At 42.4% G+C, this 132,122-nt stretch overlaps 1 protein-coding gene and 2 long non-coding RNA genes across 31 annotated transcripts; all 3 read right to left on the bottom strand.

Annotated features, from left to right (window-relative positions):
- Positions 1-10,912: 10,912 nt before the first annotated feature.
- obscnb (obscurin, cytoskeletal calmodulin and titin-interacting RhoGEF b) lies at positions 10,913-111,690 on the bottom strand. Of its 29 annotated transcripts, XM_080779247.1 has the most exons (90): positions 111,441-111,690; positions 105,053-106,145; positions 101,887-102,156; positions 100,878-101,138; positions 98,510-98,815; positions 97,622-97,888; positions 96,450-96,556; positions 95,816-95,984; positions 94,410-94,685; positions 93,728-94,003; positions 92,508-92,789; positions 91,469-91,744; positions 90,582-90,863; positions 89,781-90,056; positions 89,189-89,464; positions 88,595-88,870; positions 88,234-88,506; positions 87,871-88,137; positions 87,497-87,766; positions 86,762-87,028; positions 85,769-86,035; positions 84,674-84,786; positions 84,097-84,250; positions 83,814-83,975; positions 83,614-83,718; positions 80,959-81,225; positions 80,240-80,509; positions 79,257-79,526; positions 78,413-78,679; positions 77,685-77,951; positions 77,034-77,303; positions 76,210-76,479; positions 71,572-71,838; positions 71,064-71,330; positions 68,831-69,097; positions 67,846-68,112; positions 67,096-67,362; positions 66,029-66,091; positions 65,289-65,348; positions 64,685-64,759; positions 64,039-64,128; positions 61,587-61,658; positions 60,930-61,004; positions 59,908-59,964; positions 59,302-59,379; positions 57,362-57,439; positions 56,650-56,712; positions 55,828-55,884; positions 55,193-55,270; positions 54,500-54,553; positions 53,161-53,217; positions 49,931-50,200; positions 48,582-48,848; positions 46,522-46,803; positions 45,740-45,997; positions 45,205-45,471; positions 44,196-44,474; positions 41,854-42,120; positions 40,106-40,381; positions 38,635-38,907; positions 37,629-37,919; positions 36,925-37,194; positions 35,353-36,669; positions 33,928-34,209; positions 32,383-32,464; positions 32,128-32,252; positions 31,325-31,525; positions 30,820-30,858; positions 30,615-30,713; positions 29,313-29,531; positions 28,788-28,821; positions 28,642-28,688; positions 28,446-28,544; positions 27,172-27,228; positions 26,399-26,538; positions 25,453-25,653; positions 24,926-24,993; positions 24,437-24,607; positions 23,765-23,924; positions 23,072-23,188; positions 22,767-22,931; positions 21,680-21,838; positions 20,886-21,063; positions 20,600-20,713; positions 19,656-19,823; positions 18,741-18,843; positions 17,479-17,608; positions 16,998-17,088; positions 16,800-16,842; positions 10,913-14,288 (listed from the first exon to the last, which is right to left on the bottom strand). In XM_080779247.1, the coding sequence occupies exons 2-90, from the start codon at positions 106,134-106,136 to the stop codon at positions 13,169-13,171; spliced, it is 19,464 nt and encodes a 6,487-aa protein (XP_080635373.1). In that variant the 5' UTR covers positions 106,137-106,145; positions 111,441-111,690; the 3' UTR covers positions 10,913-13,168. The 29 variants fall into 29 exon arrangements, with proteins under 29 accessions (XP_080635373.1, XP_080635401.1, XP_080635384.1 ...); XM_080779275.1 differs by lacking the exon at positions 49,931-50,200; XM_080779258.1 differs by lacking the exon at positions 57,362-57,439.
- Positions 111,691-114,875: 3,185 nt separating this feature from the next.
- Positions 114,876-116,250, bottom strand: LOC308325018. The gene is made up of 5 exons (XR_013964991.1): positions 116,105-116,250; positions 115,819-115,926; positions 115,565-115,666; positions 115,122-115,194; positions 114,876-115,049 (listed from the first exon to the last, which is right to left on the bottom strand). It is a non-coding gene; the product is annotated as an uncharacterized lncRNA (long non-coding RNA).
- A 2,243-nt stretch (positions 116,251-118,493) lies between these two features.
- LOC308325516 lies at positions 118,494-124,080 on the bottom strand. Its single transcript, XR_013965033.1, has 4 exons — positions 123,935-124,080; positions 123,630-123,737; positions 123,375-123,476; positions 118,494-118,609 (listed from the first exon to the last, which is right to left on the bottom strand). It is a non-coding gene; the product is annotated as an uncharacterized lncRNA (long non-coding RNA).
- Positions 124,081-132,122: the final 8,042 nt, after the last annotated feature.

Here is a 132,122-nt window from a genome sequence, read left to right as displayed (position 1 = left end):
GTACGGCATACTATAGCGCGCTGTTTTTCATCATTTTTGAAGATTTGAAAAAAATGACGAAATGACAAAAACGAAAGGTTATAGCCCATGTTTTTTGAAATTTTGAAAAAAAAAGTTAGCCTCGTTTCTCACCATTTTGGACCGTGGGCTATAGCCCATATCGTACGGCATACTATAGCGCGCAGTTTTTCATCATTTTTGAGGATTTGAAAAAAATGACAAAATGACAAAAACGATGGGTTATAGCCCATGTTTTTTGAAATTTTGAAAAAAAAAGTTAGCCTCGTTTCTCATCATTTTGGACCATGGGCTATAGCCCATATCGTACGGCATACTATAGCGCGCCGTTTTTCATCATTTTTGAAGATTTGAAAAAAATGACGAAATGACAAAAACGAAAGGTTATAGCCCATGTTTTTTGAAATTTTGAAAAAAAAAGTTAGCCTCGTTTCTCATCATTTTGGACCGTGGGCTATAGCCCATATCGTACGGCATACTATAGCGCGCCGTTTTTCATCATTTTTGAAGATTTGAAAAAAATGACGAAATGACAAAAACGATGGGTTATAGCCCATGTTTTTTGAAATTTTGAAAAAAAAAGTTAGCCTCGTTTCTCATCATTTTGGACCATGGGCTATAGCCCATATCGTACGGCATACTATAGCGCGCTGTTTTTCATCATTTTTGAAGATTTGAAAAAAATGACGAAATGACAAAAACGAAAGGTTATAGCCCATGTTTTTTGAAATTTTGAAAAAAAAAATTAGCCTCGTTTCTCATCATTTTGGACCGTGGGCTATAGCCCATATCGTACGGCATACTATAGCGCGCCGTTTTTCATCATTTTTGAAGATTTGAAAAAAATGACGAAATGACAAAAACGAAAGGTTATAGCCCATGTTTTTTGAAATTTTGAAAAAAAAAGTTAGCCTCGTTTCTCATCATTTTGGACCGTGGGCTATAGCCCATATCGTACGGCATACTATAGCGCGCCGTTTTTCATCATTTTTGAAGATTTGAAAAAAATGACGAAATGACAAAAACGAAAGGTTATAGCCCATGTTTTTTGAAATTTTGAAAAAAAAAATTAGCCTCGTTTCTCATCATTTTGGACCGTGGGCTATAGCCCATATCGTACGGCATACTATAGCGCGCCGTTTTTCATCATTTTTGAAGATTTGAAAAAAATGACGAAATGACAAAAACGAAAGGTTATAGCCCATGTTTTTTGAAATTTTGAAAAAAAAAAGTTAGCCTCGTTTCTCATCATTTTGGACCGTGGGCTATAGCCCATATCGTACGGCATACTATAGCGCGCCGTTTTTCATCATTTTTGAAGATTTGAAAAAAATGACGAAATGACAAAAACGATGGGTTATAGCCCATGTTTTTTGAAATTTTGAAAAAAAAAGTTAGCCTCGTTTCTCATCATTTTGGACCATGGGCTATAGCCCATATCGTACGGCATACTATAGCGCGCTGTTTTTCATAATTTTTGAAGATTTGAAAAAAATGACGAAATGACAAAAACGAAAGGTTATAGCCCATGTTTTTTGAAATTTTGAAAAAAAAAATTAGCCTCGTTTCTCATCATTTTGGACCGTGGGCTATAGCCCATATCGTACGGCATACTATAGCGCGCCGTTTTTCATCATTTTTGAAGATTTGAAAAAAATGACGAAATGACAAAAACGAAAGGTTATAGCCCATGTTTTTTGAAATTTTGAAAAAAAAAGTTAGCCTCGTTTCTCATCATTTTGGACCGTGGGCTATAGCCCATATCGTACGGCATACTATAGCGCGCAGTTTTTCATCATTTTTGAGGATTTGAAAAAAATGACGAAATGACAAAAACGATGGGTTATAGCCCATGTTTTTTGAAATTTTGAAAAAAAAAGTTAGCCTCGTTTCTCATCATTTTGGACCGTGGGCTATAGCCCATATCGTACGGCATACTATAGCGCGCCGTTTTTCATCATTTTTGAAGATTTGAAAAAAATGACGAAATGACAAAAACGAAAGGTTATAGCCCATGTTTTTTGAAATTTTGAAAAAAAAAGTTAGCCTCGTTTCTCATAATTTTGGACCATGGGCTATAGCCCATATCGTACGGCATACTATAGCGCGCAGTTTTTCATCATTTTTGAGGATTTGAAAAAAATGACGAAATGACAAAAACGATGGGTTATAGCCCATGTTTTTTGAAATTTTGAAAAAAAAAGTTAGCCTCGTTTCTCATCATTTTGGACCATGGGCTATAGCCCATATCGTACGGCATACTATAGCGCGCCGTTTTTCATCATTTTTGAAGATTTGAAAAAAATGACGAAATGACAAAAACGAAAGGTTATAGCCCATGTTTTTTGAAATTTTGAAAAAAAAAGTTAGCCTCGTTTCTCATAATTTTGGACCGTGGGCTATAGCCCATATCGTACGGCATACTATAGCGCGCAGTTTTTCATCATTTTTGAGGATTTGAAAAAAATGACGAAATGACAAAAACGATGGGTTATAGCCCATGTTTTTTGAAATTTTGGAAAAAAAAGTTAGCCTCGTTTCTCATCATTTTGGACCATGGGCTATAGCCCATATCGTACGGCATACTATAGCGCGCCGTTTTTCATCATTTTTGAAGATTTGAAAAAAATGACGAAATGACAAAAACGAAAGGTTATAGCCCATGTTTTTTGAAATTTTGAAAAAAAAAGTTAGCCTCGTTTCTCATCATTTTGGACCGTGGGCTATAGCCCATATCGTACGGCATACTATAGCGCGCCGTTTTTCATCATTTTTGAAGATTTGAAAAAAATGACGAAAATGACAAAAACGATGGGTTATAGCCCATGTTTTTTGAAATTTTGAAAAAAAAAGTTAGCCTCGTTTCTCATCATTTTGGACCGTGGGCTATAGCCCATATCGTACGGCATACTATAGCGCGCAGTTTTTCATCATTTTTGAGGATTTTAAAAAAATGACGAAATGACAAAAACGATGGGTTATAGCCCATGTTTTTTGAAATTTTGAAAAAAAAAGTTAGCCTCGTTTCTCATCATTTTGGACCATGGGCTATAGCCCATATCGTACGGCATACTATAGCGCGCCGTTTTTCATCATTTTTGAAGATTTGAAAAAAATGACGAAATGACAAAAACGATGGGTTATAGCCCATGTTTTTTGAAATTTTGAAAAAAAAAGTTAGCCTCGTTTCTCATCATTTTGGACCATGGGCTATAGCCCATATCGTACGGCATACTATAGCGCGCCGTTTTTCATCATTTTTGAAGATTTGAAAAAAATGACGAAATGACAAAAACGATGGGTTATAGCCCATGTTTTTTTAAATTTAAAAAAAAAAAGTTAGCCTCGTTTCTCATAATTTTGGACCGTGGGCTATAGCCCATATCGTACGGCATACTATAGCGCGCCGTTTTTCATCATTTTTGAAGATTTGAAAAAAATGACGAAATGACAAAAACGATGGGTTATAGCCCATGTTTTTTGAAATTTTGAAAAAAAAAGTTAGCCTCGTTTCTCATCATTTTGGACCGTGGGCTATAGCCCATATCGTACGGCATACTATAGCGCGCAGTTTTTCATCATTTTTGAGGATTTGAAAAAAATGACGAAATGACAAAAACGAAAGGTTATAGCCCATGTTTTTTGAAATTTTGAAAAAAAAAGTTAGCCTCGTTTCTCATAATTTTGGACCGTGTTCTATAGCCCATATTGTACGGCATACTATAGCGCGCCGTTTTTCATCATTTTTGAAGATTTGAAAAAAATGACGAAATGACAAAAACAAAAGGTTATAGCCCATGTTTTTTGAAATTTTGAAAAAAAAAGTTAGCCTCGTTTCTCATAATTTTGGACCGTGGGCTATAGCCCATATCGTACGGCATACTATAGCGCGCCGTTTTTCATCATTTTTGAAGATTTGAAAAAAATGACGAAATGACAAAAACGAAAGGTTATAGCCCATGTTTTTTGAAATTTTGAAAAAAAAAGTTAGCCTCGTTTCTCATCATTTTGGACCGTGGGCTATAGCCCATATCGTACGGCATACTATAGCGCGCCGTTTTTCATCATTTTTGAAAAAAATGACGAAAATGACAAAAACGATGGGTTATAGCCCATGTTTTTTGAAATTTTGAAAAAAAAAGTTAGCCTCGTTTCTCATCATTTTGGACCGTGGGCTATAGCCCATATCGTACAGCATACTATAGCGCGCAGTTTTTCATCATTTTTGAGGATTTAAAAAAAATGACGAATTGACAAAAACGAAAGGTTATAGCCCATGTTTTTTGAAATTTTGAAAAAAAAAGTTAGCCTCGTTTCTCATCATTTTGGACCATGGGCTATAGTCCATATCGTACGGCATACTATAGTGCGCCGTTTTTCATCATTTTTGAAAAAAATGACGAAATGACAAAAACGATGGGTTATAGCCCATGTTTTTTGAAAAAAAAAAGTTAGCCTCGTTTCTCATCATTTTGGACCGTGGGCTATAGCCCATATCGTACGGCATACTATAGCGCGCAGTTTTTCATCATTTTTGAAAAAAATGACGAAATGACAAAAACGATGGGTTATTTAAAACCCTCGTCTGTGGTCCTTCCAGGTTCGGACAGGACTACAGTTTGTAGTAAACTCAGTCTTTTACTTAATTTCCATATATAAATGTTTAGGCATTTTGAGCAAAGATCCCAGGAGGAGAGAGATACAAAAGTCAGAATACGAAAGTGAGGCAAGAGGAGACATGGGTAGGGATGGAGCTCATTAATTTATATCGATCAGGCTTAGAGCAATTTATATTATTTTGAGGAAAGACAGGAGACAATAAACTCTGAACAGAACCAGTATCTACTGGGGCAATTGCCCCAATGGGGCAAATACTAGGGCAATTGACCTTTTTACCAATAAAATAAAGAAACTGTTAACAGGTTAATATATGTTCCGCCACTTTAAAAGCGTAATTGAGTTTACCCAGATAGTGCTGGTTGGCATTTATTGATTCACCTCTTGATTATTCAAACATGAACGGGCCACTACGCTCAACAAGCCCAAAGCTTATTGATATCGGGTACTCAATAAGTTTAAGGATTTTTCCTGGTATCGCTCCATCCCTACACAGCTTATTGATAACGGGTACTCAAGTCTAAGGATTTTGTTCGGGTATCGAGCTCCATCGCTACACATGGGTATCAACGTTTTATTGCTCACGGTCAAGCGGTCCATGAGCTATGCCCGTTTAAAGTTTGAATTTTCAGTTGAGTGCTATAGCGCCACCTATTGGACAATGGTTGTGGGCTTTGTGTCCTCGCCGTTTGGCATTGCCCTCTAGGTTGTCCTGATCAGATGGGGTGATGGGAAATCAGGGCAAATCGTCATTTTCAAATTATTGGGAGCCCCAAAAAAAAAGGAGGGCTACCATATTGCCAAGTTTGACGAAAACCCGACAGCACAGTTCAGCCAGAACTAACATTTTTGGTGGAAGGAGAAGAGAAAAATAAGGGACCAAGAGTCCCTTCGGGCTTGGTCCCTAAATAGACTTGTAACCCAACTGTAGGGAGTACAAACACAGTAAAGAACCTGGGGGTTATCATCTATGAAAAGGAAACAATGAGCAGAAAATGAACCATGTAAATACAACAAATTGAGGGCACCGCAGGGAGTTGAACCCCGTTCTGGTAAACCAGGAGTACCACACCAGTGCCTTAGTTTTTGTTTATAATTTACAGGTCCAAATCAGTCATTAGTTTCAATTTTGCAATATAATTTAAAAAAAAGAGAGAGCCTACACACTCAATTTGAATCTTGACTATAATGATAGCCATGCTTATGTCTTTATACAATTGAAAGCCGGAAGACTCACTCCACAAATACCTTAAGGAAAACTCCTCAGACATAAACTAAGAAAATATTTTGTCATGCTCATAAAGTGCTGCAAAGTGCTAAAAGTGAAAAGTGCAGCAGAAAACGTTTGGGTCATAGGCCCATCGTCAATGCTAAAGTTTTAGCTGCAAATGGCAGCATAAATAAATCACATCAATACACACCACATAATGTGATGTTAACTGACACGATGAAGCTTGCACATTATAAGACATACATCACATCAACCAACATCACATACCTAGCCCTACCCCAACCCTATAAATTAATTATGTGATGTTGGGATGACATGATGAAGCCTTACTCACAAATGTGAAATGAGACAAGACATAAACACACATCACATACCGGGCCTGTGTTCATAGGTGATGTGGGCTTACGTAATGAAGCTTTACTCACAAATTAGATCTGATAATATAGCACGAACAATGGTCTTATGACCTAGATGTTTGCTGCTGCACTTTTCACTTCAAGCACTTTGAGCGCTTTATGAACATGAACAAAATAGATTTTCTTGGCCTCTGCCCAAGCAGTTGGCCTTTAGGTTTCCGTGGCGCAAGTATTTTTCTATCTAGTTGTCCCATGTAGGAAACATGGGGCAAGACTGTACAATTTATGCCATTTGTGGACGATTGACAAATTATACGAGGTAGCAGCATTCTTTGCACCCCAGTATTTGTCAGCAATATTATGAACATTAGTACACAACATGAACAGCAATAAACACAATTCATATGGCGCAATGCCAACAGACGTGAATGACGAGCTAGCCGCAATTGCTGTGAAAAATCACCTTTAAAAAAAACACATAAATGCACATCACATATCGGCCTGTGTTCATATCTGATGTGAACTGACGTGATGACGCTTTACTGGTAAATTACATGAAACAGCTCCAAATGAGAAACTGTACGCGAGACATGACCCGACTCACACATACACTAGTGAAGAACTAGTGTCATAGATAGGAAAGAAAGAAATAAGAAATTACAATACAATAAAGCAAAATGCGATTAAAAACTCTGAGACCAAAAACAAATAACTTTATTAAAGCAAAGAAGAGAGAAAAGATGAAGGTTGGGTAAAAACCTTGTACGTCCAAAATAGTTACTTTTATGGACCAAAACAACTGATCCAATATTATTAATATAATAATCTGTGTTCCAATGTTATTATTTAGTCACAAGCTCTTGCTGATACTTCACTGGTTTGAAAAACAGAATACTACTTAAATATTCAATAATGGATTATCTTTGCCTCATGAGATTGGCCATTTGCTACTTGTGTGTGACACTGTAGCATGACCAAGTAAGGAAATTAATTTACAAAAGGTTGAACTATGGAGATACAAGGTTTCTGCCCAACAGTCAAGGATAATAAACTACTCACTTACCTTCAATATCAGCACTAAACAAAATACACACACCAACGAAGGAAGCAAATGACACAGCGGCCATCATTTGCTTCCTCTTGTTAGTTTACACAGACCTACAGCATAGTAAGCTGTAAACAGTGTTAAGGGGCTACATGCTACCATAATGACACAAGACATAAAGCACACACCTCCACATCACATAAAACACTAGTGAAGAACAAGGGAAAGATAGGCAAGAAGAAAGAAATTACCTAAATAAAATAAAGCAAAATGCGATTAAAAACTATGACAACAAAATATAAACAACTTTATTAAAGAATAGAGAGGAGACACAAGAGAACATACATTATGTGATGTGGATGTGGACAGACTTTACCCGTAAATTATGTTAAACGATAAATAAATCACATGCCTCCACAAACATCACATAACTGTGATGTGGACTGGCATTATACACACAAATTAAGTGAAATTATACATGGCGCGAAAGACAACCTATGGTATGGTAGCATGTAGCCCACTTAAACAAGCAGCAGGAATCAGACGGTTAACTAACCTTCACTGATAACAGCACCCAGCAGTGGCAACAGCATAGAGTTCACCCAGCAGTGGCAACAGCATAGAGTTCACACCTCCAGTGAGCTTCACTTTCTGAAATGGCAGGGGAAAAGAAAATTAGTTGTCGGCCTACAGGATGACATTTTGGAAGTCATAACAGTCACTGACAGAGCTGTGTCACCATTATTACACACATTCTAGGGCTATAATCTGCCTTGTGCAACCATTTCTTTTATGAAGCCTAAAAGCAAAAAAGTTCTGTATGTAATTACCATGGGGGGCCTTCCGTCACTCGGTTGAAGATAGCCGGTATTAATAGAGCCGCGTAGGTTGTATGGCACAATACGTCCCGAGCACCGTACGCCTCGTAATCTCAGGGAGCGTTCGTTGACACCGTTATTCGTTTCAGCCCAGCCGAGTAGACACTATTATCAATACCAGCCATCTCCTGAAGACTGCATCCAAGGTCACCGCATGACACCAAGGTCACATGATCAACCTGTAAGACACAAACATACACCAACATTACTCTTTATCCAGATATTATACATTGTAGAAACACATCTTTAGGAAATTCTAGCATTTTTCTTTTGCAACCAGATCTTATTTTAATGATGTTTGAGACAAAAAAACACTTTCCTGGGGTTTTTATGCGTTTAGATATTTCAGTATTTCAAAGAGTCCATGATGTCATGGACACTGGGCTCACTTCCTTCCTGGACTAAATGTTGTCTCAGTAAGACAGCCCTCCCCCTATCCACAAGGAGGAGCAGTGGCCCAAAGCATTGTGGGAATTGTAGTTCAGGAAGGAAGTGAGCCCGGTGTCCATGACATCATGGAGTCCATGGACACTTTGAAATACTAAAATATCTAAAAACACATAAAAACCCCAGGAAAGTGCGTCTCAAAAATCATTCAAATAAGATCTGGTTGCAAAAGGGGTGACGTGGCCCAATGAATTAGTCTGAGCCACAGTTACAACTTGTGTTACCATTATGTACTAAAGTAAAAAGGTATGGCATCAAAATGCACTTAAAAAATGAACAAATGTAGCTCATTAAAATTGTGTAGCCAATGTAGCCAAAAGGATATATTTTTTTAAATAATCCGAATCTACAAAATAACTAGTAAAGTGTCCACATAATAGAATATAAAAGTACAATATTATTGTCCACAGTACTTCAGTAGATGTAATTATTTACTTCCCACCTGTTTGTTTGTTTATTTGTTTGTGTCTCAAAAAGTACCAACACATTCCTCATATTGTTGTTCTTTTAGAGTCACAATAAACAACCAACAGTCCTTCTAACAACACTAATATTGTAACAATAACAGAGTTAATGTTGGCTAACAAGTTACAACAACCATGCTGTTCTCAAACAAACCTTACCTTGTTGCAGCTACGCCCCAAACACACTGCTGTCTGCTACGGAACGCGTGCGTCTCCATTTTAAATCATAAGCCCCGCCTACTGTATCCGGGTCTAGACCGTCGGTCATTGGTCCGTCAGAGTGTATGGATCACAGCTGTGTGGAAGGAAGCCGCACGCATGCGCGCGCACACGCACGCACGCACATACACGACTGACTGACAGACAGACAGACAGACAGACAGTTGATGGACAGTTCAACATAATGAATCGGTTCACATTGCTTTCGGTCGGAGGAGGAGAGGTGGGGGTGGAGGTGGGGGTGGAGGAGGAGGAGGAGGAGGAGGAGGGGGTGGGGGTGGGGGTGGAGGAATAGGAGGAGGGGGAGGAGGTGGGGGGGGAGGAGGTGGAGGAGGATTTGCTGTGGTTAACGGAACGTTAGTCAAGTCCATAGAGTATGGTCAAGTCAGTTTTAGTTCCCACTGGGATTTCCTGACAGTGTGGGAGGGTGCCTCACCGGTGGGGAGGGACTGGGAGTTGGCTGAGATCCAGGAAGGTGTTGCTGGCTGCAATGAATAAAGGTTGGGTTTTGGTTACAACTGGTATATCTATCTATTAGTAAAGTAAATGAGGTGGTTGAATGGAGTGATAATAGTAGGCTATGGCTTCAGGTTTTTTCATGATTTTTCTAATTTTTTTATCGTTGAAAATCATGAAAAACAACATAAGTATGTAGGCTATATTAAAGAAATGATGAAAATATGTGTTTTCGGCGACATACGTCGAACCAATCATCGACTTAATGCTACTCATGTCATGTAGGCCTATAGCTTAATCGAGATTCGAGAAGCACATTTTTGGAGGTTATACATTTTTAAAACATCTGATATATCAACGAAAAACAGTGGGAAGTGGGAATGAATTGGTATAGAAGGATAACCTGGGAGAGAAACGGAGCAGAGGACAAACCTAATGAAATGTTGTCCAGCAGGGAGCGTGGGTTTTCCCAGGCTAGGACAAACCGTCACTAAAGAATTTCCTCGTTTCTCATCATTTTGGACCGTGGGCTATAGCCTTAGGGCTATAGCCCATATCGTACGGCATACTATAGCGCGCCGTTTTTCATCATTTTTGAAGATTTGAAAAAAATGACGAAATGACAAAAACGATGGGTTATAGCCCATGTTTTTTGAAATTTTGAAAAAAAAAGTTAGCCTCGTTTCTCATCATTTTGGACCGTTTTCATTTTCATTTCATTCATTTTCAGCCCTCAGTGATGTTGCTCCGTTTGAAGTCCCGTCGAGATATCCCTCGCCCTCGGCCCTTCCCCTCGCTCCAAAGACAATTGAGATAACCCTTCCCCCTCACGTGAACGCGCATAAGCAAGGGCTAAGGGCCAGGACGAAGGGGGGAATTGGGATTGAGCCTAAAGTTCAAGGCCTTCTGTCTTGAACTTGAACATAGGAAACCTGAGGTGGTTCAGGGGAGTCCCTGCAAAATGTGTTTAGCCAGTACTTTAAACGCCCAATGCATTCGCAGATAAGTAAGCCCGAGGCTAGGACCCCAGGGGTCCTTGAGAGAGTTCCAGGAGGTCGCCAGCTAAAATGTCAGATAAGATTTCTATTCATTGCAATGATAGATATCTATAATGAAGGTTATATATAATCACATGTTTAACCTCGATTCACAGAGCCCATTCAGGTTAAAAAAGACAAATGTGCAGTTCATTAATTTTATTCAGATTCAATGCTTGAGTAACATGTCTTTCCAAGAACTAAACATGTACAGTACAGCCAAATTAAATCAAATAAAACCTATCATCAGTGCTTGAAACTGAAATTATTACATACAGTCATTCATGTAATTCAATAAAAGACATGTCAAAAAACAACCAAGAAAAAACAAAACATCTTTGAAAAGCAATCACATTTTTAAAAGCTAGCAAAATACAGTATAAGTTAGTAAATGCTATTAACTCAAGTACTCAGACCAAATATAACTTTGTATCAACTGTGTATAACTTCAAACAAATGTTTCATTGCATAATTTAATAAGATCTTTAATCGATACTAACATCAGCTTTTCAAAAAGCTAATAAATCTCATGCGGTCACAAATATATCTTCCATTTCTTATTATTTGAAGGTGAGTTTCTTGGACATCGCACTGAACTAAAAGACATTAAAATGTCTAAGAAATAACATGTCAATTGTAACATTTTCAGTGCAAAGTGAGCTGAAGTAAAATGATTTTCTTTGCATGCACACCGATTGATGAAATAAATTGTACATTGCAGGCTCTGTTGTGAAATAGATCTGAGCAGCTTGTAGGTGCCCATCAGTGGATAAGCAACAATCAGAGCTGTAGTGAAACGCCACTGGACAACATCATTTAAGTCAGTGGTTCCCCAAATTGACACTAATGAGCCCACGGACCCCCATTTGAAAATACATGCCTGCAGGGACCCCCATAAGAGAAGATCTTTACAGCTCTAGCAGTGATTCTCAACCATTTTAATTTCGAGGACCCCCAGTTTGACCTGAATTAGGCGACAGAAGTGTCATGAGGTGTAGGCGTAAATGGGGATTTAATGGCATTTCTATCTCTGGGACCCCCAATTTATATTGTAAAATCAATGTTAATTTAACTCTGAGAGTGTACAAATGGAAGGTTCCATTTGTACACACTCAGAGTTACAGACGAAAATAGAGACCTAAATGTCCTTTTATTGAACTTCCTCACACCAGTCAAATGCATCACAATATAACTGTAACGCTCGAACGTGCAGACACGCATACGCGCACGTGCACACACACACACACACACACACACACACACCATGATTAGGATAATATTTTCAATTTATATATCATTGTCCTGTAATGTAATTTATGTCGAATGTCATGTTTTTATGTTCCCAGCTAATGGGGATCCTAATAAAACTCTAAACTCTAAACCAGCTGATGTTCTTGGGTTTGCAAAAGTTAGTGTTTTGTGTTCTGCGTATTTCCATGTGTACAGTACATGCTGAACAAGTAGGAGCAGGTACTGTACTGCATATGCAGTACAGTATAGTGAGTTGCTGGCCTGGGCTGGTACTGGCAGGACGATTCAAATAGGAAAGTATATATATACTGCACACTCATTGTAACTCCATTAAGATTATTTCAATGACCAATGTCTTCTTGAAACACATTCATAAAGACGGATTGTCAAAACATTAGTTATAATTAGCTACATTTAGTGCAATATTCTCACCCATTTGGCTTTGCACAGTTCACTAAATTGGAAAACAACACTTCAATAGAACCTGGACATGAACACGATGACGTTTCAGGTTTCAACTGTTGAAAAACTCATGATGTGTAGGCGTATACCAAGATTTAAAGAAGCTTCGAAGCTTTTACTGTATTTCATAGACAAGACATGGGACACTATTTTTTGCTGTCAGACCAAAATATTGAAATTCAGAGCATCTGTCAAAATGGACCAACAGTCAAATTTCAGTCTCACATAATGGCGTCCTCCTTCCAACAGTAAATAATACATTGTAATTATACATACGTGGTAGGCTGGGTTCCAGCCTGCTTCGCTGCGCTCCGTCAATTTGTTTTGTCACTCGCTACAACGGAACGCCGCGAAGCAGGCTGGAACCCAGGCTACATACGTGGTACAGTATTCGTAACAGGGCAACATACACCTGAATACTGCTTAGAGAGTGACTTCTATTTCAGAAAAACTTTATATTCCAACCCCTTTTTGGCTTTTTGTCTGTCCTGCCACATTGTTTGGACAGGAGGAAATGGACTCATGTCATGGGCCTATCACTGTTTCTGATGCGTTACTTCAAAATGGAATGATCTGCCATAACATTACGGTTAGAATATGCTTTGTAACATTTAAGTATAAATGTTCCCATTTAAGACTAAAAGGGTTATGTACCAAATAATTATTGCCATGGGCTTATTTGAAAAGCTATTCGTTATTATTATGCTGATTCTTGCTTATCTGAAGAGTGACAGGGCTGCCCACCGACGTGTAGCCATATGTGTGGGTTGACACCTTGGTTTTGTAGCTTTGCTGTCCACCTTCCACTCTCTGCACCTCTGAACAATATGAAGGCTTGACCTCTAGCTTGGCATGGCTCACTTGGATGGGGACGTCTCTCTCTCTCCTGGACTGGGATCCTGCAGCGCCAGCCGGGGGCACAGCGGACGAGAAGAGGCTGCCGGAGAGATGCTCCCTGAAGCGGGCGAAGAGGCCGGGCCTCTGCCTGGGGAGCGACGCCGTGGGGCGCCCGACGTTGAGCAGCACCGGCTGGCCGACGCTGGAGCCGCCGATCTCCCTCTGGAGCACGGCGACCTCGCAGGGCTTCTCCGCAGGGGCGTCGGAACACCCGTAGGTCTCGCCTTCCCGGGGAACGTAATCTTCCAAGTCCTCCAGGGTCAGAACGTGGCTGCCCCGCGTCAGGATCTGGGGCTCCGGCTGTGCGAGTTGGCCGCTTTCGAGGTCTTCTTCGCCGTCCGGCTCCAGGACGACGGTCGCGCCGTCGTCCAGGTCGTCGTCCCCTGCGTCCGGGGTCAAGGCAGAGGACACCTCATAGGCCTCTCCGCTGATGATTCCGGATTCCGGATGGTTCCCTTGGTCTCCCCAGGCGGCCAGCGACTGGCCGCTCACGTCTCCCTGCTCCACCAGCTTGTTGTTGGAGTTGTTGGCGTTGGGGTTCTCGGGGTGAGAAGGCCTTCTGGGCCTGACGCCGGACGAGGTGGTGGACCTCTCCGAGCCCGCGGGAGAGGCGCCTCTCCTCCTGGACAGCCTCGGGGAGCGGTTCACCTTGTACTCGATGATCTCCTCCACCTCCACCCACCGGGGCCCCATGCACTCCATCGGCCTGGCCTCGGCACCGCCGCCGCCACCACCCTGAGCCTGGGTGACGTACAGGGTAGGGATGGTGGTCCTCCTGGAGGCAAGGGGCGGCCTCCTCTGCCTGCTGGCCCCCGCGGCAGCGGGCTCTGGGGTGGAGGTCTCCGAGCGGTACGGGGACTTGTGCCTCCTCATGCGCTGGTTCTTCACCACCGTGGTTATGGTCTCCTCACTGGACCAGAGAGAGAGAGAGAGAGAGAGAGAGAGAGAGAGAGAGGGGAAGATGATGGGATTATATGGTAATCGTTAGGGTTATGAAGAACTTAATTATGCAGTGGTGGGAAAAAGTAAAGTAAAGTATCAATATTGCAATATTATAGAAGTACTCTGTTTAAGTAAGAAGTCCAGATTTCAAAATGACTCGCTGTAATTACATTAATAATAATAATAATAATAAAACTTTTATAACTTTTAAAACTTTTTATAGCACCTTTCATGACATGAAATGCAGCTCAAAGTGCTTTACAGAACAATGGAGAATAAAAGAAAAGCAAGGCAACAACATTAAAAAAAAGCAGTAATGCAATACAGTGAGGACATGAATAACAAAAAATAAAAAATAAAAGCAATGTTGTAGAAGTGGGTCTTGAGCTGAGCTTTAAAAATGTTTACATTAGTCTATAAATTAGTGGCTTACTGACTAGCATTACAATTCTATTGTCTTTTTCATGTCCAATGAATTTGTATTTAGTTCATAAAGTTAGCATAAATAATTAAAGGCCTTTGAAATTCAATAAAAATGTAACTCTTCAGCATACCAATTCAAGAATAGCAAAAAAAAAAATCAGGATTTCAATTCAAATATAGCAAAAAAATTGCTGATCTACAAGCTAAAAATGTGTCTCAGTATTACGCTTTTTGAGCTTGTAGATTGGCTTTTCTTTTGCTACGACAGAACTATGCAATGCCAGTGCGGCCCTCTGGAGTGAGTGGGGAATCTAGAGCACACCGGGCTTATCTCACAGTACTCGGCACACCGCTTGGGGGGGAAACCCCTGGGTTAGACTTCAAAGTAAGACAATTGGAAAATGGGGTCTTTTCTCTGATTACAGCAGGCGAGTTCCTGCCACACAACAGCACTGGTATAATGTACACCGACATTGGACCAAGGTTCAAAGTAGGGTTGTCCCGATGGGATCGAGTGATGTGAAATCGGCCTTAGTATCAATATTATCCATATGATATTAAGACTGGATATTGTCTGTGATTTTGGATATTGTTATATGGCATAAATGTGTTCTATAAAATATAAATATCGATGATCAAAATCAAATGATCGAAATCTTATCGGGAGCAAAAAAACGTGATCGTCATACGTAGTTCAAAGTCAACGTTATTTTCATCCAAAGTGCACAGGTGAACAAAATGACATTGCTTCCAACTGATTAATGCAATTCATTGAAAAACTACTATTACTAATACACATACTCTAACCAAAACACTGTTTTACATAGTAATACCACTAATATAGGCTCAATTAAATAGGAAAATGTGATGTTTTGTACCACAGGGTGCCACAGTGAGTCTTTTGTACAACTTAACATGGGTTAAAGAAAAAAGGTGCTTTCTGCAAATGAAGGTTAGTTTCTAAAACACACTGATATAATTATACTATTGTCATAGAGCACCGAAGTCTGACATCACTTTCAGTAGACGACGTCAGTCCACAGGTTCATGTATTTGTTTAGTTGCATTGAAATCCCCATTGAGGCGATTTTAGATCGCCTCATATAACAACTGTGTTTGAAAAATAAACATGTCACCCCGGCCGCTTCACTCATATGGATATGAAGAATCAACTGACTGAGAGAAAACGCTAATGTTACTGCTGCTGAATTAGTTAGATTTTCGCTAGAAGCAGACTGTATCATATATGAGTGACTGACTGTTGCAAACGATACAGACACACCTCCCTAACAATAACGCCGAGACAGCTTGTTTATTTTTGGACCACAACGCTTATAGTAGACGATATTAAGATCACCCCATGTTATTCTCCATAGAGAAATTACTTCCGCGAACCAGGGGAATCGAAGGGATGAGCCAGTTACGTCAGTACTTCGGTGCTCTATTACAGTGACCAATAGCAATATTATTTTTGTAATGCTGTAGTCTATATAACTGTACCTCATAACACAGCATTTAAAACTAAAGTACCTGTACTATGAAGTATGCAGCAGCATGGAGATAAAGGCCTACCCTTTCATCTTATTCGTGCTGTGGAGCCCTTCACACTGAGGGTTCACATTCTACATGAGCATGCATACATGGGGCCATGGGGAAAGAGAGACACACACACTGCAAATTGCCACCTGGAACAATACTAATGTGTGTTGCCTGTAATTCAGTCCATGTTGTGTGATAGCAAAAGTTTCCTGAGGCCAAGGCATACTCTGCACAGCTTCACTGGTACACACCATTATGGCAAGAATCCAAATGACAAGTGTAAATTAATATAAGATATTCAGGTGTCTGTGAAACTTGTCTTGATGTCAACAAGCCAGTTCACAACAATATATGAAGCGGCTACGTACATACTGTACGCATGTCTCACTGTAACCTCGGAAACCCATGCCTTTTAGTCTCACTGTGGTTATGTTAGGGTTAGTTTAAAAGACGGTACGATTTCAAACCAGGCAACAGACACCCTTCATGCACATACAGTGGTCCTGCCAACACTTACATGATGATGGTTTTCTTTGGCAATTTAGTCTCCTGCTCGGTGACTATGGGAAAAGCAGAAGGAATGAGATTCAAACGGAAAAAGCGAGGATGAGCGGGCGGCTAAAGCATAAATAAGAACGATGAAAGTCTTCTGTGCGCCGAGCTTTGTGTCTGTAAGTTGCCATTGTTGCATGAATAAGAAGCAGAGCTCTCCTACCTTCAATGGTGATGGCCTGATCTCTGGAGCGAGCCACAGTGGGGTGGACGAGGTCGGCCGCACATTTAGCACTGCCCAGACGATTAGACAACTGGAAAGAGGCAGAGAATGTATTTTTAGGTCGATTGTACAGCTGGGTGTTATTTTGTCCGAGTGATGTAGACTGTCTGTGCTAATTATACCGCATGTAGTTGTTGGTTCTCTACAGGAATTCGAATAGAAACAGAAACGACACTTCACACGGGTGTCAACAATGCAATACTGCTTCATCAAAGTTGGTATTGTGACTTTATATATATTTTTAATCCAAATGAGGCCCTATGTTCCCTCAGCCCTATGTCCCTTACATTTGTTCCAGTTTGTACGCTCTCAGAGATACCTTAACACTGATTATTTACTGTGTAGTGTGTGTGTGTGTGTGTGTGTGTGTGTGTGTGTGTGTGTGTGTGCGTGCGTGTGTGCGGCTGTAGAGTAGACCAACCTCACACTCGTAGTGTCCAAGGTCTCTCTCTGTCAAACACTTGATTATCAGGACCAGGACTCCACTGCGGGTCTCACTGTACGTCTGGTATTTCTCCTGGTCTGTCAGCAGCCTGCCCTCCTTAAACCACCTGGACCACAAAATACAACAAGACGTTTCACATGGTCTTAAAATAAATCAAAGCTGTATTTGAATACATCTCTGCTGTCAGGGAGAAACCAACTAAATCCAAAATGTTCATTTTTCAAGAAATGAAGAAAGCCATATATTTTTTAAAGGTATATTCAGTGATTTCACTTAATTCACATATCACTTATTGTTTTGTTTTGTTGTGATAATCCTCCCTACTATAGTGTGCTGACCATATATAAGGAGTTCCTTCCCTGTCCCCAGTTCACCCCTGGGGCTAGGTGGCCCAGCCTTCATCCAATCAGGATAGAGAGGGGCCCTTCCGCCAATCATGATCGAGGGTCCATTGGTTCAAAGGTTTCAAAGCACCTTTTAATACTTTTCATTGGTTCGTAAAGGGTGTTCAATAGCATTGATTTATGGGGGAAAAAACGTGAACAAATGGAGTTGGGGGGGCATCTAACATCTAAATGACCAATTAATTTGATTATTCTGTAAAGGTCCCCACACACAGACGCGCGTTTTTCGGATTTCTTGCTGTGTTTCTCCATCGGTTTTCCGGAAAACGCGTCCAGTGTGCAACCACCTTAAAGGTTTTATGACATTCATTTTCATTTATTTTTGTTTTTGTTTTTTGTTTTAGGTTTTATGAGCTCAATTACACCCAAAAAACCTGAACTTTGAACATTCAGTGGATTTTCTGTGGTCTGAAGTTTTCTTTGGGGTTTGGAAGCCTTTTGAGCTACAATGAAAACAGGCAAAACAGTGAAAACAGTGACATCTGCTGGCAAATCCCATTGACATATATGGGATTTGCAGGATCTTACATCACAAACTGCCGGCAAATCAGAGGCCTGTTTGAGCCAGAAAACCCCAGATCACAGAAAATCTACTGAATGTTTTTTGGGTGCAATTGAGATTAGAAAACCTAAAAAAAAATAAGCACAATTCTAAAACCTTTTTTTTAATGTCACAATCCCTTTAAGGGAACCGTTCTAACAAATATAGTTTTGACATAATATTCAAAAATGTGTCCCAAATATATTTTCTGGCAATTTCTTCACTACTTTCAAACAAAACAAGTATTACTATCCCAGAGCAGACAAGGTGGTGATGCTTGCTACAGTACGTACCTGATCTTGGGAGTGGGGGCACTCTGTATGATGCAGGTGAACTGGGCATCCTCGCCAGCAGCAAAGGTGGCGTTCCTCAGCTTGTTCACAAAGCGAGGAGGCACTACAAGGAACATCTCACAAGTCAATATACAGTACAGTACATCCCAAGGGAGGATTTGTGGCGCAAAATCAGTTGGCATTCAATTATTGCAAATCACTAAATGATAGCTTAACCTATTTAGGCCTGAAAAAGAAAAAGAAAAGTCCTTATGTTTCTGTATCAGTGGTGCTCAAAAGATGTGAGGCACATTTTCACGATCTTTCAAAAATAGCAGACCTACAAGTTCATAGCGCGGCACTCTGTGCCGCGCTATGAGCTTGTAGATCTGCTATTTTTCAATAGCTAACGCATAACAAAATGCTTAAAGGGATAGTTCAGATTTTTTTTAACTTAAGCTGTATGAAATACCATTTATATAGTGGTTGCAACTGTATTAATTGATTGCTCGAGTCCTGTGGTGGGAGTTCTGCACTGGTTTTGGTCAATATGAAGTAGTTCCGGTCATTTTGTGGGGTGTACTGGGGCCACGCAGTAAAAGTAAATTAATTCAAAAAACGAACGTCATTTGTATTGTTGACCTATTTCTAAAATATTAGCACAACCTTCAACCAACTTTGACCCCTCTATCACATGGAACTATTTTTTTTGCGTAGTGATATGGACACAAAAAGCATAGTTCCGTGTGATAGAGGGGTCAAAAATGAACGAAAGTGGCACTAATATTTATAACAACAATATATCCCCATTGGGATACTGAAGCAGTATACACCTAAACTGAGATATTTGCAAATATATAAAACAAAAAAAGACTGCATCCAGAATACTGCGTGCACATGTAAACATATTCACAGACGTTCCCTCATGTGACCTACCCTGAACAGTGACCTTTCCCAGAGTGCTGGCGTTGCCCGCGGTGCTCGTGGCAAAGCACATGTACTGCCCGGAGTCCTCCGCTGTCATGTTGTCCAGGATCAGTGTGCAGGAACCGTCTGGGTCCTCGATGATAATGTGGTGAGGGTCTGCCTCCACTGTACGCCCATCTGGAAAGTAAGCGTCTGTGATGAGACACTGTGGCTGTACGCTTAAATGCAAGGTTTACAGCCACGCTTTACCAGGGCTATTTGTCTCTGATGCTCCGTATGTAGCACTTTTAAAAGACCTTCTTTTAAAAGACCTTTAGGCATCATGGACCCAATGATGCCTAAAGGTCTTTTAAAATAAGGTCCTTTAAAATAACTGAAGGTCTTTATAAAACCACAGGGTTACAGCAGTTCGAGGATATTACAAATTGTAGTCCTCTCACAAGCAACAGTTAATAAGTAAAAAATACGCGCCACTATCTTTCCCTAGACTAATGACCTCTAGGGAAACCTTTCTAATAGACTAATCCCGCCGTCGTCTGAAACTTTTCAGACTCCATCATGGCCCGTAGCACTTGCCCTAGCCCCTTAGATAACACTTTACGTAGACTTAGATAGCATTTTATACAGACTTATAGCATGTTATGTAGACAGCACTAGAATTACATTTTATGTAGTCATAGCACTTTATAGTATATATGAATAGTATGTATAGTTTCATTATATAGATATTCCACTGTTATGTTCTTAGCTTACGCATGTTTCATGATAACTACTTTTTATGTACATACAGTATGTGATGTATTGTCATGCTTTTTGTTCTTGCTTAATGTAAATCGCTCTGGATTAAATGGCTAAATTGTAGACATGCTTTATTATGCTGCCTAAAAGAGCTCAGATTGGTTGTGAGTTTGACGCTGGCTTCGAGGCAGTCCCACTGTGGTGTGTGTCCTTACCTTTGTACCAGGTGATCACAGGCTTGGGTATCCCCGTGGCCTTGCATGCCAGCTTAACGGTCTGCCCCAGCTCGGCAATGCAGTCTGCCAGGATCTCCGTAAAGTCAGGAGGACCTGGATAAATCGAAGCGCCGCAAATTATCAATAACATTTCCACACTTGAGCTGTGGAATAATAATCCTCAAGTATAAATTGGCAGATAAAGGAGAGAGTGAGTGAGTGAGTGAGTGAGTGAGTGAGTGTGTGTGTGTGTGTGTGTGTGTGTGTGTGTGTGCGTGTCACTCACTCCATGCGGGCATGCTATAGCGCTGCTGCAGCTCTCTGAACTCTCTCAACCAGGAGTTCTTAATGATGGCCGTTCGGGCCTGCAAGGTGTATTTCCTCACAGAGTCCTCTCTCTCGTGCCAGATCTCGAAGGCTCGGTCGTCACCCTCCACGGTCTCATTCACGTCAATGTTGTTCAGCTGCAGCAGGATGGACAATACAACAAACACACACATGATACTGACCATGAAACGGACATACTGACCATGACACTGACCATGACACTGACATGATACTGACCATGATACTGTCATGATACTGACCATGACACTGACATGACATTGACCATGCCACTGACATGATACTGACCATGACACTGACATGACATTGACCATGACAATGACATGGACCATGACATTGACCATGACACTGACCTGGTACAAACAAATCCAGGTAGCAATATGAGCAATACTATGATACATAATTATGTATAATTACCACCAGTGGTAGCTGAGGTACTTTTACTTTATTTGTGTATTTCCATTTTATTTACTTCTACATCTCAGGTGCAAATATTGCACTCTTTACGCTACTTTATTATTACTCTACAATTATTTGACAGCTTTAGTTACTTAATAGTTAATTGTTTAAAATGTAAATAACCATTACAAAACATATATTAAAACACTTGAGACCTAGTACTTTATACTTCGGCTATTCTAAAATAGCCGATCTACATGCTCACGACGCATCGTAATGCGACACGTTGTGTGCTTGTAGATCACATAGACCTGTGTGTCACAGTGTCGCTGTTACCTTCATCATGTTCTTGAACACATAGCCCTGTGTGTCAGAGTTGCTGTCTCTCTTGGGTTTACAGATGATGCAGTAGTTTTTGAAGAGGAAGACGTGGCGATGGTGACCTCTAGTGGACGACCTAATGCCCGGCGCCCCCTCCCACACTTGGAATGGTCCCTGGTGAGAAAAGACACAAACACAGATTCTGTTCAGTTTAGTAGTAGCAGAAGATAAATACACGGATAAATAAATAATGTTTTCTTTTTAAAAGTTATCGTATTGTTTCATGTCGGTTTATTCCGAGGGGAAGATGTGACGAAACGATTTGGTGTAGAAGGAAAAATCACACCCGTGTGAAGTGAGTTGTGTAGGACAAAAATAGCCGATTTGCTCGTCTACATATGACGTAAATTCTCCATTCATTGTCAATGGGAATTTAATGTTTGTGTAAGACGAAAATCTACACTATAGCTGAATACAGGATGGGCTAGCGCCCCTCAAAAAAGGAGGGGAGCTAGTATAGGCCCATGGGGGACACCAGTCAACAATGTACATAGGGTTTAAGTTTTTAGTTTAGTTTAGTTTATTTCGGACCTTTCACATGTATAACATAATACATTATACAAGACATGCACTTGAGTGGCCCGAAAAGGTGTAGGCTGAAGCTAAAAGCTTATAATTGCCTACCCTATTGGTTTCCAGAATCAAATATTAAAACAAATTAATAGAGCTAACAAAACTGTCAAACAGTTTATACATATGTTTGCTAATTCAAATAAAAAAATATAAAAATAATAACGACAACGATAACAATAATAAATATATAATAGAAAAGAAGAGTAACAGAAAACACAAGCCTCATACATTATTATTAGTTGTCATTTGTCAATACGGTCCGTTGCAGCGTGGCAATATGGAAGTATTGCCATCAAGATGCACCAAACCACACCACACTAGCTACACCACTAGGTGGAGAATCGACAAATGGTCAGTTTGCACATCAAGTTTGTGTATGGAAGTGTATAAGTGGTTAAATGGAACTCCGTCAATGGGGATAAACAAAATCTAAATCATCACCATAATTTGAGGTATATGTGGGTCGCACCTGTCTGATAGGCTCTCCAAGCACTTCCAGGGTGGCAGGATAGTTCTCAATCAGGGAGACGTGGTGGGTGTTATCTGAACGCTGATGAAGTGATGACACCATGGCGTAGGCCTCCTCCAACAGGCAGCAGTTCTGACCGTTCCTCGCCTTGTTCCTGATCATCTCCTGAAGTCGGTGACAGGTGGTGAGGTGGGAGAGATCAGTAAAAAAATAGTTATTCTGGTATTCAATTCTTGTCCTGTTCGTAATGCAGAGACTCAAACGTTTTGAAATTCATTGCATGTACGGTATCAAAAATGTGTTACCTTGAGAACGGCCTTGTACTTCTGAATTCTCTCCACTGGTCTTTGGATATATCCATTGATGCTGAGCACAGCAGGATCTGTGAGATCTGCACTGGCCTGCACTTTCTCAGTGTACTCCTGATGGGGAGAATATGCTTGAATTCAGACAATGTTGGTAACATCATGCTACAGTATATGACCTGTTGCAGGACATTAACTTTTTGAGGCACTTGTCCTTTGGACAAATACATTTCCCATTCACACAAAAGTCACTTGTCCGGAGCACGAGCACACACAAATACAATTTAAATCAACTACCTGTAAGTTGGTTAGTGTGGGGTAATTGATCACACCACCTATTCTAAAGGAAGTTTTGATATGTTCATGTTTTCTGCCAGAACTTTCAAATGGATATGAAACTAGTCGGTTGGTTTTCCTGAAGCGTTATAGCACAATATTGGAAAGGCGATTATTAGGAAAGCCAGACAATAATGTCAGACAATATTGTTGTCTGCTAGAAGCTAGAAGCGTCACAGAAAATGTGAAACAAAGAGTCACTTGTCCAACAGACAAGAACATTTTTAATGCAGTTTTCCGGAAAGATTTATTAGTTGTTCCGGACAACAGGACAAGCCTTAATGTCAAGCCCTGCTGTTGTGTACAATAGTGTAACAACGTTATGAGAGTCCAAACGTGAGGAGAGCAGTCTTATACCTTGAAGAAACGATGGATAGACTTCTCGCTGACAGACGACTCCGCCTGACTCTGACCTACGAGATACTGGAGGTACTTCTCAAAGCCCTCCTTGTTCCTCAGGAAACGCATGGCGATATCATCATCTGTGTCGCACTCCTTCAGCTTGGGGAGCAAGAGCCTACAGGAAACAGTAGCACAGTACATTGTTCAAGTATTTATCCAATTTAAATTGACCTGTTTAATGAGCAGGATAAATACTTTCCTAAAATACTGTATTGAACATAAATGTCGTTGCTGTCGGGACTTGGGAGGAAACCACCTAACTCCATTTTTGAGGTTTTTTATTTTTTTATTTTTTACATGAAATCAGTGCTATTGAACACCCTTTTCCCCTGTCAAAAAATGAAATAAAAGGAAAGTAGTAAAAAACGCTTTGGACAAAACCTCTTAACTCCATTGGACCCTCAAACCGTCTGCTAAAGCAACTAATTCCACCACCTCTCCCTTTCTCATGCAAGTAATTGACAATATATAAAGTCACAACACCAACTTTGATGAGGCAGTATTGCTTTGTTTTCCTAATTTCCTGAAAAATGTATATTTTCTTCCCGACAGCAGAGATTTGCTGATTAGAATGTCAGAACATGTAACAAGCAGGCAGCTGGTGAGGTGGGGTGGTGCCAAACTCACTCGCTATGGAAGGCTTTGATGTCACGAATGTTCCGGAATATGGCCTCCTTCTGGCTTGTGACATCAGCGGGAGTGTCAGGAGCCGCCACATCGTTCAGGTGGTGGGTGGTGACGAAATCCAACTCTTTGACGAACTCCGCTTCAGTAGTTATCAACTCCTGAATCATTTGACTAGAGACACGAGAGAGGAGATGCATAGAGCAATGTGGTTATGCCTATGCCTGTAACGATACTAATTATTTTCCATAATCGCCATAATCGTTTCCATGTTGAAACATTTTCAAACATTTAAAAAGATATCAGAAATATCAGAAATATCAGATCTTTTTTTTAAGTCTAAAAGGCAAACAGAAATGTCATTTTTATGTCATTATGTTCCAATGTCCAATGCCGAAAAAAAGCACACAAAAAAACACAATTAAATCGTTAATTTCAATTATTTGCATGACAATGAATGATTGTTTGTGCTTGTAGATGTGAAGGCCTTACAGTAGTTTCCTCTTGTACTCCCCCTCCGAGACCTCCTCCACACTGGTCTCTGGAAGGTCACCTGCCTGCTGCAACAATAGAGCAGTGAAGCTAAACATCCATTTCAGCGCTACTATTTCCAACGTCTGACTTCTACAAGGCAAGTTGATGACAATCGACCTGTCCTCATGGCGGTCATTTTGCTCAAAGGACCATAAGCCTAATTTATACGTTGTTGTATGACTGAGGCCTGTAAGAGCAAAATGGCCTGCTTGTGTAAACGGTCATGAACATTGTCGATATTTGCAACACTCCAAATGAGAAGACTAAGTCTTATACGTGCAAGGCTCAGAGGTACAACAAATGTGAATGAAAGAATAGCCAGCACACAAGAAATATCCTTTTCACAACGCTGAGGAAGGCCCACCTGGCCGAAATGCGTCTGTTATCCATCAGTCGTCAGAGGTAAATAAACCATGTGAAAAGTTCAGTTCTTGAATGCCGGATATTTGTTACGGTTCCTGTTATATTATAGCCTGAGGACTTACTTTGAGTTTCTTGTCTAGGTAAGCAGGTGAAACCCAGCCTTGGCGAGACGGTGTGGTTTTAGTGGGCTTCGTACGGACCAGCCATTTAAGTGGATTGGCTGAGTCCAGCACTTCGACATACTGGCCCTCCTTCAGAGAGATGGCTTCTTTGCTGGCCATGGTGGGGTTGTAGTCAGCCGTAGCCACATAGATGTCAAACATCTGTAAATTGCATCCAACAGAATTAGTTAACCCCCTTCAACATGGTGTCCCTATTTTGGTTACAGGTATCATGGCATGTCAAACAAATATTTTGAACGTATTCAAAGATATCCCACAACTCGATGTGTTGTGAGCTTGTAGGTCGGCTATTTTTGCTATTCGTTGTACGAGGTTGTTAACATGGAGGTTTTCATTCTGGGTGACACAAGATGCTATTGTATTCACATATTTAATATTTGCATATTCTATTAGTTTAATAAATAATATGTTTTAAAGCTTGCTTCATACAGTTTTTCATATGGAAACATATGATTGTATAAAGAGCAAAAGCCCAAACACTTTTTACTGCATACTGAATGCCTGGCCAAATGTTCCTTAAGGAACCATTTTGTTTTATAGAAACGCATTGATTAATGTCAATGCAGTAAAAACATAAACTCAATGCCACAATGTAATAACAAACAACCACACTGTGCAGGTGTCCATTGAGAATGAAAAACCTCCCGTTCATTATCGATGGAAAAGCTATGGGATACGGACAGTATACATGTTTTATGTTCACAAATATGCACACATTATTTTCCTTTTAAGCGCCAAGGCAAGAAAGGCAAACAGAAATACAGTATCGAACATTATTATCAAGCCATAAAATCAAGTATGTAGAAGGAAGGTTTCAACTGAGCATATTCACTCGGCGTATACATGACATAAGAGCGAGTGTGAGAACACGGCCACACGGTCTCACCTCTCCCCTGGCTTCGCCCTCGTCAGACTCAGAGGACGAGTCGGCGATGAGGGAGGGAGGGCGAGAGCGTCCGTGGTGGGGGGAAGCCGAGGGGGTCTTGGTCTCGTCATCACTGTCGGCTCCGGGGACGCGCAATGAGGCTAAGGGGCGAGAGGAGAGAGGAGAGGCGTGGCTGGGAATCCCAAGGATGCAGGAAAACACACACATCTGCTTCACTACGGTGTTACGCTTGTGTTAGGAATGCAAACGGGTAACGCCATAACCGTCTAAACATTAATATCTCTGTGTAAGCATGTACGTAAACCATCGCCTGCCAAGACTATACATAATCAGTATTAATCACTAAATACAATTAACTCTGACAGCAAGACAGCAAAAACTCAATAATGCTTCACAAAGATACAGAACACAGACAAACACTAAGAGGGACAGAGATGTTTGACCCGTGTATAAATGTCATCAGCATATTATGCAGTGTGCTATAGCTAACACTTCAAACTGTGCCGACAGCTCTTTCTTACATTGATGATGACTTTGCTTGTCTTTGAAGTGCACTATAGTATATATGGGTCTTGTTTATGTTGAGAAAGTAACACAAAATTATTTCCACAAGTACTCGTCTGGTCCGCCAATAGTGGAACTCTAAACATCGATCTCACCATGGTGCTAGTTGTACAGCACAAGAAGACTAAATCGACAAGTCATGGACAGCACTCCTTGTGGAAAGAATCTATGTCTACCGTGAAGATTGATGCACTGGTGGTGATACATACTGGATGCTTTGGGCCATGATTTCATCCACTGGAGCACTTGATGATTCTGTACACTGTCTGAATAACAAATCAATGACTGGTGTGAGCATTTGAATGGTTTGTACTGAAGAACTGACGCGTATGAAAAAGTTAGAAAGGTGGAATGATGATGTATGTCGTTGTCTGGTGAAGGAAGGAGATGTGGTGGCAGGACATACACATACAGTACACCGTATACACACACACAAAAACACACCGTAAAGAAGAGAAACATTTATTTCTCCCTCCCAGGTTTGTTGTCAATTCCACTGTTATTTAGAAGTGAATTCCAATTCAAGAATTGCACATTTAATGCATTCAGATGTTCAGTGTTAATGCAGTGTTCCAGTGTTAATGTAATCGCAATTCTTGAATTAGGTCTTTAAATTCACTGAATTGCATCCAAACCTGTTCTACTATAAATTCCACAGAAAACACCAAATGCATATGGACAGAAACAAGAATGTATCCAACATTTGATTACGAACTGGTCAGTTCAATTTATAATTTATCATAACATAGCATGAGCTGTGATTTGATATTTTGGCAGTAGCATTTAGTCTACAGGTATGTTTTGCAGCCAATGGCATTACCACATAAATGAAGCCTTTGCCATGGACAAGAAAATGCCACTAAAAACAAACTATACTGTTTGATAATGAACTTAAGTTTTTATTTTCCTTTCACACATTCTGTCCCATTCCTTTTCAAGTTAATTAAATAGTGACAAATATATATACAGTATAAATACATTTATAGTAAATGATATATATACAGTATAAATACATTTATAGTAAATGTATTTATAATGTATCAGTATTTATGTTAATTTTCTATCAGGGATTATGTTTCCGCTCTGTCTGTCTGTCTGTCTGTCTGTCTATGTTTGGAGAATGTTCCTCTATGACTGAAACATCACATTGTTAAACAACAACCAGGGATTTTGTTCATGGACTGTGATCAAGAACATTACTGCAAACTGTTCTCTAACAAACTAGTGTGGTGTTAATTAGGCACAGCACAACAAAACTGCCCAGCACATGGGCACATATTCCACTTCTCCCCAGTGTGTAAACCTGATGGTAGATACCGACCACTGTTCAGAAAATATGTACTTAATCAGTTTTATTCCACGGTTCTCAGAACACATAATAATGTTGATAATGAACACACAATGTATTCTGATTTGAACAAGCGGTAAAACATTATTTACCATCCAAAATAGTCCAACGTCTAATGACAGTAATGGAACTCACCTTGAGTGAATTTTGCTGAAACCATTTCAGTGATCTGGCTGGTAAGTTTCTTGAGGAATTCCTCTGAACCGACCTCACCTAGATATGGCATTTTACCCGCTGAGTGCAGAGAGATAACGCATCATGACATCAATTCTGTATAATGGATTAACACATGATGCTGAAACAGAGTTACCGGTAGAATAGTTTGTCTTACCTTTGTCTCTGTTAGCCTCATCCTCTGGAGGACTGATTGTAATCACCCTAGAGTCGAATGAAAGGTTTTCATGAGATAACTTTTACGATGTCTATGTAGATATCATTTACAATATAAATATTGAATTGCCAAACATAGACACTTACTCTGGAACTTTGGTCTCTAGCTTTTGTTGCAATGCTGGTGAAAACAAGAGAACAAGTACATGTTAGTAATCGATCACTTTCCTATCTTCTTTAACCCTGTAAGACCCGGATATATTTCTACTTGCAAAAAAGAGATTTCAACCTTACTACTACTTTGTACTACTAGGACTTTGCAGAGGAAATTATGTAAAAAAGAAAAAGAAAAAAGTTGTATGCACATTTATATAATAATTATATAATAACATAATAAATTAATAATTTACATTTGGGGGATATCTTTCACAATAATGAATAAAACAAGTTCTAGACATTCTAATGATAACAAGAAAACATATATTACAATTATTTAAAATTACTTTTATTATGGTTACAGGTCAAATGTCATAGGTTAAAAATTGTTAAAAATTGTCCAGACATTTTTATGGCATTGCAATGAAGATCAATGATGACGTTTAGGTGAAAAAAGAACAGAAAAAAAAAAGATATATATATAAATATATATTATTTGGTCTCCCTGGTCCTTACCGTCGCCCACTTCCAGCCGAGCAGTGCAGACAGATTGTCCTGCCCGGTTTGTGGCGATACAGGTGTAGGTGCCAGCGTACTCTGTGCCCACGTCCATCAGGATCAGGCTGTGCTGGCGCCCAGAGCCGGCGATCTTATACCCTTTGGTGTCGGGTTTGATCCACAAGACGTCTTCCACGGACTGTTCCTTTAGCCAAGCCACCGTGGGAGTAGGAGATCCTAGGAACAAAACAGATGGCATAACGCATAAGAACTATGGTGTCATAATGTACAGAATGGAGCCTGTCAGTTCATAATCGGATTCTGGGAACTGAAATGCAAAGCATCACTGGGGTTTCTGTAAAAATAATTCTGCAATTGAAATCATTCTTTTTCTCCCACTTATTTGTGTATCCTAGTCGCTTTGTTGTCACTGCTACCTCCTACAGACAGCCCTACAGAACCACATGTCTCCTCTGAGCTCTGATACAAGCGGCGTGACGACAAAGCCGCTTCTTTTCACCTGATAACACAGAGCTTTACATGGAGGAGGTACTGTGACAACATAACGCACAGTTCCTCCTAGTTCCCCACTGAATAGGCACCCTGGGCAAACTGTAGGTGTCACTATCCTGAGTTGACCCCACGCCAACGTGTTGGAAACACTCTGCCAATCCCGAGGCCTCTCCGCAGAGGATTCAGGGATTTAATATATTAAAGGACCACTTCACCACTTTTCAACCTATCTTCATATAATAGGTCTTCACTAATAATCATTAAAAAAATGGGGCAATCTTTTTCTACTCAGTCTCATAGGAGGGCTGTGGGCAATTCAGAAACCGTCTTCCAGTGACGACATCGATGTGAAATACAAGCTAATAGAAACTGCTGGTTTTCTAGTCCTGAAAAGTTGCAATGCGAAAATGGAAGCCATCGTTCTCACGATAATGAAAATCTAAACATTTTTGTAAAAAAATCTTGATTGAAAAAGAATCTGCCTAATGATGATGTCACTGGAGGACAGTTTTTAAACTGCCCACAGCCCTCCTATGAGACACAGACCGAGTAGAAAAAAATTGTGCCATTTTTTCACGATTATTAGTGAGGACCTATTATAAGAAGATAGGTTGAAAAGTGGTGAAGTGGTCCTTTAACGAGGCTGGAGCTTCTGAAGTGGAAATGCTTACTGCAGGCAAGACTCTTTTTTCCCTCCCCCCTCTCTCTCCATTGCTCACGTACCCATGGAGCTTATCTTAGCTTAGCAGATCAGCCCAGGCTCTGCCTGGGGGGGGGGGGGGGAGGAAAACCGCATAGAGAACAAACCTTCCACTTTGACAGACAACGTGATGCTGGTGCCTTGTTTCACTTTGCGATTGTTGAACCTCTCCAGGAAGCGAGGGGGCGCCAGGGGCTCCTTGCTGTCTGTAAACAGAATGGTGCGTCGTTATTATGCCACTGTGTGTCTACCATAGAACCTAGAGTATTATTATAACCAAGCACATGGATGTAGATTGAATTAGAAAAGTACCTTTCTTTGCCCAATCTGCAGGCATTCTCTCCCCTGGAGCTGTGAAAGAGAGTTTGCAATGTTTAAACACAATGTGTACTTCCCCTATAAGCCAGAACAGTGCCAAAGAAATACGCGCTGTAAGCTCATTTGAGCCACATCGTCATTCTATTCTATGCATCGTCGCGGGATGGATTCACTTTCTTAGCGTGATTAAAGTTTAGACATTTATAAGGTCTCAAAGCTCAGTTTCTCATTTTGAGGAGAGAAAGGACTATTGAGCGTGTGCGCGGCCACGTGCGGGTCGGATCCGTGTGGAGGCATTGGTTTTTTTTTAATCGCTGGATTAAATGAAATTTAGAAAGACGAGTTCCCTCATTTTTGGCACCGGCGGGTCGTGGAGAGAAGAACGAGGTCCCGCGTTCTTGGCATACATTCGGTTAACCTTTCACCCAAAATGCAACGTGAAACACCACCAACAGTTAGTTTTGTGTGTTGTGGGACTGCGATGCAGTCAGACTCATACCTAGAACCATCAGCCTGGCAGAGGAGTAAGCCGAACCAGCTGCATTGCTGATGTACGCAGAGTACTCTCCCATGTCCTCTCTCTTCACCTCCAGGATCTCCAGAGCGTGAACGTCGCCCCGCTCTACCAGAACCTGGACTCTCTTTGAGGCTCGCAGAGGCTGGCCGTCCTTGAACCAGTACACCCTGGGTCTGGGGAAACCTGAGAGGGAGACACGACGGTAATAACCAGGAAGCGAACGCAGCTGAGACCCTGGTGATTGGGTCGGAATGACATTTGTGGCGATTTGATTGGCTGAGCACAGAATGTGATGTATGATGATGTATGTTGATGTATTGTATCATGATAAGAGCGCCCCTTTTTGAGGGGCGCTAGCCCCTCCTATACAAAGGTTTAATGTTTGTCTTTAGTTTGTTTTGTAACCCCATTGACAATGAAGGGAAAATTTACATCATAATGTGCCATTTACGTCACATTGTCTCTTTATTGTCAGTGGCGTTTCATGTTTGTGTTTTACATCACCATTACATCACCTAATCAACATGAGTTAGACTTTAATATATTATCGCCCCTCACTTCACACGGGACTGATTTTTTTAAAATAAATGAATGCAAGAATAATGTTTTCTATTTGAGCATGCTAACTTTCAAGAGAAAGGCTGTATAGTTGCTTGGAATCCCCACTGATGATGTCATCGTAGGGCAGGCTCCTGAACTGTCCACAGCCCGTCAGTGATTAGACTGATTAGATGGGAGTGAACGAGCAGAGTTGAGTGACATTCCTGGCTTCACAGTCAACCTACCCTTTACTCTGAGCTGCATCTTAGCACTGGGAGCGCCCGGGCCGACGTGCATGTCGTGGAGCTCATCCACCACTTGGGGGAGCTGTTCATCTTCGGCTACGGACTCGAAGGCCTCAGTTTCCCTGCTTCAGGAGAGAAGAGCAGAGCAGCACTCAGTATTTACTCATATTCATTTAGGTTATTATTATTATTATTATTATATATATATATATATTTCTTTTTACAAAACTCTATCAAGGCTGTATTAAAACTCACCTGGATGCATAGCCCTTGGCACTGACATAAGAAGACGTCTCAGTGCCGTCGACTGCAGTGTCATAATCTGAGCTGCAAGACACTGCGTAAGTGACAGATGTATTAGTGTTATATCGTGAAAGCCACCAAACACAAGAGTGCCAGGTACGGCTTCAATGTCATCGTCTATTCACAGCGCAATATATTGAACCTAAAAGAAAAATCCTTTATTTGTAGACAAGGCATTTGTTTTCGTCAAAGTCATTCAAACATGCCTAAACTAACCTGAATAATTGGGTCACTTTTTGTGCAAGTTAATTAAGTCATAGAAAGATTCTCCAGGGACTATATTTTCGCTTAGAACGTTGAAATCATTCCATGCATTATGACACATTCAAACAACAATAACATAACTGAAATTAATGGAATCCCGTGGCTTCTCCTCGTAATTCAAACAAATCAGGGCATGCTTTGTCAAAATGGTCGGCAGCAATGCCAAGTGCACACCGAGTTGTAGTCAATGGGCTACAGCTAAAAATGCCAGATCACCGGTATGATCCTTCAAATTAGTGTTTTTCAACCAGTGGTCCGGGGACCACCAGTGGTCCTTGGGAGGGTTCCAGGTGGTCCCCAGTAAATGATGGAGAGTTGGTAACTAAATGGACCTTTATAGATCTTTAACTCTCTTAAATTCTATTGTTAAACATCTGCATTAGTTAATTTACAAGAAGTCCACACAGTATGTACGTAGAAGAGTTGTTAATTTGATCAACGTTTGCCTGTTATAATAATGGTGCCACATCAACAAAATATTCTTAAGTTTTGGGTCGGAGAGGCTAAATGTCATCAAATGGTGGTCCGTGGCTAAAATTCTGAATAAATAATGGTCCTTCATATGAAAATGCTTAATTGGGTCGTCCACTCACAGTTAACAGTCTTTGTATTGAGTTTGTGCTTGAAATGTACTGAAATTCTGCAAACTGTTAATAAATATTTCAATCAATCAAAAAAAGGACGGGAATCCTTTTTGGCGTTTCCCGTAGTGCCGCGCTACGAGCTTGTAGATCTGCTATTTCTTTTTAATCGTGAAAATGTGGTGCAATCTTTGAATATATATTCTTTCAGAACGTTTTTAACTCAAATCTTTGCTTCTGAGGGGTTCCTGGAATAACATATTGTCAGATGGGGTCGGTGGCCAAATACATATATGATTGCTTTTGGGGTCCTTGACATGAAATATTGAGCACCACTGATATAGAAACATAAGAATTTCAGAACACTGTCAGGATTTAGAAGCCATTTAAAAAATAAATACGTCAGGCCTAAATGGGTTAAATGTGCACATTACGTGTATCATCATTATCCCATTTTGGGCGGGAACCCCTTTTGGTGTCAGCATTACATTATGCTTCAGCTATTTTTTGAAAAATCGAACAACGACTGACCATAGAAACATAGCTCTCTCAGAAAACTGTCATTTTCAAACGGACACCTTTTTTAGAATCTGATCTCAGGTCAGAATGGGTTAACAACCGCCCATGACATATCATGTGCACTCCCACTCACTGTCGACCCTGAGCTCAGCCTTGGTGGCGGTGATGCCGCTGCTGTTCTCCGCCGTGCAGCGGAAGACGCCCATGTCCGTGGGCAGCACGTTGGTGATGATGAGCTGGTGGCAGCCCTCCTGGTCCTCGTTGATCATGTAGTGGTCGCTCTCCTCCAGCGCCTTGCCGTCCTTGTACCAGCGCACGGCGGGCGACGGCTTGCCGATCACCACGCAGTCGAAGCTGACCGGGTAGCCGTCGGGGACGTCCTGGTTCTGGAGCTCCGTCAGGAAGACCGGCGCAGCTGGGAGGACAAGAATAAAAAAATAAATAAAAAAGGAGTTAGATTCAACCCCCCACCGAATAGCAAATGATCCATGTTCAGTTCAAATAGAGCACAGAAGTCTGACGTCGATATCGGTAGAGGCCGGGCGCTAAATCCACGGATTCATGTACTTTTTATTTGCATTGTAATCCCCCATAGGGGGATTTTTAGATCGCCTCATAAGAACTGTGTTTGAAAAATCCCAGCCGTTTCACTCATAATGGATGTGAAGAATCAACTCGCGGTGAGAAAAGTGAAAACACTAATGTTACTGCTGCTGAATTAGTTATATTTTCTCTAGAAACAGACTGTATCAAATATGAGGGACTGACTGTCATAAACGATACAGAGACACCTCCCCGACAATATCACTGAGACAGTTTGTTTATTCTTTAGACCACAACTCTTATATGAGACGATTTTAGGATGACCCCATGTTATTTTCAATAGAGGAAAAACGTCCATGAACCAGGGGATGAGCGAGTGACGTCAGGACTTCGGCGCTCTATTGTCTTCTATGAACCAGGGCGAGATGTCCCTTCAGTTTGGGTCCATGATATGGTCAGTCCTTACCGGTCTGGATGGTGCAATATGTTTTAAATTAATGCTGAGCACAAAGAATGGCACATTGAATGCATGACGGCATGCAAATAGACCAGAGAAATGGAATAGAGTCATTAGATACAAGTGGATGGAAATGGATAGCAATTAGCAAAAATGAGAAGTAAAGATGGATAAACCACAGCATTCAATTGTAGCAAACACACAAGCAACAGAGAAGACGGAAAGACTACATTAACATTAAACACGTAGTGAAAACAGACGAAAGAAAGAAACAGACGAGACTAAACCAAACCAATAACTCACAAAAGACATTAGCAAGCATAGTAACAAACAGTGTGGAAAACACAGAACGACAGTTATCAAGAGACTATGGACATCACATTTAGTTGAATGAGTATTAAAAAGTGAAAAAGCAGAAATTGAAGGATGAAGGATTATTTCTTCCAAAGCTCCAAATATTGCCAAGAGTGGAAGGTTTACAAAGGTTAATGTTGATGATGATTGACATGTTATACGTATTAAAAGGAGGGTAGGTAGATACTCGTATTGCTTTCCTACCAGCGGCTCCGGTCATAAACCCAGGCATCTGTCTATCCTGCGTGGGGGTTTGCGTGCCGTCCTGCGTGTACCCCATCTTCATGATACGCAGCTCCGCCTTGACGGGCCCCGCCTCCAGGATGGTGGTCTCCACGGGCACCCCCTGGGCCGTGAACATGGCCTGGAAGCGCTGCGCCGCCACCTCGGCCTCCGCCCGCGCGTCAAAGCGAATGTAGATGTAGCGCTCGTCCTCGCGGTACGACTGGGGGTCCGGTCCGCCGGCATGCAGGAGGTCGCCCTCTTCGGCGCTGAGGAAGGGCTCCTCCGCCACGTCCGGGGGGAGACTGCAGCGCAGGAGGCGGCGGAGCCGCCGGCTGGCCAGCCTCAGCGACTCGTCCATGTCGCTGCTCTCCGCCTCGCTGTCGGTGCTGTAGCCGACAGTCAGTGGGCGCCGGGCGGACGACTCCCGCTCGGCCCCCACCGTCACCTTGCCGCTGTGGCCCGTGACGCCGAATTTGTTGGTGACCTCGCACGCGTAGACGCCCGTGTCCTTGGTGGTGACGGCCGTGATGACCAGGGTGCAGGTGCCGTCGTTGTAAATGTCGATGTGGTGGTGCTTGCCGTCCGCCAGGGGCTCCCCGTCCTTCAGCCAGCGCACCTTGTCGGGTTTCCCCTCCGCCACGCACTCCAGGTGAACGGTTCCGCCGGGCTCTTTGCTCTGGTCCTTGAAGGTGTCCTTGAAGACGGGTCGCATGACCTTGCGGGCCTTGTAGCCCTTGAAGGCCGCCTGGATCTTGATGGCGGCGCCCGTGAGCTCAGGCTCGTCCTCGTTGCCGATCTCCAGGACGCTGATGTCCTCGACGGTGGCCTGTGTCACCACGGTCTGCTCAGACATCTGGAACTGTGCGTAGAACCTCTCGGTGGCCAGAGTGTCCGTCTGCTCGTCCGTGATGTGAACAGACTTGCTGCTCTTCTTCAGGTACGACACCAGATTAAAACCACCTGAAAGCGACTCGTCCTCCGAGCCGGGTTCCGTCCGTTTCTTGGGCTCGACAGCCTTTGCCTTCTCCTCCTGCTCCTTTGTTTCCACTTTCTTCTCCTCCTCCTTTGTTTCCACTTTCTCCAGCGCCTCCTTGACCTCCTCTGACACTTTACCGTGGCCTCCTTTGCCACTTTCCTCGGGCAGTTCCGAGATGGAGTCGAGGGTAGGCTCTCGGCTCATGCGGCGTTTCTTAGCCGAGGCCTCCCACAGCTCGTTGAGGGCCCCCTCTGCAGCAGCCTCGGGGGGCAGGCCGGGCTGACCCCCTTCCTCATTCTCTGGCTGCTGTACCTCTCCACCTAGAACCACAGCAGTGCACCCGACATTGTTTTGTTAAAAAGAAAAAATGAAAAGAAAAAGGAATCCACACAACACAACTTACCCAGCCAGTGAGAGAGAGCCACACCGCATTTGATTCCCGACTGACCAAAACGTACCATTAATAAACCCTTTGCGTGGGACTCCAAATTAGTTTGACGGACTAAGGACTAGACACGGCACAAAAACAACAGAAGCCATGCGAGGAAAGCGGCTTCAGCGATGCGGTTCTTTACCTTTTATGGTGAGGTTGATGGAGCTCTCGGCCTCACTGGAGGCCACACAGGTGTACACTCCCTGGTCGCCATCTTCAAAGTCCTTAATCAACAGCGCTTGCTGCTTGCCCTCCGTGATGAACTGGTACTTAACCCCTGACTCCAGCTCCTTGCTGTCTTTCAGCCATGTGACCGATCGGCCCCCTACTGAGAGCTGGCACTCCACACGCGCCATCTTACCTGCCTGCAGGTCGGGACAAGTCAACGGCTCCGTCACCGCCACCGGAGCCTCTGTGTGAGAGAAAGAATCAGACGTCATATCGTAATTATATACACGATAATTATACACTGTTAGAACCATCTACTGTGGCCTGGGCCGTGGCTCAGCGGTCCAGGCACCTTGGCTGGTAATCCAGTCTGGCAGTGTGCAGCGGGTTCGACTCCCGATCCCGACGGCCTTTACTCCATGTCACCCCCCCCCCATCTCTCTCCCCATTTCCTGTCAGCCTACTGCCTATCCCTCCATAAAAAATATAAAATAAAGGCGAAAGCCACAACAACAAAAAAACATTAAAAAATAAATCATCTACTGTGTTAATTGTAAATGATAACACTGAGAGTAATAGTTGACAGTTTATGCAGACATGTGATGATGATTTGGTATTTGAATAGTCATTGGCAATCATGCCCCATTCAAAGGTCACGCCATAAACGTATATACGCACCAAGCTGCACCGCCTGAGGCAGTTGGACGGGCTCCCCGAGGCCCGCTCTGTTCAAAGCTGCCACTCGGAACCTGTAGCCACTGCCCGGGATGAGGTTCTCCGCCACAAACTCTGTGTTGCACACTGGCTCCGAATGGCACGGCAGCCAGAGGATGCTGTCGCCGACCCGCATCTCCACCCTGTAGCCCAGGACGGGACTGCCTCCGTCGTGCAGAGGAGTGAACCAGGAAAGCGTGACCGTTTGCTTGTCCTTGCTGAGAACCTCTGGGTCTTCAGGAGGGTCTGGCACGGCTATGGGGGAGAAATACATATCGACCGTCAAGAGGTTTCTAAGAACACCGATGAAGAGGAAAATAAATAAATTCATACAATGTTGATGGCTTTTATGATATTTAAAGCTTCTATTTTTGAATGAAGCCTTGAATGTCTGACATCACCCTCATTTGAATAAAGTGATTAATCTGATTAAATGAGTTAAATGAGTGTAGCCTAATCATTATCGGCAACAGAAAAACTACATTGGTTTAAACCTGATGAACAGACGAATGCAAAAAAGAAAAAAAAAGGTTTTCTGCTATTTGGCACAACAAACAAGCAATGGAATCCAAATATCCAAGGAAAAGATTAATTGAAGCTAATAAGCTATAATACATTTTGTTAAATTCGTCAGTATTCTGTCCCTGTATTATTGTTATTTGTTATTTTCAATAGTATCTGAGGAATGTCACAGAGGCACTGCAACTTTAAGAGACACATGCCACCTGTTTTGATGATTACGTGTTTCTGATTGGTTGTCTATACCTGTGAAATGTATTTAGTGACATGTCAGCCTATTCTGAATCATGCCTGAGGAAGGTCGAAGGACCGAAGCGTTGCATTTGGCCATTAAATAAAAAGCTCTTGAACCAGCAAGTGACAGTGTGCGGGCGGGTCTCCCTCCTCCTCTACAAATTCGTCAGTATAAAATTAGTCTCTGAGGCTAGAGAAGTGTTTCTCCAACACTTACTGATGATGGTGAGTTTGGCCAGGGAGAGACCTTCTCTTGCTGCAAAGGTGATTTCCTGCTGGGGTAAGGCAGTTGCCTGTCTGAGGACGAGACGGTAAGAGCAGCCATCAGCCCTCATGGCCCAGGATTCGTTTGCCTTCAGTTCCACACCGTTGGCATACCAGGCAACTTCCACCATAGGGACAGGCTCAGTCAGCTCCACACAGAACTCCACCTTCTCACCCACCAAGGCCACCTTGTCCTCCAGACCCTTCACAACCTCCACTTTCCACCCTAAGTACAACACAGGAAGCAGAGAAACAGTGTGAGTAAAGCATTCTCACTATTAGTAATGTGTTGCTGTCGGAAGGAAACCACCTACAGTACCTCCATTTTAGATTTTTAGTTTTTTTGCATAAATCAGTGCTACGTCTTACCATAATTTACCCTAAACAAAACATTAAAGTTCATAGACTTGGCTGGCCTATGACGTAATTTCGGAAAGCCATGCTTTGGAGGGGCTAGCGCCCCTAAAAACTGTTACAGAAGAGAATCGAAGCGTTCACAGCGGTTATAAACCGGGATTATCCATTGTATTCACCTTGAAGGTGAACAAAATCGATAACGTGACCATCATACCGATGAGATTCTGGGCACATAAAGATTCTGAGCAAGGTAGGCCATTATTAGTTTATCACTCGTCTCTGCTGCAAACAGTGGAGACCTCTCCGTGGTTGAGTGGCTTTTTCCTGAATCTGATTACCGTCTTGCTTCTAAAATGTATTGTATTTGTGCATGAGATCTCCACGGTTCTAAAGTCTCTGTTTCTTATTCAGCGTGGCTTGTGATATTCTCAATAAATTACTCAACTGCACTAGAGAATGTATTCCAAGGGTAATATGACATGATTACAACCATTTCACTTCCCCCCACATACATTATTTATAATGTTGGAAGACTTGTTTGCTCTTGTTTTCCTTTGAAAGGTGTGATTTTGAGACAAACAAATTTCTATCTATCTATCTATCATAAAATGAGAGTGAATGGTGTCAGCTTTTGCATTTCTCACTATTATGGTACCTACAGTAACGTTCTGCCACTCTATTGGTGTGTTTTCCCAGAGAGTATTGCACAATGCGTGCGCTATTGCAGTCAGTCTGTTATGTGAATGGCAGTGGCCAGTTTGTAATGAATTAGCTTTAAGTAAAGTATTTAAATACAAAAAAGAAGGTTGTCCTATCTGGCTTATCATCGCTACTTCCAGTTCCTCAATCACAGAGCACAGAAGCAACGGATAAATATGATGGACAATATTTTGACTTACCTCATGTTAAGGGTATCTATAAAACCTTTTTAAACCAATGTTCCAACGTGCTCCCCAATGGTAAACGGATAAAACAACAAATAAATAAATACATACTGAACTGTAATAGCAGCATGACTCATATCAATCCTGCATTAAGGCCGTATAACATATGCTCGGTTAACTCACTCTTGACAGAAAGCTGGGCCGATGTGGATGCTGTGCCAGCTTGGAAGGTCATGATGCCAGTGTCTTCAACATGTAACTCTTTCAGCAGGAGCAGGTGACGACGGCCATTCTCAAATGTCACAATCTCAGCATTTGGTGACTCCTTTATTGGTTTGCCATTGAGAAGCCAGCGGCAGTCCTTGCTCTCAGGGCGAGAGATGGCACATTCAAACAACGCCTCACCGCCATCGATGGTCTCTGCGTTTTCCAGCCCCTGTACAATTTCAATGGGCTTACCTGTAGAGTGCATATGTGATAAAAAGAGACAAAAAAATAAAAATCATTATTTGTACGTGAGCTTCATGATGTTGACGTGCATCACAACAATAAAAACAAAACATGTCAATGGTAACAATAGTAAATAATAAGAATAAAAATAAGGATAAAGCAAAGAAAAAGAAGACAGAGCAAATGGCACTGGTAAAAATCAAGAAATCAGTACAGCACTATGTTGAGTAGTGAAATGGACTACTACAGTATCTTTCTATAAAGTCCAGGAATATCCGTTTGTCTGTCTGTCCTTCACATATCGCAAGAACAGTTCATCGGATTGACTTCCCCACTTGCTGTAACTGAAGACCGAGTTCCGTATCGGCTCGAGTATGAAGTCGCTCGGTTTTAACGTCTCTCCAGAACCGGCACAGGGTGCTCCGAGCAGGGTATCTCGCAAACCGTTTATCTGGTCGCCTTCACACTTGGCAGGTGTATTGCTGAGGATCCAAGTTAAGTGCATTGTCGAGTGTGAAGTCGATCGCACGAGCCGTTCTACACACACACACCACACCTTCAGGTGGTTTCAATCTGGTGTCATACCTGAAGAAGAGCAGCAAGTCTGCTCCACCAACCCTTTTCACTAGTAATATTAATCTGGTGTCATACCTGAAGAAGAGTAGAGCAGTAAGTCTGCTCCACCAACCCTTTTCACTAGTAATATTAAAGATTGCATTCCAAAATGCAATATTTACATTTTGGAAATATAAGCATGTGCACATACTGTACTGGTAGTGCACATTCCCAATTTCGATAGCTGTGCAAAATTATGTACATTATATTAAAACTCCTTCGATGCCAGAGGGCGCCAGAGCTCTACCCTGCCAAGTGCCTGAACGACCACCAGAAAAAGCTAGCGGATGTTTACCAGAACTAAAGGTCGGCCATCTCACATCAGAGCAATGGTGGTTGTTTTTCCCGTGCGATCATAGTTTTTGTCATATGTATGTCAAATTAATCTCTAATCAAGCCCCGGATATCGCATTTTGAGCGCATTATGAGGCATAATGCAATTAAAGATGGCATGCGTGTGTGCACACGGGGATTTTGGCCGTTTTTACGTGGACGCTAGCGGTCGTTGGCAACAAATGCAAAAAAGAAAAAGGCAATTTAATGTTTTTTCCTGGATTAACCACACTAAGTAAAATCTTTTTATCTCGGGCATGGCGTCCTGGACAAAGGGAAGTTAATCTCGTTATCTCGGGCACGGCATTTCAATTTATGGCTTTTAAAAATATCTTGACACAGGATTGAAACTAGTAATCCTTTTCAAAGCTAAGAGAGGGACTCCCGAGCCCGGCACGGCCTTTACTGCATGTCATCCCCCCATCTCTCTCCCATTTCCTGTCAGCTACTTTCTTAGCTAAAAAAAGCTAAGAGAGGGGCGGCGGGGAGGGGTTCTTCCTCAAAGTTGTTCCTCCTTTCCTGTGGAAGCTCACCTAACAACGTCAGTGAAGCGACCACGCAGGTCCCCTCTGCCTCACAGGTGTACGTTCCCCTGTCCTCCGAGGACACGCTGCTAATGTACAAGCGAGCCACATTCCAGTCCTGCTCCACTACCACCCTCTGGCCGCCGGGCTGTAACGGCTGCCCGTCTTTGCTCCACTGGGCCTTGACCGGCCGCGAGTACTGGCAGATGAACTCGGCCGCTTGGCCTTCGGCCACCTGCAGGTCCTGCATCTCGCTCACCACTTCTACCGTGGGATCTGAGGGAGGGTGAGGGGTCAAGGGCGTCATCATGGAGTCATATGGGCTTGGCCCGTAAGACGTATACGGACATGCGCCGGACATGCTGAACGGCATGCCGTATGGACTTTGTAACCCCCCGTTGTAGTACTATGGAGTACAGTAGTAGTATTGGGTGATCATTAATTGTGTAGCGATACGGTAGTGATATGTATATGTGTGAATGTAAATGAATGCACTTTATGAAGCACTTTTGAGAAACTCGCTACATACTGTAAATGGAGCATTTACCACTTTGGGTAGTGTCCAACCGTAAACCGCATGTACAAATTATGGGCTGAATTTACGAAAGGTTTGCGGTGACGCTTGTGCATCTGTGTGCTGGAGCTGTACAGGCCTTTTGGAAAGCAGGTTGCTACTCGTTCAGTAATATGTATTCTAAAGACTGGCAACGCTTAGGTGCCAAAATAGAGGAGGTGACAATTCCAATTGATGACTCCCACTGATTTACTAGATTGGATAAACAACAATGTCATTCATTTATTTTTTGTGCTTATTTCCACAGCTGGCTCATGAGACTGAAATTGTATTTCTAGTCCTACTTTTCATATTCCATAGGTCGGAGTGTGGACCAAACTGCTGACCTATGAATTGATCCATATTAGAGCGTCCGTTATTCTAATTGGCAGACTGCGTTTGACATGATTAGAAAGGGAGGTCAAAGTACATCAATCGTTTGCCTGGGGGCTGACTGCACTCCTTAAACAGTTCATCTCTCCAGACAGAATCATTATTTTTAAACCAAATGGGGTTTTTCATGGCACATGATACACTGTAAAGTGTTAAATTGACAAAGTGTCCATTTATCATCTCCTTGGCAGATATGTATGTGTCTGTTTATGGGTGTGTGAGGTGGTAATGTTTTCTGTTTTTCCCTCAAACTGAATAGGGGTTAAAAAGCCCAAACGTCAATGTTCAGGGTCATGGTCACCACATCGATGACCAATAAGCGCTAGCAGCCACTATGGGAGGATTAGGAGGGAGGAGGGGGGATAGAGGTATCATGATAGTAGTGGGAGCGTTAGGGACAGGGACAGGTGGAGGTGACACTAAAAAGGTAAGTATGGGACAATGACCAGCCTGAGTGGATGGGGTGGAGCAGCACTTCCCTAATGTGAACCTCTAAGTCCACACTTATACACCACAAACACCTAAGTAAAGAATTCATGTTTCCAAAATCAAGCCTATACGAGAATCACACATTATACAATTACCACCGAGGATATTGACTTCCGACAGTAATAATAGATACAAAACTAATTCAGACAGAGCTCTACCAGAATGTCTACACATAAAGATATGCAATGACCACCAAGATAAATAGCAATGATTATAACCATTAGAAAGCTTTAACACATCCGCAACATTGGCCACGCTACCTAAACCGGCTTGAAACAAGTTTGCCGCCCGGGTTTTTCCTTTCTAGTGGTGCTGCTCCAGTGGCATGTGTTTATTTTTAAACCAAAGCAACACTGTACAAATCCTTTGGTGTTAATTTAACTCAGGGGAGAGGATATATGAACACACATGTACCTGTGAGTTAAATTAAGACTGGGATTGTATTGTGCAGAGCATGAATCACTCTAATGCCGTTATTATTAATGAAATGAGAAACCATTTCTGCTCATGCACGGATGAGGCACAGAAATCACAAGTTACGCAGCCAGCTTCTACTCAACATCTGTCAATTCATTCAAGGAGCCTAGAACTCTTTCAAGGACACTGTACAATACTCTAAATTTCTTTCTTATTATTACTGTGTATCAAATAATCCATAATTTCACCATAAACAGTGAAATAATTTAGTTTTAATGTACGTGTAAAAATTTGCCCATAACATAAAATACTGTATTAGGAAGAATACAAAAAATACTGCCATTGCTTAAAAGTACATTATTGCTCGGAAAACAGAGGGATTTATCAAACTGCAGGCTCTGGGGGAGAAAAGAGTTCAAGTGATTTTTGCTCCTTTTCCCTGAATGTCTTGAGAAATGAGCAGCCACATCTCTGACCCGGCCACTTCTAACCCTGATACCTTTCACTAAGAGCTTTGCTGTGGACAGCAGCGCGCCGCCGGCTTTAAACGTGACCGTGCCAGAGTCGTCTGGCGCCAGGTTCTTTAAGGTGAGCGTGTGGACGTGGCCGCCGTGGCTCAGCCCGATCTCAGTGAACGGGCCGTGCGCCAGCAAGGTGCCGTCCAGCCACCACTGCACCTCGCCGGCTGCCCTACCGGACAGCTGACAGGAGAACGTGGCCCACTCCCCAACAAAGACGTCGGTGGGCTTTAAACCAGACACAATGGAGACCTCTTTCACTGCAGAGTGAAACACACACACATATACATATACACAGTCACCAGTGTTTGATTTCGTCGCCTAAAGCTATGACGAAAAACGTTCGCCGACTACCTTTTTTTTCCACTGAAGAAAACAAAGTCATTGTACTGTATGTTTGGTTGCATGCTGAAAATAGCTGATCTACAAGCTCACATGCATCGCAGCACGACACGTTGTGAGCTTGTAGATCTGCTACTTTCAGCAAGTATAAAATCAGCCATTATGACGGCATCAAGGGCACACCAAAACACATTTTAGTAGACTGAATCAACTAAAGTTTAGTCGACTAAAACACTAAAACATTCCAGGTAACTAAGATAAAAACTAAATGCAAACTATTTAAAAGATGACTGACTATGAATCAAAATGCTGTCAAAACCAACACTGATACACACATACAAACTCAGGTTTTCACATTACGCATACTGTACTGTACGTTTAGGACAAACAAATCCTTTGTTATAAAACTACTGCATATGTGTACTGTACATAGAAAAAAGTATAGAGGCCTACAGATAGGCCTACGTACAGTATTAAAAATGTAAAATTTAAAGTTAACATTTTCACAAGAAATTGCGGAAGATGTCTCCCATTGACATTCTCCAGCTCAACCGTAAAAAAGTGATGACAGATCCGCTCAGTGACGCGAGGCAGAGACCATGGGGGACAGAGAGACAACGAGCATATTGAAACCTTGAATACTAGTACCTTGCACTTTCAAAGAGGCGGTGGTGAGCTGGTCCCCGGCGTCGCACGTGTAGTACCCGTTGTCCTCGAGCTCCACGTTCCGCACGGAGAGCTGGCGGACGCACCCTTCCTGACTCATCTCATGCTTCTTACCCGCGTGGAGGACCACGCCGCCTTTCCGCCACTCGACGCGAGCGCTCGCCTTAGAGAGCTCGCAGCGAAACGTAATATCGTCCCCCTCCACGGCCTCCTGGCTCTGCAGCTCTTTCTGGAAGAACGCGGGGGCACCTGGTGGACGAGTTAAAAAAACAGCAGAAAATGAAACGGGGGGAGGTTGAAGACACGAATCTTTGCTGCTGGGGAGATAAAAGTAGATTTTTCGATGATGTATGTTGTTGAGAGCGGACCAGGGTGCATGTTAAAGAGGACAAGGGACATTCAAGAATGTTGCATTGTGAGTTTCAACCGAATCCTTTAATCTTGATCCACAGTCTCGGAAGGCAAGCAACAGGTAAAGGACTTTGTTTTTTCTCCTAGCGCCGGCGTCGTTCTTTACCTTCCACAGTTAAGATGACTTCACACCGACTGTCTCCCGTATCGCAGGTGTACGTCCCAGAGTCCTCAGGAAACAGGTTGTGGATGCGGAGCTGATGGCAAGCTCCGTACATTTTCAGGTCGTACTTGAGACCTGCACTGATGACCAGATTGTTCCTGCTCCAGGTGACAGCGGCCTTGGGGTCAGAGACGGTGCAGGCCAGGGTGACAGTCTCACCCTCTAGGGCCACAGTGTCATGTGGACTCTCTAGTATTAGCACTGCGGATATGGGAAACCCAAGACTATATGTTACCTGCTTTTATAAATAATTATAATTTAGATAAATAGAAACGGATGCATGCGGTGACTTTTACAATAGAGCAAATACTTACCTTAAACTTGTCAGCATCAGCATATTAACAGTTACTTTACTTCCATGCAATATTCAGATTTCAGGCTATCATGACAAAATATTAGAGCCACATTTCAAACTGCCCTTCTCCATTTGAACAATGACAGTTTTAGCAATCAATCTAGTCTAATGCAAATGTCTGTGTTAGCCTTTTAGGTGGCGCTTCGTTTTATAGCAAATGCTATAAAGTGAAGGCCATGGGGATGTGTAGATCACATCTAAGAACACGTCTGGGAAGGTTAAGATGAAAGGGGGGGGGGGGGGGGGGGGAATGGCGGCGGGCTTGGCAGCAGATCTTCCATTAGCAAAAGCAAAGCTGCTTGATGGATGATGGAATGGCATGAGATGGCAGGGATTAAAGACCTCTTAGTGGCCATGTCATGTCCATTACCTTTGGGTTTGTCTTGCACCAGGAGAGCGCACACGGTCTTCTCGGCTCCCACGACAAAGGCCACGTCTCCCGATTCATCCGTGGTGACCATCTTCAGTGCCAGGCGGTGCACTCTGCCCTGGCAGCTCATCTCGTTTAGGTCATTGTTTTGCAGGGGATTGTCTCCGAGCCACCATTCCACATCGGTGACTCCCGAGTGTGTCAGTTCGACCTCAAAGAGGGCGTCCTGGCCAGTGATCACGCCGGTCTGATCATAGAGTTCTCGGACGATGCGCACTCGCTCTGAAGGTGAATGGGGATGATGATGGGGAAGGTCAATTGAGCACATCTGAGGAGCAGGGGTTCTCAACAGGAATCGTTAAAGATGTGCATCACCATGAGGTTGGACCGTTTTACATGAATATATAAACTGCCTCTTATCCTGATGCTAACAAGAATTGCAAGTAGTAGGTACTGTCAAAATTGTTCTAGGAACGCTAGCCTGTGAAATTGTTACCTTTACCTTTGCAGACCAGAAAGCTAACATTACAGTGCCATTTTCACGCAGTGGATAATGTTCTCCCATACGCTACTCTCTCCAGATGCAAATGTTTACAACCTGACCTGGTGGTATGCGAAACTCAAAATATGCCAGTGCAGTTTGCAGTGCAACAAATAAAAATAGTTTTGTGAATGGCAGAAACTTTCAATTGATGTACCGGTACTTTACATATTTTTATTCTCAGCCTCCCTGTTGGAGCTTTCGTCTCCACCAGGACGAAGGCATGGCCGACTCAGGCCGAGGCCATGTTTTTGTGTGTCCGTCCATCTGTGATTCTGTCTGTGGACAGTAAATCTCCAGCACCGTTGGACAGAATGTGGTGACACTGTACACGCAAACTCCCTGGAGGCTAGAGCAGAACCTTTTCCCCAAACATCACATCGACCTGTTATAGGAGTAAGGAAGGCCGGTTTTTGGCATAATACATTTTTGAGGGGCGCTAGCCCCTCCTACGTATATTATACAGGTTTAATGTTTGTTTTAAAAACGCCATTGACTGTACGTCATCTTATCCCTAACACAAACATTAAATGCCATTAACAATAAAGAGAATTTAATGTTTGTTTTGACACCGTTTGTTTTACATCCTCATTACATCACCTAATCATAGCAACATGAGTTAGACTTAGATTAATAGAGGTTACACGTAAAACATAACTGTATGTATTAAGTTTGAGTCGTTGTATTATACCAAATTCCCTCCTCGATGTTGTAAGATGATAAGAGCGCCCCTCACTTCACATGGGTGTGATTTCTTTATATTACTCCTACAGAACAGATTTTACCCAAACGAAACCTATCCAATTTGTCATATTCCATCTTGATTGGCTAAGATTGGCTTCCAAACTTTCCAGGAGTGGCCCGTTTTGAACAAAATTCCTCAAATCATGAATGCATCGTCCAAGCGTCCCACAAGCTTTCCACCATGTTGTTTGTTTTTTAATTTGCTGGCCCACAATAAGCTACCTGGCCTGGTGGAGACCTGTGTTCTGAGGTTTTTCTAGTTGGAGCTAGTTTCAAATATTTAGTTTGGAGTACAGCTAGATCGTATAAACGGGAGCTTGCCATTTTTCCAGACACATCTGTAGCTATTATTCTTTACAGTTTCACATGGGTGTCGCATACTGAAAATAGCCTCACAACGTGTCACATTGCGACTCGTTCTGAGCTTGTAGATCGGCTATTTTTGGTGCAAAACACCAGTGCACAACCAAGTATAAATTATAATAAATTATATTAATAGGTCTAAACTCGCCAACTCACCCTTTAACACTTTCTTACTACTTACTATTGCTTACGTGTAATATAAGAGGTGAGAGCAGGTCAAAACAAAAAATGCTTGTGCTCGCGAGTACTAAAAAATAAAGCATTCCTACCTTCCTATTCCTGAATATGTGCTATTTTGTTTTATGTCAGTTTGACAAATTATTATTAGGGTCCCGGGATTCCAGGCATCAGCCTGCAGGATTTCTATCTGTACCTCTAGTCACGAGACATTAACTCTGAGGTTGTCTTTTACCTTTGACAGTCAGCGTGGCTGTGCTCTGCTTGTCTCCTGTATCGCAGATGTAATCTCCGCCATCGTCCGTCTTCAGCTTATGAACCACAAGCACGTGGGTGGAGCCTCTATGCTCCACAGAGTACTTCTCTCCCTGGGAGAGCAGAACGGAACCCTTCCTCCAGGTCACCTTGGCATCCGGACTGGAGACCTCACAGGACAGGGTGGCTTCGCCGCCCTCCACCACCGCCTGGCTGTCGAGGCCCTTCTTGAATAACACTGGAGCCACTGCCAGAGAGATACCGTCATAAGTTAGGTGAAGATACGAACGCACCGAGTCCGAGACCATAATACTATAGGAGATGGGTGAACAGGTTGAGAGTCCAGGTTAGGTGAACACGCTGAGACAATTATAGGTTATGTGAACATGTTGAGAAGTTTTACCAGAGACCGTCATAGTGTAGGTGAACGTGTTGAGAATGTTTAGGAGAGCCCATTGTAGGTTAGGTGAGCACGCTGAGACCATTCTAGGTTATGTGAACATGTTGAGAAGTTTTATGAGAGACCGTCAAGGTTTAGGAGTAAGGAGTGAGCATGGGAATGATGACATATAGACTTACCGGTATCCTCAAAGGAAATATTCAACTAAGCGATTTTGGAGGCATACAAGAGAAACATGACTAGAATAAGAATACGGTGGGACTGAAATCCCAAGCTAAGTTAAGTTCAGTTGAGCTCATTGCTCAACTGACCGTGGTTTAAGAAAAGGAAAGACGGGTGCACAACATAATCTTTCTTTGAGTTGCTTCATTTACCGCAGCAGCAGTCTCCGATAAACGGACGCATTTCGGCTACTCAGGCCTTCATCAGCATTTATAGAATAAGACTGTTGAAAATCCTGGCACACTCTCACTTCTTCTCTGAAACAGTATTGTTCAGCAATGTACATCAAAACAATTTTCATTTTTCAATACAAATGTTCAGTGGAGCATTCCTCCATTATCAGGTTACGAGAACAACTGATACGCAAGTTGTTGACAATGCATGTCAATATGTCACTGTGCCCATGTTAATATATGACAATAATGACACCGTAAAACTGTTGGATGTCTGTGGAACGTCCTCAGTTAGAGATGTAGAGAATGTCCTTTAGAGTATGAGGAGGTTCGGTGTGAAATATGGACATGATGAAGTGGGAAGTGAGAGGGAATGAGATGAACATTTGGAAATCAATAGCATCCAACGTGGAATGCTTTGTTTAAAATGTCCACAACTGCAGACGCGAGACAGGAGCCTGCATGGTTGATGAAAGAAACATGAAGATTATTTCTTCATATACTTCCATAGCGGGGGAAAAAGGTTCCTCTTACCTCGTACTGTCAGAGAGGCAGTGGAAGTGTGGTTGCCCACTGAAAAGGTTACGGTGCCCGAGTCGACCTTGGTGACTCCTCTGAGCGTGAGGCTGTGCACCCGGCCCTCGTGCTGGATCAAGTTCATCTCGTTGCTCTGCAGAGGGACGTCCTGGAGCTTCCACTGGGCCAGCGGCGCGTCCTCGCGAGAAACCTGGCACTCAAAGTGGACGTCGTCCCCCTCGTGCACCACGCAGCTCTCCAAGTACTTCACTATGGTAACCACAACCTCTGTTTGGAGGGGAAAGGATTGGAGTGGTTGGGATATACTCACTTTGTTCAACATGAGGGTGTATGCACAGTGATCAACATTTCGTTTTCCGGTGATTCAAGGTTTGTTAGAGGGAATGTCAAGGCAAGACAAGACAAGCAAAGAGAGGATGTGCTTACAAAAGAAGACAAAAAAAAGGGACAGAAGGAAATGATTGAAAAACAGGAAAAGTGCCAGACACATGGGTTGAATCAAAAAATAGAATCAGGAATGCGTTGAATTATCTCCCAACTGGATGTGTTACATGGGTGAGTCATTGGGTGAAATGTGGTTAGGATGGGAAAAGGGCATGTGAACAAGGAACGATTTAGGAACAAGGAAAGGTGGGAATGACGCCAGAGGCGAGGAATGTGATCGAGAGGGGACGATGAAGAAAGGATGACAGGATCCTTGCTATAATAATCCCTACCATGCACCGTGAGAATGGCCGAGGTCTTCTGGTTCCCAGAGTCACAGGAGTACTCTCCAGAGTCGTCTCCCTGCAGCGTATAGACGATTAGCTGTGCTTGGGACCCGTCCTGTTTCAGCTGGTACTTGCTGCTCGACTCGATCACCCTGTCGCCGCGTCTCCAGACCACCCTAGCGCCCGGCTTGGTGGTCTCACAGCGGAGAATGGCTATCTCCCCCGCCTCCCTGTCTACGTTCTGTAGCTGGGTCTTGAAAAAGACTGGTTGGGCTACAGGGTGGGGGATGGTGTAAAAACGGAATACATATTGTAAGACACGAGAGAAGACATTATGGGGGGGGGGGGGGAGTGATGTGTTGACACCCCATCACAAGAAAATAAACAAGTGGCGGAAAACGGTTTCTACTCATAACATACCCTTCACAATTAGTCGTGAGGTGCTTTGACGATAACCACTGTCACACGTGTAGCTACCCGAGTCCTCCACGTCTACATCACGGATCACTAGCGTGGCACTGTGTCCTTTCTGTGCGATATCGTATTTGGTACAGGGACAAAGACCCAGCTCTCCCTTCCTCCATTCCACCGCGACCCCAGGTTTAGAGAGCTCACAGCGCAGTGACACACTGTCTCCCTCCTCGGCCTCCTGGCTCTCCAACTCTTTAGTGAAAGTAACCGGGAGAGCTGACGAAAAAAAGGAATAATAAGTGATGATTATCTAACCTACAGTTCCCGCAAAACAATTCAGCAAAGGTAAGCAGCACAAATAAACAAAAAGCTGAAGGAGTCTTTCTATACCAGCAAAACAACCAACGTCCTACCATTTACTATAAGAGTGGCCGAGGTTTCCGCGGCCTCTGCACAGCAAGAATAGGTTCCCGTGTCTCCAGGGTTCAAATCCGAGATCTGGAGTTCAGAAATACGTCCCGTTTCTTTCAGCCGGTACTTTTCTCCAGACTTAAGAGCCTGTGTCCCCTTCTTCCATTCCACGGGGACCCCAGGTTTAGAGAGCTCACAGTGCAGGGTAACACAGCCACCCTCCTCAGCATTCTGGCTCCGCAGCTCTCGAGTGAACGTGACTGGAAGAACTAGGGAGTGAAGGTGGTATGTAATTAAGTGGAGGCCCAAAATGTGTGACCCGCAAATTATCAGATTTGATACCACATATGAAGACTAATCTATATAAAATGCAAAAAGGAGATTCACCATGCTCTTACATCACCCATGGGAGTGGGAGTTTCCAGCATGAAATCAGATCAAAATCGGCCAACAATACTAATACAATTTACTAATGTATAAATCACACAAACAGACCAAGACAAATGTGTGAATGAATGCTCAGACACCACAAAACAATAAACCACACACACACATGACAATGGACAATGACTACCATGGTGCTCAAACATAAGCTGTCGATGCACTAGAGTTTCCCTCTCCTCTTGATATTCTGCTTTGGGGGATCTGAGAGCTATCAACAAATGCACAAACTATGAAATGCCAAAATAATGTTTTTTTCCCCAAAGTAAGGTGCTGGGAATACGTACAATTCAAATTCAGCAAACCTGAACAAAACAATATTTACTTAGAAATAACCAAGACAGTTCAAGTCACACGGTGCACACAGGTGCAGAAAACACAAGATGAACTAATTAAGAAACATACACCGAGCACAACTTGCAAAATGCAGGTAGACAAAACTGGGATGAAATGATACCACAAAAACTCTACCTCCATTCTGTACGGCCTCGAGATTAGTGGACTCAGTGGAAACAGCAGGCTTTTCTTTCTCTGCTGATGTAATACAATGCATTAGACTTTGTACCCACATCTACTTTAATGTAAAGAAAGTAGGAGATATACAATGTATAAATAACCTGCAATAACATTAATAACGATCACCAACTTAAATGTATACTATAAACACAAACGGACCAAGACAAATGTGTGAATGAATGCTCAGACACCAAAAAAACTATAATTACGCCACACACAAATGGACAATGACTACCATGGTGCTCAAACATTACAAAGCTGTGGATGCACTACAGTTTTCCTCTCCTCTTGATATTCTGCTTCGGGGGATCTGAGAGCTACAGTATCAACAAATGCACAAACTATGAAATGCCAAAATAATGTTTTCTTTTCCCAAAGTAAGGTGCTGGGAATACCTGAACCTGAACAAAACACTTTACTTACTTAGAAATAACAGTGTATAATAATAATAATAATAATAATGACAGTTCAAGTCACAAGTGCAGAAAACACAAGATGAAACATACACCGAGCACAACTTGCAAAATGCAGGTAGACAAAACTGGGATGAAATGATACCACAAAAACTATACCTCCATTCTGTACGGCCTCGAGATTAGTGGACTCTGGTTTTGCAGTGACTGCCGAAACAGCAGGTTTTTCTTTCTCTGCTGATGTAATACAATGCATGAGATATGAGACACAACTGAACCTTCTGGTTGTTTAGACACACTTTCTAATTGTCCCTGCCTTCTGTACCTTCTCTCTGCTTGATGTCCTGCTTTGAGGGATCTTCTTTAGGAACGACTGCAGATGCTATGGTTTAGATAAGAGTTATACTGTTGCGAAATCATGAGACATCCTTCATCAAGCAGGTGATTCAAATGAACAGCAGCATGAAGGATTTATCACAAATGTTTAAACTCAAGTGGCAGATTTAAAGTAACAGAAGAGCTAGTCATTCTCAATCCAATGAAAATAAGGCCATGCAATTGTATTTGCTTCTTCATCAGGTCACCTGAGACAGAGGGATCTTTCTTTCCTAATTCTTTATTATCCTCTGTCATATTTGTGGGGAAATAATACAGAAACTCCATCCATATTATTAGAAAAGAAAATATTCATATTTTCATTCAACGATCACCTAGCGGATTAACCAGGGGGGCAGTGAAGCCAATAGTGTCTGAAGCCAGTAGGAAATCCTGACTTCCTGAAAGTTCATATAATGGCCTGTTGTGGCGCTGTCATTGGGCCCAAAAACACCCCATAGCTCCATAGAGGTCCATGCATTTGGTCCCAACTTCACCTAGACTGTATTACCTTAATAACCTTGGTCATGAATACTTTCTGCTTCCAGTCACTAGTTTAAAGTCTCATTTCTGATGTCATAATATTCTTTTTGGAAAATTATGGTCCCATTTATTTAAATGACCATAAAGTCGAGTATGTTCTGAGGGGCGTGGCTACCTTTACAGTCTATGATCGGGATCCATCCCCCGCTCGAGTCAAAATAAAAACCAACGAAGAAGAAGGGGGGAAGTCAGGACCAGCCAATGGCCAGCTGGGCCCAAAACGGATCTAGAAAGATGGCGACTTACAATTCATACTGACAGGCTTCATCTTACGTCCATAATCAGACCCTGAGAACGCTTTGTCCATATATTTTTTTACATTCTATGAGATTAACCTGGGTGAACTCACCTGGGTGAAGCTGAAAACTGAATTTCCCCCATGGGATGAAATATGTCTAGTAAATAGCAGTCTGTCCTACAAATGGTAAATGGTGCATTTATATAGCGCCTTTATCCGAGGCGCTTTACATAGATTGTGCATTACATGTGCATTACATTCACCCATTCACACACACATTCATACACCGATTGCAGCGGAGGCCATGCAAGGTACCAACCAGCACATCGGGAGCAATGTGGGGTTCAGTGTCTTGCCCAAGGACACTTTGACATGTAGACAGGAGGAGACGGAATTCGAACCACCGACCATTGGATCATTGGACGACCTGCTCTACCTCCTGAGCCACAGCCACCCCACCTCCTACAGTATATAATGCATGTTCTTGCATCCTTATTGCGACGCATACCTTGCTTGGCTTCTTTCTTATGAGGCTCCACTGCAGGAGCTGGTGACTTGTCAGCTGTGATTTAAATCAATATGATAATGATAAATTGAGTAACTAAGCCAAGTCTAAATACAATATAAGGACATAATAACACAACCACAGACAGAACAGTTTATCAAGTAATCACACCAAAACCAAGGTGCCAGAAACGTTGGAGGGCAGCAATGTTCAGCGCAACATAATAATGTGACATCAGCTCACATTCACAATTAGTCCATTAGGCTTAAACTGACAACAGAGAAAAGCACATGGCTTGAAATTGAAGACAAGGTGGATGTCCATTCCACAGACGATGTACAACAAGAAGACCAATGTTTTGTAAAGCAACAGATAAGAACTGAGACCAAACTGGGACAACATATCTCACCCAACCACAGACAGAAGTGTATCATACTAAAACCTCATGCCAGAGACGTTTGAGGGCAACAAACAACGTTCAGGGCAACACCATAATGTGACATCAGCTCACAATTAGTCCATTTTGCTGACAACTGACAACAGAGAAAAGCACATGGTTTGAAACTGAAGACAAGGTGGATATCCATTTCACAGACGATATGCAACAAGAAGAGCAATGCTTCTTTAAAACAACAGATTACTTGGAAGAACTGGGATGAAACACAGCGAAGCACACGAGCACCACAAAACCTCTACCTTCATTCTGTATGGACTCCAGCTTAGTGGACTCTGGTTTTGTAGGGATGGCAGGAACAGCAGGCTTTTCTTTCTCTGCTGATGTAATAAAACACATTAGAGTTTTAACTCAACTACTATAATAATAAAGAATGCAGGACAGATGCATAATTAACTAGAAAAAGTGCCCCTCGGGGCACAGGTCTCCACCAGGGCAGGTCAGGTTGTGGCCTCCTGGTGGCGCTATACTAGGCCAATGTGAAAAGGGTGTCATTTCTTCTTATGTGAAATGTGAAAAGGGTAGGAGGGGGGCTATAACAGGCCGTTCTGGAAAATTCATCGTTGGCATCCAGGGAGAGTGTGTGTGCAAAATTTGGCATCGACCGTGTTCACGGTGCCAGAGATTAGTTGTACACAGACGGACACACACTGACGGAGTGCAAAACATACTCTCTCAATAAGGAATTAACTATGGCAAAATGTATAGCGATGACCAATACAAATTTACAAGGGCAGCTTATTTAAAAGAAAATCCAACTCCCCAGCAAACACACATGCTGAGTGAAGCTATTGATGAGGCGTGAGACACAACTTAACCTTCTGGATATTTAGACCTATGTTTAGACACACTTTCTAATTGTCCCTTCCTTCTGTACCTTCTCTCTGCTTGATGTCCTGCTTTGAGGGATCTTCTTTAGGAATGACTGCAGATGCTATGGGTTTAGATAAGAGTTATACTGTTGTGAAATCAAGAGACATCCTTCATCAAGCAGGTGATCCAGATGAACAGCAGCATGAAGGATTTATCACAAATGTTTAAACTCAAGTGGCAGATCTAAAGTCAAGTAACAGAAGAGCTATGTAGTCATTCTCAATCGAATGAAAATAAGGCAATTGTATTTGCTTCTTCATCAGGTCACCTGAGACAGAGGGATCTTTCTTTCATAATTATTTATTATCCTCTGTCATGTTTGTGGGGAAATAATACAGAAACTCCATCCAAAATTATTAGAAAAGAAAAGATTCATATTTTCATACAACGATCACCTATGTTTCCTTAGCAGATTAACGCTGGCAAGGCACAAGCTTTAGCTTGTGTACTATATGATAATATATAACAATAATAATCAAATATAATAATTTACAAAAGTGCTGCACAGGTTCTTAAAATACGTGGTCCCCTTCCTCTGTGGGCAGCACACAGCTAGCCTGGTAAGGTAACCCATCCCGGTCGTGTGAATTCACATTATCATGTGTCTTCTTCAGACCGGTCTGGCCCCATGCAGGGTACCAACCAGCACATCAGGAGCAATGTGGGGTTCAGTGTCTTGCCCAAGGACAGTTCGACACAGGAGGAGCCGGGATTCGAACCACCGACCCATGGATCATTGGACGACCTGCTCTACCTCCTGAGCCACAGCCACCCCGCCTCTTACAGTATATAATGCATGTTCTTGCATCCTTATTGCGACGCATACCTTGCGCTCCTTGCTTGGCTTCTTGCTTATGAGGCTCCACTGCAGGAGCTGGTGACTTGTCAGCTGTGATTTAAATCAATATATGATCAATTATAACTTAAATAAGTAACTAGGCCAAGTCTAAATACAATACAAGGACATAACACAACCACAGACAGAACAGTGTATCAAGTAATCACACCAAAACCAAGCTGCCAGAAACGTTGGAGGGCAACAATGTTCAGCGCAACACAATAATGTGACATCAGCTCACATTCACAATTAGTCCATTAGGCTTAAACTGACAACAGAGAAAAGCACATGGCTTGAAATTGAAGACAAGGTGGATGTCCATTCCACAGACGATATACAACAAGAAGACCAATGTTTTGTAAAGCAGCAGATTATAAGAACTGAGACCAAACTGGGACAACAAATCTCACCAATGAACCACAGACAGAAGTGTATCAAACTAAAACCATATGCCAGAGACGTTTGAGGGCAACAAACAACGTTCAGGGCAACACCATAATGTGACATCAGCTCACAATTAGTCAATTTGGCTGACAACTGACAACAGAGAAAAGCACATGGTTTGAAACTGAAGACAAGGTGGATATCCATTTCACAGACGATATGCAACAAGAAGAGCAATGCTTCTTTAAAACAACAGATTACTTAGAAGAACTGGGATGAAACACAGGGAAGCACACGAGCACCACAAAACCTCTACCTTCATTCTGTGTGGACTCCAGCTTAGTGGACTCTGGTTTTGTAGTGACGGCAGAAACAGCAGGCTTTTCCTTCTCTGCTGATGTAATAAAACACATTAGAGTTTTAACTCAACTACTATAATAATAAAGAATGCAGCACTGATGTCTCCACCAGGGCAGGTCAGGTTGTGGCCTCCTGGTGGTGCTATACTAGGCCAATGTGAAAAGGGCGCCATTTCTTCTTAGTTGTACACAGACGAACGGACACACACGGACGGAGTGCAAAACATACTCTCTCAATAAGGAATTAACTATGGCAAATTTTATAGCGATGACCAATAGAAATTTACAAGGGCAGCTTATTTAGAAGAAAATCCAACTCCCCAGCAAACACACATGCTAAGTGAAGCTAATGATTGAGACGTGGCACAACTTAACCTTCTGGATGTTTAGACCTATATTTAGACACACTTTCTAATTGTCCCTGCCTTCTGTACCTTCTCTCTGCTTGATGTCCTGCTTTGAGGGATCTTCTTTAGGAACGACTGCAGATGCTATGGTTTAGATAAGAGTTATACTGTTGTGAAATCATGAGACATCCTTCATCAAGCAGGTGATCCAGATGAACAGCAGCATGAAGGATTTATCACAAATGTTTAAACTCAAGTGGCAGATTTAAAGTCAAGCAACAGAAGAGCTAGTCATTCTCAATCAAATTAAAATAAGGCCTTTCACCTGAGACAGAGGGATCTTTCTTTCCTAATTCTTTATTATCATCCGTCATGTTTGTGGGGAAATAATAAAGAAACTCCATCCATATTATTAGAAAAGAAAATATTCGTATTTTTATACAACGATCACCTATGTTTCGTTAGCAGATTAATGCTGGAAACTTACAAATGAGCGTCATTTGTTTTGGATCATTCGTTCGGTTATGCACTCATAGTAGATGGTTGTTGCATGGCATGCAAAAATAGAACAGATCTACAAGCTATCAACGGGTAAAAACAGACGTGCGTTGTAGCTTGTAGATCTGTTTTTGTTGTCTGGGGTCTCATCTCACGGCCAAGCTACACCAGGCAATTTTGTGCGAGTGCGTATGCCTTTACTGCGAGCATAAAGTGCGTTTGGATAGGACCAATATTATGTCAATGATACCAGCAGGGACGTGGTGGGCCCATAATTCAGCCTGGGAAGTGGAGTTGTGGAGGCCCTCTAGGCGCGCGGCCGATGGCTGCGTGCCGAAGAAACTAAACACTGACGTTTCCTATATAATACCTTGCACTCCTTGCTTGGCTTCTTGCTTATGAGGCTCCACTGCAGAAGCTGGTGACTTGATATGATCAATAATAACTTAAGTAACTAAGCCAAGTCTAAATAAAATACAAGGACATAATAACAACCACAGACAGAACAGTGTATCAAGTAATCACACCAAACCCAAAATGCCAGAAACGTTGGAGGGCAACAATGTTCAGCGCAACACAATAATGTGAAATCAGCTCACATTCACAATTAGTCCATTAGGCTTAAACTGACAGAGAAAAGCACATGGCTTGAAATTGAAGACAAGGTGGATGTCCATTCCACAGACGATATACAACAAGAAGACCAATGTTTTGTAAAGCAACAGATTATAAGAACTGAGACCAAACTGGGACAACATATCTCACCCAACCACAGACAGAAGTGTATCAAACTAAAACCACATGCCAGAGACGTTTGAGGGCAACAAACAACGTTCAGGGCAACACCATAATGTGACATCAGCTCACAATTAGTCCATTAGGCTGACAACTGACAACAGAGAAAAGCACATGGTTTGAAACTGAAGACAAGGTGGATATCCATTTCACAGACGATATGCAACAAGAAGAGCAATGCTTCTTTAAAACAACAGATTACTTGGAAGAACTGGGATGAAACACAGCGAAGCACACGAGCACCACAAAACCTCTACCTTCATTCTGTATGGACTCCAGCTTAGTGGACTCTGGTTTTGTAGGGATGGCAGAAACAGCAGGCTTTTCCTTCTCTGCTGATGTAATAAAACACATCATTTACTATAATAATAAAGAATGCAGGACAGATGCATAATTAACTAGAAAAAGTCAGGTCTCCACCAGGTCAGGTTGTGGCCTCCTGGTGGCGCTATACTAGGCCAATGTAAAACGGGTGCCATTTCTTCTTATGTGAAATGTGAAAAGGGTGGGAGGGGGGGAGCTATAAAAGGCCGTTTTGGAAAATTCATCGTTGGCATCAAGGGAGTATGTGTGCAAAATTTGGCATCGACCGTGTTCACGGTGCCGAAGATTAGTTGTACACAAACGGATGGACACACACGGACGGAGTGCAAAACATACTCTCTCAATAAGGAATTAACTATGGCAGATTTTATAGCGATGACCAATAGAAATTTACAAGGGCAGCTTATCAAACTCCCCAGCAAACACACATGCTGAGTGAAGCGATTGATGAGATCATGATGTGAGGCACAACTTAACCTTCTGGATGTTTAGACCTATGTTTAGAGTACACACTTTCTAATTGTCCCTGCCTTCTGTACCTTCTCTCTGCTTGATGTCCTGCTTTGAGGGATCTTCTTTAGGAACGACTGCAGATGCTATGGGTTTAGATAAGAGTTATACTGTTGTGAAATCACGGGACATCCTAAACAAGTTTGATCCGGATGAATTGCAGCATGAAGCATCAATCTCAAATGTTAAAGCTCAAGTGGCAGATATCAAGGCAGCTATATAGTCATGCTCAACCGAATGAAAGAAGAACTTGCTATTGTAAGTACATTATAATAATTTAGCTTCTTCAACCAGCATCACCAGGCTGAGACAGAGCGATCTTATATTATACAACACATCGTATTATAATCGTAGCCTTCTTTGGCATTCTCTGCATATTTATGGGAAATAAGACTGTAAAATATTAATATTTTCATATAAACATAATCAATATGTTCTATAGCAGATGGAAAGATTTGGAACCCGAACTACAATATATTATTGCACAATTGTGTTGCGCATGTTCTTGAAATACTTGGGTCTCAAACCAACTGGAGTCGTCAACTTAACCAATAATCGGTATGCATGCCCAATGAAATATCACACACCAGAGGCTGAACTCCATCATTATAGCTCCCACTCCCTGGTTGGGGCATCTGAGCAGGAGAGGCAACTATAGATTCCACTACCCACTACTCCACTATACTAACTGTATGAGACGTGACATGTCCTTTTTTTTGCCAGTTTCTATGTGGATTTACAACGAGACACATGTTTGGTCGCTCAGCCAGGTCAAGTGTCATTTCACAATAAGAGACTCTGGCTTCCAATGACACTTAGTTGTTGTACTGTTTGCACTGTCACTTTTCTTTGCATTGCACCGATTGTACTGGTTGCACAGTTTGTCACCAAAAACACCTTTTTGTGCATAGTGCAGGATAGTTTTATAGCTTTCTATCTATCTATATTCATAATTAATCATTGAAGGAAATAGGGGCAGGGATGGATGAGAAGATAACATCAGTCTGTCACATCTGTCAACACATTCTTGAATTATTTACGTGCTGCATACCTTGCACTCCCTGCTTGGCTTCTTGCTCAAGAGGCTCCACTTTGAGCGGTACTGCAGGGTCACGTGGCTTTTCAGCTGTGATTTAAATCAATATTAACAATTAGAACTTAACCTAATTCCAAAGGACATTACCGGTATAACATATTATATACAAGACCAGTAGACCACAGACAGAACAGTGTATCAAATCAAAACCAGAAGCCAGAAAGGTTTGAGGGCAACAAACAACGTTCAGGGCAACACAATCAGCTCACAATTAGTCCATTGGGTTTAAACAGAGAAAAGTGCATGGCTTGGAAAGACAAGGTGGATGTCCATTCCACAGACAATATACAATATATTTTTTTTAAAGCAACAGATTTTGAACTGAGACCAAACTGGGACAACATATCTCACCCAACCACAGACAGAAGTGTATCAAACTAAAACCACATGCCAGAGACGTTTGAGGGCAACAAACAACGTTCAGGGCAACAGCATAATGTGACTTCAGCTCACAATTAGTCCATTGAGCTTAAACTGACAACAGAGAAAAGCACATGGCTTGAAATTGACCACAAGGTGGATATCCATTAATATGCAACAAGAAGAGCAATGCCTTTTAAGAACTGAGCGACATTAGAAGACCACAAATAAAGCAGGACATACAGTATTTACCTTCCTCCACAACATTGAACTTGTTTGTCTTGTTGTCCTGTCCGCCTGCCACTTGAGATGGAGTCTTGACTGCTGTGTTAAAACAATATGGGCACTAGTGAAACGGTCCTCTGAGAACCAATGTAACATTTACTTGCACTTGATCGTATAGTATAACAATGCAGCATTATTAGGCACTTTAAATGTAAAAGACAAGAATCGGACCATGCAAGTATGCTGTGGTCTATCCCTAAATGTCTATCTTTGTAACTGTCTTAAGCTGCAGGATTTTAAATCAGACTAAAGCTTTTAACCCACCAGCAGATCAAAATATGAACACTGAATCACTACCATGTCTTGTGTGACATGAGCCGCCAAACCTTGATTAACATGGCATTTTGTCAACAATGTGTGCTACTACTGTACGTGCTTCCAAAAGTCATTTTGTCAGTTCAACATCATTACCATCGTGGAGTAAAAATAAGTGTTCCTGCACACTGTCTTCACGTAAAAAAACATTATTAAACAAGGGAGAAGAAAGTTTTGGTTAACTGACTGAATTACCGTAAGTTTAGTAAGTGTGTAGGACTACTTTTTGTTTTACGTTGGCTGTTCTCTCCTACAGTACGTACTGTACCTGCCATAAGTAAGTGTGTAAAAGGACTTTGTACAACCAAAACATGCTCAGTAAAAAATATAAATCACTGAAGTGAGGGGCGCTCTTATAATCATACATCACTTTCCGGCCAATCACAATTGGTGACTTCACTTTTCTGCCCTCACTTTTTATCCTCAACGCATACTTTGCTCAGCCAATCAAATCATCTCAATTCCATGCTCAGCCAATCAAATCATCGCTATTATACACACAACGCTGGGCATAGGAGGGGCTAGCACCGCTCAAAAAAATAGAATGGAAATACTGGTAAACAGTGAACACTAAAAGGGAAAGCATCATTTAAAGTAGACGGTATAATTATGTTTAAACTTTCAACTAAGTATATGACACACTGCAGCTGGTTCATCAAAGAACCATTATTATTATTATTATTGCTGCTACTGAGTGGACCATCGTTTGTCAGCGTAGAAAATGAGACACAACTGAAGCAGTAAGTTGTAAAAGTAAAGTGAACAGCATCCTTCCAGACCTTGGACTGCTGCTTTGGTCCCCCCTGCTTCCCTATCTCTTGTTTGGCAGCTGCTCTAGTAGCATGAATCCTCTCTGCCGTGAAGAACACAATAGTAACCCCAACCGCCTTACAGTGACAGACAGGTGTTGCAGCCAGAAACGCAAAGAGGCAGCCAACAAGAACGACCTTGCAAAAAGCAATCTCCACAGTCTTTCCATCTCCCCACCTCCCATTCTGTGCTCCACTCTATATATGGATTCCCTTCTTTTTTTCTTTTTTTTAAGCAATAACTGAGGTTTAACAGCTGCTGTATGATTCAGTATTGTATACTGTATGCTGATATCTCCACAGAAAAAGAATGTACTGTAAATTGTGGGAGAGGTAATCGTGGTTGTTATAGGGCCACACATACGGTTTACGCTGATCAAACCCTTTTGCAAATACGATTCAGTCAATGTCGTACGCCATTATAGAAGCAACAACACTACAGCAAGTACAAAGCACTGGAGATACCGGTAAGTACTGTACTGTAGGTTTCCATAACAAGAGACACGAAGACAACGGGAACTGATAGCAGTGCGGTCTGTAAACTGTAAGCTAATTAAACAGAGAAGTGGAACAACAAGACCGGGTCAAAATCCAACAAGTACTGTAGGCTTTCATAACCAGAGACAGGAGGACGACAGGAATTAATTTGACTGTCAAAGGAAATCTTAAACACATAAATGGAAAAACAACACTACAACAGACAAGGTCCTTTCAGATGGGCACTGGATCGACGACAGGTCTGCTCATGAGGGTCGCGACAATGCAAGCGTAAAGAAAGAACGCTCAACACAATCCAGGTCTAGTCAGCCGCAGGCGTGTGCACGGAACAAGCACGCGCGACAATTTCACGGGACTACTTTATTTCACATTAATATGCTTGCATTGTCGCCCCTCAAATTCTCCGCGCGTACAAAAAACACCTGCAGGCCTCACATTGAAAATGAATTACTAGACGCGTCAGTCGCTGCCCGTCTGAAAAGGACCTTTATTATACTGTATTAGTCTTCAGGGCCGGTCCAAAAACACTGGTTATAATCTAATCAAGCCAGTACAAAGTTTGAGATCACAAGATCACAAGCAGTCTTGATTTAGCCATGAATTATTCATCTGTTGACATTAACAACAGTCCAGATGGTGAATCCAACAAAACTTTGGAGACTATTTAGTAGTGCTTTAGTTTGTCTTCATCCCTGTGCTGTGTGCCTCACAGCTGAGTAACCACAGCAGTGACTGCACATAACAGACAGCAGCCAGAGATACTGACGCCAACAGGCATTCCTCACATCTGTCCCTACCTTCCTCTCCCCCTTTGGCTTGTGCTTGCTGGGACCCTTGTTCATGGGGTTGTTGTCTTGGAATCTCTCCAGTTGTTGAAATCTTCACAGCTGATAAAATTAATGGAAATATCACAGCCATAACATTCAGTGGTATTTTTTAAATAGCTGAAAACGTCGTTTTAAGTTGCTGTGTATGCAACACTATTGCATAATGTGTTTGCAAGAGCAAACTCCTTCGGACAGACAGTAGTTAAGCTCATGAATCATTCAATCGGGCAGTTTACAACAGTAAACACCAATGGCATTCTCCATTTTGTAAAAGTGGCACAATTAAGGTAAAAGCAGAGGAAGAAATCAGACAATACTGTAGACCAGACAGCATTGATTGGGCAAAGTGAAGTGGGCTGAAAGCAGTGCTTCAAACGCATAATGGCAACAAATTCAGCACTAAACAACTGTCAAATTTGAAGACATGGAAGAAATAGAAATATTTAGGATGAAAGTCAGGGTTATCTTAACAGACCAAACTAATTAATTCCCACTAGGAAGTTACTGGTAGAATTATGTCTCCAGGAGTAGCACTTTCAAGATATACTATTAATTTAATAATAACATGAGCAGAGGGTAAAGCAATAAGCATAGGCAAAGTAACTCTGCCCATTACCTGCTACTGTCTCATTGATTTCCTGCTGCTTGACCGCGTCTTTGGCGGCAGTCGATGGTGTTTCAGGTTTCACAACTGGAATACAAACATAATATTGGCAACGCCCAATTTAACAAGTAGTGCGTCATTTGCAAGTAACATGCAAAATGCAACATCTAATAAGCCTGCTTTATACTTAGTTGTTTGCCTGTTTCACACACCAAAAATAGCAGATCTGCAATGTGAGCTTGTAGATTGGCTATTTCCGTGCGCAACATGGCTTGCACTCAAGTATAAACTAGAACTGGGCACTCCGCTGAGCACATATCTCCGCCAGGATGGGTGGCCTACCGTACAACATACGGTTCAACTTTCCACATTGGTGGTGCCCCCTATGGGCAAAAGTGAAAGCACTTTGGAGGTGTGCTCTGTAGAGGCCCCTCAACATGCAATTCCAAGTTGGGGTTAATTGGATGTGGTGTTCATGAATATAGAGTATTTTGTTGTAATAAATATGCCCCTTACACTATTTCTGGAAGCCAATTACAGATAAACACAGTATGGCATATCAAAAGCTGTATTAGTTAGCTAGGTAGAAATGGGCGTGGCCTATGTTTCTGCCTACCTTCACCTCCCTTTTGGGTCTCCTGTTTGTTGGCTGCAACGGCAGTTAAAGTCTTAGCATCTGCAAAATTGTACATCAAATCAGCCACTGAACACCAGGACATCAAGTGGCAAAATATGGTAGAAACGCTCCAAAACATTCAATAGGCAAGTTATGTGCAGTACAGTATGTGCCAAACCAAAAGCAATATGCCACGTCACAGAGCCATGAGGTCAACGGCACCATTTTCAGACAGACACCAATAATATGGTACAATAATGACCACGAGCATGACCTCCAATCTGCCAAAGACATTCAAGCAAAGCTAGGATAAGCATTGCGCAACAACAAATAAAGCAATTTGCCACAGTGAATAGCATCAATCTATAGTCAAATGCAATGAGACAAACAGACCACTGTCATATCGAAAGCGCCATTTTGCCATGACAGAAAGCTAGTGCACGTATAGCAACAAAACATGTATGTATCATGTACACAACAGTTGTAGCTGTAAACAACATACGGCCCAGGTTTAAACTTAGTTTATATTCAACTGCACTGTCTGCACAATGTTGTCACTCGCCAAAAATAACTGACTTAAAAAAAAAAAAAAGGAAATGGAAAATTGGTTATTCTGCGAGTGACACCAGTGTGCAATGAAGCGTGAATTTGGCTATAGAGTGCAAATGCCAAAAGAGCAGAGTAGAGTGTACTGTATATAGCTAGAAGCCAAACTGCTGCTAATGGGAATTTCCCCATACCTTCCTCTTTGCATTCCTTCCTGGACTCCAATGAGGCAGCTTGATCAGCCATGGACTTCACAGCTGTGATGAAACATTCAGAAATGTTGAATGCCATGAGACATGACATCAGCTAGGATTATGATAACCAGCTAAGCTTGACGGAATTACTGGCCTGTAGCAAATCAGAGCCAAACCATAAATTGGTAAAAGCACAGATGGGACACAACTCGCACCTGTGTCTTCTTAGAGATAATGATGACAGGGACTTAACATGAATCCCACCAGTTCATTTTCAGCACAATAGACGATGAGTACGCACAATTCAGATGAAAAGCTAATTATAGCAAACTCACAAAGATGTGTAATGACAACCTTCATCAACAACACTAAACAAGAAGCATTCGTTGCCATGCAGCAGGGTATGGTTACAGAATGCTGAGAATGGTCTGTGTCGGCCTATGCAGTATATGTATGTCAAAACAGAGCAGGAATTCTTCAATATATCCTACAGCAACCCTAGCAGATGTTTTAGGCATCCTTTTTGGGGTTCATATAGCTCTGAACACCAAGGTGAACCAATGTGAAATCCTGTAAATCCCCAAAGAACACTGATTGTCTTCAACAACTGCATATTCTACAGTGCTTCACAAACAGAGAGACAAACAGACAAAAACACCATGAAACAGTGAGAGACAGACAGGACATGTTGCTTTAGACAGCATCATGAAAACACCATGAAACAGTGAGAGACAGGACATGTTGCTTTAGACAGCAACATGAAAACACTTAATGACAAACTGCATCATACAACCAATGATTAAACATGACAGAGAAAAGTGTGATGCCATTTCTGTACACACATACTGTAAATATACAGTATATGCACATGTACTCAACTGTAACACACACACACACACACACACACACACACACACACACACACACACACACACACACCCACACACACACACACACCCACACACCCACACACGAGGTTGGTGCAGAGTTAATAGAAAACACCTCATAGTGAACATTTCTTCTGCAGATAAAAGTTAATCTGCGTTACTTCTAAATCCTCCTCCTACCCTTGATCTTGATGCTGGCTGTGCTCTTCTGGTCTCCACACACACAGCTGTATTCTCCACTGTCTTCCGGCACCACAGTGCTGATCAGGAGTTCGTTCACGGAAGCTTTCTGTTTCATCTGGTACTTTTCTCCAGACTTCAGCACCTGTGTTCCCTTCCTCCATTCCACAGGAAGCCCAGGTTTAGAGAGCTCACAGTGCAGAGTAACACTGGCCCCTTCCTCAGCCTCCTGGCTCTCCAACTTCTGCTTGAAGGTCACTGGCTGAGCTGAAGAAGTATTAGCTGTTAGTAAATAGCCACGGGCAAACGCTACGATTGTACAGTAACAGATTCCAGAGAAAGAAAGGAAAACGATGAAATTATTTTATGAACCACATCAGCATCATCTGAAGTAGGGCTCCAAGACAAAAAACAGAGATGTTATATAACCATGCCACATGTTATGTGCTGTATAAGTGTAGTACACAACCTTGACCATGTACTATGTCCTTAAACTTTGACAAACATTTAAAAATAAATAATAACAGCGCTGCTCATCTGCCAATAAAAAAAAATCGTATTAAATCTGTTCAGAGTGCTCTCTGTTAAAGACAAACAAGCAGACAGACAGATGCAGACAACAATACACCCACTCCGTTGGCTGTGGGTGCAAAACAAAATAATATCGAAATCCGTAAACCTTTTTCCCACGCAATTTCCATTGTCCAATTTTGGTATTATGTTTTTATTTTTTCCACATCCTCCTCCTACCCTTGATCTTGATGCTGGCTGTGGTCTTCTGGTCTCCACACACACAGCTGTATTCTCCACTGTCTTCCGGCACCACAGTGCTGATCAGGAGTTCGTTCACAGAGGCTTTCTGTTTCATCTGGTACTTTTCTCCAGACTTCAGCACCTGTGTTCCCTTCCTCCATTCCACAGGAAGCCCAGCTTTAGAGAGCTCACAGTGCAGAGTAACACTGGCCCCTTCCTCAGCCTCCTGGCTCTCCAACTTCTGCTTGAAGGTCACTGGCTGAGCTGAAGAAGTATTAGTTGTTAGTAAATACACAATGGCAACGCTGCGATATACAGTACAACTACTACATTCCAGAAGACAATGTTAATGCCAATTTCAGTAAATGAACAAAAAGCAGTACATGAAATAATGTTATACACCAGTGGTTTTCAACCAGTGGTCCTTGAGAGGGTTCCAGGTGGTCCCCGGGTAAATGATGGAGAGAGAGTCGGTAACCAAACGGACCCTTATTAGATCTTTGACTTGTACGGGTCCATATGGTTTCATTTTACACTCTCAAGAGTTAAATTTAGTGTTAAAGATCTGCATTACTTAATTTACAAGAAGTGTACAGAGAATGTAAAATAATTGTTATTATGATCCACATTACAATACAGCATGGAATTGTGAAAATCTATTATCCAATGACAACACAATATCTAAAAGTCTTGAGTCTGACAGGCTATATCTCATCAAATGGTGGTCCGTAGCTCAAATGCCAAATAAATAATGGCCCTTGATATGAAAAGGGTTGAAAACCACTGTTATATACATCATTAGCATCAACTAAAGCATGGCTCCAAAACAAAAACGAGAGATGTTAAACCCATGCAACATGCTATATAAGTATAGTGCTCAAACATGGCCTTGTACTATGACTAATACTTTAACAAAAACTAAATAATAATAGAGCAGCTCATTGTCCAATTTTGTTTTCATTTTTCCACATCTTCCTCCTACCCTTGATCTTGATGCTGGCTGTGGTCTTCTGGTCTCCACACACACAGCTGTATTCTCCACTGTCTTCCGGCACCACAGTGCTGATCAGGAGTTCATTCACAGAAGCTTTCTGTTTCATCTGGTACTTTTCTCCAGACTTCAGCACCTGTGTTCCCTTCCTCCATTCCACAGGAAGCCCAGGTTTAGAGAGCTCACAGTGCAGAGTAACACTGGCCCCTTCCTCAGCCTCCTGGCTCTCCAACTTCTGCTTGAAGGTCACTGGCTGAGCTGAAGAAGTATTACTTGTTTTGTTAGTAACCGGCGAAAGCAAAAGACATACACATGCCAGGAAAGATAAGTAGAAAATATGTTTTATCAAATCAATCCAATATCAATCCAATATAGATTTTGTGGTTGCCCAAAATTATGCAACCTTCGTTTGGCCCATCATTGACATAATGTGCAATGTATCCATTCCAATACATGATACGTCAATGTGACGTTAGCACAAACGCCCTACCGATTAAAAATAATAATAATTACATACTAGGGATGTACCGATGAGACATTTTGGCCGATATCGATATAATTAATTGCGGTTATGGCCGATAACTGATATAACCGATGTTGATAATTTTTGCCATTCTGAAAAAGGCTTATAATCTCTGAATTTAAAAATGTTCCTACTTGTTGACTGTTTTGAAAGCTTCCCCAGAAAACATTGATATAATTTGCAGCCTTCATCATAACAAAAGGCCTTTTCAGGCTTTTTCATTATTTCTTCAACATAATTATAAAATAAAATATCTGCTAAAACCGATATTTTATTTCACCGATACGATTACCGATATATAATTTTAAGGCCAATATTGGCCGATACCGATGTGTTTGCCGATTAATCTCTCATCACTATTGCATACCCATCCTTTATTTGACATGGGTATGAGGAATGATACGGAGATGGTGATAAACGTGTTGATTCGTCAGCTGCCATTTAACACCTAGTAGGGCTGATATGACATCTGACCAGTCAATGAAAGCTAAACAGGCAGGGCTGGGGCTGGGCTGTAAGTGACAGTCTGGCACCGCAGCAGACTCTGCATTAAACATCCTTCTGGGGACTAGAGCTTCCACCATGGAGTTCAGCAAGACTAGAGGAAAGCGCCATGTCAAGCATGAAACGAAACTGAGTCGCCAAACATGACTGCTTCGGATAAAGTGGTATTGTGGTAGAGTTCTCAGCTGAGGAGCCACTGGAGTTTATCCAGGCACGGGGTGGAAAAAAGTGACCTTTGAAGGTTCACAGAATGGATGCGTAAGGGGCGAGGTCGGAAGACAGCATTACATGCTGTTTTCAAACAACTCCCTTTTCCTACTCTGTCAGGAAATCCAAGCGGGACTATTATTATTACGTTTAATTTAGATTTCTCCAGAATGACTTTAGTCCTTGTAAAAGAGACTTTAGTCTCAATGTGGTTTTTACTGGTTAAATAAAGTTTAAAAGAACAGTAGGCAGAAAACTCTGATCGTCTGGCTATGCCACAGAAGTACAGCTATGGAACAGGATTGTATTTTAATAATGAGGAGTGGACTAACGTTAAACGACACAGATTCATTTTCTAATTATAAAGTTAGTTACTGTACAGAAAGTCATGGTTATATGGTTATTAACCCATTCTGACCTGAGATCAGATTCTAAAAATGTCTTCTACATCCTGACAGTTTTCCATTCTGACCTGAGATCAGATTCTAAAAATGTCTTCTATGTCAGTCGCTCTTAGATTTTTCAAAAATAGCAGACCTACAAGCTCGTAGCGCGCCACCGAGTGGCGCGCTACGAGCTTGTAGGTCTGCTATTTTTCAATAGCTAACACCAAAACGGGTTCCCGTTCAGAATGGGTTAAGATAAGCAATACTGCATGTACCGCTTAAATAATATTTTGTTATCTTTGCAACCAAATTGCATAAGGCTATGGGTGTGTGATAAACAAATTATCGTATCAGCCTGTATTTGCCAATGGCCTTGCATTGATATGCTCAGCAATCATACATTTCTGGGTATTCATCTATATTTATCAAACACACATTGCCTTATTTAGTTCCAAAGACAAGGAGAGATTAGTATTTTCAGCAATGTAGCAACCATGGTGGCCATGGGGGACGTGTTTCTTGTCTGCAAATAGTTTGATACGTTTCTCCACAACTTCTATTACGCCATTTTCTTTGGAAAAACAAAGGAAAATCCTCCTCCTACCCTTGATCTTGATGCTGGCTGTGCTCTTCTGGTCTCCACACACACAGCTGTATTCTCCACTGTCTTCCGGCACCACAGTGCTGATCAGGAGTTCATTCACAGATGCTTTCTGTTTCATCTGGTACTTTTCTCCAGACTTCAGCACCTGTGTTCCTTTCCTCCATTCCACAGGAAGCCCAGGTTTAGAGAGCTCACAGTGCAGAGTAACACTGGCCCCTTCCTCAGCCTCCTGGCTCTCCAACTTCTGCTTGAAGGTCACTGGTAATGCTGCACAACCAATGTTTGTTGACATTTTAATTCAAGGTTAAATTGGTGGTTGGATACATTGTTTGGAATTACAAATCATATAACAACCTCATCATAGTGTTTCTTCCGGAAATAGATTTATTTGGTGTCACAGTGAAAAAGCTATATTCCCTAGAATCCTTCCACTTTTGGTGGAATTCACAGTAAACTATACGTCGTCATTTAACCACACTCAATCTGCCGTTTGTATTTCATTCCGTACCAGTGACTTTAACATCTGCAGTTGTCTTCTGGTCCCCACACTCACAGGAATACTGTCCACTGTCCTCAACGGTCAAGTTTTTGATTTGGAGCTGGAAAGAAGTCTCCCTCTGTTTCATCTCATACTTCTCCCCAGCTTTGAGAATTTCAGAGCCTTTCTTCCACTGAACCGTGACAGCAGAATTTGATAGCTCACAGCACAGCGTCATGGTCTCTCCTTCCTTTTTATCCTGGTTCTGTAGCCTCTCTTTAAAACTGGCAGGCAGCGCTATGGTAGAATTAACAAGCATTATATCTCCATTAATTCAAACAAGAATCGTTTGAATGTGATGAAAGAATATGATGAAAGAATGTGATGAAAGAATGAAATGAAAGATGAAAACGGTTTTCAAAGTGAATCAGGGCTGATGATCAAGGAACAACTTTTGTGTTTCTTTTTCTAAAAGAAATAAGTCCCAGGAAATGTTTTATGTGTATAAATGATCAGAAACATTTACTCAAGGCTGCATTCACAACTAAACACTTACGGACTGTGTTTACATACTGTACACCAGTTCTAATGGGGTTCATTGTTAGTGTACAAGATATTATCTCATTAAACAAAGGGATTCAATTCAAAGCCTAGGTAAATGCCAGAAGAGGTGTTGAATAAAAACAAGGAAAATAGAAAATATTGAAACACAAACACAAACACACACACACACACACACACACACACACACGCACGCACACGCGCACGCGCACACACGCACACACACACACACACGCACACACGCACACACAATAAAACAAAAGAACTGAGACAAAACAATGCACTGTTTTCAACTAATTTACACCCTGGGGGGGCAATATAATTACTGTCTGGCCCCTGGGGCTAAACTGGTAACAACAAAGGGATGGAAATCCCCCCCTAATGCCTGGGAGGGAGTGGGAGTGGGCTGCAGAATGACTATGTTTGGCACCACTGGCAAATTACTAGGGTAATTACTAAGCATTTACTAAACCAGATTACAAGAATAGCGGTGACAGAATCATGAAAGAGCCACATGGAATATTTAAAAAGCAAAATAAAAATGCTAAATCGTATCCACAAAGTAACACTGCAATAATAATCCTATGACCAAAATAAAACAGTCACAGAATGTATGCTCCGGCAGAAATGCCGGAAAGCGTCGGCCACCACAGCACAAATAATAAATTACATAATGCCCCTTCCTTCTTAATTTAATTTTTATTGAACTGTCAATGTTTTCCCTAAGTGGCACATTGAACAATAGCAGGGTACCCAGCTTGGATTATTACACAGGTGAAAAACATTTCAAGAAAGCTGCCCATGCCCTTCCCCAGAGCATTAACACACCACTATGGAAACTTTCATTCCAATCTGACCTGGGATGTGAACAGGCTACTATAAATGAGTCATACCATATTAAGCAGAGCCGCCTAGCTAGACAGCCACACAGGGGGTGAAGTCGCACAGCTGTAAATATACTCTAGTACCCAGCCAGTCACACAATGTTATGTTGTTTGTGTTGAAAACATGCCGTGACAGAGGCTAATATATGGCACCAATCATTCGGAGGTGTAATGTAACATGCCCCAAACTCAGCAATCTTAAACCACACTGTCAAGCTTACGCTATATTGTTGTATATTGACACCACCTTGCCTAAAGCAGAATGATAACATTTGGTTTCAGATTTGGGGATGCTATACGCAGTGCCGGAATGTAAAAAAGAAAGTAATTGGTATAACTGTGTGCAGTGATGTAAATAGGTTTTCAATGTATTGGGTCCCGGGACCCAGGGGTGGTCTTTGAGATGGGTCCAAGGGACATTTTATTAGTCCTATTTCATCAACGTTAGAATACAGTATTGCATCCTAGGACCCCCGGAGGGTGACACGATTGCGTCCTTTCTCAAATGAGTGAGCCACACCAAAAGGGTCGCCATGCAACTCCTTGCACCCAAACGGTTGCGAGTAGACGCATGGCGGCCCATTGGTGTGGTTTAGGCCATTGAATTGAACCAGTTGAATCACTTGGGCCGACTTGGGTCGACCTTACAACAGGACATACTGTATCACACCGCTGGGACGAACACTAAAACCGTCTCGTACCGTCACAACCCTTTGGTGTGGTTTGGGCTTAATTCCATTATTGCCCGCTAGGTGGTAGCATAAGCACAGCTAAGCCTTAAAGGTATTATGACATTATTTTTAACATAATTTTAACAACATTAAAAGTCTTGGCCATGGTCCTTCAAACGTGTCTAAAAAGTTTGAACTTTTTTTGAACACTCCAGTATTTCTTGCCAGGAGTTTTTGTGTGTATGTAATATGCATCCTGAGAAGGCATAGAAAAATACATTATTTTAGCCTGTAGATGTCGGTAATTCCCCCTTTCCTGTCAATCACTACCCAGCTCCGCCCCCCCACCCCTCAAGCCCTCCATACCTCTCCGCCCCCCTCAGAGAAAGGGACTGTTCTTTTTTTTTTCCTTTACAAGTTCACAGCATCTCAGCCATAGCAACGCTGCCAGTGCCAACGCACGCAACTTCTTCTCCTTTTATAACTATTTGTTTATAGTTTATATAAAATGTTATTTATAATAAGACTATCACTGCATGTATGTACTGAGGGGATGGACAACAACATGTATTCTCTGCTGCAAAAGGAGAGGAGACTGGAGCAACACGGACATTTAGAGCATTTTATTAAGGTGCTGAGTATACAAAACGACTAACGTTTCGACCTTGCGGTCTTCATCAGAGTCCACTCTGATGAAGACCGTCCGCAAGGTCGAAACGTAAAAGGCTCAAAATGTCCGTGTTGCTCCAGTCTCCTCTCCTTTTGCAACTTTGATGTCCCTGCACCTGTGAAGCACCGGATCAGCCGTTTTAGGCTTGAGGCGCGTTGGTAGACTCCCTTTGTAACATGTATTCTCTATTCAACGTCATCGTACGAGCAACAGTTGGTAAACAAATAAGGCACGTTTGGAAATACCGCACCGGAGCGCACTCGCCTATTAGTTTGCATTGCACAGTGCCAGTGGGCTTAGTGCGCTATTTCCGAACGCGCCTATGAAACTCCTGCAATATCTCACCCCACGACCACGTCGACATAAACTTGTGTAATGTCATCGTCATCGATATCATACTCAATGACTATAGCCTATCATTATTCGCCATACTTTTAACGTGGATTATATCACACGAGCGTTGGCTGCGCGTTGCTATTCCACTGTATCGCATTACAAGAACAATAATGAGCACATGCAATCTACAACAGCTGGTGCACGCCACGAATCAAAGATTAATAATAGTCAAACACACAGCTAATGCGGGTAGTGGCAGTGATTGACTATAAATTTAAAGTAGGCTACCATGAAGCATTTCGGAGTGCTGCAGGCGATTGATTTTTTATTGTGAGTCCACTCAAATAGTACTGCACAACAATTTAACACAAATCATTGCAGTATAAATACTTATAGTTGGGATTGGGACACGAATGCTTGGTATTGCTCCTGGGTTCATAAAATGTTTGGTTGCAAATCCACTCTGAACTTGTCCGAGATTTGAAAAACTTTCTGGGGTGAAATGATGTGCGCACACCAAGAGTCCCTTCTTTGACAACTTGGTTGGAACGTTACCGTCAAAAATAAAATGCATCCACCTAGAGCGTGAATCTTCATCTAGGCCAGTTGGTGGAAAGTGCAAGGACTTGTGTTGATTGACACAGCCGACAACGGAGCAGATTGCTTTTTCTCTAGAAGCCATTATTATTATTATTATACTGAAACAAAGTCGCGGACAGAATGAGGAAGAAGAGAGGAGAGCAGGTGGAGGAGAGGAGAGGGGCGGGGATGAGGAGGAGGGGGGCGGGTAGTAGAATTGGTAGACAGGGAGCAGAGGAGAGGGGGCGGGGTTTAGCGTTACATTACGTAGGCCTCCGCCGTCCAAGCCACGAGTCATATTTGCATAATTATTCACAAAAGTCCAGACAGCGGAGAATACACTGAATGTTCAAATTTGGGTTTTTTTTGGTGAAATTGATGTCAAGAAAAGCCAAAGAACACAAAATATCTACAAAAATGTGTTTTAAATGTCACAATCCCTTTAACATCATTGACTCCCCATTGTAACAAGCTGCCGGTTCATTTCCGGTTTATCAGGGAGGTGGGGGCTAGCGTTGCGAGCTGTGATCAGCAGCATTAGCTCATACCCCTTAGCTCTCGTCAAAAACGGTTACATGTCCGGAGCGATGCGAGACAAAGTCACAAATTATTTACGATCATCGGGATGCGCGGCGGCTAACCATGGACAGTGCTCAACGTTTTAGAGATACAGGGCTTTGAAAATCTTGCTTTTAATGGATTTAAATGGAGCCTGGATGTAAAAATAAATCCCATAGCTGGTGGGGACGGAAGCGTTGCATAGCCTTTTTTAGCAATGCTAAAAAGGTAAAGTGATGGTCGCCACTTTCATATATGGAGTATACGGCGGGGGGTACGAACATGTACGTAGGTTGGCACCCGCCGTACGCTAGCCTAGGGGGTACGATTATAGATCATAGATAGCAGAGAAAGAATTAACGATGCAGGATATTTGCATCACTGTAAAAGCAAATCATCTGAGTCTTACCTTTCACCTCCAACTTGCCCTTGGTGGTGGCTCCTCCGATGACCTCACAGCTGTACTCCCCAGAGTCCTGAGCGGTGACGCTGTGGACGGTCAACTTCATGACCGTATTTTCCTGGCTGATGTCATACTTCTCACTCTGCCTCATGGCCTTGCCGTCCTTGGACCACTTCACGGTCATGTTGGCCTGCGTGACCTCACAGACGAACACCGCATCGTCCCCGTGGCTGGCACTAACGCCTTGCAGTCCCTTTGACAAGGACGACGCTTTACCTGCAATGAGTTCATAGGATATCCATTTGCTTTAACTGTTATTGTCAGCGTATACACTTCATTGACCCCATTATGGTCAAATGTTATTTATGGACCTATAAATCATACATGGGCAACTGGCGGCCCCCACCTTCACTTAACGTGGCCCTAAGGTTAATATCAGAATACAAACATGACCCGCTTTAATTACTTCAGTCTAAATGAGTAGCTTAATGCGTAGTATTAAAAGGTTATTGTCTTTTTGATGTCCAATGTAAGTGTACTTACCGGAGGTTCATAAAGTTAACATAACTACAATTAAAGGCATTTGAAAGGCATTTGAAATGAAATGCCTTTTTTGGATTCCAATTCAAAAGTAGCAAACAATAATTCAGGATTTCAATTCAAATATAGCAAAAAATGTGTGTCATAACAAAAAATAGCCGATCTACAAGCTCAAAACGCAATAATATAAATATGCAATGTGGCCCTCTGGAGTGGGTGTGGTGGTAATATAGTGGCCCTCTCCATCGTCAAAGTTGCCCACCCCTGCTTTAAACGAACAGATATCTTACCTTCAACTGCCAACGTTGTCTTGGAGCTCAGGTCATTAATGTTGAAGGTCACCTCACCGGCGTCAGCAGGGCTGACGTCCTTGACGGTCAGCGTGTGCTTGCGGCCTTTAGTGGCGACCGTGAAGCGCCCCCCGTCTGTAACGGTTTGGCCGTTCAGCGTCCACGAAAACGCGTCGGTGGTTTCCCGAGAGAGGATGCACTCAAATCCACACGACTCTCCTTCGTTCACCTCCACCGACTTCAGCCATTTGGTGATGCCGATGCCAATTTCTAACATGAAGGACGGAACGTGTAACAAATAACCGAGGCTTTTAAGCATTTTGGTAGCAGCAAGACATGGTGCATAAAATGGGCATATAGCAACAGACAACAAGGGCTACTGTACATCTTGCGCCCTTATCTAACCCTTATCCCTGAACTAATTTGTCATTTTTTACTATTTAAAAAAAACCTTTTCAAATAGTTAAAATAGCCGATTTACAAGCTCACAATGTCTCGATGTAGATCGGCCATTTGAACTATTTTAACATGTTTTTCAAAATAGTAAAAAAAAATGGCAAATACGTTTAGGGATAAGGGATAAGGGTGGCGCAAGATGGAGCCCTTAACAGTGTTTTGTGAAATTAATTTGACAATTCAAAGAATACCGACCTCTCACGGTGACCTTTGACTTGGACACCTCGGTTCCCAGGTCGCAGGTGTACTCCCCCGCGTCCTCCTTGGTGACGTCCTTAATGATCAGTCCCAAGGACCTGCCCGTGTGCAGGAGCTCATACTTGGGTCCGGCCTTCAGGACGGCGCCATCTTTCTTCCACGCGGGGGTCACCCTGGGCTTGCAAGCCTCACATGCCAGGGTTATCATGCCTTTCTCCTCGCCGACGACGTCGTCGAGAGACTTGAGGAAGACCGCACGTTTCTCTGGAGAGTTAAGGGAGTTAAATTGTTTTTATTTAAAGGTTTTGTATAGCCATTTTGTTATTATACTGCGAGTGTGTAAACAAAGGAAAAAAATCTACCTGAATATAAGTTTTGATGTATTGAGACACACAAAGAAGGGGTAGGACTCGATACATTTTTCAATAAACTTCTTCCTACTCCTTTTTGAACATATTTTTTGACGCTTCTTTTTTCGTTTTAAATAATCGAATTGTCCTTTATTTCCTTTGTCTTTTCTCATATATATTTTAACATGTTCGGAATAAATAAACTTAAACACTTTCAACCTGGCTTCCCTTTTTTGAGCACGTCATCATTATAGTCTAAAGAATTTCAAAAATGATTCACAAAATGTTCATGTACTGATCAGAGAACACAGAGAAAATAGCTCATCGATAACCTCCAAAGTGGTTCATGAAGCAACGGTTCCAAATGGCTCTTACCTTTGACCTTTAGGGTGACAGATTCTTTCACCTTGCGGACCCTGAAGGTGACGGTGCCACCGTCTTGCGGCGCCAGGTTCTTCAGTGTGAGTCTGTGCAGCTTTCCGTCGTGCGCGATGGCGTTGACCTCGTTGGTGCAGAGCTCCTTGTCGTTTAGCAGCCAGTGAACCCCTTCGTCGGCATAGTTGATCTCACACGAGAACACAGCGTCACTATCTTCATCCACCTCAGTGTCCACCAGGTGCTTGGTGATGTTAATTTCACGCTCTGATCAGGAGAAAACAAATGAGAATTTAAAAAAAAAGGACATCGGAGTGCCTCTCCATACCTATGTGATAGTTACTTTTGACCTTGACTGTGAACTTGAACTTTAATGTTTTTGACCCAAAGGTTATCTATTACTAGTTTTTTTTATTTTTTACCTTGAATGTGAACTTCACCTTTGACCTTCCTATCAAAAATGTAGGCTAATCATCTCTTTGGGAGATTTACTGATCAGTGATCACTTATACCAAGTTTCAGAACAATCTGTGTATCTCTAGTTATTTTGTCACACACAATACAAACACAGGCCAAGCAGCCATGCTGTACGCACGGTAGCAAAATATATATTTTCTTTATCTCTGCCAGGCCAGAATGTCTATGACTATTTAGCTAATTTTCTAACAAAATACACGTTTTGCTACAATATCTACATATTGTCATAAACTCCTGCAAATCCTGAGTCATGTACTCATCTTATTTTTGAGGGGCGATGAGAGCGCCCCTCACTTCACACGGGTGTGATTTTTCCGATTACATTTGGGTGATTATACAAAGGGATTGGCATATATACTAACTGTACCTTCCACAGTGAGTGTGCCTTTGGTTTCAGCAGGTCCAGACTGACAGCGGTATTGTCCGCCGTCTTCTCCTGTGAGCTTCTGGATGGTCAAATGAGCCCTCGCTGCATCTTGCTTCATGGCGTATTTGTCCGACGCCGACAGAGGTGTTTGACCTTTGAACCAGCTCACCACCTCCTTGGGGGCGGCGGAGAATTTACAGCTCAGTGTGGCCGAGCCTTTCTCCTTCGCCTTCACATCTTTAATGGGCTCTGTAACCTCAAGAGGGCGCTCTAGGGAAACAAATAATAACTGTGTTGTTACTTTTCACTGCTCGAATACATGGCCATGTTGTGCTGGTATTTCCTTTCAACTACATACAGTTTACAGACATCAGTGGTGGAAAAAGTATTCACATTCTGGTTTCAAATCAAACGTTTTTAACTCAAATCTTTGCTTTTGGGGGGGTCCCTGGAACATCATATTTTTAGATGGGGGTCGGCGGCCAGTTTCATATAATTCTAAGGGTCCTTGACATGATATAGTTTGAGAACCACTGACGGTCACAGAAAACGGTCATGATTTAGAAGACATTTTGTAGAATCGTCCTCAGGTCTAAATGGGTTAAGTATAATGTATAAAATACAGCAATATAAAAATTCTATATTACAAAAATTCAAAGTCAAAGTCAAAGAATTCAAAATGTACTGAGTGAAAGTACAAATGTAATGGTATCAAAATGTATTAAAAATACCAAAAGTAAAAGTGCAAATTGTGCAAATTTCCCAATTTGAAATGCGACGCATTGTGAGCTTGTAGATCGACTATTTTCAAATATAAATATGGGACTGAACTGTGGGTAATGTATGTTTGGTCATAATAATCCAAATCTACAAAGTAACTAGTTTTTCAAAACGTTTTCAAATAATTAGTAGTGGAGTAAAAGTACAATAAATGTCGTTAAAACGTTTAAATATAAACGTTTCACCAGTTCACATTACTTTACCTTTGACAGTGAGTTGGGCCACACACTTGCTCTTGCCAGCGGTGAACTGTACGGGGCCCGTCATGGACGCCTTGGTCTTCTTGAAGGTGAGTCGGTGCATGGTGCCTTCCTTCTCCATCTCCACGTCGGCGCTCTCCTGCACGGCCGCTCCGCTCAGGGCCCACACGGGAGCATTCACCAGCTGCATGCTGACCTCCACCTCGAAGACCGCGGCGAAGGGCTCCGTCACCTCTACGGCACTGAGCTCCCTCACAATGCTGATGGACTGCTCTGGAGAGGCCATAGGTAGAGAGAAGGGTTTTAAACTGAAAGAGGTGCAGCCTGCCCATGCCGTGCTTCCAGAAAAAGAAAAAAAAAAACACACACACACACACACACACACACACACACACACACACAAAAAGGAATGAGGCACGGGTGAGAACTAACACCTGTCGGACTGTTAGTATGTCTAACCAACATATGAACCCCATCTGCTGATTAGCAGATTATGCTAAAACAGACAGACAGACAGACAGACATAGATTAGATATTATCCATCTATCTTTAAGGTACCTCATTGTCGATTAGTCTGATGGCATGAAATCAAAGATTTTTTTGGAATAACTCGTATTCATCGTATATTATAAATGCCCTACGCCTGAACATACGCCAACCCAAAAAAACATGTTTATACAACAGTCCTCGAAAGAACCTCGGTCATCTTCCGCCCCGGTTACCTTCCACGAGAAGTTTACAGGACGTCTCGTCGTCGCCGGCGTCACAGGTGTAGGTGGCTTCGTCGCCCGCGTCGACGTCGCTGATGGTGAGATAGCGGTACACGCCTTCGCTTCGGACCTCGTGCTTCTCGCTGGGCCGGACCTCCTTCTTGCCCTTGTACCACGTGACCGTGGCGCTGGCGCGAGACACTTGGCATTCGAGGTAGCCACGGTGCGCATACATCGCTATCTTATCCCTGAGGCGCTTCACAAACTTGACGGGCAGCTCTACAGCAACAACGACACCGTGTCAATCACCGTAGGCATTAGCGTTAGCGTTATCATGGATGCAAATAGACTGCCAATGTCAAACGCATCGTCAAAGCCACAATATTAAGGACAGAGAATGATCGATTCCAAATCATCTTGGAGCCAATAGTACGCAGGTCTAATGACTGTAAAAAAAAAAACTAAATCATTGCATTTTATGGACCATCCTTCCGCCCTTACTATACTTCGGCTAGTGCAAGTGGCAAGCATGGTGTAATTACAACATTAAGCTGCTCATTATCAGCTCAGTACAACTTACAGCAGAGTTAACATTACTGTTAATATGACAAGGAAAAGCAATTACGTGTAAAGAGTGAAATTATTTTTCAATAGTTTGTTCAATTGATATAAAATCTATATTTGTGCCAGTGAACCTCCACTGACCTCATGCCATCTCATACTACCAGCTCATTGAATAGCTCATTCAAACATCTTTAGACAACCACAGGTCCACAAATCTATATAATAACAAAGTCAAACAAGTCAGGAAACCAAGCCCACCACAAATGTAACGACGTCTCACCAATTACCTCAGTTCAACAAATGCAATCAAAAACAAGTCTTAAAGCTACTTAAGCCGCTATATGTATTAATTAAACGGACGCGCGACACGGGCATCACCAAGGGCCGTCACCAGAGGGGATTGTTAGGTGCCGTCTAGACGCACTGCTTGCTTTTGCGCAAAATTCATTTTCAGTTCAAAGAACAATCTATCCACTAACATAAGAGAGTGTCTGTCCATCCTTTGCATCTTTTAAGGTCCAACTAAAAGGATGGATCATGGACAATCAAATGTGAACATTTTTAAATGGGCCTAAATGTAGGTTTTATTAGTTTCCTTGAGGGTCCTTTTTACTGTTGTTGACAGACACAGATACAGAGATCTCCATCTATGGGAATATCAGTCGTATCGGCGGTGGGAGGTAGGTGTGAGAGAGACCTCTAGTTTTAGAAAGCTAAAAGGGAAATGCATGCAAGGAAGGCACATGTGGGATTCCATGCTAGAAATTCCAGAAGGCCATATCCTTTTAGGCATGAAAGTGTAATGTCCCAAAATGGACACTGGCTTTAGACGTTTAGAGTAGACCGAAGTCAGTCTGCGTGCTGAACAATTTTGTGTGAAACACAACATCCCCAATATGTTGAGGCTCTAATTTGTTATAGATGTATTACTTGCAGTATGTAGTGTATTTATTTAAGAGTGACCGAGGGAGGGGAGTATGCAATCTCCACACAGAAATGACCGGTGCCAGGGTTCAAACCCAGTGCCTAAACAAGGCAAAACAGAAGTTTTAACTTCAAATGTTCTTGAGAAATTATATCAGAAACAGCCCCCCTCAAAAAGCATTTTGTTTTATCCAACAGTGCTGGTATTTCCTTCCACTACATTCTTTTTCACAGACCACCACAATAATCATGTTAAGGCTTGACAAGATTTCCTTAGATATGCTGAAGAAATGCTGAAAGAAATAACTTTCAAAGAAAAGCACAAAAAGCGTTTTGTTCTCATTGCCATCAGATCCCAATGAGGCATAAAGGCCTGAACGGATAACATTCATGAATGCAGGCTGCAAGCGGATATCATACTTGACCTGACTAAAACGTTGTCAGACTGTTACATCAGATTACCTACTTGAGCAAGAACACATAAATCTTTGACAATTCAGCCTGATTATGGAACCATTTGCGTCTAGTATTTATAAATATTAGGTTGCATGTAAGCATTGCTATTTCTACTACATAGCACATGGTAATTGATTTAGTTACCCAATTGCCACCAAATTGGTCAGAATTCCTAATGAATTATGATTTCAAATCCATTGTGACAGCCTGACTCCTTTAGTCATGTTGGGTAGATAGAGATTATCTATTTGCATCCTGCATCTATAAGCATTGTCATCTGAAAAAAGGAAATTATGACATTTCAAGAAACCAAAAGCAAACTTTAATTGTTTTAGTAACGCAATGTGACCCGTTTGAAGTGAGTGGTACGGTACTGTACTGTACTGTACTGTACTGTACTGTACTGTACTGTACTGTACTGTACTGTACTGTACTGTACTGTACTGTACAAGCCCTCCTCCCTGGCCTGTGTGTGTTAAGCAACAGTGACACTTTGTGGTGAACAAACACTATAACGCTATTTTCATGCTCGGACACAGCCAGGGACACAGGGACAGAACCAGGGACCAAGGGACACACCCAGCCACACACATAGCTGTCTATAGGAGTGATTGCACCACTCAAAAATATTGCTGTATGATGCTGTGTATATTAGACAGCTCTGCTTGGCACATGATGCATTGTCTGACATAAACCCAAGCTGAAAAGACTGACTTTGTTTACCTTTGACTTTCAGCTTTGCAATTGAAGAGGCTTTGTCAGCTGTGAATTTAATCTCACCAACATCCTCTGCAGTGACAGACGTGAAGAGCAGCACATAGGTTCTACCTGCATGGGGCCATAGAAGACAATTTGTAATGAGTAATGTCCATCAACAACAAAAGAGAACACACGAGGGCTGTATTGTTTGCATTGTGCCTCGCCTTCTTGTCTCATCTTGATGTTGTCACCAGCTTTGAGTTTGGTGCTTCCTTTGTACCACAGGCAGTCCACTTCATCGTGGGAGACTTCACAGACAAACGCCGCGCTCTCCTTCTCCGTCACCTCCACATCCTCCAGCTTCTTCACAATCTTAATGTCTCTTGCTGGAAGGGAAAACATACTTAAGCCGTTACACTGCACTTGTATTGCATTACTGTTAACTAACACTTTTGAAAAAGGGAAAGAGCACCAAAGTTGATGATGGTGCCATATAATGGCAAGTACCATGAATCGTGAGCTTGGCTGACGTGTTGTCATCAGCAGTGCGGCAGACGTAAGTGCCCTGGTCTTCCGGGGTACACTTGTGGATGAGCAGAGTGCGCTTGCGGCCTTGAGTGTGGATGCCAGTGTTCTTCCCTGGTTTTAACTCCACATCACCCTGTGGAGCAAGTTGGAATTGATGCAATGATATGGGCTGACCAGGAACGAAACGCATGGCTCACTTTTTGTGAATTTGCTGCTATCCAAACTTAAAATCATCTAAGGGCTTTGGCTGAACTTGAAATCAATTGGCATGATTACATAAATACATATAGGCACAACTCCATATAACAAGACCGTTATTGTTAATATTATTATATGCAGATTATGTTGCCAATATCACAGTGTAGTAACCAAATGTACAAAAATCACTTTAGACCTTTAGATTTTTTGCGACCTTTAGTAGACAGAAAACATACAAATATGGGCTAGGGTTTAGTTTAGTTTTAAAACAATATAAAAGACAACTTAAACTATCTACACTAGTGTCTATGTTGTCCTGTCATGCTTCAGGGTTTAGACATGAATTATGATTTCTCACCTTGAACCACTTAACGTCCGCATTGCTTCTGGATACTTCACACTCAAACGTGACTTTGTCCTTTTCGGGTGCACTGATATCCATCAAAGGGCTGGAGATCTTGGCAGGAGGCTCTGTAAAAAACAAAAAAGCAACATTTAATGGTCCACAAGTCCAACTCGACACAGTAACTAACTTGTAACGGTTTGACTTGATGTTACTCTGTTTTGGGGTGCCAGTTAGGCAAATGCCTAACACAATTAGGTCCACTTTGGAACAAACTGCTTATTTATTTTTATTTTTGGGCGGGAACCCCTTTTGGTGTTAACATTATGCTATGCTTTAGCTATTGAAAAAAATATGCGGACTGTAACTCGCGTACGCGATGGCTTCTCTCCACTCCAGTCCAGTCTGGCTTCTCTCTGACAGGGCCGCACCATCTTGGCTACTGTTCCATTCATAGAACGGAAGGGAATGCAACAAGCGTCGGAGGCGTGTCGCTGCGCTGACGTTAGTCTGTGTGAGTAACTAAAACTAACTAAAAAACTAAAACTAGAATTTAACAGTTAACATTTTAGTTAACTGAAACTAATAATAAAAAAATAAATAAAAAAACGATAACTAAACTGAAACTGTATTGTGTGTCCTCAAAACTAACTGAAATTATAGACAAAATACCCTTAGTTTTAGTTTTATATCAATATGCATATGCCTTTCAGATATTTATAATATAATCCTTTTAAATTCATTCGATTAATTTCCTCATTTCTCCAACAAGTTTTACGGCAGTTTTCAGCACCGTACGGCAGCATGTAGCCACACTAAACCTAACCCACAAATAAACCGTACGAAAAAAACTAAAACTAAGCATTTTCACCAAAATAAAAACTAGCAAACCCGCTCTAAAAACTAACTAAAACTAACTGAATTATAAAAAAATATGTCAAAACTAACTAAAACTGAACTATAATGAAAAAAACACAACTATTATAACCTTGGTGAGTACTGGGTTATACGTGGACATGAATGGTGGTGGTGCGAGTGGGTGCGTGTGCGAGGGTGCGATAGCCAAATCGCTACAAACCAAACTAACTGAAAATCATATACACAGTATACCTGTCACAATGAGTTTGCCAGATGTATGGACACCGTCTGCTTGGAAGGCGATCGCTCCGGCGTCTTCCATTTTGAGCTGGGACAGTGTGAGCGCGTGCTTCTTCCCCAGAGCCGTGACACGGCAGGTGGGGCCCGTTTTGACCTTGGCCCCGTCCCTGGTCCAGGACCCTTCCACGTCGGCCTGGCTGAGTTCCACCTCCAGGGTCACTGTCTCCGTCTCGTGAGCCGTGGTTTCCTGCAGGCCCTTCACCACCTGTATCTTTCTCACTGGAGAGAGGAGAACATAGGAGTTTATTAGAGGACTTTGTTGAATACTTGATTCGGAGGCCACACAGTTCTGCCTCCGTTGTTGATGTTGCTATGTTGAAGCTTTTAGCTTATACAATCTATTTCAACTCAATGGTTCATACTAAATAGTTGATTTTGTCGGTAATGAGCTGGTCATCATTGCTAAACAAACCACTTTAGGGTGAAGCAGGACGTCCGCTTTGCATTTGCTTTGCCCTCTTAATGTTTCTATAATAACCGGCTCATTGTACATTATCGTTTAGTTACTTGTACAGTATGCAAGCATATACTGTAGGTAAATCCTACTGTATCATACCACATTAAAACAGTTTAAGCGCCATAAACGTCAAGACGTCTAATTGCCAATTATGTACCAGATGCCACGGACAACAAGATGTGATTTTTTCTTTTCTTTCATATTTTGTAAATTCCTCTAATCTGGTGTACAGGTGATGACATGCACATTACATGCATAATATAATTACAAATTATTTCTTTCTTTATAATGGGAGAATTGGCACTCAAAAACTAAACTGGTGACCACCAGGTGGCACTGAAAGAGTTTTAATCAAACATTGATGCAAAACAAAATGAAAACGTGTAGTTCTTCTCTCTAGGTTGCTGATGGTATGCAGTGCTTGAACAAAGCAACCATTTAATACAAAATGTTGAAATGGAAGAAGAAAAGAAAAAAAACAATCTTACTCTCCACGGAGAGTTTAGCCTGAGTCTTGTCGTCCAGAGTCTCGCAGGAGTACGAGCCCCGGTCGGCGGCCGTCACGCTCTTAAACACCAGGCTCTGCTTGGCTCCGTCCACCCGGATCTCCATGTTCCCTCCGGACTGCAGCACCACGCTGTTCTTCATCCACCGGACGTCCGACGACGGCTGACTCAGCTCCACCTCCAGCCTCGCCTCAGACTGCTCCTCTGCAGTCAGGGGTTCCAGTTTCTTCTTGAAGGTCACGGGCACATCTGCAGAGAGAGAGAGAAAGAAGAGAGAGAGAGAGAGAGAGAGAGAGAGAGAGAGAGAGAGAGAGAGAGAGAGAGAGCATCAAACGTTAACCCATTTAGGACAGAGACCAGATTCTACTAAATGTATTTTTCAGAGAAAAGAAAACTATGTTTTTCTATATCAGTGGTCCTCAAACTATTTCATGTCAAGGACCCTCAGAAGTTATATGTAAATATGGCTGCCAGTGGTTCAGGGACTGCCAGTGTTCCAGGGGTGAGTTAAAAACGTTCATGACTTTAAAAAAATAGCAGATATACAAGCTATGAGCTTGTAGATCTGCTATTTTTGAACAGTCAAAGTTTAAAATAATGGTTAAATTGGTTTAAAGCTAAGGTGACACAGATGCGTTCCAGTCCTTAATGGATGGAAACAGCTGTCGATGAAAACGGAGATCATTCATTCACTCCCAGGGTGTGTTTCTTTCTTACGTTGAACCTTCAGGGTGGCTGTGCAGCCTTTGCCTTCTGCGTCAACGCCTATCTCCCCTGCATCCTCCTGGGTGACGGAAGTGATGGTGAGGGAGTGGCTGGTGCCGCCATGTTCAATCTTATACTTGGGCCCGGCAGAGAGGGGTGCGCCGTCGCGGAACCACTTGACACTGACATCTGCCGGGGTGACGCTGCATTTGAAAATGGCGTCTTTGCCTTCCGTTGCAACCACGTTGTTTAACTTCGTAGTCAGCTTCACAAGTCTGGGTTCTGAAGAAAGAAGAAAGCAAAAGTTTTGGACTCGTATAAATAGTTTTAATGTTATCAATTCTACTGTTTTCATATGGTTTTTTTTAGCACTCATGAAACTCTACCTTTTGAGGAGACTTTAGCAGAGGTCTTGTCGTTTTTACATTCACAGCTGTATTCTCCTTCGTCTTCCTTAGCCATGCCGGTCACAGTGAGTGCCCGCTTGGCACCGTCTGCGCTGATGCAGAACCTGCCACCTGGTTTCATCTCACGGCCATCGTGTCTCCAGAGAACGTCCCCAGAGGGCTGGTTCAGTTCACACATCAGGCTAAGTTTGCCACCAAGCTCTGTGGCCACAGACTTCAAGGGCACCACAAACTTCAAAGGGGAGTCTAGATGGAAACATGGAATATATTTATTAGACCCCCAAAAACATAAGGCGCCTGCAGAGTGTGTAGTACTCGTAATACTAAAACAAATTCACCAACCTTTTACTTGCACTTTGAACTCCATTTTGTCATCAGCAGTGTGACAGGAATATGTCCCGCTGTCTTTAGCAACACTGGATTTTACGATAAGGGTACAAGAAAGGCCATGCTTTTTCATTTCATAATTGCTGCCCTCCTTCAACTCCACACCATCCCTGAACCATTTGACGGTGGCATTCTCTGTGGTCAGCTCAGCAGTAAGAACAATCTTTTCACTCGATTGAACACATGTATCCTTCACCACAGACGTCTTCTGGAATTTGGCAGCTGCATCTAAAGAAGTAAGGACATATTATAGCTACTGTGCTGTATTCTCATGCAGAGAAGAAAAAAACAGAGGCCAAATGTATTGACGTTTTACCTGCCACTTGCAACTTGAACACCAACTTCTCCGTTCCAGCCTGACAGAGGTACTCTCCAGCATCCTTCTTCTCGATCTTATCTACCACCAGTTGACGACTCTTGCCCTTTGACTCCATTTGGATCGTCTTGCTGGAAGTCAGCAGCTTGCCGTCTTTGTACCATTTCACCTCTGTCTTGGTGTCAGACACCTCACAGCTCAGAGTGGCTTTCTGGGAAAGAGTCGTTTTCACCTCCTTCTGGACGGACTCTTTGTTGGAGAATACAGCCTCGGCTTCTGTTAATACAGAGAACACAAATGATGATTTAAACACTGATCATGACCCTGATTAGGACCATGTCAACTAATATTTAAGATCTGCACGAGTCTACGCAACTTAGGGTAGGACACCGTGGACTGTTGGCATTATGTTTGGATCCTGATCAAGCCGTCACAATATTTATAAACTGTACTCTGGACAAATCTGAACGTCATGTTCTCATTCTTCAGCAAAAGAAGGAGAAGGAGAAGTAGCGTATATGATGCGAATGATTCTAAATAGCATACACACATGCTGATATTTAAAGAGGCCCATTCAGTGTTGTCTGACCATACCTGTCGCATGTACTTTGAATGCCAATTTCTCCGTTCCAGCCTCACAGATGTACTCTCCGGCATCCTTCTTCTCCACACTGTCCATCACCAGCAGACGACTCTTGCCCTTTGACTCCATGTGGATCGTCTTGCTGGAAGTCAGCAGTTTGCCATCTTTGTACCATTTCACCTCTGTCTTGGTGTCAGACACCTCACAGGTCAGAGTGGCTTTCTGGGAAAGAGTCGTTTTCACCTCCTTCTGGACGGACTCTTTGTTGGAGAATACAGACTCGGCTTCTGTTAATACAGAGACGACAAATGATGATTTAAACACTGATCATGACCCTGATTAGGACCATGTCAACTGATATTTAAGATCTGCACTAGTCTACTCAATTTAGGGTAGGACACCGTGGACTGTTGGCATATGTTTGGATCCTGATCAAGCCATCACAATATTTATAAACTGTACTCTGGAGAAATCTGAACATGAAGAAGAGGTAAAAGAAGAAGAAGGAGAAGTAGTGTACTGTATATGATGCGAATGATTCTAAATGGCATACACACACATGCTGATATTTAAAGAGGCCCATTCAGTGTTGTCTGACCATACCTGTCGCATGTACTTTGAATGCCAATTTCTCCGTTCCAGCCTCACAGACGTACTCTCCGGCATCCTTCTTCTCCACACTGTCCATCACCAGCTGACGACTCTTGCCCTTTGACTCCATGTGGATCGTCTTGCTGGAAGTCAGCAGTTTGCCATCTTTGTACCATTTCACCTCTGTCTTGGTGTCAGACACCTCACAGGTCAGAGTGGTTTTCTGAGAGAGAACACCTTTCACCTCCCTCTGGACTGACTCTTTGTTGAGGAATGTAGACTTGGCATCTGAAGGAAAAACGAATGGAGGCGACAAAAATAACAATGCAAGATTAAATACCATAACACTGCACACAAAGGGACTAATCAGGACGTCACAAGCCAACAGATTTGCCTTATGAAATCCTCAAATAACAGTGTAATGAAGCGCAAAGATTAAACAAAAGATAAACTCAAGACACCCAAGTGACATCAAGACCAAAAAAAGGTACATTCATTACAGTCTCAGACTAAACAGATCATGCCAAATACTGCTTTTATGACAGAATGCAGAAACACAGGACAAAGAAATACAGATCATTTCAACATTACAACACAAAAGAACATAATTAATACAGACCACCAGACATCCCACCATGAAACAAGCAGATGCTTTAAAGCCAAATTTGTAAAAAGTAAAAAGATAAAATATTGAGCAATTTATATATCCGTAAAATGTGATAGTTTGACATTATGCTCTGAACAATGAGGAACCATAGCTATCATAGCTCAGAAACATCGTGAAGAATAAGACGTGTTCTTCATACTGTATACCTTCCACTTGCAGTTTGAAGTTCAGCTTCTCCGTTCCAACCTCACAGACGTACTCTCCAGCATCCTTCTTCTCCACACTGTCCATCACCAGCAGACGACTCTTGCCCTTTGACTCCATGTGAATCGTCTTGCTGGAAGTCAACAGCTTGCCGTCTTTGTACCACTTCACCTCTGTCTTGGTGTCAGACACCTCACAGCTCAGAGTGGCTTTCTGAGAGAGAACAGCTTTCACCTCCCTCTGGACTGACTCTTTGTTGGAGAAGGCAGACTCAACCTTGACGTCTACAAAAGGTAACAAAAGCAGCGGTGTGACATCAGACAATGACTGGGGCTTCCAATTTATCAGACACTATTGACCATATTATTCACATGGTGGCCATTCTTCTCTTAATACACTGACATCCTCACAGGGTTTTCCCACCCCCTGAGGTTGACAAGAAAAAGAACAAGGAGGAGGAGAAAGAGAAGGCAGACTCAACCTTGATGTCTAGTACAAAGATATCCAAGCAGCGGCGTGACAGACAATGACTGTGGCACACAGTTTTGTCTCACAGTATTGCTCATGTTCATAATGCAGCCATTTTTCTCTCACTTACAGTATACTGTATATACATATTTTGAAGAAGTAGAAAAAGAGGGAGAAGAATGGCAAATACAAGATGGACCGGCAGCAGAGCTGCCCGGCCCCTGCCTAAATACAAGACGCCTGGCCCCCCAATAATAATGGCAAATAGAATAGGGAGCCGGCAGCAGAGTTGCCTAGCCCCCTAAGAATAATGGAAACTACAAGAGGTACCAGAAGCAGGGCTGCCAGGCACCTGATGAAGGGACAGTTTATCAGGTTTAATGTTTTTTAAGAGGCCTTCTTGAGTGCTGTCTCACCATACCTGCTAAATGTACTTTGAATGCCAATTTCTCGGTTCCAACTTCACAGACGTACTCTCCGGCATCCTTCTTCTCCACGCTGTCCATCACCAGCTGACGACTCTTGCCCTTTGACTCCATGTGGATCGTCTTGCTGGAAGTCAGCAGCTTGCCGTCCTTGTACCATTTCACCTCTGTCTTGGTGTCAGACACCTCACAGGTCAGAGTGGTTTTCTGAGAGAGAACAGCTTTCACCTCCCTCTGGACCGACTCTTTGTTGAGGAATGTAGGCTTGGCATCTGAAGGTAAAAAACGGTCATGTGCCAAATGGAAGCGTTAATAAAAAAGAAGCGTGAATGCAAGATGAAATACCTTGACAGCATCACACAAAGGGACTAACAAGGGAGCTACGAGACAACGACGCTGCATTATGCAATCCTCAATGAAGAACTCTGAACCAGAGCAACGGCGGTGTCATGTCATATTGTCCACTTTTCCATAGGACATTTAAAAAAGAAACCCAAGGTATCCAGGTGACATCACTATGTAAAAAATATATATACACCAGTAAGATGCCCTGAGGCCGAGAAGTGCACGCATCCGCCTGCGTGGTGGCAGACTGCTGGGCAAGCGCTGGCGCTTTGACATGGGGGGGGGGGGGGGGGTCAGATCAACATATGGAATTAATGATGTACTGGTCATATATGGAGCGTGTCTTGAGTGTACAGGGTCCGATGAGGTCAGATCAACATAATGGAATGTCAGAGCAGGTCAGCTCCATGTATGGAGATCTAAGGGTGGCAGCGGGGGCAGTGTCTTGAGTGTACAGGGTTTGATAAGGGCCCAAGTAGGGCCGGGCCTTAGGGATCTCCATCTCTGATGAGGTCACGTGATGCCACGAGGCATGACCATATATGGAAGCGTGGGGTGAAATGTGCGTTTACATAGTAAATGCAACCTGCGGTCGCAAATCATCAATTTAAAAAAGCAGAAAATGAGACAACTATTTCAATCACAGACCATGAGGCATTTAGTATAAGACGTGTTCTTCATACTGTATACCTTCCACTTGTAGTTTGAAGTTCAGCTTCTCCGTTCCAACCTCACAGACGTACTCTCCAGCATCCTTCTTCTCCACACTGTCCATCACCAGCTGACGACTCTTGCCCTTTGACTCCATGTGAATCGTCTTGCTGGAAGTCAGCAGCTTGCCGTCTTTGTACCACTTCACCTCTGTCTTGGTGTCAGACACCTCACAGCTCAGAGTGGCTTTCTGAGAGAGAACACCTTTCACCTCCCTCTGGACTGACTCTTTGTTGGAGAAGGCAGACTCAACCTTGACGTCTAAAAAAAGGTAACAAAGCAGCGGTGTGACATGAGACAATGACTGGGGCTTCCAATTTGTCAAACACTATTGACCATATTCACATTTTCAGAAGAAGAAGAAAAAGGAGAAGAAGAAGAAAATAATAAAGGATAGGGTGCGGCAACAGAGCTGCCTGGCTCGTAAATTAACGAAGCTACTGTAGGTTTACAGAGTTCTAGGTGCTTTTCAACTGTCGAGAACATACTGACCCATGAGATAACTACGAAGCCACAGATCATATTTTTATGTTCTGGACAGCCCCTTTGTTGGATCAGACACAACTTTGAATGTGACAGCTGCACAGAATAGCATCATAAACATAGAGCTGAACACTGAAATCATATCCAGCTGGAGGATAGGTTAGAATGGTGTTGATGAAATGTCAACAGCGTGCTGTGCAGACTGTACAGACATGAAATGTCTGTACAGCACTTTGGTACAACGAAAATTGTTGTTAAATGTGCTTTATAAATAAAAGGTGATTTGATTTGATTTGAATGATCAAATCATCATGATCATGGTGTGGAAAAATTATAAAGCTTCATTAACGCATTTAGACCTGAGGACGATTCTACAAATGCCTTCTAAATCTTGACCCCCCAAATCTTGGCCCCCCAAGCATATATGTAATTTCCCACCGAGCCCCATCTGAAAATATGTGGTTCCAGGGACGCCCCCAGAAACAAAGATTTGAGTTAAAAACGTTCGCTTTGAAAGAAAATATTCAAACATCTGGGCCACATTTTCACGATTGTTCAAAAATAGCAGACCTACAAGCTCGTAGCGTGCTACGAGCTTGTAAATCTGCTATTTTTCCAACAGTTAAAGTACAACAAAAGGGGTTCCCGATCAAAATGACTTAATCAAAAGCACTCAATCAATATAAAATGCATGTCTATGGGCCATACTCCCTTACCGGCCACTTGCATCTTAAAGACCAGTTTCTCGGTTCCAACTTCACAGATGTACTCTCCGGCATCTTTCTTCTCCACACTGTCCATCACCAGCTGACGACTCTTGCCCTTTGACTCCATGTGGATCGTCTTGCTGGAAGTCAGCAGTTTGCCATCTTTGTACCATTTCACCTCTGTCTTGGTGTCAGACACCTCACAGGTCAGAGTGGCTTTCTGGGAAAGAGTAGTTTTCACCTCCTTCTGGACGGACTCTTTGTTGGAGAAGGCAGCTTGGGCTTCTGCACGGAAGAATACAGGTTTTGAGCATTCATCAATTGAACAAGTCTGGTGGACATATTCAAGGTGCAAGCAGATAAAGACACTGAAGGGATTATGTTGAGGGAACAATTCAAATCATTTGTGGTCAATTAAGATGCTATGATACCATCCTGGTCTTCCCCGCTGATTGTTAATAATTAATATATTAAATCCTTCTAAAACCTAACCTACGTTTTCAGAAAATCTTCAAATTCTTCTTGAAAAAGAAGAAGAAAAAAAAAATATATATATATACACAGCTATGTATGTATGGTATGCTAGTACAATACATAGTACCGTACTAGTACAAACTGATGAGACACAGAGGAAGCTCACACACACACACACACACACACACACACACACACACGCACGCACACACCTTACCTTTAGTCTTGACCTGAAATGTGACTTTGTCTGCAGCTGTCTCACAGGAGTAGTGTCCTTCATCGCTTTTCTTGGCGCTCTTGATGACGAGTCTCCTCTGAGTCCCCTTTGAGGTGGCGGTGATTCTTTGATCCTCAGTGATCGCCACGTTATCTTTCTTCCAAACGACAACCCCGCTGGCCGTGGACACCTCGCAGCTCAGCTCAACGTCCCCTGAGCTCACCTGCGACACTCCCATGGGTCCTCTGGGCTTGTTCAAGAATTTGACGGGTTCATCTTAAAAGAAAAAGCAATAGAATTTTTAATAATTATCGTTGTAATGTAACGTTTCTAAGATTTGCCTATTATCGCCGACTGACTCGATCAGCTACAGTAATTGCCTTTTTTATCACGTTTATTGAAGGTGAACAGTAGACTGGCAGGAAATAGGGAGAGAGAGATGGGGATTGACACGCAGCAAAGGTTGTCGGGATCGGGAGTCGAACCCACGGCATGGAGTCAGGCTGCATTAGCAGCATATAGGTGCCCGGACCACTACAAGCCACCTGGGCCATTTCTTTTAAAAACGAAAGACTTGAAGAGAAGCATAACGCATTATACACATTCGCGACAAATGGTGTTTTTGTGGTATATTCTTGTCTTTTCGTTCTTTACCTTTTGTGAAGTGAATTTGGCTTCAATTTAATTAATTTGGCTTCATTTCATTTCATTGGTTTGGTATTTGAGGGGCGTTTCATTATGTGGGGGTGGGGTGGGGTGTGGGTGGTTGTCGACGAGGGTCTGAGTCAGACTGGAGTTGATTACATGTTGATACAGAGGTCTGTCTGATGGCAAACGGCTCGCACCTGCTGACAGTCTTCACAGCACGTCCTGTTCCTGCGAGCGATGTGGCATCTGTGAGACTGCTTGCACTATATGTAGGCTAAATGCCAATTGTAGGTCAATCTCATTGAGCAGAGCTAAAGTGTGTGTATCTGTGTAAGGTTTATAATGAAATGTTCAGATTTTTCTTTTGTAAACATTAATAGACTAGTTGCGTCTTTTAAGGGGCAGCGGAGTACAGTCAAGTGTTTTTTTTTTAGTTTTAAGCTAAATGTGTAATTCACTGTGGAAGAAAATAGGTTGAAGGGAACTGCCTGCAAAGACTCAATATTACAGCACATCACGTAAACGGTAAACATGCATACACATTCACTATCTATTGCCCATATACAAATATCGGGATGTACTTTAATGCCTACAGCAGGGTTCCCCAATACATTTTCCTCAAGGGCCATATTTTGACTGAGTCCGCACGCGCGAGGTCGAGGTCTTGCCCTGAAAGTTCATTTTCATGGCAATATAGTGGCCCTCTCCATCGTCAAATTGGCCCACCCCTGCTACACATGATTGAAGTGCTAATGTACCTTTCAGAGCGAGCTGTAGAGACAGTCTATCGTCCTCTAGAACACATTCATAGACGCCCACATCCTCCTCGGTGACATTATGCACTGTTAGGGACCTCGTGCGCTCAGCAGTCCCAACCTCGTACTTCTTCCCCACTTTCACCTCTCGTCCATTTCTCATCCAAACCGCCTGGGAACAAGTGGAGAAAGAAAGAGAAATGCATTATGATATATTACAGAGCGTCGCAGTCCCGCCCCCTCGAGAGACCAGGGGAAATAAAACTAATAAAAAAAGTATTTATTTAAAGACATTTATGCTCTTGTCGTGACAAATTATGACAATTAACACAATGTTTTGGGCCGAACAAATAATTAGAAAGAAGAAAAAAAACGGCAACACTTCTTTTGTTGTTTTTCTTCTTTGTAATTATTCGTTTGGTCCAAAATATTGTCTTTGTTGTCATGATTTGTCACGACTCGAGTTGGCTTAAAAGGTCTTTAAATAAATACTTTTTGAAATGGCTATGGGGAAAATGCATTGGGAATTATTTCCTGGGCCTGGTGTCATCATGAAAGGGGGCGGGACTGCGACACTCTATAAACTTCAAAAATAAGAAACAACAATAAGATAAAGGTGAGGTGAAAAATAACTCACATGCGCATCATGAGTGGACACTTCAGCGGTCAGCTGAGCGCTTTCCTGGGCACTGCAGGTCACGGCCTCTGTGTGAGCTGACTTGTTGATGAACTTGACAGTTGCGACTGAAAATAGAGGTCTGGTGTCACCCACTGAAATGCTGATCTACAGTATGTGTACATGTCTCTGAATTTGTCCTACAGCAAATAGGCAGGTCGCCTGGCCAGTCAGTGGTGGACAGAAAATACATTTAGTTTGTGTTGAATTTGTATGACACTGCATTTAAAAAAATATATATTGTACTTTTGACTCCACTACATTTCTAGGAAGGGAAAAAGTGCATTAACCACTTACAAACATAGTGAAAATCTACAAGCTCGCAATGTGGGAAGCACTGAACATCATAAGACCATTGGTGGTTGCTATTTCCTTTTTGTCCCAATAAATGTTGGTGTGCTTAGTTTGTGGTAGGGATGTTAACGTCAGTGATGTTAACGTCACTTGACACCATAAGTGTCCGCCCTGAGACTCGGAGGTCGGGTTCAATCCCCGGCCGGGTCAAAGACTAAAGACTCTAAAAATGGAAAAGTGGGGAGGAGGCTCCACAGGAGGCAACACGAGACTAGTGGCACAATGCTTTTGTATAAAGTATGAACGGATTGAATGCCCAAACAAAGTACCACTTGAAAACATCTCAAGTGGCGCACAGTGTTGATTTCGTCGACTAAAACTAAGACGAATTTATTTCGTCGACTACCTTTTTCCACAGACGAAAACTAAATGAAAACTAAGCTATGATGACTAAAACTAAGACTAAATATACTGACAATTTCGTCAACAAATAAAAACTAGACTAAAATGTTAGGAAGAGACTAGTGAAAAAAAGTCATTACGACAGCATCAAGGCCCGCCAAAATACATTTTGTTTAGTCGACTAAAATCGTATGATATTTAGTCGACTAAAACTAGACTAAAACTAAAACAATCCAGGTGACTAAAATGAGACTAAAACTAAATGAAAACTATTCCAAGAGACTACGATAAATCAAAGATTTCTGCCAAAAACAACACAGGGTATATAAAGTATGAACGGATTGAATGCCCAAACAAAGTGCCACTTGAGAACATGTCAAGTGGCACAAAGCGTATAAACTAAACCTCTTACTGGCTGAGTGATGCGCTTCGCTTACCTTTCACAGTCAAGACGCAGCTCGTCTCGGAGCCACCGCCCACGAACTTGACCTCGGCCCCGTTCATGTCCATGAGCACGTTGCGGATGACCAGCGTGTGTGTGTTCTTGGAGCGGGTGAGGAGGTAGTCCGAGCCGCTCCGCAGGAGGCGGCCGTTGATGGACCAGAACGCCGAGCAGACCGCCGACAGCTCCACGGAGAGGGAGGCCTCCTCGCCGGTCGCCGCGGTGCAGTTCTTCAGACCCGTCGTCACCTCCGCTGTTGGTTCTGAGGTGGGAGATCGTCCAAAACCAAAGACACGTTGCCGTCAATTATCACGTTAACACATTATACACACATACATTACACACTTATGACTAATGTGTTCAAAACTAATCAAATCTGTCATGAGTAATTATCAACTCTATTTATATGGCTGGTGTCACTTAGTTCTCACATCACTCTGCGGTTGCTCTGTCCCCTGTACCATGTTAATTTGTCCTTGTATTGTATTGTATGTGTTTTTGTATGGATAGATTTATCAGCATTTTTTAAGAGCCTGCTCAGGGACTACAGATGAAAATTATCTTCTGGCTAACTCTGGCACATTTACATGGATGTGAAAACTGACGTGTTCATGAATGAGTATTGTCCCTGTCAAATAAATAAATAAATAGCCAGCTACAACGTATAGGGAAAAAAATCACACTTGTGTGAAGTGAGGGGCACTCTTGTTATCATCATAAATCACATACTGTACATGCAGCCAAACAAATCATCTCTGTGGGGTACACGCATTGCTCAGCCAATCAAATCATCGCTGTGTGTGGGTTACACGTCAGAAACACAGCGCTTTGCATAGGAGCGGCTAAGCACAACCTAACCGTTAGACATTGCCATCAGTCTCACCCAGGTAGAAGCTACCAGGCAGCTCCAGGTAGGCGCTCTGGCCGTAGTCGTTGATGGCAGAGATGCGGAACTGGAAGCTGGACTCTTCGGTGAAGCTGCATATGGTCACCTGTGTGGAGGTGATGGTTTCCGTGGCGTTGCACCTCTGCCACGTCTGAGAGCCCACCTTCTTCCTCTCCACCAAGTAGCCCTTGATGGGCACCGGGCGGTCACTGTCGGGGGGAGACCACTGAAGGGTGATGGAGGACTCGGTCTTGTTCTGGACCACAGCGTCCACTGGGGGGTCTGGGGGATGCTTTCTGGCAGCTAGAACAGAGAGAGAGAGAGAGAGAGAGAGTAACGATGTACCCCAATAATAAACCCTTCATTTCAAGGGAAATCAAAGAATGCATAGTTAAGAAGGGCCTTTGTGTTTCAAATGAAAAGGAAAAGGCCAACAAATTAAACAACTTTTATGCAAGGTTTGAAACAGCTGACTTCTTGCATGAACAAAATGCTGCCCTAGAGTCTGTACCCATACACAGTGATCTGGGAATTACTGTGGATCAACGTGAAGTCCAGAGGATGTTTTCCCCACACATGTCCTCGGAAGGCTTCGGGTCCAGACGAGATATGTGGCCGGCTGCTGCATTCATGCAGTCAGGAGCTAGCGGAGGCTTGGTGTCCCATCTACCAAAAATCACCGGACTCATGTACTAATCCGCCCACCTGGAAAGACTCCTGTTCCCAAAAAGGCAGGCTGCAAGGAAAATAATGACTACCGTCCAGTCGCTTTGTCATGAAATGTTTTGAGAAAATCATTGTCAGTCTGCTGAAAGCAGCGGTAGGCTGCTCATTGGACGTTTTTCAGTTTGCCTATAGGAGCAACAGGGGTATAGAGGACGCAGTCTTGACCTTGGACTATTTTCTTTTGAAACACTTGGACAATAACAAAGCCTATACACGCCTTCTTCTTGTAGATTTCAGCTCAGCATTTAACACAATACAGCCACATCTATTAATAAAACGGTTGAGGGACCTAAATGTCCATCCTCTTATTATTAGATGGTACCATTCATTCTAAAAAAACTACTACTACAACTACTACTACTACTACAACTAAACGTACACAAAGGGTCAGTGTGAATGGCACTATGTCAGAGCGCAGAACCATGAGTACTGGAGCACCCCAGGGCTGCGTTAGCTCACCTATCCTATATCATTAATTCTCGGATGATAGCTGCCATCTTAGCCCTTCTGGATAAGTCCCTGGATAACTACTTTTTACAGAACTTTGTAAAGTGGTGTGACGACCTTATTCTTAATGTTAAGAAGACACAGGAGATGGTGTTTGACCCCAAGAGGATTGGTGACCACAGGCCTGTGGTCATCCATGACTCGACCATCTCACAGGTCTCCTCATATAAATACTTGGGGATCTGTATTGACAACTCACTAACTTGGAATACACATGTTGACAGTCTCTGTAGTAAACTACAGCTAAGACTGCACTTCCTCCGACGTCTCAGGGTTCATTGTGTTGACCAAAGATTTATGTTAGTGTTCTATCGAGCAGTCTTGGAAAGCCTGGTCAGGTTTGGCATCACAGTTTGGTTCGGTAATCTCTCAGTGCAACTGAGGTCCAAATTGTTCAGATTGGTGCAGACTGCAGGGAAGATCTGGGTAAGACAACTCCCCTCTCTTCAGTCTATTTATGAGCAGGCTACATTAAAACAGGCTCAAACAATCGTCAGTGATGTTACCCATGTTTTAAATGGCGAGTTTGTACTCGCCATTTAAAACAGATAAAAGATACAAAGAACCAAAGTGGAAGTACAACAGATTTAAAAAATCGTTTGTACCAGCATCAACTAAGATGCTGAACGAGGCTCTGAAACAGCGGTAATTGTGTGAGGCTAGATTATCCACATCATGTGTGCAATTGTGTAATGTTGTGTCTTCCTCTGTAATGTATTTTTGTTGTCATTGATGTTTTATGTGCGGCTGTAGCGGGGTGAAAGCCCAAGACAAATTTCCCTTGTGGACAATAAAGTTTACCTTGACCTTGACCTTGAGAGAGAGAGAGAGAGAGAGAGAGAGAGGATATAAGATATTAGGTAAATGTATCCTCATCAGACAGGGTTCCAACAAGGAACACTGCCAAACACTGTATGTTTGGCAGTTGGTTTTAGCCTTCTGGTGCGTGATATGGGTGGGAATTTCCACATAAACAAATTGATTGCCAAAACGTTGGGACGAACACAGGAAGTATTTGAATGTTGAATGACAAGAACTGAATCGTCCCAGGGCAATAAAGCCTCATTGTATCACAAGCAAATCAAATCACAGGTCAATTTTGTTTTGCATTTGACCCAGACATGGTCCTCACCGGTGACAGAGAATCGCGTGGATGTCTTGCAGTCTCCAGCCATGAAAGCCACCTCTCCTGAGTCATCTGCGTGGCATTCCCTGATAGTGAGCGTGTACTGTCTGAGCACGCAGGCGATGGAAATCCGGGAATCTTCCTTCAGCCTTTCGCCGTTGCGGGTCCAATAGGCGTCCGGACATGGCCGCTCCAGCTCCACACAGAAAATGACAGTGTCACTGACGGGAACAACCGTCCTTCTGGGAAGCTTCTTGGTAATGTTGCCTGGGAATTTAAAGGAATTTGGAATTAAAAGGATTTCTAGAAGTAACGTCACCTTCTTAAACTATTGGCTTAAGTAATATGTTTTAAGGTTTTCAGGAAAAACTTTAAAAGAAAATGATCCAAAACACAACTATAATGATATGTCTTAATAATTTCACCAAAAACATTTATACAAAATTAGGACTATTTAACTTAAAATAACACTGTCCTTTTCAATTAGTCGATTTTACCAGAGGTACTGTATGTGGCCAGTGTCATGAGGAACTGACTTAGGCCAAAATAAATGACTTAGGCCATTAGTTTAAGAAGGTGACAATAATAATAAAAAGGAAAAAAAAAAAATTAAGACAATGCCATTGAACCTGGTTAATTGTATAGTATAGTATAGTATAGTATAGTACATTATAGTATAGTATAGTACCGGTATAGTATAGTATAGTATAGTAAAGTATTGTCTTTTCTGTAAAGGTTTGGTAGCGTAATGTATTGTATTTATTCTTTTCTTGTCTAGTTTTGTTTCATTTGTTGTCTTAATTGTTTGTATGATTATATTATGTACATTCTCAGTCATTCCTTTGTGCCTAAACTGAAAAAGCAATAAAAAACTTTGAATCATAAAAAGAAGGTGACAATATTGACTCAATTGGAAGCATTATAATGTATGCACAGTGGACAGTACACATGATCAAACTATGGACAAGAAGTGGAGGAGACGTTATAAAAAAAGTGTGCGTTGCGTTCTTCATACCCAGCACGGAGAGCTCGGCCACCGTGCGGCTGCCCTCGCTCATCTCGCAGATGTAGACGGCGTCGTCGTTGGTGGAGACGTTGTGGATGGTGAGGAGACGCAGCGTTCCCTCCTCCTCGATGTGGTACTTGCTGCTCTGCTCCAGGCGGGTCTCCTCCATGAACCAGCTGGTCTTGGTCATGGCGCCGGGCACCTCGCACAGCAGCTTGGCCGACTCCTTCTCCTTCACCTCCACGTCCTGCAGCTTCTTTCTGAACGGCACTTTGGGCTCTAGACGCGATAGAAGGGACACATTTTCACGGTTTGTCAAAAATTGGCAGATCTACAAGCTCATAGCGCGCGCACTCTGTGCTAAAGTTTAAAATAATGGTTAAAGTGGTTAAAAGTTATGAGGTGACACAGATGCGTCCTCAGGTCTAAATGTATTAAGTAAAGAAGTGTCTTCTGAACGGTACTTTGGGCTCTGGCACGAAGTGACAAAATGTTTGTTACATTACATTATGGGTGTGACATTAAATGTGTTATGTCTTAATTCAGCGTGAAGTCAACATTTAAAATGTGACCTGAGAACCGATTCTACAAATGTGTTCTAAATCCTAACAGTTTTCTGAAAAACCTATGTTTCAAGCTATTTCATGTCAAGGAGTCCCAGAATTATATGTATTTGGCCACGATCCCCATCTCAAAATATGTTGTTCCAGGGACCCCCCCCCCCCCAAAAAGCAAAGATACGAGTTAAAAACGTTTGCTGTGAAAGAACATATATTCAAAGATTTGCACCACATTTTCAATAAATAAATAAAAATAGCAGATCTATACGTTTTTTTGTGCGGGACTATGCCACGCTATTTTTCATCAACTAAAGTTTAAAATAATGGTTAAAGTGGTTAAAAGCTATAAGGTCACACAGATGCGTCCTCGGGTCTAAATGGCTCAAATTAATAAATGACTATCTCACTACTTTAATACTGGTAGCCGACTGTGGATTTTGTTTGTGTGTGCGACGTGCGTGCGTCCACCTTCCCACAGCAGACCAGCACAGGGGTATGGGAGGCTTTCATGTACTACTGTTATGTATGTACAGGGGTATGGGAGGCTTTCATGTACTGTAGGAAGGGGCCAATTCAACTCTTGTGAAACTATAAACACGACTCTGGAATCTGGATATGAAAATCCATGGATGGATGGATTTCTTATGAGTATGCAGTATTTTTGACAGGTGACGCCTGGCCTACATCCTCTGCTGTTGGCTATTTAGTAGCCTCGGAAACCCAGACGTTTTTATATCCAGGGAGGAGGGAAAAAAAAGTCTGAGTCCGAGTCCACTTCAAGCAGTGAATGCCACAACAAATGCCGTGATTGAACCACAAACAGAACGTCGGAAACTGACGCAAACAACGGACGCGAGGTTGTGACACGTTCCAAAAATAATAATATGGGAGAAATAAATAAATAAAAAACTGGTGACAGATGCACAACGGAGAGCGCTTGTTTCACCTGGCAGTTAATGATACGCGTGTCATTCTCGTTTTAAATCTTTCTGTGCTGTTCAATTCAACACCACAAATCACAGTTTCAACGTCACATCTTATCCATCAACAAGCTTAGAATCAGGGTTCACGCCAAACAATTTGACCAATGTGTGCTTACTGTAAGCAAATGGGTGTTAACATGTGGCACTCAAACATGAGTTATGGAAGATGTCCACTGGGTACAATAAATCATTCAAAAATATTCATAAAGTAAAGCTAATATTTGTGCTCCCTAGCAATGTGTGAACCTGTGAAAAGAGAATATAGAATAGTTCTAAATTTAGGCTGGTTCTGGTTGACTTGTAAGTCCATTCCAAGACTTTAAAAAGATCTGTGTCAAAGGTAAGCATTCTTAAAAGATGGTGTGAGTGAACTTTACTGCTAAAAGGTAAGAATGCATTCTCTCAGACCAACTGTTTAAGTTCTGAATCTGAACTGTGTTCAGAAACATTGATAAATGTGTCGTTTTGGCTGCATTTTAGATTAGGTTTATGTACAGTAGGCATATTAATGCCTTTCAATTTCAGTAGAAACGAAGGTTTAATTTTGCATGTGTTGTGCTGTACGTTTAGTGAAAGGGACACTTTCATTTCACTTTCCGTGACCTTTCCCAGTACACCGACAACGTGTACACGACTACACGCCAGGGTTATCAGATGAACCTATGTGATGAATACGCACACCCAAGTGTAAAGGGCAGAGGTGTGCTGTCCTCTCTCTTGTAAAGCCTCTAATCTAGCACACAGAGTACACCGTAACATTTGGAGTGTTCATTTTTACAATCTTATTAACACTCCCAATATTACTGTGTCCATCCATTGTCTTGCCCATCCCAGTAGTATATAGGCTACAATGACATTCCAGCCAGCAGCATTACATGGAGTGGAAGGTGAACAATCGTCATTGACAAATTCATGTCCCTGGCCCCCGGCCAATCAGGCCTGGTTCAAAGATAGTTCCCGTATCAGTGGGTGAATGACTAACATAGCAACTGTGAGCTACTCATCACCAGCAGAAAATAGATGCAACACAACACCCCTCTTTCATAACACACCAGGGGCTTCAAACTTGTTTGCATGTGTGCAAAGACACACATGTACCTGTAAGCACAACTTTATTTCATTTGATCTAATCCAACTATCCGTCCATCCATTGCAATACAAATATAGACCTCGAGATTATCAGCGCAAATAATAATTTCACAGCTTCAGCTTCTCACTGAATGCTGTTGACTGCGTCAACATAGGCCAACTGCACATGATCACTTACTCTTGTACCCCTTAACTTTTAGCATTGACATTTAACATGCATTCTGACAACTACAGTATGTTCCAGGGCTGTTCTTGCAACTGTTCTACTGCTCTATCATGTTAGGTTGTCATTACATGGCACAGTTTCTGAAAATAAATTAAAGCTGCATTGGAGATACGTTTGCAATATAATTTCGCTGAATATCCACCACGTTTATGAATTGCATTATTGGAAGAAGATATGAAAGAGTTATTATAAACCATGAATTAATCCGGAATAAACATGATCATGCAACAAGGCCGCATATCACACAGTCTCTCTCGTTCAGTTTCTAGTTGTGATGTGGCCATGCAGCAAACCCAGATTTATCGACGTCAGCTTACCTTTGACAATAACCAACACAGCGCTGTAGGTCTGACCAGCCAGGTTGGTGGCATTGCAGGTGTAGAGGCCGTTATCGGTCTGCTTGCAGTACAAGATCTTGAGGACGAAGTTCTCGGCGTGGTCTTCATAGATGACGTGTCTGCGACCCTCGCTGATGTTCACGCTGTCCTTCCTCCAGATGGTGTGCGGCTTGGGGTGCCCCGTCACGAAACAGCTGAGCTTGGCGTGCTTGCCCTCTGTCACCGTGCAGGTGCGTGTGAACACTCCCTTGGGAAGCTTCGCCATGACGGACGCCCTCAGGTCGTGCTCCTGGTTCAGAGCGGGGAGTCCGTCGGTGATGCTGGCGGAGGTCGCGGAGGAAACGGAGGAGCGGATCTCTTCGGCGTGATAGATGGAGATGTCCTTGTTCATTTCCTCCTTGCGCTTCATCAAGTGAGACAGGAGGGAGGTCTTGTCCGAGCTCTGGTGGCGAGCGTCCTGGTTGTCCACGACGAGCGACGCGGCGGCCTGCGCGCGGCCCGCAGAGTTCTGCGCTCTGCAGATGAAGGTGCCGCTGTCCAGGCTGCGGGCACTTTGGATCCTCAGGGAGCTGCTGTCGCCGTTCGAGACGATCTTGATGCGGTTGGTCACCCCCAAGTAGCGGCCGTCCTTCTCCCAGTCGAAGTTGGGTTCAGGGTAGGCCGCCACCCGGCAGTGGAAGACGACGTCGCCTCCCAAACCCACGCGGGCAGAAAGGGGTTTCACCAGGAAAGAAGGAGCCCTCTGCGCCATCTCCGACGGCAGGCTCACTTTGAGGGTCACGGCGGCGTACGCCTCGCCGACATTGTTCCGGGCCCGGCATATGTACTGACCGCTGTCGTCCAGCGTCAAGTCGTAGACGGTGAGGCGGTACACGTCGCCATCCTCCACCGTCTTGAAGCGGCCGCCGGACGTCAGCACCAACTTGCCCTTCTCCCAGGTGATCAGAGGGGTCGGGTTGCCTACGATGGTGCAGCTCAGGGTGGCATCCTTGCCCACGCACACCGAGAAGGCCTTGGGCCGGGTGAGGAACCTCGGGACTCCTCCAAACATGTCCTTATCCATTATTTTGTCCTGCAATCATATTAGGTGAAAAAGAAGATTACAGTTAAAGAGCTGTCAATCAGAATGAGAATGTGTGTCATTTTTCCCAAAAAATACAAGAAATGGAAAAAGGGGAGCGGGAGGGGTAAGGAAATCAAGGCAGAAAAGAAGAACGTTTTGAGCGCTCTTACCACTGAAAGTACAAGTAAAGGGTTTCAGATCATTTAGAAGCTTGTTTATCTTAATACAGGCTGCAACCAAAGGGTCAAAGTCTATCTATTATTTGTATTTATTTTTAAAGCAATATGCTGTATCAGAGCCAAGTTAAAGCTGCACCATGTAACTTTTGTTTCATGAATAAAATGTAATGTTGTCCAAAACTACTATGGTAGAGTATGTTAATACAATATAACAATATACAATTGGGGTGGTTGTATTTTGTCTCACTGCTCTTCTATTGAGACATCAGGTCAAAGGTCATGGCTCACCTATAGACACAGGGATTTTGACCCTGAAGGTCAAGATGCAATGTATCCCCATAGCAAGCAGGCAGGCTATATTAGCATAGCATTAGTATAGATGGGACTATAATAGAAGAATGAGGCAACTTTTCAGTGCTTGATATTCCAATCCATGTCTGATTTGTTACATGTACAGTATGTCATTGCAGCCATTTTGCTCTCTTACTTGCTTTTGTCATTATTCCCAATCATCTCAACTTTAAATGATGTCTCCATCTGCTATGACAACACCCACATATTGTGTGTATAAATCATGGTTGGCGAATGCGCATAAAAATAGACAGCAGAGATGCCATTTTAAAAAAGGGAAACAAGTCTTCAGCCACCATACCCCTTGTCATACAGATCATTGGCTTACAATGCAGACATGTAGCCCCAGGGGCATTTAATAGTTTAAGTTGATGGGAGGCAGCCGGATTTATGATTCAGCGTACAATGGTGTCGAGAATAGATCTGCGACTGCAAGTATAAATTAAGCATTAATTGTTCCCCAACCATAGGAGTGTCAGTGGCATCTTCCCATGGAAGAAGTGTTCCTGAATTTGTTAAATGTGTTAAATTGACCTATAGCTAAGCCCCTCCCCAAACTGCTATGGTCCAATCACAGCCAAGCATAACATTGGAAGGCCTTGTTGACGGATTTGGAAGAGATTTTGAAGGTCTGGTTCCAAAAATGAACCAGTATTTAATGCGTAAAATCCATGATATTTACATTGGAATGAATGAGCCCGGCTGGAAAGTGTCCAAGTGCGAGTGTCTAAGTGGGAGAGGCCGGTCTTAGCTAAAGGTCCATTTGAAGAACTCTGAGTAAATATAGGCATTCTTTATTGGTGTCGCTCTCGAGTCCCAATGGATCTCTGACTTCATGTGGCCGGTGTGTGACTTCAGTCATCTACAGTGGTTCTCAAACTTTATCATGTCAAGGATCCCCAAAATGATACTCATTAGCCCGTGGACCCCCAGTTGAAAATATATGCCAAGGACCACCATAACAGACGATTTTTAGAGCTCTATAGCAGATATTTTCAACCATTTGTATTTCAAGGGCCCCCGGTTTGACCTGAATTAGGCTTAGCTGGGGACCCCCTGGAACTCCCTCAAGGACCACTAGGGGTCCCCGGACCCTACTTTGGGAACCACTGATCTACAGCAGGGTTTCTTAAAGTGGGCGCCGTGGCACAAGAGCAGGGCTTGCCTCAGAATACTTTGATATTTGGAATGCAATACATCAATATCACTTCAGTTTAAACACTTAGATTCTCTAGTCTATACATTAAGTACTCGGTGCGTTCTTTTTCAATCTACACCAAATCTTGGCAAAATAGCAGATCTACAAGCTCACAATGTGTCATGATGCGACATGTTGTGAACTTGTAGATCGGATATTCTTGGCGAACAAGATGTCAAGTGGTTAAAGTATAAATATTCTTTCAAGTTTTAATCGTGACCAGTGTTGTAGTGCTACTTTTAGAAGTGGGGGGACGCCCCATGAGACACGTGCGCGCACACATGCACGCGCATTTGCGTGCATGTGTGCAACGTGCAGACACACTATTAAAACATGCAGACGTGTATAGCCTATTTAGAAACAGGGTTTACAATGCTTGATCGTATCCATAAACATATTTTTGGCAAAATATATATATTTTAGACTTGACTTCCCCCACCTCCCCACTACACCCCTGATCGTGACATGCTGTATTTTAGGGGGAAATCCGTAGCATAATATGACATAAAGGTAAGGTGCTGTAAAGTAACGATGTACAGTAATTGGGATGCTATGGATGAAAACATGCGCTTGAGACAAACAAATACATTTGAGAACCACTGATCGACAATGATGTACGACTCCAAATTTGGGAAATATCTGATTGACTTCCAATATGAAAGTACAGTTCAATATTTCCAAAAGCAGAACACGTACAGTATATGTGAAAAATAATTGTGGAGGTATTTCTGCGGTGTGCTTGTAGTTTGCTTGAGAAATTTGGCACTGATCCGGTTTGTGAGATTAGGACTACTATTCCAGCACTGTCTCGATGATTAGAGCGCCCCTCACTTCACACAGGTGTGATTCTTATTAAGCTATATTGCTGCACGTGGCTTCAGCATCATAATTGATGCATTAATGTATGTATTTTGTATTCGTAATCCAAATCTCCAAAGCAACTAGTACTGTACCTGTCAAATAATTGAAGTGGAATAAAAAGTAAAATATTGGCCTCTGAGATGTAGCCCAAGTAAGTAAGCCTTGCCGAGCCATGAGGCCCATGGGGCAGGAGCCTACTGTATCTCCTGTTCCTGTAGCGTGAGGCAGCTTGATGTACAAGTACACCCCCTGGACATGACGCTAGTATGTCGCAGCCTCGCAGGGGACTTCATTCCAACCCTTGATGCTGAGTGCCAAGCAGGGAGGGCACACTGGGTCCCATTCTTCAGAGTCTTTGGTATGACCCGGGCGGGGATTGATCCCCGACCTCACAGTCTCAGGGGCGGGCACTCTAACCACTGGTTTTGGAGTGGAGGTGTCACAAACTCACAACATGGAATTAGCCTCCTCGAGTAGGCTAAAGTGATCACAAAGGTAGTACCACAAAACTGTACATAAATAGCAGGCCTACAGACCGTACCTATAGGCTAAATGCTCTTAGAGTTACTTAAGTTTCCACCACTGACAACAAACAAGTAACATGATAACAAGCCATGGGAGAAGTAAAATAGTATTGACCTCTGAACTTGGTAGAATCTGCACCTGATAACAAACTATCATTACACCTGGGGAAAACTATCTATTCTCTTTGGATCAAATAGTAATCTCAGCCAGGACGACGGCTTTTCGGTTAACGTGGGTGACAATCAGAAGCAAAGACAAAATTAACTACCTATAGGTTCCAACTTCCATCCTGGAGGAAATCTTTCCTGTGATAAAATGGCTACCAATGTAATCAGAAGTGTCAAAGAACAAGATTCCTCTTCACTGGTTAGCAAAAAAATACTTTGAAGACCTTAACAGAACAGAAACCCTCAGGTTTCTTCGACTATGCATGCACCTCATTGTACAGATATGCATAGCTCCTCAAAGGCCCTAAACACAAAGCTCCAAACATCCCAAAACAAACTGGTCGGGCTATTACTTGGCCTTACTCAGGCCAGAACCCACCTCACCCCTGCTTATTTTCATTGGAATGGCTTAGGGCTGACTACAGATAGAGCAACTTGCAATGGGCCTGGTCTACAAGATTCGCTATACACCACTAAGATACCCATGATGGCTGTCAAACATACCTCCTGAATGTCAACGAAGTCCACGATCACAACACCATAGGGAGTTCCACAAGCCACGTTCAACCCTGATTCGGCTCAAACAAGGGGTTAAATTAATCTAGCCATAATGCCACTAAAATGTGGCAACAACAATGTGAATCCCTAGCCTCCTTCAAAACCGCTCTCAAAGAGCACTACGGCCGGCAGCAATTCGAAACCTCTTTATTTCTATACTGTACACGTTTTTTCTAACCGTGTATGATTAATTTTTTGCATAGAAGCGTATATTTGTATATCTTTAAAAGTTTTGATGAATAGAAAATGGTGGACCCTCATATAAACCCTGATATAAGTCTTAGTGCTTTTTATTTTTTGCTTTATCCTGACCTGTACCTTCCTTGAACTGCACCCATGAGGCTCCCCATTCTGCAAAACTCAATCAATCAAATTAAATGTATGCCTTCAACATTATTACCAGAGCTAGGCTGCAGCTGACAGGCTTAATTAGTATGCCTCCTCCTAGCTCCTACTATACTTTAGTAGAATCATTCATTAGTACAATGATATTTGAGTAGCCTAGCTATGTTGAGCCTATGTTAATTGAGAGTTCTCAGTTCTCGCCGTATCCCTGTCAAACTATGAGCATGTTGGCAAATTTGGCAACATGTTGTTGCCACTGTGTGAACATGCGTGTGAGGGAGGGAGGCGGAGCAGTGTGACTGCCTGCTGTGCTAATAGACAATGCAAAACAAAACAAAACAAAAGCCTAATATAGCTACAACAAACTAATATATAAGTCTGAGAAGGGACATTGTAAGATTGTAGTTGTTAGTTATTATAGATTTTTAAGATAAATAAGATACCGGTAGTTAAACAGTAGGCTAATAAGAGATGAGGGGCTTGGAGCAATAGCCTATCCGAGGCTTAAGACCCTAACCGCCCCTTCCCTTTTGGACCTCAATGGCTCAGAGTCAGAGCATAAAGTCATAGTAAATTAATTATACATAATAATTCCTTTTAAACAAGGTCGAACGGCACAGATATGTGTCTTTCAAAGGGTGACATTTGTCAGCTTTGTCACCTCACTCCTCTGAAACGCCTGTCCCAAAAATAACCTCAGCTGTCAGACCCCGTCTCTGTCATTGCCATTTGTAGAAGAGAAGTCAGCTGCTTGATAATACTCCCACTTCAGAAAGAAAGATTTTGAACAATGACAATGAACTGAAATATTTTCCATACTTTCACATGACTGGCATTGCTAATCATTCATGGTTAAGTTAGTGGTCTTAATATGTGCGCATTCAATATTAAAGTCAAAAGACTAATATAGTAAGTGGACAAGTAAAAATGTGAATTCAAACCAAACAATGATTAGCCTTTATACAATTAGCCTATGCAATTATAATGCTATACTGGCAGGCCTGCATTTCGCTATCCTTGCAGCAGTGTTTGAAAAAGTTGCACATTTGATTTGAGAATGTTTTGGTGATAACTGCCTATATGTTCCATGAAAGATATTACTTTAAAATAACTTTATCACCTTGAGTCTTCAGCCACACTCAGGTAACACAGATGTTGTCAATCATGTGGACACAAACTTCCGTTGGCTGTGTCGATTTCCGGGAAAATAATCCAGAATTTGTCTTTAAAAAAGAAATCCACAAAAGCGATCTTGCCAGAGGTTATATTTCCAAATGATAGTGTATCCAGGATAGTGTGTGTGGAACATCCCCCAGTCTCCTGCGGTGGGCGGTGGACTAGGCTTCTTTTTCTTTCTTCTGTGGTAGCCTACCTCATGATGCCAACAAGCTGCCGTTCCTATTTCGGTGCAGCCTCCCTTCTAAAATAGACGTGTCATTTACTGTAGAGATAGCCTGTGCTGGTCAAGAGGGGAAGAGAAGTAGATTGGGAGGTTGGCCTGCTGGCGTCTCTCCTAGATAATAGACTGCATTTGTTGTTGTAAACTAGTATCCATCCGCCCACCAGACTATAGGCCTATAGGACAGCTAAAACAATATTAGGCTGCAGTAGCCTGCCCAGATGCCAGACTCATTATTTAAATAGGTGTAGTATTTAAAATGAATTGCTTTCCAAAAAGACTTATGTCTTTTTGGAAAGTAATTAATCCAAACACCTTGTGCAAGGAAGGATGTGTATTCGTGATACTTAGGCTTCATTTTGTTGTATAGGCCCAAATAAATTGGGCTATAATATTAAAAAGACTCGTGTGAAGTGAGGGACGAGCAGATTTTTGGAGGCATGTTGTGAAAAATGAAATAAATGTATTATAATATATAATATTAATAATTTATTATTTATACTATTTATATAGTATCAAGTTGTCATTTACAGGCTGCTCTAAACAAACATTAAAGTCCATAGACTTGGCTGGCACGTGACTTGATTTCGGAAAGCCGTGCATTGGAGTGGATAGCGCCCCTCCAAAATAGGCACGATACAATTGTTATAGTTCATTCATGAAATTCCCTCCCCAATGTATTGTAATGGAATCAATTTAATGTAATGGCTCATTCCTTTTTAGAGAAGTATAATACTGTACATAGCCTAATGATGGATAACACTCATAACAGTTAGGCCTTAATTCATTGGTGCCGGAAGACGTGATGGGATCACTGTCAAGGATGTAAATTTTATTACTTAAGCAGTGTTGGCGTTTACTTGGCCCTCTAGGATCTAGGATGGGCTTTCCCCTAATGCGTATGACTGACAGCAGCAGGCCTCATGCCATGGGCCTCGATTTAACCCCCCCCCCCCCCCCCCCCGAAACTCTAGCAGAGTGTCCTCCCCACTGCTGCTACTTTCTGTGGCTTCATCCTCTTCTGTCCACAGTTTGGAATAATTAGATCTGGGTTGTCTAAGCCAAGGCCAGTTAGACGCTATCTTAATGGCACGTAACTTGATAAATTACCATTTGCAATGCATCTGTGTCACTACCAAATAAGAGGACAGGACAGGAGTGGCAGTTTTCACATGCATTTGCCATTTACTACTCTGCTCAACCTTCAAACATTTAGCCAGTGGCATGCACCACAGGTAGGGACAGAGGGGGAAGTGCCCCTCCCTTTTTAGTCTCAGGATTTAAAAGCAGTAAAGCACCGGTATGTCAATAAACAACATGTAATGGTTTGTGGCAGAAATGTCACTCCTATTCTGGCCACCCTACATTGGCTGCCTGTCTCGTTCAGAATCAATTTTAAAATATTGTTATTCACCTTCAAGGCTATAGGTCCAGGTTATATTTTGTGCCCACTGCCTATTTGAAGTCTGCTGTGTTATTTGATCTATGCTATGTTTTTTTGTTTCTTTTTGTTAAGCAAATTGTGACCCTGTTCTTATACAAATAAAGATGTATTGCGACCATAGGTCGCATTTACTATGAATGTTTTGTACATGGGAAAGCCCCCATATATGGTGCCCAGGTCTCATGACATCACGGGACATCATCTGAAAACTCTAGACGGGCATACCCCAAAGTTATTAATGCACCCGGCGAGTTCTCCACAGGCCCGAAAATTAAGACCGGGCCCCACTTTGGGAACCGAACCACTGGCATAGATTATTTGGTCTGCAGGAGAGTAGAGAGAGAAGTATTTTCCTCAGGAAAATGTACTTTCTCTGCTAACCTACTTGGAGTTCACATGACCTCAGACATTTTCAGAGTAAGGTCAGCTAGGTCCATCATGTTTGGAGCTGACACATGGGTGCTTTAAAAAGAAGCGGTATGTAGCCTATATGTTCAAGTAAGGGTCTGGTGCACTATTCATATACAGTGTGTATTTATATTCAACATATATAAGCTTGAACTGTGTGTGTGTGTGTGTGTGTGTGTGTGTGTCAGAGAGGGGGAGAGAGGAATGAACAGTAGATGACGCCATAATATTAATTACACCAAATTAAAACTTAATGTTGGTCTGCATGTGTGTTGAAGACACATACATGTTATACTTCCTAACCCCCATGCACAGCATCTACAACATTAACTATAACTTATTTGGACCTATGGAGGAGCGGCAAAAATGGGCATTTTAGTGTTGTGGTGGTACTTTTAGAAGTGGGGGGACTTGTGCACATGCACGCGCAACATGTTCAGACACACTATTAAAACATGCAGACGTGTATATAGCCATATATTATATATTTATAAACAGGGTTTACAATGCTTAACCATATCCATAAAAGTAAACGACAAGTCAAAAAACATATATTTTGGCAAAAAATATTTTAGACAGAAATTATTTAACTAATTTAAAGCTGTTTAGAGTATCCATAGTACTGGTACGCTTTGTTTTACATGGCCAAACTGTGTTTCCCAGAATTAGGCAATTTCCTCTTTGAATTGTATGAGTCGTCACCACGCATGGCCTTGTGTAACTGCAAAAAATACAGCAATGAAGACATACCACCACATGGAATCATTAATTATCATTAATGGGCATGGCACAATCAATACGATTGGCAAAATACCAGTAGTTGATTAACTGACTTATAGCCTAGCATATAGTTAAGACATGTTTTATACCGATCTGCATCTTCATAGGGATATTAATTGCAGGCTTCCAGAGGGCATCTTGCCTCATAATACCAGTAGGCTATAGCAACCTGGAAGGAAATCATAACCAGTTGCAAAAATAATAAGTATCCTATTTGGCACTATTGTGTGCAATTATGTTATCTAAAAGCACAACAAATTAGCGACTTACAATAACACTTATAATACACTATGATCCTAACGAAATGTTTTGAGAAAATAAAAATCTGTGAGTGACCAGCATTTATCAACAATGGCCTACTGTAAAAAGTCATTATTTTACTGTGTGCCATATGGATTACTGGTCACTCAAATAAGGATTCTGTTGTTATTGTTAGCAATCCGCAAAACCTGCTCTACTTTTGCCGGGAATACCAGGCTTGGCACTTGGCAGTCAGTGAAGTGAAGTGGTTTGTTTTTGTGAGAATAGTACTTTTAATACACATTACAAAAATACATACAGTACCAGTTGCTCCCAGCAAAAAACAACAACAACGAGACTGTCATAATGTTGTGTTGTTTATGCAGTTTGAGTTCCGCTGTTTCCTTTGTTTCCAACTCCAGCAATCGAGGAGCCAGATCCAGGACGGCCTCGTCGACCTCCTCGACTTCTTCGACCTCCTCCCTTTCCACCACGACCGCTGCGTCCAGATCCAGTACGGCCTCCTCGACCTCCTCCCTTTCCACCACGACCGCTGCGTCCGGAGCCTTTGCCAGACTTGCTTCTTCTTGTCCTGATCTTCTTCTGTCATTTCAGGAGACAAGAGATCAAGTAAAAAGCCTGGTTAATATTTAGTTGTACGATGGTGTCCTGTGTCGAAAATAGCAGATCTACAAGTTCATAACACAACGTGATGCAACACTTTGTGGGCTTGTAGATCCGTTTCCTTTTTTTTGTGTGTGTGGAACACCTTCGTACAACAAAGGTGTGCATTGTTCTGGTTTTGTTCTTTTGTATAACTGAAGATTGTTTCTAGTGTGTTACTTGATGCCTGCTACAGTATGTGTCATTCAAAGGTCAAAGGAATATCATGTGAATTCTCAAATAGAATACCGGTACTATAGCATCTTTAAAAACGACAGATATTGGTCACGGTCTGCATGCAATTATGTACCTGCAAATCTTGTTCTGCCACATCACATCTGAATTCAAAGGCACTGATCTTGTCAACGTCTTGAACTGGGTGAGTAACATCCATGTCGCACAACATTCTTTTCTGAAAAAATACATTTTAATTAAATGTTTTATTGAAGACCTGAAGAACATACTTGTAATTCACTCTGAACACAAGGTGTTGAACAAACACTCTTCATAGTTGCAGTCACCTTTCAATTATAAATTAATTCTTATATAGCTACTTAAACGTACCCCATGTTTCTTCAGAGAACACAATGTGTCGTTACACTCTGTCTCTTGTGCAGTAAATATCAGCCTTCTGAAAGAAACGGCAGATAGGTCGGCATCCTCGGGCTGCAGCTGTCATAAAATAAAATAGATAAGATGAGATCTTTATTCATTCACAGGAAGAAATTCATGTCAAAATCTGCAAAAAAGGCTATTGGAAGTGTCAGTGTAATATGACTTTCCATTTCCAACATGTTGTTTTGCCTAGAGTTTGTGCAAATACAAGTAGTAGGTCTTCTGACATACTCACAGTTTCAATTTGGACATCATTGTGAAGCAGGCGGTAGTTCTGCAGAGGAAATTTGAGGTTTAAAATGAAGTCTTCATAGTTGGGTTCAGCTCTAGCCAGCAAAGCAAGCAGAGCAAGAGTGAAGAACAATGTCATTTGAGTCTTCATCTTTGTCTATTTCCTAAACTGTACGGTGGTAGTGCTTATATACAGTGGTTGACTCTTGCAGAATTTCCATTTTTGAGCAATCCAGGATTGGGGAAATCTGCCCCCTACAACCCAGGAAATAAAACATAGCTTACTGTAACAGGGTCAAAGGTTCACAGGTAGAGTCATGATTTTCACAAGAGGATAAATCTTTTTTTTTTTTGTAAATTGTGAGCATTTGAACTGCAAACGATCTAAGAAAACATCAGATGTAATAATACCGTTCATGGTTGTTTGTTACAGTGTTTTGACAGTTCATGTGTTGGCACAAAACAATTACAAAGAGGAATTTGCTTCACATGTTACAACACATATCTTGCAATGTCTATAGAAAATGTTCATGTCAAAGCAATATCCCAATACAAGAGATTGCGTTAATATGAACAGTAATTGGATGTTTTTGATTTTCCACAATTTCAACATCTATTGCAAAATTAATTTCTTTCAGTTTATCATCAACAATTATGAGGGGCCGTACCCTTTCTGTTAAATCAAGCACCTTCTTTTGGATATAATCTAAAATTGCGTATTCATTAGTTTGAGCTTGTTAACCACTTAAACACTTTACAGTGACTTTTCAGTTTTCACTCTGCATTAAATAGCTTCAATAGTTGGAAAGCTTTCCCCAAAATATATTACTATATTGTCAGCAGACCAATGACTGACAGACTGACAAATTCTTCTGCATTGTCAATTGATGCATTTGTTATTGATTGACAGTTTGTAGAATTACAGTACATTTCAAGCACAACTCAATACAAAGACTGTTAACTGTGAGTGGACGACCCAATAAAGCATTACACTTGTTTATAAGAGGGTCCACCTTGTTCAATTCATCAAAACATTTAGAGTGCAAATATACACTTCTATATAGCCAAAGAACAGAACAGGAATTCATCATAAAGGAGGTGAAAAGGGAAAAGAAACAGTATACAGTGAGGGGGAAAAGAGGTGGGTGGGGTGGGGGGATTCCGATTTTACGGGGGCCAGTTTCAAATTGCAGCCATCCGTAGGTGCCCTTTGAGAGCGGTTTTGAAGTAGTCAAGGGATTCGCATGTCTTAATGACATAGGTAGGGTGTTCCACATTTTGGTAGCATAGGAGCGAAAATAAATTGTTTGTGGCGAATCTGGGTTGCACATGGTTTGTTGCACTCCACTCCCTCTGGTGTTGTGGGTGTGGACGTTAACATTAAGGAAGTATTTAGACAGGTACATACATGGGTATCTTGGTGGTGTAGCGAATCTTGTGGACCAGACCCATTGCAAGATGCTGTACTCGGTCGTCAACCCGAAGCAATTCCAGCCTGCCAAAGTGGGCAGGGGTGAGGTGGGTTCGGGGGTGAGGCCAAGTAGGAGCCTGACCAGTTTGTTTTGGGAAGTCTGGAGCCTTGTTTTAAGGGCCTTTGGGCCGATTCATACTCCTATTTTACCGCTGTTTCGGCGCTGTAGTGTCGAAATTATTTCGGCTCGTCAGAAATTTTCAGTAGCACCGAAGAGCCGACTTTAGGACGGTATCCGCCCCCCCGAACCTCAAATGACGTCACATTGTAGGCACTACAGAGCCGAACCGACTTTTATTCGGCTCTAAAATACGAGTATGAATCGGCCCTTAGAGGTGCTGTGGTACCAAGAGGTGCATGCATAGTCGAAGAAACCTTGTACGAGGGCTCCTGTTAGGGTCTTCAAGGTGGTTTTGTTGACCAGTGAGATCCTGGGAATATCAGGATTGTTTGGCACTCAGTGAAGTGAAGTAAGAATTGAACAAATCTTGGTTTGTTTTTGTGAGAACAGTACTTTAATACACATTACAAAAATACAGCATGTTTAGAAAGTTGGTCAAATGAACAGCAGTTTACAAAAGAAAAATATCCAGTATATTTCAATGAAGCAACGGCAACCATACAGTACCAGCTGCTCCCAGCAAAAAACAACGACAACGAGACATAATGTCATAATGTTTATGTAGTTCGAGTTCCGTTGTTTCCTCAGTTTCCAACTTTGGGCCGATTCATACTCCTATTTTACCGCTGTTTCGGCACTGTAGTGCCAAAATGATTTCGGCTCGTCAGAAATTTTCAGTAGCACCAAAGAGCAGACGTTAGGACGGTACCCACCCCCCCAAACCTCAGATGACGTCACATTGTAGGCTCTACAGAGCCGGACCGACTTTTATTCGGCTCTAAAATAGGAGTATGAATCGGCCCTTTAGCAACCAAGGAGCCAGATCCAGTACGGCCTCGTCTACCTCGTCCCTTTCCACCAGGACCGCTGCGTCCGGAGCTTTTGCCAGACTTGCTTCTTCTTGTCCTGATCTTCTTCTGTCATTGCAGGAGACAAGAGATCAAGTAAAAGCCTGGTTAATATTTAGTTGTACGATGGTGTCGAAAATAGCAGATCTACAAGTTCATAATACGTGATGTAACACTTTGTGGGCTTGTAGATCTGATTACTTTTTTGTGTGGAACACCTTCGTACAACAAATTAGCCTATACGTCTGGCATATAATGGACAGTGACACTTAGGGAAAAGGTGTGCATTTTTCTGGTTATTTTAAAGGGGAATACCACTCATTTGTTACTATGCCATTAATATACCATGATAATGTAAGACACACATTAGACAACTAACTGAGCTGTTCTTCCTGCCTTCCATAGTAAATGCGCCCTCTGGTGGCGGGTGGTGTCACACACACAGACAGACAGACAGACATGTTCTGCCTGGCTTCCATAGTTAGGGCTAGCCTACCCGCGAATGTGGTTACCACAATTCAGGGGGCCAGGGCTCCGTCCACCATCAAGGTGTACGACATAGCATGCGCTGGTGCGCAGCACAATCCAGTTAGGTTGTGCCTTTTCAGGCCTTGAAGAGGGAGGTTCTTACTTTCTACAAGAACTCCTAGATAAAGGCAATTCCTTTTCCTCGCTGAAGGTAAACCTGGTGGCCATATCGTCTTGCCACATTGGCATAGACAACAAGGCCCTGAGTGAGGACATCCTCATAAGGCCGTTTATGAAGGGTGCGCGTAAATTACGCCCGGTGACCCGGTCTCTAGTTCCACCGTGGGACTTGTCCGTGGTTCTGAGGGCTCTTTCAGAGACCCCATTTGAACCAGGTCTGAAAGCCTTGTCCCTGAAGTTCATCCTGCTGGTGGCCCTCACAACGGCTAAACGTGTCAGTGACTTACAGGCCTTTGCTGGGTTTCCCAATTGCATATGGTGTAAGACTTGTAGTGCTGCACATGCTCAGATGCCCTCTATAGGCCTCACACATATGCATGAAATGTATATGTTCACAGGCTTCTATGTGCCACGCAATGGTAGCCCTCAGGCCTGAGGCCTGGTATGGTAGGCCTCAGGCCTGAAATTTAATTTAATAATATTTGGACTGCTGGACTGCTGACAGTATGCTCTCTTTGCTCTATATATATATATATATATATATATATATATATATATATATAAATATATATATATACAGGGCTGCAATAAGTGGGGCGCCAGTGCGCATGCGCCGTCAAAATTCATAATGCGCTGTCAATCAAGCGCCAGGAAGCGCTTCTGCGTACCAACAGCTGGGGCCGCACAGAATGATTATCATGGCCAGAATACTAGTAAATTCTGTCGCGAGAGCATTTCCCACTGACTGCCACTCAAAGTAGCTACTACTGGCCAATCACAGCATGTCTTGCACAAGTGCACTGGCCATTGTGGCTAATCACAGCGCGTCCTTAGTCAAACGAGGGAGGATCCACTCTATGGGGAGGATTCCATGCAGCTCACTGCTTGTTTTCCGGGTGCTGCAAGGTGCTCGTGTGCGATGCAACTTGCTCGTGTGCGATGCCGTCTCTCACGGACTGGCACTGCTGCACAATATGAAGCTTATCAACATGACAACAGTGCGTCCCGACATACTGTCCCTTATTATCGTAAAGTCGGGTAGTGTATACTGTTTATTTTGCACCAAGGAGCCATGTGTGTCTGACTGTGTTGACTGTGTGTACATCGCCTCGGCTAAAAACAAGAGGGAAGCCTGACGTATGCTTCGCCGTACGACGTCTCGTATGTTAAACAAATAGGCAATAGCTGATCTGCAAGCTCACAACGTGTCGCCTCCGCAACACGTTGTGAGCTAGTAGATCGGCTATTTAAATTTAAAAAAAAGTATCTAAATATTGCTTTGATGCTCATATTATCCTTAGGAAGTATTAAGAAGTTTGTATTAGAATATGCATATAGGGCTGGAATACACATGGACATATAGCTGCAATTTGCAACTCTAGATTTTTTTGTATAATGGGATGAATCTAGAGTTGCAATACTCTCCATTGACTCCCCAGTCCCCACTTATCCAATAAATATCGTTTTGCTATAAGTTATTCATGCATCCATCTTTTATCCATCCGGCGAGACGGGTCGCCGCATTTTAGGAGCACCAAGTAACTCCTCCAGGTGCTCCTCTGAGTACTAGACCAAAAAAGTTGTGTGCAGCCCTGTATATATAGACCTGAGGCCTACCATACCAGGCCTCAGGCCTTAACATACCAGGGCTGCGTTCGAATTGCTAGGGTTGTTCCCTACTTCCTACACGGGGATCCAGACTCAGTGGACTCTAATAGTGATACACTCCCTGTATGGGGAGCACCGAGTCTGACGTCGATATAGAGGGCACTATAGGTCTGCGAGTTAATTTTTTATTTGCATTGTAATCCCCATAGGGAACTGTTTGAAAAATAAACAAATCATCCCGGCCATTTCACTCATTTGGATATGAAGAATCAACTGATTACAAGAAACCAGTCAAAACGCTGCTGCTGAATTTTCGCTAGGAACAGACTGAATCAAATAACAAATAAGTGACTACAGGCTGTCACCTCCCTGGCAAGGACAGTTTGTTAAAGGACCACTTCACAACTTTTCAACCTATCTTCATATAATAGGTCCTCACTATTAATCATGAAAAAAATTGTTTCTACTCGATCTGTGTCTCATAGGAGGGCTGTGGGCAGTTCAGAAACCGTCTTCCAATGACATCATCGATGGGGAATACAAGCTAATAAAAACTGCAGGCTTTCTAGTCCTGAAAAGTTGCAATGCGAAAATGGAAGCCATCGTTCTCACGATGAAGAAAATCTAAACATTTTTGTAAAAAAATCTTGTTTAAAAAGATAATTTGCCTAATGATGATGTCACTGGAAGACGGTTTCTAAACTGCCCACAGCCCTCCTATGAGACACAGACTGTAGAAAAAATCGTGCCATTTTATCATGATTATTAGTGAGGACCTATTGGTTTGCAGGCATTTAGGCCAATAATAGCAGACCTACAAGCTCGAGTGGCACGCTACGAGCTTGTAGATCTTCTATTTTTAAGTAGCTAAATTATAACATAATGCTTAGTTGGAGCCATGCATGCAGAAGCAGGTGCGCAAACGCGTGCATGTGCGCTCAAGAGCGAGGTTGCACAATGCATTATGGGGTAGATTTGCTTCGCTGTGTTTTTGTGGTGACCATCGATGGTCCCTACAATTCCCCGTGCATTGTGGAATACTTCAGTCCACTACATTAGGTTGCAAACATGCTCACTACACATTCGGACACTATAACAAAATGGCGGAACCCCAAAGTAGTGCACTATATGGGGCATAGGGAATGAATTCGAACGCAGCCCAGGCCTCAGGCCTGAGGCCTACCATATCGTGGCACATCTATGCACGAAATGTCTATGTTCACAGGCTTCTGTGTGCGGCCTAGAGGGCATCTGAGCATGTGCAGCATTACAAGTCTTACACCATATGCATTTGGGAAACCTAGCCAATGTCTTTAAGTCCGGACTGCACGGTGAGGACAAGACTAGGGTGACGGTTAAACCTAACCCAGCATTTTACCCCCAAGAACTCCAATGCCACAATTGTGCCGGTGGACCGGAGGTCCTTCCACCCTCCTCCTTTCGCGTTAGCTGAGGAGGAGAGGTTACACACATTGTGCCTAGTCAGGGCCATACGGGTGTACATGGCCAGAACGGTTTCCTTCAGGAAAGGAAGTCAGTTATTTGTGGCATGGGGAAGCCGGTGACTAAGGTCAGGCTGTCCCAATGGTTCGTGGAGACCATTCAGATGGCTTACTCCAGCAGTGGTGCTCTACCACCTGTGGGGTTGAGGGCTCACTCTACCAGCAGCATCCTGGGCTCTACACAAGTGCATTTCGGTGCAGGATGTTTGTTTGGCGGCAAACTGGTCGTCGCCTTCAACTTTTGCAAGATATTACAAACTGGACGTTACTGAGCTCTCAGTGGCTCATGCAGTCCTACAGGTTGCTGAGGAGCGTGTGAACCACCCTCAGGCCCCCTAATGAGGGGTTGAGACCAGTATGGTCAGGTCAGGGCATGGGCAACTGCGGTTGCCAGGCTCCTGGCAAGTGTGTGAGATCTTTGGGTCAGGGACCCGTTGGGCCTTGAGATTATGAGATTATCTCTCCAACTAGATTGATAGATCCCAGGGGAGGCGTGTTCACCGTCCAAGGACGCGTTCAGCCGGGGATAGTTGCTCTCTCTCTCTTAGTGATAACGAAGGGAGTGTATGAGTCTCACAAGCGTATCTAAAGCAAATGTTAACAGTTATTAATGACCGTGATTATTTAACCATAACATTTGTGATAGCTACGCCGGGTGGCCCTTCTCACTTGCTTTTTGCACAAGAAAAGGGTTTAGAGAAGCGGAAGCGAAATAGGGGTTTATTCCCTCACGAGCAGGAGCGTGCTGCATGCGCCATCACGCATAAAGCCCATGGTCTTAAAGCATCATGCCGCGGGAGTGTACAATACAATTTTTCTGTAAAATGGAACAATTGGGATGTTCTTACAAGCGTATCAATCGCAAATGTTGTGGTTAAATAACCACGGTTATTAAATAACCTACAGTATTGTTCTTTTGTATAACTGAAGATTGTTTCTAGTGTGTTACTGCCTGCCTACAGTATGTGTCATTCAAAGGTCAAAGGAATATCATGTGAATTCTCAAATAGAATACCGGTACTATAGCATCTTTAAACACTACAGATATTGGTCACGGTCTGCATGCAATTATGTACCTGCAAATCTTGTTCTGCCACATCACATCTGAATTCAAAGGCACTGATCTCGCCAACGTCTTGAACTGGGTGAGTAACATCCATGTCGCACAACATTCTTTTCTGAAAAAAGACATTATCTATTTAATGTTTTATTGAAGACCTGAAGAACATACTTGTAATTCACTCTGAACACAAGGTGTTGAACAAACACTCTTCATAGTTGCAGTCACCTTTCAATTATAAATTAATTCTTATATAACTACTTAAACGTACCCCATGTTTCTTCAGAGAACACAATGTGTCGTTACACTCCGTCTCTTGTGCAGTAAATATCAGCCTTCTGAAATAAACGGCAGATAGGTCGGCATCCTCGGGCTGCAGCTGTCATAAAATAAAATAGATAAGATTAGATCTTTATTCATTCCCAGGAAGAAATTAATGTCAAAATCTGCAAAAAAGGGAAAAAAGAAGAAGAAAATAGGCTATTAGAAGTGTCAGTGTAATATGACTTTCCATTTGCATTATGTTTTGCCAAGAGTTTGTGCAAAAGAAAGTAGTAGGTCTTCTGACATACTTACAATTTCAATTTGGACATCATTGTGAAGCAGGCGGTAGTTCTGCAGAGGAAATTTGAGGTTTAAGATGAAGTCTTCATAGTTGGGTTCAGCTCTAGCCAGCAAAGCAAGCAGAGCAAGAGTGAAGAACAATGTCATTTGAGTCTTCATCTTTGTGTCTATTTCCTAAACTGTACGGTGGTAGTGCTTATATACAGTGGTTGACTCATGCAGAATTTCCATTATTGAGCAATCCAGGATTGGGGAAATCTGTGCCACCTACAGCCCAGGAAAGAAAACATAGCTTACCGTAACAGGGTCAAAGGTTCACAGGTAGAGTCAGGATTTTCACAAGTAGAGTCAGGAGAAATACATTTTTGTGTAAATTGTGAACTTTTGAACTACAAAGTTTACAAACTATAAAGAAAACATCCTATGTAAAAGTACCGTTCATGGTTGTTTGTTACAGTGAACCTACCGTACACAGAAAATGAAGCGTATGTAGTAATGGCAGGAAACATTCTTCTCAACATTACCAGTGGGCGAGCTGGGGGAAGGACAAAAATGCTCGTCTGAACTTATCGTGGGCCTTGGGAAAAAAAATCAGCTTTCCTCTTACCGCCTCTGATGGAATTAAATGTTCTCAATGCCTTCAGATCGAACTGAGACCTCATCTTCTCTCCAGCTTCATGTCCACCTTCACGTCCGCAAACTTCAGCATTTCACTTCCTCGTCGCTTTCATCTTCCCTTTTTCTGGATTTCAGCTTCTATCTGTAAAATGACACACAAAATGAGATGATAAGATCACACATTACAAACAGCAAGTGGCAAAACACAATCAAATATGCTACTGAAAACAATGCAGTTAAGTGGAAATTGTGACAAATACCTTACCCATTTCAACTACCGTACAGGGAAAAGGAAGCATATGTAGTAATGACAGGAAACATCCTCATATTTACCAGTTAACGAGCTGGAGGAAGGACAACAATGTTCGTCTGAATTTATCGTTGGCCTTGGGAAAATGTAATTCCATCAGCTTTCCTCTTACCGCCTCTGATGGAATTAAATGTTCTCAATGCCTTCAGATCGAACTGAGACCTCATCTTCTCTCCAGCTTCATGTCCACCTTCACGTCCGCAAACTTCAGCATTTCACTTCCTCGTCGCTTTCATCTTCCCTTTTTCTGTATTTCAGCTTCTATCTGTAAAATGGCACACAAAATGAGATGATAAGATCACACATTACAAACAGCAAGTGGCAAAACACAATCAAATATGCTACTGAAAACAATGCAGTTAAGTGGAAATTGTGACAAATACCTTACCCATTTCACCTACCGTACAGGGAAAAGGAAGCATATGTAGTAATGACAGGAAACATCCTCATATTTACCAGTTAACGAGCTGGAGGAAGGACAACAATGTTCGTCTGAATTTATCGTTGGCCTTGGGAAAATGTAATTCCATCAGCTTTCCGCTTACCGCCTCTGATGGAATTAAATGTTCTCAATGCCTTCAGATCGAACTGAGACCTCATCTTCTCTCCAGCTTCATGTCCACCTTCACGTCCGCAAACTTCAGCATTTCACTTCCTCGTCGCTTTCATCTTCCCTTTTTCTGTATTTCAGCTTCTATCTGTAAAATGGCACACAAAATGAGATGATAAGATCACACATTACAAACAGCAAGTGGCAAAACACAATCAAATATGCTACTGAAAACAATGCAGTTAAGTGGAAATTGTGACAAATACCTTACCCATTTCACCTACCGTACAGGGAAAAGGAAGCATATGTAGTAATGACAGGAAACATCCTCATATTTACCAGTTAACGAGCTGGAGGAAGGACAAAAATGTTCGTCTGAATTTATCGTTGGCCTTGGGAAAATGTAATTCCATCAGCTTTCCTCTTACCGCCTCTGATGGAATTAAATGTTCTCAATGCCTTCAGATCGAACTGAGACCTCATCTTCTCTCCAGCTTCATGTCCACCTTCACGTCCGCAAACTTCAGCATTTCACTTCCTCGTCGCTTTCATCTTCCCTTTTTCTGTATTTCAGCTTCTATCTGTAAAATGACACACAAAATGAGATGATAAGATCACACATTACAAACAGCAAGTGGCAAAACACAATCAAATATGCTACTGAAAACAATGCAGTTAAGTGGAAATTGTGACAAATACCTTACCCATTTCACCTACCGTACAGGGAAAAGGAAGCATATGTAGTAATGACAGGAAACATCCTCATATTTACCAGTTAACGAGCTGGAGGAAGGACAACAATGTTCGTCTGAATTTATCGTTGGCCTTGGGAAAATGTAATTCCATCAGCTTTCCTCTTACCGCCTCTGATGGAATTAAATGTTCTCAATGCCTTCAGATCGAACTGAGACCTCATCTTCTCTCCAGCTTCATGTCCACCTTCACGTCCGCAAACTTCAGCATTTCACTTCCTCGTCGCTTTCATCTTCCCTTTTTCTGGATTTCAGCTTCTATCTGTAAAATGACACACAAAATGAGATGATAAGATCACACATTACAAACAGCAAGTGGCAAAACACAATCAAATATGCTACTGAAAACAATGCAGTTAAGTGGAAATTGTGACAAATACCTTACCCATTTCACCTACCGTACAGGGAAAAGGAAGCATATGTAGTAATGACAGGAAACATCCTCATATTTACCAGTTAACGAGCTGGAGGAAGGACAAAAATGTTCGTCTGAATTTATCGTTGGCCTTGGGAACATGTAATTCCATCAGCTTTCCTCTTACCGCCTCTGATGGAATTAAATGTTCTCAATGCCTTCAGATCGAACTGAGACCTCATCTTCTCTCCAGCTTCATGTCCACCTTCACGTCCGCAAACTTCAGCATTTCACTTCCTCGTCGCTTTCATCTTCCCTTTTTCTGTATTTCAGCTTCTATCTGTAAAATGACACACAAAATGAGATGATAAGATCACACATTACAAACAGCAAGTGGCAAAACACAATCAAATATGCTACTGAAAACAATGCAGTTAAGTGGAAATTGTGACAAATACCTTACCCATTTCACCTACCGTACAGGGAAAAGGAAGCATATGTAGTAATGACAGGAAACATCCTCATATTTACCAGTTAACGAGCTGGAGGAAGGACAAAAATGTTCGTCTGAATTTATCGTTGGCCTTGGGAAAATGTAATTCCATCAGCTTTCCACTTACCGCCTCTGATGGAATTAAATGTTCTCAATGCCTTCAGATCGAACTGAGACCTCATCTTCTCTCCAGCTTCATGTCCACCTTCACGTCCGCAAACTTCAGCATTTCACTTCCTCGTCGCTTTCATCTTCCCTTTTTCTGTATTTCAGCTTCTATCTGTAAAATGACACACAAAATGAGATGATAAGATCACACATTACAAACAGCAAGTGGCAAAACACAATCAAATATGCTACTGAAAACAATGCAGTTAAGTGGAAATTGAGACAAATACCTTACCCATTTCACCTACCGTACAGGGAAAAGGAAGCATATGTAGTAATGACAGGAAACATCCTCATATTTACCAGTTAACGAGCTGGAGGAAGGACAAAAATGTTCGTCTGAATTTATCGTTGGCCTTGGGAAAATGTAATTCCATCAGCTTTCCGCTTAACGCCTCTGATGGAATTAAATGTTCTCAATGCCTTCAGATCGAACTGAGACCTCATCTTCTCTCCAGCTTCATGTCCACCTTCACGTCCGCAAACTTCAGCATTTCACTTCCTCGTCGCTTTCATCTTCCCTTTTTCTGTATTTCAGCTTCTATCTGTAAAATGGCACACAAAATGAGATGATAAGATCACACATTACAAACAGCAAGTGGCAAAACACAATCAAATATGCTACTGAAAACAATGCAGTTAAGTGGAAATTGTGACAAATACCTTACCCATTTCACCTACCGTACAGGGAAAAGGAAGCATATGTAGTAATGACAGGAAACATCCTCATATTTACCAGTTAACGAGCTGGAGGAAGGACAAAAATGTTCGTCTGAATTTATCGTTGGCCTTGGGAAAATGTAATTCCATCAGCTTTCCTCTTACCGCCTCTGATGGAATTAAATGTTCTCAATGCCTTCAGATCGAACTGAGACCTCATCTTCTCTCCAGCTTCATGTCCACCTTCACGTCCGCAAACTTCAGCATTTCACTTCCTCGTCGCTTTCATCTTCCCTTTTTCTGTATTTCAGCTTCTATCTGTAAAATGACACACAAAATGAGATGATAAGATCACACATTACAAACAGCAAGTGGCAAAACACAATCAAATATGCTACTGAAAACAATGCAGTTAAGTGGAAATTGTGACAAATACCTTACCCATTTCACCTACCGTACAGGGAAAAGGAAGCATATGTAGTAATGACAGGAAACATCCTCATATTTACCAGTTAACGAGCTGGAGGAAGGACAAAAATGTTCGTCTGAATTTATCGTTGGCCTTGGGAAAATGTAATTCCATCAGCTTTCCTCTTACCGCCTCTGATGGAATTAAATGTTCTCAATGCCTTCAGATCGAACTGAGACCTCATCTTCTCTCCAGCTTCATGTCCACCTTCACGTCCGCAAACTTCAGCATTTCACTTCCTCGTCGCTTTCATCTTCCCTTTTTCTGGATTTCAGCTTCTATCTGTAAAATGACACACAAAATGAGATGATAAGATCACACATTACAAACAGCAAGTGGCAAAACACAATCAAATATGCTACTGAAAACAATGCAGTTAAGTGGAAATTGAGACAAATACCTTACCCATTTCACCTACCGTACAGGGAAAAGGAAGCATATGTAGTAATGACAGGAAACATCCTCATATTTACCAGTTAACGAGCTGGAGGAAGGACAACAATGTTCGTCTGAATTTATCGTTGGCCTTGGGAAAATGTAATTCCATCAGCTTTCCGCTTACCGCCTCTGATGGAATTAAATGTTCTCAATGCCTTCAGATCGAACTGAGACCTCATCTTCTCTCCAGCTTCATGTCCACCTTCACGTCCGCAAACTTCAGCATTTCACTTCCTCGTCGCTTTCATCTTCCCTTTTTGTGTATTTCAGCTTCTATCTGTAAAATGGCACACAAAATGAGATGATAAGATCACACATTACAAACAGCAAGTGGCAAAACACAATCAAATATGCTACTGAAAACAATGCAGTTAAGTGGAAATTGTGACAAATACCTTACCCATTTCACCTACCGTACAGGGAAAAGGAAGCATATGTAGTAGGGCTGTCAGAACGAATTTCATAATATGAAAGAAATTCGAATATTAAAAAATATATATATATTCGAAAGCTAAAATTGCCATTCGAATGGAGCTTTTATAATTTATTAATTCTATTTAATATTTTTATTTTGTTTTATGTTATTTTATCCGCTCACTAAATGTATTGAGTAACGCATCTACCGCTGTGAAATCTCCCCGGCCGCTTCCACTGCATGTGAAAAGGTGCACGCCGGTCACGTCGCAGAAGAGGTCATTGATTGGCTAAAGTAGGGCCAGATTTCAGGGTAAGCCAATCAGAGACAGTCTACAGGGTGGGCGGGCTTACTGGCAGTAGCACATTTAATCACAGACACATAAACCCTTGTAACACATACATGGATACTAGTATACTACGCAGACAGAAATCTCCGGTAGAACGAAAATCATAATACAGTCTCACGACGCAACTTTATTGCACATCTGTGCTTGCCTTTCATCCACGCTTCTATAGCCTTTTAAATCTCATTTCCCATCCACGGGCACAAGCAAAGTGATATCAGCATCTTCCACCCGATCTGTGGTGTTTCTGACGAAGGTAGCAATTAGTTAGCATGGGAGCTAACATTAGTTTACTTTAACTCTGGTCCATATCGTTAGAAGCCAAGGAGTCCTCCTTAATAACACACTCGATGCTGCGTTTACACGGGCAGACACAGACGAATGCTAATATCATTTGGAGCAGGCCGAGCAGCTACTGTACACGTCTGTTTGCATCAACATGTTGCTGGCTTCACAATGAATGATAGATTTTATCGTTGCCTCTGCCCGTGTTTAATGGTCAGGATTTCACTGTCCACAGCATGCAGACCTGTCAAAACTATGCACTTCCCAAAACTCACAAGACATGCCAGCCACGTGTATTATTATAGGCTAAATATGAGCTAAAATAAACAATGTAAATATTCGAATATTTTCGAAAATTACAAATAATTAAGCAATGAAATTCGAATTGGATTATAGAGGTGAACTGACAGCCCTAATATGTAGTAATGACAGGAAACATCCTCATATTTACCAGTTAACGAGCTGGAGGAAGGACAAAAATGTTCGTCTGAATTTATCGTTGGCCTTGGGAAAATGTAATTCCATCAGCTTTCCTCTTACCGCCTCTGATGGAATTAAATGTTCTCAATGCCTTCAGATCGAACTGAGACCTCATCTTCTCTCCAGCTTCATGTCCACCTTCACGTCCGCAAACTTCAGCATTTCACTTCCTCGTCGCTTTCATCTTCCCTTTTTCTGTATTTCAGCTTCTATCTGTAAAATGACACACAAAATGAGATGATAAGATCACACATTACAAACAGCAAGTGGCAAAACACAATCAAATATGCTACTGAAAACAATGCAGTTAAGTGGAAATTGTGACAAATACCTTACCCATTTCACCTACCGTACAGGGAAAAGGAAGCATATGTAGTAATGACAGGAAACATCCTCATATTTACCAGTTAACGAGCTGGAGGAAGGACAACAATGTTCGTCTGAATTTATCGTTGGCCTTGGGAAAATGTAATTCCATCAGCTTTCCTCTTACCGCCTCTGATGGAATTAAATGTTCTCAATGCCTTCAGATCGAACTGAGACCTCATCTTCTCTCCAGCTTCATGTCCACCTTCACGTCCGCAAACTTCAGCATTTCACTTCCTCGTCGCTTTCATCTTCCCTTTTTCTGGATTTCAGCTTCTATCTGTAAAATGGCACACAAAATGAGATGATAAGATCACACATTACAAACAGCAAGTGGCAAAACACAATCAAATATGCTACTGAAAACAATGCAGTTAAGTGGAAATTGTGACAAATACCTTACCCATTTCACCTACCGTACAGGGAAAAGGAAGCATATGTAGTAATGACAGGAAACATCCTCATATTTACCAGTTAACGAGCTGGAGGAAGGACAACAATGTTCGTCTGAATTTATCGTTGGCCTTGGGAAAATGTAATTCCATCAGCTTTCCGCTTACCGCCTCTGATGGAATTAAATGTTCTCAATGCCTTCAGATCGAACTGAGACCTCATCTTCTCTCCAGCTTCATGTCCACCTTCACGTCCGCAAACTTCAGCATTTCACTTCCTCGTCGCTTTCATCTTCCCTTTTTCTGTATTTCAGCTTCTATCTGTAAAATGGCACACAAAATGAGATGATAAGATCACACATTACAAACAGCAAGTGGCAAAACACAATCAAATATGCTACTGAAAACAATGCAGTTAAGTGGAAATTGTGACAAATACCTTACCCATTTCACCTACCGTACAGGGAAAAGGAAGCATATGTAGTAATGACAGGAAACATCCTCATATTTACCAGTTAACGAGCTGGAGGAAGGACAACAATGTTCGTCTGAATTTATCGTTGGCCTTGGGAAAATGTAATTCCATCAGCTTTCCGCTTACCGCCTCTGATGGAATTAAATGTTCTCAATGCCTTCAGATCGAACTGAGACCTCATCTTCTCTCCAGCTTCATGTCCACCTTCACGTCCGCAAACTTCAACATTTCACTTCCTCGTCGCTTTCATCTTCCCTTTTTCTGTATTTCAGCTTCTATCTGTAAAATGGCACACAAAATGAGATGATAAGATCACACATTACAAACAGCAAGTGGCAAAACACAATCAAATATGCTACTGAAAACAATGCAGTTAAGTGGAAATTGTGACAAATACCTTACCCATTTCACCTACCGTACAGGGAAAAGGAAGCATATGTAGTAATGACAGGAAACATCCTCATATTTACCAGTTAACGAGCTGGAGGAAGGACAAAAATGTTCGTCTGAATTTATCGTTGGCCTTGGGAAAATGTAATTCCATCAGCTTTCCTCTTACCGCCTCTGATGGAATTAAATGTTCTCAATGCCTTCAGATCGAACTGAGACCTCATCTTCTCTCCAGCTT

Source organism: Protomyctophum bolini, assembly GCF_963924005.1.
Source record: "Protomyctophum bolini genome assembly, chromosome: 12".
NCBI lineage: Eukaryota > Metazoa > Chordata > Actinopteri > Myctophiformes > Myctophidae > Protomyctophum > Protomyctophum bolini.
This window is presented reverse-complemented; position numbering and strand designations above follow the sequence as displayed.

Bases quoted from the DNA above. Each gene is read 5' to 3' on its own strand.
- obscnb (XM_080779247.1), bottom strand. From the start codon at position 106,136: ATGGATAAGGACATGTTTGGAGGAGTCCCGAGGTTCCTCACCCGGCCC. The intron at 78,680-79,256 runs GTACAGTTAGTA...TCTCCTGATCAG, and splicing joins AGGCACACTCACTGTGGAAG to AGCGTGAAATTAACATCACC. The intron at 65,349-66,028 runs GTATGGGGAAAT...ACAATTTTGCAG, and splicing joins GAAGGAATGCAAAGAGGAAG to ATGCTAAGACTTTAACTGCC.